Source organism: Pogona vitticeps, chromosome 1, assembly GCF_051106095.1.
Source record: "Pogona vitticeps strain Pit_001003342236 chromosome 1, PviZW2.1, whole genome shotgun sequence".
Classification (NCBI taxonomy): Eukaryota; Metazoa; Chordata; class Lepidosauria; order Squamata; family Agamidae; genus Pogona; species Pogona vitticeps.
This window is the reverse complement of record NC_135783.1, coordinates 119,119,456-119,263,634: the sequence shown is the minus strand read 5'-3', so window position 1 is coordinate 119,263,634 and position 144,179 is coordinate 119,119,456. Positions and strand designations below refer to the sequence as shown.

At 41.9% G+C, this 144,179-nt stretch overlaps 1 protein-coding gene and 1 long non-coding RNA gene across 3 annotated transcripts; both read right to left on the bottom strand.

The window, feature by feature from the left end:
• Nucleotides 1-64,547: 64,547 nt before the first annotated feature.
• Nucleotides 64,548-122,780, bottom strand: LOC140707586 (uncharacterized). 2 transcript variants are annotated; one of them, XM_078386174.1, is made up of 3 exons: nt 117,963-122,780; nt 115,041-115,107; nt 64,548-72,835 (listed from the first exon to the last, which is right to left on the bottom strand). In XM_078386174.1, exon 1 carries the CDS (start codon nt 120,477-120,479, stop codon nt 119,502-119,504), a length of 978 nt encoding a protein of 325 aa, XP_078242300.1. In that variant the 5' UTR covers nt 120,480-122,780; the 3' UTR covers nt 64,548-72,835; nt 115,041-115,107; nt 117,963-119,501. The 2 variants fall into 2 exon arrangements, with proteins under 2 accessions (XP_078242300.1, XP_078242297.1); XM_078386171.1 differs by having other exon boundaries at nt 115,041-122,780.
• LOC144586968 (uncharacterized) lies at nt 117,847-122,802 on the bottom strand. Its single transcript, XR_013542076.1, has 2 exons — nt 122,755-122,802; nt 117,847-118,067 (listed from the first exon to the last, which is right to left on the bottom strand). It is a non-coding gene; the product is annotated as an uncharacterized LOC144586968 (long non-coding RNA).
• Nucleotides 122,803-144,179: the final 21,377 nt, after the last annotated feature.

The window sequence follows — 144,179 nt, the reverse complement described above, 5'->3', positions numbered from 1 at the left end:
ACTGATTTGAAGCGTTGGAAAAGGCAGTGGTTTCTCCCAGCAAGACCTGAGGCGCCTCTAGACTAATCTGAACTGATATTTGGACACCCAAATATCAGTAACTTCCATTCTCTTGAACTGGGACACATAAATGACTATTGTTTTTGAGGGGTTGTAACACATTGCATTATAAGATCCTAAAGGTGTGATTCACCAGACCAAATTACAAGCAGGCAACTTTTCAGATTTTGGGACATGCTATCTCCAAACTTTATCTCTCTTCTTTTTGAGCTGCTGCTGTGGCTGCTGAGTCTTGCCAGCACAGATTGAGTGTCCTTTCTGTTTGAAGTCATATTAGGGGTATGCCAAAAGGCTCTATTTATGGCTGCATCAACAGTAAGAGTCTAACCCAAGCAATGCAACTGACAACTGGTTAAAGAAAGCCCTCCAGAACCCATAAAGAAGAAAAAGAAAAGGTAGAAAGACTGAACTATGCTAAACCTGACTGAAACCTAGTAACTCAAAGCCTAGATAAGAAAGCAAGCCCCAACACAGTCACACAGACACTCAGTCCTAAATTGAAGTGAAACTGAATAAGGCAGTGTAACATCAACCATAATCTATCTACCACCAAAGAACTGGGCAGAAATATGGAGTGTAAGACAGTATGATAACCTAACCATGCTCTCAGTGCTTGTAGGGAACAGGCGATATCTCTTGCCTTCACTAAGAGAATGAAGCTTTCAATCAGCAAAGTCCAGTCCCCTTCACTTTGTTATCATCTGCCATCATCTTCTGTTTGCCCTTTCTAGCTTCCTGGCAAGTCTTCTTAAAATGTTTAACCCTATGAATGCCAATTTGTTTTTCAGTGCAGTCTTGGATGGATCAAATCAATAAGAGGACCAGATTAAGGCTGTTCACTTTGATATGGGATTCACCTATGTTGACACAAACATAGCCCTGCTCCTGTCTGGAATTCAAAATTCAGTGCACAGATTTAATTATCATAACATTAATTAATGGGTCTTCTGATTTTCTTTTAGCAGTGTTCCTGGCACAGCTAAGAAGAGTGACATTGTTCTGTTCTCTTATTGTTCTCTTCAGAGTTCAAAGTGATATTCCCAGGTCTCACAATCACCAAATCTATCTGTATAATCCCCAGGTGGTTGTAATCCTAATAGCAGCCATGTAGCCTTTTTCAAGTGAGAATATGGAAGCTCCCTTGTCTTTGAATGTTAAATGTACATGTAAACAACCACAGGTATATTAGTAAACAAATGCAACATCCTACCAAATTAGTGCATGTCATTTACTGTTCCTTTCCCTGCCAGTTTAGTTCCCAAGGGGTTGGGAAAGTATGTGTTTGGGCCAAGTTAATTGCTTTCTTTCTACTCTTTGGTAATTTGAAAGTGAAATTCACAGAGCATGTTTAACAATTTCCCCTGTTAGAGATAAGGGATGTGCTTGAACACTTATACTTATCTTGATGCTTTATGCTCTCCAAGTCCATGTAGATCTGCCGTTTCTAGCAACTCATTAAATTTGGCTCGGTGTCTGATTCTTTTCATTACCAAACATGAAGAATATGGGTTGGAAACACCCCGAGGACAAACAGGGTGTGACACATGGCAGCTTTTAAAGTTTTATTGCAAAGGGCATCAACTTTAACCATTTCAGATATTTACCTGTGGACTGTACCAAGCAAGACTAATTTAGTGGCCACAAAAGGAAGGTATTTTCATGTTCTGAAAATGTATGCAAAATTGTTCCATGTGCACCCTATTCATGTGTTTTAGGAAGCATTTGAAAGAAAAAAGGTGGCAGTGAGATCAACTGTTGTTTTAAAGGAAAAAGTTATATTTCGGGTTATGCTCCCCTCAAGGTAAAGAAATTCAGATTACCACAGGTTAGCACTTCTGTTAAAGAGAAAGGTCTTGCATGCAATGTTATCCCCAACTTGCTTCCCTCAAGCTTCTCATGTGCTACTCAAAGTTTTTTCAAAAAAAACCCCACGCACACAAAAAAACCCCACACTCCACAATTAGACGTGCCTTATTCTATCCAAGGAAGGTTTGCAAGCCACTGCTTTTACCTCAGAAGTGCCACTCTAACTGTGGCCAGTTGGGTAAAAGCCACAGATACTTCACTCTTTCAGAAGATGGCAGAACTGAGAGGCAAAACTCAATTATCAGTGAAACAGATGTAACAAGAGAGTCCCGAGAAGAAAGTAAAAAGTAAAGTAAAATAAATGTTTAAACAACTGTTTAAAATATTATTTTCTATGAGGAAGATAAAATGAAACTCATTCATCAATCATAAGGTGGGAACAGCCAAGGTACAATATTTGTCCTTGATTATGCTTAATGTTTAATTTTCTACAAGGTCATGTACAGTATAAAATATGAAATCACATGAAGTAAAAACAATTGTTTTTCATTTCTAGTGCAACAGTAGCAAGGTAAGAGATGATTAACTGATGGATAGCTCCATGGTTTAGGGACCTGGCTGCAGTGCCAGAGGTTTGGCACTTGATTTCCTGCATGTCTCCGTGACAGGAGTTGGACTTGATGGTCCATAGTGTCCCTTCCAGCTGTGTAGTTCTAAGATTAAAATTAAGTTCATAATGCCACTCACTTCCCTGTTGTTCAGCAGTTCTTCAGCTTTAAATTCCATGCAGCCTCAGGTCGAAAACAAACCATGCCTAAGAAATTCTAATGGAATTACAGTGGTGCCTCGCTTAATGGGCGCCCCGTTTAACGATGAAATTGCATACGACGAACTTTTTGTGATCGCTTTTGTGATCGCATTGCAATGTTTTAAATGGGGGAAAATCACTTTGCGATGATCAGTACCCTGTTTTGCTTACCAATCATCGCAAAGCGATGATTTTTTAACAGCTGATCGGCGGTTCCAAAATGGCCACCGGGTACAAAAATGGTCGCCCACTGTTTTCTGGGACGGATTCCTCGTTTACCAGGCAGCAAAAATGGCTGCCGTATGGAGGATTTTCACTTAAAGGTGAGTCTGAAGCCCATAGGAATGCATTGAAGGGGTTTCAATGCATTCCTATGGGCTCTTTAATATCGCATAGCGACGAAATAATCGGTGCAGCAAAAATCGCTGCAAAGCGATTTCGTCGCTATGCGATATTAAAGAGCCCATAGGAATGCATTGAAACCCCTTCAATGCATTCCTATGGGCTCTTTAATATCGCATAGCGACGAAATCGCTTTGCAGCGATTTTTGCTGCACCGATTATTGTTGCTATGCGAGGCACCACTGTATGTGAAATCTAGTCCTCGTGGTCTGCTTGTAAGATCTGCTTGAAGCAACAATCTTATCTACTGATTTAACTATCATGTTCTAAGTAATTCAGCGTAGGGAACATTGAGTGTTACAGTGAAGACTGATAGCACAAATCAGCTCACATATAACTTAAAATGCCCTTAAAAAGTTTAGTATGAACCCAAGTAGCCATTTTTGGAAACTCTGCTATAAGTATATGACTAACTAACACAATTATGCCTAATTATGTTGTGAACCACCCAGATAGTGCTCTAGCACTATGAAGTTATATACCTGTTGAAACAACAACACATCTTGTATTTCACGATAGAGATCAATAAATATGTTGGCTTTGTCAACAAAGTTCATAATTTCCTAGTTCCAACTTAATTTTTTCAGTTTGTGAACTCTGTAAAGGCTTTTGCTTCAGCCCATTCTCTGGCAAACAAACAGAAGGCCTTACTAATTCATTTACTCAGTGGTAAAGCTGGTGCCACCACTTCCATTTTTTCACACAACAGATGGGAGGGTTTCTGTTGTGGGATATCATTTACTTTATCATTATTATAACCATAGGTCAACATCATTAGACATACAAGAATAAAATACAGCAACAAATCATATAATATTAGCAATCAATACAAAACAGACTGAAATTCAAATTCCAAATAGATATGAATCATAATCTGATTTTTGCAATTATTTAATCATCTGTTTTCTTATTATACAAGTCACTGCACAGAATTTTGCAACTGTAGCTGTAATTTCATTTGAATCAGAGAGGAGAAAAGAGATGTAGAATGTATTGGCATACCTGGAAAGTGTTTTAAAATTAGAGAAATAAGCAGATTGCATGAATCTTTCTAAAAGGTGCAATACAATAGGACATAATTCACAGTTTCCACCATACCTTGCCATTCCCCCTGGCAAGGGGGAAAATGTTGATTGTAAGGGATAGTGAGTATCTCCCCTTTAAAAAGGATGAAGGCTGGGGATTAAACAGGCCAGAGTAAAAGTTCTCCCATGTCTCATGAGTTCTATATTATAGAGATAATTTGCTGGCATAAAGGTCTTACTATGCACTGAGTACAGTAATTACATTCTCTACAGACAAAGAGGGAGAAGCTCTATACAGTCAGCAAAAACAAGAACTGGAGTTGATTGTAGCTCTGATCGTCAACTTCTTATAGCAAAACTCAAGCTTAAACTGAAGAAAGTAGGAAAAACCACTGGGTTAGTCAGGTACAATCTAAACCAAATCCCTCTTGAATACACAGTGGAAGTGAAGAACAGATTTAAGGAACTAGATTTGGTGGACAGAGTGCCTGATGAACTATGGATGGAGGCTTGTAACACTGTACAGGAGACAGCAACAAAAAGCATCCTAAAAAGAAGGAAATGCAAGAAAGTAAAGTGACTATCCAATGAGGCCTTACAAATAGCAGAAAAGAGAAGGGAAACAAAATGCAAGGGAGATAGGAAAAGTTACAGAAAATTGAATGCAGACTTCCAAAGAATAGCAAGGAGAGACAAGAGGGCTTTCTTAAATGAACAGTGCACAGAAATAGAGGGAAATAATAGAAAGGGAAAAACCAGAGATCTGTTCAAGAAAATTGGAAATATTAAAGGAACATTTTGTGTAAAGATGGACATGATAAAGGAAAAAAATGGGAGGGACCTAACAGAAGCAGAAAATATCAAGAAGAGGCGATAAGAATACATAGAGGAATTATACCAGAAAGATCTGGATGTCCTGGACAACCCAGATAGTGTGGTTGCTGTCCTTGAGCCAGACATCCTGGAGAGTAAAGTCAAGTGGGCCTTAGAAAGCATGGCTAACAACAAGGCCAGTGGTTATGATGGCATTCCAGTTGAACTATTTAAAATCTTAAAAGATGGCGGTGTTAAGGTGCTACACTCAATATGCCAGCGAGTTTCGAAAACTCAGTAGTGGCCAGAGGATTGGAAAAGATCAGTGTACATCCCAATCCCAAAGAAGGGCAGTGCCAAAGAATGCTCCAACTACCGTACAATTGCACTCATTTCACAGGCTAGCAAGGTTATGCTCAAAATCCTACAAGGTAGGCTTCAGCAGTATGTGGACTGAGAACTCCCAGAAGTACAAGCTGGATTTCGAAGGGGCAGAGGAACTAGAGACCAAATTGCTAACATGTGCTGGATTATGGAGAAAGCCAGAGAGTTCCAGAAAAAACATCTACTTCTGCTTCATTGACTACACAAAAGACTTTGTCTGTGTGGACCACAGCAAACTATGGCAAGTTCTTAAAGAAATGGGAGATAAGAACACCTTATCTAGATAGATAAGAACACCTTATCTATCTCCTGAGAAACCTATACATGGGACGGGAAGCAACAGTTAGAACTGGATATGGAACAACTGATTGGTTAAAAAATAGGAAAGGAGTGCAACAAGGCTGTATATTGTCTCCCTGCTTATTTAACTTATATGCAGAATACATCATGCAAAAGGCAGGACTGGATGAATCCCAAGCCGGAATCAAGATTGCCAGAAGAAATATCAACAACCTCAGATATGCAGATGATACCACTCTGATGGCAGAAAGTGAGGAAGAATTAAAGAACCTCTTAACGAGGGTGAAAGTGGAGAGTGCAAAAAACAGTCTGAAGCTCAACATCAAAAAAACTAAGATCAGGGCTGGAGAGGATAATCCATAGGACAATGTGTCTCTTCTACTGCTGTTGCTCATCCTGGGGGGTGGCTATCTGTATTCTGTAAAAATTAAAGGCACTGAGCTGATAGGATTAAGCTTTAACTTCAGCTAAAGATTGATTATTTGAAGCTAACAACTTGCTTCAGGTGAGACAATTCCAGTTTCTTTTCTGAGTAAGGCAATGGGAATACCGTGTGGTATATCGAAGACAGTTTCTCAAGAAGTTGTGGGTTATCTCTTTCCCTTCCTAGAACCAGGAGACTGAATAAAGAAACACTTGAACTCTATAGTCTCTCTTCTTTTATTAAGAGAGGAATTCTCTGATATGCATACAGAGCAGATAAGGCACTGAGCAGGTGGATGTTACTGAAGAACAAGTTAAGCTTTATTACACATAAAAAAGGGGGGAAAGAATACAGCACACTTTAAAAAAAACAGTGAATGCTAAGATAGAATCTTATCACAGAGTTCTTCCCTGAGGGTGACATCTGAAACTACAGTGGGGAAAAGAGGCCGTCCCTTCAAACTGGACTGTAATTGATTGATTTATGTTAGCCTTTGTGTAATCACACATTAATCCCCCCTTTTTTCCCAATAGGAGGAATTCCCTTAATGTGAGGAGAGAGGAACACTTCCTGCCCATTTCCAGCCTATTGATATGAACACAGGGATGGGGGTTAAACTAATCTGTCTATCCACTTCTCAGCTGAAGACATCAAAGCACATCATTCATATAAAGAGGACCACACTTTCCCATGAGTCCTGGAAAACGGCCATTTGGGTTTACTCATCATCAATTGCTTAAATTACTTTGTCAAGAAGAAACTATGGCCCATACAGGTGAATGGAATCCGTCACTAACTAGTGCCATATCATGCCAAGGTAATGTGTTTCTTTCAATCAATAGAAAGGGCTGTGAAATTAAAACAGCAGAGGCTAGGCATAAAAGCAAAATTGTCTCCTTCTTGGAAAAGCTAGCTGGAGAATCTGTCAATAATGAAAGACCATTTGCTAATTTCATTTCACCCTTTCAATTTAGTGAGTGGCCTCATGGTTTTCTTGTTTTGCTCTTGAAATCTGCTCACTTGAAAGCAGGGATGGTCATCACAGGCTTGTCATTAAAAGAATCAATATATGAAGCTGTCAGATCAAAGGGGCTTAGATAAAACCACATATGTAACAGCTATCTAACCAAGCAAAGGCAGAGACTGAGGAAAGTGCATGCTTTCCTTCGTGTAAAGAGTTAAATGACCAGAAAAGAAAAGAAAAAAAAATGCTAGCTGCTAGCTCAGTTTCTGGGTGGATAATTTTTACAGTGGCAAAGAATGAGGACAATCTGCAGCAGGCTCTCGGGAGCCAAATTAAATAACGCCCGTTGCATTCAGGACCCAAACTCCCCCCCCTCCATCTTTTCACATACAGAGACTTGCCTGGTTTGTTCCATTGTGTCAAATATTATCCCTCACTCAGAGATATTCTCTGCAGTGCTACCGTGCCCTGGCAATTAGTGCACTGAAACAGAGGAGGTATTCCATGGTAAAGGCGAGACAGGAAGAGGTGGGGGAAGCAAAACCTTATATCAAACAAGTTAAAGCAAAGGAGCATGCTGAGAATCTTAAATGCCACCCTCTGCAGTCATCTATCACTTGAGAAGAGTTTAGATGCCTTGACAGTCATGCAGAAAAGTAATAAATAATATAGACACCCATAGCCTAACAAAGGGGAGGGAATGAAGCACTGGAATTTGAGACGGAGCAAATCCTTGTGAAAAATTATCTTAAGTAACTTGCTTGAAGAGAAGCCTTGGAAGTATATTCATGTGGAAAGCTCTGTGTCACAGAGCTTTTGACAAGCGGTATCAAAAAAAAAAAAAAAAAAAAACTAAAGGGGAAGAAAAAGGTGTCAAAACAAAGAGAATTGTTAATTTAGTGTGCTGTGCACTTAATCTACAGCATCCGCTTCCATCCTCCAGTTGTTCTGTGAGTTTTTTGTTCTTCCCCTGACCAGAAATCTTCAAATCACAACTAATGACTGTTTCTTACCACATTTTGAAGCTACCAAAGTATTAAACCAGAACAGGGTCAAAACGCAAACAGTGATGTCCTTTCTTCCACGGGCAGGTGGAAGAAAGAAGAGGAAAAAGAAAAGAGAGCCCTTTCCCTTGATCAATGCTCATTTCCCTCCCTCCACATGGTGTGTGCTTCTCAGACAGCTGTTGGGATAATGCCTGGCTTCAGGGGCTCCTGTGGCCAGGCATTGTGGGAGGGAGGAATCCATAAAAGTCACTTGTGCCACCTATCTCATGGTGCCTTGCCCTGAGGGCTCTCTAAGGCAGGCGTCATCTGAATAGATGGCCAAGAAACGGCTATGCTATGAGGTTGGGCAGGTCACCATGTAAGGAAACAAGGCACTGCTGGTCACGACAGCTGGTCAGCTGGCTGAGAGTGGGCGGCAGTGGCAACTCTGTGCACTGCCTCCAGCACTTTGCCTCCGGGGTGACCTCCTCAGTAGCTAACAGCTGGGTCTGCCCTAGTTGCAGGAAAACAAAAGAGGGAGAGGCTATTCCTTTGAGCTCCTGCTTGTCTGAATCCCATGGGCACATAGTCCCCTCTTATCAAGGGAGGCCTTTCTCTCAGTTTTACCACCTTCACAAGGGTGTTTGGCAGGGACACAGGAGAGGGCCTTCTCTGTTGCTGCTCCCAGGATTTCAAAGCCCCTCTCCCAGGCTAGCCCCATCTGTGCTGTTCTTCTGCAAGCAGGTGAAGACCTTTCTCTTCAGGCAAGCCTTCCCTTCACGACTGCTTGCCTGAGTGAGGTTTTAAATGAATAGTTGCGTCTTACTGCTTTGAATGTGCTTTTGGTGTTGCTTTTTTTCTTGGACGGACTCATGTGATGGAAGCATTGTTCTGCCAACATGCCCTGTATATTTTCTAGCCTGATTTTTTTTTTTTAATGAAGGTTCTTCACCATAAAATTTGTGCCCTTCTCCCAAGAGAAGGGCATAAATTTTATGGCAAAGAACCTTCATTAAAAAAAAAAAACAGGCTAGAAAATATGCAGGGAATGTTGGCAGAGCAAGACATGAGCTAGCTGTTTTTCTATACATATTTGAAGTTTGCTCGGTTTTGTGCAACTTAGGAAATATTTTCCCAACAAAATGAAATATAATCTGAACTACCTCCACAATGAAATGGGGTACAATGATTGAACTCACCCAAGAAGCCCACTGCATTAACCTTCTTTGGAGGTAAGGGAAGAAATTTCTTTGCCAAAAATGGAACACAGTGTTGTCTCCAAATTAAAAAAAAAAATCTTGCTTAACAATTATAATAATAAAGTAACCTCAATTAGAGTCCAAATAAATACAAATGACTTTTTCCTAAGTAGTTTTTTTAGTAATGTAAATGTAATTGTATCATTTAACAGAGCATAAATAAAATGAAATAGCCATGTGTGTTAGAGAAAAGCTTTTGCAAAAGTGTATGTGTTAAAAATGTACGCCACAAGCAATTGTGTATGGGGGGGAGAGGAATGCTAAGGGTGAAATGTTATGATCACTTACAATAGCTTACTCTTTGCAGGTCCTATGACAAGATATTTGAAATGATTAATAAATGGTGCCATGTGAGGTAGAAAACATACTGTTAAAGGAAGACAAACTATGGTACTGCATTATGTGAGCTAAGCTACAGGGTTATCAAGCTCCAGTCTACCCATCCCTATGTTCTCTCTGACTTCTGATTTCATTCAACTGTAATTTGTTGTTGCAACATAATCTGGTAACAGCAAATTACAGTTGGGTGATGTAGAAACAACTCTGGAAACAAACAGCAATCAGTGTTTGGTTTCTAACTGTGGTTTGCAGCCATCAAACTATGGTTTGATGCAGAGTTAGATATCAGGCTGAGAATCAGAATGTACTAGTGGACGATGGTGTGGGGAGAATGAGGTTCCAAGGATCATTCAAGTAATGCCAAACTGTGATTTGACCATCTGACCAAATCTTTCCAAGTCAGAGGCAGATAGTATACTCAACATAGCTTTTACACACTGATCTTTCCTTCTTCACATTAGCAAGAAAGTACATTTTGATAACATCGGCTTAATTGTCACTTCCTTTTCATACTTTGGATTGCTACAGAGTGACTTTACTTTCTTATTCTTCTGCACCATTTTAAATCAGAAATGAGTAGTTTGACACACCTAAACATCAGGAGTATAACTGAGTCAAAGGTAAGTATGTTTCAGTCCCAAGGATACTAAGGACATAGAGATGGTCTCAGTCTTTCTCTCTTTTGGTCTGCTCATTAACTTTTTCCTCAATTCCTGGCCTGAAATTCAGTTTAACTAGGAGAACTCCTGAACTTTGGAAAATACAGGCCTTGCTATAGCTTTCCTAAGTTCATGCGCAATTCTCCATTCATCCCCCCATGTTACTGATGCAAAATTGTAGTGAGCTTTTTGGGTGAGCTTTTACTTCAACCTGCATCATGATTCTTTGTGCTGTGCTTTACAGATACCCTTGTGCTTATGCACATTGATAACCCCCCCTCTCTCTTTCTCTCTCTCTCTCTCTCTCTCTCTCTCTCACACACACACACACGTAAAATGCTTTCAAGATCAGCTGCAAAGTTGAGGACATTTTTCAGTCAAAACATACAAAATCTCATTTTTCCCCTCTTAATTCCTCTAGAACAGGGGTGTCCAACCTTTCACCTTCCCTGGGCCACATTAGAAGATGAAAATTTGGTTTGGGCCACACATACATTTGGTTTGGGCCGCATGGGGGGGCAGCCCTAGCCGTCCTGCGCAGCCCTGCTCCAAGCGCGCTTATCGGCAGCTGCAATCTCAGACAGCAGAGGCTGCCAGCTTCGACTCCGGCGGCTTTATGGGGCCGGGAGGGGGTCCACCTATTGACGGGGATGGCGCAATGCAGTCACGCAGCCCCCCTGTCACCTCCTCTCCCACTCCTTCCTTCCTTCCCTCTCTCCCCCTCTACTGTTGTGACATGCCCTGGCCACATTCCGGCCACAAGCGCTGGCAGTGTAACTTGAAACTTTGGAATTTCTTTAAAAATAAAAAATTGCACTGGGCCGCATTACAAGCTGACCTGGGCCGCATGCGGCCCTCGGGCCGCAGGTTAGACAAGCCTGCTGTAGAACACTACATTATATTAATGGCTCCTTCTAGTCCATACTGTGGTGTTTCCTTCCTCTAGTTTATTTAGACGGGGAAAGAGGATGATATGGATGATAAGTGATACAACTTAAGACAGAATTAGGTTGTTAATTCTTATTCACATTGCAACAGAGTAAGCAATAATTCAGTATATAAAATTATTTATGATGTTTCTTGTTAGACATGTATTTCCATGTACGTGTATGCATGAAAGCTGCCTAACATAAACTCTGGGAATGTGGTGCTGGCTAGCTCAGGGATGTCTTTTGAACTAGTCAGTTCCCAGACCAGGAACATATGTCAAAAGTAGCCCTCAATTAGAACAGAAAGTACATTACTGTTGCTGAGAGGTGATTGAGGCAGTCTTCCTGTATTTGTGAAACCAGCGTTTAAAGAATTCCCAAGCTTAGGTCTTCAAAACTAATTACCCGACAAAGCAAGTTAATATGGAAACTGCATGTGATAAGAGAAACTCACACTGTGACACTCGGATACTTTCATTAGTCACAGATTTTCTTATTCTAGTCAAAGGCAAATTTAACATCTGTTACCGCCCTTGGTCCACTGTCATTGGACTAAAAACTGGGAAGTAATTCATCAGAATTTCATTTGAATCAAGAAGCACCCATTTCCCACCCCTCAAGTGTTATGCATCTGTTGGGGGGAATCCTCTTTGGTGGAGGATGTTGAGCCTCCAGACCCAGAGCTTCATCTTGTTTTAGACCAGAGGTGTCATTCTCAATTTCATCTTGGTCCACATTGGTGTTATGGTTGCCCTCAAATGGTTCATCTTGTTTTAGGCCAGAGGTGTCATTCTCAATTTCATCTTGGTCCGCATCGGTGTTATGGTTGCCCTCAAATGGTTCATCTTGTTTTAGGCCAGAGGTGTCATTCTCAATTTCATCTTGGTCCACATCGGTGTTATGGTTGCCCTCAAATGGCCATATATCTGTAAGACTATATAAATGTATCTGCTCTTTATATCTATACTACAAAGAGTGTGAGCTCAGTGGCACATTCTTATGTTACACTTGCTTTTAAAATGGCATGGGCAACCCTTTCAAGAATCCGTCCTCACAGAAATAACGCAACAAATGCATTGGTTTTCTTATTGCCCAAATGGTTACATAACTGTTCTCAGAACAGAGCAGCAGAAACAGACAGATCTTGAAAAACCAGAATAGTTTTTTTTAAAGTTTCTACTAGGAAGATTCTGATATTGCCTAGGACTCAGAATCACAGCCTGTGGAGGGCGCAGGGAGGCGAGCCATGCCTGCTCCAGGGCGCACAGCAGTGGCGTTTCCTCCTTAGAGGATGGGTGGATCAGAGCCCTGGTGGAGATGAACACGAGGCACTAAGCAGCCAGGTAGTCCAGGCTGGACATGCTGCCTGGAGGGCACAGGGGTGGGTGAGATCCACACATCTGCAGACAACTGTGCACCCCCGAGGGCATGCCTGTCCTTGATGGGTGGATGGAGAGGCCACAGGGACTCACAAGGATCTCTTGGCAGGGCTTGGGATCGGGTTTGTTAGCTTGCCTCCTGGCTCACCACTCTGCCCAGCCAGCCCTGGCGCAGCATGGAGGAGGGAGAGGAAGGCAAGGGAACACTGCGACTGCTGCCCCCCATCTCTGCCCAGCCCAGGCGCACCTCTCACCCTCCCAGTTGACCAGGCCTCACCTCCCCAGGGCACGTCGGGACAGCAGGGAAAGGGAGGAGAGCCAAGAGCACGCTGACAGGAGGCAGAGCATCACTTGCTGCTTAGCTCCTGCTTGCAGCTCATCTGTCCCAGTGGCCTGGTTCTTTCCAAGGCTACATACTCGGGTTGGGGACCCCAGTATACTGCACAGTAGCAGGGCGCCTAGACCATGCAACACTGTGAGGGCCACATGAAACAGCCCAGTGGGCCAGATTTGGCCCGTGGGCCTTGAGGTTGATACATGTGTCTTAGACCCATCAATTCCTGAGCCTTCAAATGCACTGATACACATACACACATGTGCACATGAAGGCACATACAGTGTTCAAATATTTTCACATTTTTAGAATGCACATGACTATCAATGTGAACATTTTTGAATGTGCACAAACACACTTCAGCATGAAATGCATTTTAGAAATCTATGTAACCTCTTAAAAATGCACAAAATAAGCACCACTTTCCAGTCAGAAAGGCAAAAAGAAGAAGAAGAAGCACATTATTACAACCCAGTATGGAGCTGGAATGGGATGGAATTCTGTGACAATTAAAATAAACTGAAGGCAGAAATAGAAAATATAATCTTTATTAATCTTTATTATCCCAAATAGATCCGCTCTTAAGTATGTGTTGTCATCAAATGACAGGTTCTCTGTAACATCCATTTCTATCCTGGCTGCTTCTCTATAAAACATCCTGTTGAACCCATCACCTGGCAGTTGGGAGTCCACTGGCTGATTGAGTTTGCATTGCCGTTTGTGAGTGACATGAAGGAGGATGGCCACAATGATAATGATGGGCTCTAGAAATAGCCTTGGTCATAAAGCAACATGCATGGTAGTAAATAATAAAAGTAAATTTTATTATTTAAAATATAGAAATTTTTATGCCATGTGGAATCCTTTTTATCTAGACCTTCTGATGATCTCCCAGACATTGGAGGATTTCCCATTCAGTGTGATATCTTTAAAAAAACCCGAAACAGCAGAATATAATTCCTTGTTATTGCCAGAGAGTGAGAATGTCCGCATATTTGGTAGAGTTTCAAGTGCAAATAGGAACAAATATATAGAAAAAGCTTTTGGAACAGGGCAAACAAAAATGACAAATTACAAGATGTTCTTTTTTCAAGCAGTTAGAGTAGAGATAATCATGTTTTATTTCTGATGCGTTGAAGAACACTTAAATGGCATATCTGAAGACTGAAACATAAGACTGAAACCAAGTTTGGCATAGAAGTCTATAAGTTAATGTGAATAGGATTTGTCATGGGGGACATCTTTATATTAATCAATCGAGTCGATAATTGATCATGGAAAGTTAAGTTTGTAGTCTATCGAAAATGGGAGGCCAGACTGGCCTCATCTTTGCTCTCTTTCTGCAAGTAGACAAAGACCTTTCTCTTCAGGCAGATTTTCCCTTACTTAGAGGGGGGGTTCTTTAAAATGGGTTGCTGTGCCTTGCTGCTTCCAAATGTGTTTTTATTCTTGATATTACCGTATTTTTCGCTCTATAAGACGCACCTTTCCATAAGACGCACCGATTTTTTAGGAGAAGAAAACAGGAAAATATAATCTGTTTTCTTCGCTCCATAAGATGCACAGACTTTCCACCCCCCTGTTTTGTGGGAAAAAAGTGAGTCTTATGGTGCAAAAAATACAGTATTTACTGCTTTTAATATAATTCTTGTTTAATTCTTTTAAACTACTTGCATACTTAATAGTTTTTTTAGCTTTTAAGTATTTTCTTTTTAATGATGTTAAGCAACCTTGGGTCCTTTTTAAGACGCAGGGCAGGGCAAAATATTTTAAATAAATAAATATTGAGGTGAGTGAGAAACTATCTCTTTGGAGATAACTGGACTTGTTTGCAACATAGCTAAATATTTGAATAATTGGAGAGCTGTATTATGTCACAGAAGCTTGGCTGCACTTTGAGATCTTCTGAGGAGGCCCTCTACTTGGTCCCACCGCCCTCAAAACTATATTTGTTGGGCACATAGAAAGAGCTTTCTCAGCAGTAACTTCTAGGCCCTGGAATTCCTTCCTAAAGTAGCCTAGTTTGCCTCCTCCCCCATGATATTCTGCCAGCAAGTGGACACTTTGTTTAAATTTAGGCAGCTATTTGGCAACTGATTGGCCAATATGGATTGCCATATGGAGACTGTACTACTGCTGGTCATGGGTTATTAACCTCTTCTTAATAGACCTATGTTGGGCTTTTAATTTAATTCCTTTTTAATAGCTCACCTTATTTTTTGTTCCACTGGTATGGCTCCTTTGATTTAATATTAGTACGAGTGGGTTTGAATCCTCTTTGGCATGAAAGATAAGATAGAAATCCAGTAACTAACAAAGTGCCTAGATAGGCAAATAGTACGTAGAGGATGGTGTGGAGATCACACTGTAATGATATATTAAAAAAATAGCATCCTAGAAGAAAGATATGCACAGTTCATTGTAATTAGCTGGCACCTACCAGTGGCATGTGATGATGCATATAAAAAGATCATTCACACCTAGATATCTACAAGCTTTCCTTCACACTGATGTTGTTTGGTTTTGTTTTTCTTCCTTCTATCTATGCAGCTCCCAAAGGGGTGTATAACAAGTCCCCAGGTGAAACTGTGCTATTTCTAAGAACTTTCAAGTCTGTCTATCTGACTGTAACTTTGCACCCTAGATAATTTCATCTCTCTTAGAATTCACCTGTCATCTCTCAGTTCTTGCCACTCAATCCTCCTTAGAGACAGTCTCTCTCTTTTTTTTATTTTTAACGCTGGTTTCCTTCAGAGCTTTCTTTGCCGCACTGTTATTTTCTTCCTTTCTGTTAACAAAATATGGCTCAGCCTTTTCTGCTGCAAAAAAGGTTTCTGTTTTCATATGTATCGTACCTTCACATCAAGAAAGTCAATATTTGTATGCAATGCATTTTTTTAAAAAAAAAAAAATCCTAAGTGATATTTACGTTTCAAGAGAGAGAGAGAGAACAAATGATCGGACACATAGTGTTTTTTTTTTTTTTTACCTGCTGCAAACATCTGTATCTCCATATTTAATTCTGAGTTTCTTTAACTGGGTAAAAATCAAATTTCCTCTAAAAACTGGATGCTTTGTTCAATAGATTTCCATTCATGTTTTTAAAATGCTTGTGCAATTCTCCCTTGCATTACACAGATACAGGTTTGGTTATACATGTTTTTCCCCTCCCAATAAATAAATAAATACTGTGCTGCTATTTGTCTCCAGGAAGTGGGTCTCAGACTTCCCTAGGGCCTTGCCGTTGGCAGAGTAGCAGCCCATGGTCTGATGGCAGCAGCTCAGCTGACTCCCCGTCCTGTCATGGCGGCCCCATTTGGCAGTCAGTAAAGGTGCCTGGGCGTACCAGAAGGCTGATGTGGGTAGGGGGAGTGTGTGTGTGTGTGTGTGTGTGTGTGTGTGTGTGTGTGTGTGTGTGTGTGTGTGTGTGTGTGTGTGTGTGTGTGTGTGTGTGTGTGTGTGTGTGTGTGTGTGTGTGTGTGTGTGTGTGTGTGTGTGTGTGTGTGTGTGTGTGTGTGTAACAAAGTAGTAGACAGGATGGGCATGTATATTCCTGCCAAGACCTGTACTGTAGCTTGAAGCATTCAGATTTTTAAAAAGTAACCAAATTGAAGCAATATACAGTAGTTACTTTTTAGAAATGGGAAAGTAAAGATTTGTGTCTTTGAAAATGACTCCTAGAATGGTGAGTACTGTAGGGGCCTTGGAACATAATGGCAACACTCCTTTTTGCAAACAGTGTTCTAAGTTCTTCAAGAGATAACCATATTGGCTAGCTGTCACAAGCATTTGAAGGTCAGTAATAGGTGCAGGTCGGCCATCTTCCTCAAATACTCACAGACACACATAGGACAAAGGTAACCCTGACTGTTTACTTTACAGAGTGTTTCAAGGAGTGCTAGGTTTGCTCCAGTTCTGCTAACTCTTGACTCCGCATCCCTCTTTTCTGACAAGGAGACAAAAACCTTTACCTTTCAAGAAGTGACAGGAAATGAACTCCCAGCCCCCCAATGGAGCCCCTTTTCCTACTGGGTCTGGACTCAGATATCTAAGCGTTCCACTAAAGGGGGCAGGAGCCTTTTCTTTTTCTTTTTGGTCAGTGAGAGTCGAATGCCCAGCATAACCATCCAGATTAGGGAGAGTGGGACTGGAAATCTCAGCTGGCAGGGGAAAAATTACAATGAGTGTGGGAACACCTACAGCAGACACCTCTGTCTTCCACCTGCACAAAGGTAAATTCCGTTGCCTTTGGGCAAAAGGAGGGAAAAGCAGTAGTGTAGGGCAATGGTTAAAGCGAGAGGGCACAGGAGTAGTCCAGACACAACACGAGTTTTTCATAAAAAGTACTGAGAATACACTTGCTCTCAATCCACATGTCCTCTTGCAAGTATGATGTACTGTCTCCAGTGGCACTTCTACTGTATCCACCTGCAACTTATTTGCATGCTAGCAACAGCTTTGGGTGTGTAGTGTTTCTCCCAGCGTACCAGATGACTTGAAATATTTATATTTTGCCAGGTGAGCAATAAATATAATAACAGGATCCCTGTAAGCATAGTCACATTCTTCCAGGGAAAAAACAGAGCTTCCTGTCACAGTGGCACTGAGGTTGCTTAGTTGCATTGCTGTTAGGATGAAAGATTTGAAAGAATGAGAAGCTACTTTTGAGGGCTTTGAGAATATGCAAGACTTCTCTCTCAATCAGGACAAACACAGACATAGGGATCTAAAATCATGTGAGAATGTGCCTAAAGAAAATTGAAGTAAAATCTGGGGAAAAGAAATCCCCCTCCTACACACAAGGATCAAAATTCACATTATCAATGCAATTACGACATGTACTCTTAAAAAAAACCTTAAGGATTACATTCTCTATTTATTGTGCCTGTGTGTTCTGTGCTAGAGTTGGGGACAAATATAAAAATGGATTGGCTTTTTTGACAAATATAGACAATTTGTTAAATATTAGTCTCTTCATATCTGTGGGTTCCAGAGACCCTCACGAATACGAAGGGATGAATATTTACCCGTTTTTATTCATCCTTCATATTTAAAAACAAACAAACAAAAAATATTCTGCCTACCAGCCGCCAATCACTTGATTGGCTGCAGATAAGCAGCCACCCCCAACCACCCAACCCCACAGTCTACCCTCCCACCCCCTTCCTCTCCCTATCTTAGCCCTCCCCCACCCCTTTCCTATTAAAAAACAACAGCAAACACCATTCTGCTTACTGATCACTGATCAGCTGATCGGTGGCAGATAGGCTGCCACACACCCCACACAGGCAGTTACCCCAACAGCCTACCCCCAAACCCCCTTACGTTCCCTACCCCACTCCCACCGACACCCCCTTACCTTAATCACTGCTGCCGAGGTCTCCATCAGGCCTCCGCAGCCACAGCGTGTAAAAAGGGAAATTGGCTGCCCTTTGCAAAGATGGCGGCTGTGACTTCATTTAGGGTAGGGAAGCTGCAGCTGCCATCTTTGCAAAGGGCAGCCTGGATTCCCTTAAAGCAGGTAAGGGAATTTTTGATTCATTGAATAATATTGATATACTTGTATTTGTTGATCTGTTAACCTTGATGAATCACTGTGGCGTTCAGCTCTGCTCTCACCTGTCCGTCATAGCTGGGCAGGGGAACCTCTGCCAATGAGAGGACGGAGGGTGGTGCAGAGGTGGGAGGAGCTGGGTTATATAAGGTGTGTGTGATGTGTGAGAAGAGATCAGTTTGAGAGATGAGTGATTAGAGAGATTGATAGAGAGAGTGAGAAAGAGCCTGTCAGTGAGGGGGAAAGTCTGTGTGAGCTAGTGTCTGAGAAACAGTGATTGACTAATTGATTTATACATGTGATTTACTCCTTTTTATTTTGTGTAATCAATAAACATTTTATTTGTTTTAGAAAGAAACACTTGTCCTTTTGATTTTAAGGATAGGTTGGTGGCAGCAGTTTTGGTGAAAGGTAGTGAGTACTCTTAGAGGCCTGGATGGGTAAAGGCTTGAGAGTGGCCTGCTACAATCACAAATCAAAACGGATCACCATTTTTTGATTTGTCCCCATCTCTATTCTGTGCCATCAAGACAGAACCAACTTAGAGCAACCCTATGAGGCTTTCGAAGTGAGATATTTAAAGGGTGGTTTTACCAGTTCCACTCCCCCAGTGGTTGAGCAGGGATTCGAACCCTGTTCTCTAGATCCTTAATCCATCACTCTATCCACAACACCACACTGGTGTGCTTTATTTTACTACCATTAAAATAAGTAAACACTTGCAACTTGTATCTGCAATTTAGCTCTAATTAACTGGTAAATAACTCATATCCCCCTATTTATCTATTACCCTTTGCTACAGGGTGCACTATGATTAGCTCAGCACTCAGTGTATGAATGAATAGCTTTTTCCTAGCCCATTGAGACTTTGGCCTCTTTTTAACTAAAGCTGAACTGCATAAGATGAAGAAATAATGAAGATTAAAGGCAAAAAGTTGGAATAAAAACAAAACCAGCAGTGCATTCAAGCAGACTTGGATAGAACAACCTATACTTAGTACTATGCTTGTAAACTTGCGGACTTCAGCAAAACCTCCAGAAGCTTTGATACACTTTACAAAGACCAACAAGCTTGTCTCTAGCGGACGAGATGGCTGCTGTTCTCCTAAGTGCTTATTATTTAGAAACAAATATTTCCAGATCCCTAACAGAGCAATTTATTTGAGCAATTGTCCCTATTAGCCTCTTCTAAGGTGATCCATTTTAAATATCCCCAAGGAATGATGGGGTGTCAGGGAAGCTGGAGGAGAATACTACCAGTGTGGTTCCAATAAGGTTCACACACACACAAAAAAATGCCGCTCTTGGTGAGGTTCAGATTTTATTTTATTTTTTTTCTCATGCTTCATTCTGCAGAGCAGCTTCCATGGAATACCTGCATGGCATCTCATATTGGCACTGCCTTCAGCCTAGAAACCCATTTACCTTTAGCAATGCTGCTGTGCTAAGTGTCATCTGTGCCCTTCAGAGATAAATCTTGCGCTTATTATTTATTTAGCACCTTTTGGTATGCCCCCTTTTTCTTTCAGGGAACTTGAGACGAGCCAAAGTCTCTTATTCAGGTGAAGATATACCTCCCTATCTCAGAGAACAAATTGCATTAGGCCCGGTAATACCATTCTAAATGGACCAGTTAGGCCACTGACTGTCTGTGGAGTTTCTCCGCATCTTTGCCTGTGTGCCTTTTTCTGTCCTAAGATACCAGGCCCCTCCTTCTGAGTTTGTGCATCCACCGGCTGGTCCTATATGTGAAAATGAGAAGGGATATTAAACCAATTATCAGTTTCACTTCTAAACTAGCAGAGGGGATTTCCCTCTTATTTCAGACTTCTGTTTTGTCAGCACTCTTTACCCACTGTCTCCTGGGGACCAGTTGAGGAGCAACATCTTGCTTTGGGTGTGAAGAACTGTGTTCAAAGGCAGCCAAAAGCAGCCGTGAAACTGACAGAGCAATGAGCCTTCCACTGAAGAGTCCCCTTCACCAAAGAGGTGAAAGGGAAAAGGGCTTTGAACACCCATAATTCCACTGGTGTAGTGAAAAGGAAGCTGCAGATCTGAGATGAAACAATATCAGTTTGGCCTGCTTTGGTCCCAGCCACGGGACGGATGTTTTAACGTCCTGGAACTGTGTGGCTGGCGTTTGCCCTCCCGGTTCTGGAGGATGTGAGGCAAGCTCCTGTCACATGCTAAAAGAGGGAGGGCAATCGGTTACTTAAAGGGACACTCGCCCCCGATGCGCCCTCTTCCTTGTTCAGGCATCCACCCACCCGCCGTCTTTCTAGTGTGATTTGTGGTCACCTTTAAGGGGCCGGATAGGAATTTTTGACCTTCATCCTGATTGGCTGTTGGATGGAGGGATTTTTCGCCTATCCCACACTGGAGAAGGGTTTGTTGGCACTTGATTGGTAGTTATTCTTGGTCGCAAAAAAAAAAAAAAAGGTTGTCTCGGTGTGTCCCTTTGATAATTCTGGTAAGCCAACAGCGCATTCAACTGCCTGGCTCTGTGGATCATGCGATTACAGGGCCAGCGGTGGGAAGATGCGCAGTCATCAAGTAAAGATGGCTCGAGGTCTGGAGTGTTTATTAGAGGCCGGCCAGGTTCCTGCTGTCATCAAGACCACTGGAACCTGGGACCTGGGACTCACCCATTGACTGATATAGGGGAATCTTGGATACCCTTCATTTACCTGTTTCCGCACTACCACAGGCCCCCTCATTTGATGAGGCCAGCGATATATATAAATGGATTTGATTTAATAAAGTTTGGCCCATATTTAATCCATATCACTGTCTAATGTCTTTATTCCGGGATCTGGGTGGGCAATTGCTCTTCGCAGCATTCATAAAATAATAGAATCATAGAATAATGGAGTTGGAAGGGATCTATAGGGCAATCAAGCCCAACCCCTGCTCAATGCAGGAATCCAAATCAAAGGATATTTAACAGATGATTGTCTAATTTTTTCTTGAATGCCTCTATAGTTGGGAACTCATCACCTCCCAAGGTAATTGTTTCCATTGCCCTGCTGCTCTAACAGCTAAGAATTTCTTCCTGATATTCAGCCTAAATTTCGCTTCCTGTAACTTGAGCCCATTATTACGTGTCCTGCACTCTGGGATGATAGAGAATGGATCCTGCCTCTCCTCTGTCTGACTACCTTTCAAGTATTTGCTATATCTCTTCTCAGCCTTCTTTTCTCAAGTCTAAACATCCCCGTTTCTTTCAGTCTTTCCTCATAATCATGAGTCCCATGATAATCCTTGTTGCCTTCCTCTGAATTTGCTCCAGTTGGCATTCTTTTTAAAGTGCAACGTCCAGAACTGGACACAATATTCTAGATCTGGCCTAACCAATGCCAAGTAGAAGGGAACTAGTACTTCATGGAAATTGGAGAGTATACGTATGTTAATGTGGAGACATTGGCCTTTTCCTCTTAGGATCTCGTGTAATGGGACCTTGCTTATCATTGTTCTGAGTTTATTAACATTGTTTTTTTTCTAAACTCCAGCGTGCATGTGCAGCTACACTCAGCTTTTGTTTCCTTTGAAATTAAGAACTGAAGTAGAACATGGTCACACACACACACCTCCTGAAAACCTTTACTGTAAGTGACATCATACATATATATTCTTTGCTTTATCATTCATACTAATATGTCTTTAGAAACTGAGCAAAAGTTCTCATATTGGTAACATCTGCTATATAGGAAGTAGAGACTATTGGATAAAACAATAGTACTGTAGATTAATAGCAATGATAAGAAGCTTCTGTTTATCTTCCTCTTTTTCAGATTGTGGTTTCTTTCTCTTAAGATTCCATTCATTATAGGAATCTTTCTATGAGGAGGCTCAATTCAAATGGACAAATAAAATAAAGAGGAATTTTAGCATGTTGTACATTTTGGACCTATCAAAAATGTTTCAAGATAGAATATTGTGGTTCAGGGTTCCACCCAGCCATATTTTTTTCCAGGAGACCCTAATCTATTCCCCCCACCCCATTTTTCTTCAACCTCCCCACTCCCAAGGCCCAGGTCTAAGCCTGTGTCTTTGGTATCAAGTCCCAAGTCTCGAGCCCCAAATCCAAGTCCGTATTAAAAACAAGTTTACCCCCCAGAAAAAGGGGAGGGGTAGATGGATTCCAAGTTGCAAGTTGACTCTGAGTTGGTTCTTGTGGTTTTTTTGGGCTCTTTGGCCATGTTCTGAAGGTTGTTCTTCCTAACGTTTTGCCAGTCTCTGTGGCCGGCATCTTCAGAGGACAGCAGTCAGAACGCTGTCTGTGATCTGAGTTCTGACTCCTGTCCTCTGAAGATGCCGGCCACAGAGACTGGCGAAACGTTAGGAAGAACAACCTTCAGAACACGGCCAAAGAGCCCAAAAAACCCACAACAACCATTAGATCCCGGCCATGAAAGCCTTCGTGACTCTGAGTCATTAGAAGATGAAAAGAGCCCAAGTCAAGTCTGAGTCACGTTACTGGTGCCACTTAAGTCTGACTTGACAGCAAGTCCCATTACTCAAGTCCTCATCCCTGCTATAAGTGTATAAAATTTCCTTTGGAATTTCTACAAAGTCAAATCTCATTTTAGCTGGACCATCACCCACAACTTGCAGGGCACTTCAATCAACCATTTCTCGCACACATGCCAACAAAGTCTTTTGCCATTTCAAGGACAAGCTCCTTATGTATCATGCCAATTTAGTACAGACAGCAGGATTTGGTGACTGTAGCTTCTGTCTTTCTGTTCCCTCAAAGGTGAATGTTCAGGAACTTAGGCCAGTACAAGCAACTTAAAGGATGGGAATGTATAGCGCAATTCCTTAAGGGCTTTAAGGCTAATTTTTGGTGCCTTTATTGTGTCCAGAAGGCTATATATTCAGCCACTTGAGCATTCTCAGATGTGGGAAAACCCTGCTCAAGGTCGCTAGCCGCATTTGGTTACATAATTGCCATTTAGGATTGGCTGAAGAAAGCCTATGAAATTATGATTAACTCTATGGGAAAAAGGCAGAATGAGGGAGTCACCCTGCCCATTGGCAGCTACCGCTCCCTGCCAGGAGAGTTTGTTGTAGCAGAATGCAACTAGCAGCCTCGAGCAGGGTTTTCCCACACTTGGACCTATCCAGAAAGTGGCCTGCTCTCTTTAGGAGCACATCTTTTAAAGAAGCCTTAGAAGGAAGACTAATGTGAAATCTGGGCTATTGAGCAACTTAAGAAATTGTAACTAGGCCAAGATTCCGCTCATCATTATCTGATTGAGGACCAAGTTCATTAGAGTTTTTAAAAATTTATTTATTTCGCTGCTACATTCTATAAGAAAAATCAGCTGACATTCACTGAAATAAACACGAGGGAAGAGATAAAACATTTATTTCCAGGCAGCAGATCATTGACAAAGAGAGCGGAGTCTGAATTTCATTAAGAATGTTAGGTATTTTGGAGGAAACTGGAAGTGTGCTATTAGTGGAAAACTCAAATGGGGTGAAATAAAATTGCAGTCTTCCACCACTCACCCTGAAGGAGGATCTGATAATTACCACAGTGTTCTCTGAAAATGCTCATAATTGGTGACCTGCCTCCAGATCCAACTGACTGATATTCAGCAGTAGCAAGCGTGGGGCACTATGTGGGCCATAGACTATTTCAAAACTTGGAAACTCTTTTTTTTAAGGGAGGAACTACTGCCAAGATGCAAAATGTTGTACACATTGTGTTAAAATAATTAAGAGAGATATGGTAGAAGCAGCCCTGAAAATGAAAGTGCTTTTAAAATTGAGGCTTGAACAATAGTTTACTGTACATGAAGATGTTATTTTTTTCATTGTTTATGCTCTAGTCTAGGGGTCTCCAAACCATGACCTGCAGGCCATTTTATCCAGCCCTTTCCCTTCAGCCTGTGTGTGCGTGGATGTGGGGGGGTGGACAGAGGTGCGTGCATGCGTCCATCCTTCCATGCAGGGAGAGGGGTGTGTATGTGTGCGTGCAAGTGTCTGTGCATGTTTGTGTGCATGCATGCAGGAGGCAGGTGGGGAGTGCATGTGTGTGTGCACATGGGCATCTTTGTGTGGGGAGCATGTGGCCATGCATATGGATGCACATGTGCATACATGTGCGGACATTCCTGTTTGGTCAGCCCTCAAAAATATTGGAAATATCCAGTGTGGCCCTCACAGTCAAAACTTTGGTGACCTCTGCTCCAGTCTAGTCTTTTAATTAAATAGTTTCTGGATATACTTTTCATAGATGTGACTTAACTGACATGATTGCAACATCAATTCTGTGACGCTGCAAATGTGACTTAATTTTATAACTATAAGGAAATATGAGTTTGTAACACTTTTTCATGAAGTATTTTATAACACTTTAGATACAGTCTTGTTATTTCATTCTTAAGCACCCTATAAATGCTTGTTAGAGTTTTGTCAAAGCATTTTTATTCAGTTTGGTTAGCGTAGTTACTCTTCATGACCCCATGGACCAGAGCACGCCAGGCCCTCCTGTCTTCCACTGCCTCCCGGAGTTGGGTCAAATTCATGTTGGTAGCTTTGATGACACTGTCCAGCCATCTCATCCTCTGTCGTCCCCTTCTCCTCTTGCCTTCTCACTTTCCCAGCATCAGGGTTTTCCAGGGTATTTTCCAGGTCTTTTCTCTCCTCAAGAGATGGCCAAAGTATTGGAGCCTCAGCTTCAGGATCTGTCCTTCCAGTGAGCATTCAGGGTTGATTTCCTTCAGAATGGATAGGTTTGTTCTCCTTGCAGTCCAGGGGACTCTCAAGAGCCTCCTCCAGCACCACAATTCAAAAGCATCAATTCCTCGGCAGTCAGCTTTCTTTAGGATCCAGCTCTCACTTCTGTACATCACTACAGGAAAAACCATAGCTTTGATTATGCGGACTTTTGTTGGCAAGGTGATGTCTCTGCTTTTTAAGATCCTGTCGAGGTTTGTTATCACTTTCCTCCCAATAAGCACGTGTCTTTTAATTTCGTGGCTGCTGTCACCATCTACAGTGACCATCTGCATGATCATTAGGTTGTCCTATAACATTGTACTACATGTTTATCATTAAGCTTTTTGGATATTCAACAGACAACATTATAACCAATGCCTATTCAATAAAAAGAAGAATGAAAGTAGAGATTTTCTTAGACATTCAGTTTATCTGCCTTACATACAACAAATAAGTTCAAGGATATTCAGAAGAAGAGGGAATTGTACAAGGTGGAAAATACTCTTCTGGGTCACATTGGGATTAACCTTCCCAAGCACCGGCTGTCATGAGCACAAACTTCTGATTTTTTCCCAGAGGCCTATACATTCTCCAGTACTCTCAGGGAGAGGTTTGGGCATCAGTTTATCTGATCTGACACTACGACACTGACCATCCAGGACTGATGCCTTGTAGAAGTCACAGTCCAAAAAAGTAACTTTTGCCAACTCTAATTTTCTCACTTTCTCCCAAGCACCTTTTCTTCCAACCAACCCTATATCTTTTCATTCACTTTTATGCCACCCATTATGTAATACTTATTTTTAAAGCATTTGTTCTTTACCTTTCTGCCCAGTAGGATGCTCAAAGTTTACAAGGATATATGTATGGAAGTGCTTACATGTACCCAAATAAGTATGTGGGTGTTTATTTACATTATTTGCTTATTTGTTTTGATGTAAGCAGCAATGATATATGTCTTACTAAAGGAAATGATGGGAGAAAAGAAGTTCATGTTTGGAAGTTACACTGTTTAGTATTATATGCTACCGTATATTTCATGCAGTATGCTTTTAAATAAATCACAGTAACAACAAGCCTCCTGAAAGGTTCATCCACCAGCTCATTCCTTCAAGTGTGGATCGTTTCTGTGCATGGGCTAGGGGCAGTCCAATTGCTTGCATCACTTAAAAACAGACTTAACATTTTGCTTTCAGAATATTTTAAAATATGCTGCTATTGTTTTTTTAAAGGTGAAAGTTCTTGTCTTGACCAAAGAAAGAAAGAAAAGGAAATAAAAGGAAATCTTCTCTGATGTTGCAAATGAGAAGGTAAATTGGAGAGGATGTACGTTGATGTGGCAATAAACGCAGATCAATGTGTAATTGCTAGGCTCCAAATCCTTAGCAGGTATTCATGGATTTCATTAAGCTCTCATGAGCAATATCCTGGATGACTGTAGGCTACCCTTTTTCTAAGAGTGAAAACATTAGGGGTTTGAAGAAAACAAATACCTGTGGTGCCAATGAACATTGTATTGCATCTGAAAAAAATACATTGTTAATTTCATAGTATTTGATTTGTTTTTTGTTTGTTTGTTTGTTTACATGTCTTTCATAACTATTCCCCTTCCCTCATGATACAACCAAGCCAGTTCAAGTGGAGAGCCATTTTTTTCTAACATTTTCCAGATAGAGATGTGAAATACAGGGTGCAGCAACCTTGATCCAGCTAAGGAGACCTGGATTCCGTGTCCTGCCAAAACTGCCTCGTGATATACATCTTCGCGCAGGCAGACAAGAAACCACAAAAGAATCCTCTTTGTACTGAGAGAGGATGAGGGATCTTCTGGTACTTCCCTAAACAGAACAGCATTAGAGCAATGTTTTTGATCCAGTTAGGCAAAAAGAAAGCAAACAACACTAAAACACCAATTGACCCAAAGGAAAAAGCTGCTACGTACTTTGGATGGGATTGCACAGGGAAAGAGGTCACAATCTGGACCCCTGGTCTCTTGTGAGTGATCACACAACACACAGGGAAGTACACTCTAGCCTAACTCCAATCTGTCCCCAAGATGGATTTTTTTTTAAGCCCAGCTGTAGGGCTTCTAATTTTGGGGCCTAGGCCGGAGTGATTTCCCAGCAGACAGAAGGGTTGCTTTAAGGGAGAGAGTACCCATTAAATCAACTCTTTCTGGTGAGAAAAGGCATGTGTCTTTTCTGCCATCTCATTGTACCCTTTGTTGTATGGATGTTGAATGATTAGATCTTGGAGGAACAGGAAGCACCTTTAAAAAAAAAAAATACACCAGCCAGCCCCTCTCTTTTCTGTGCATGTGTGTTTTGCTCCTCAAAGGAACAAGACTCTCATTTTAAACAGAGACAATTAGTACAAATTATAGAGACCTTGACAAGAAAAATGGTGATCTTTGCCTCGCTGTCACCTGGAGGCAAGGTATCTCATCCAGCTTGCAAATTCCTCATTGTGATGCCTTGTTAAGTCAAGCCACCCTAAATTGACAAGAACAAAGAATTAGAGCATTCCCAATTACAGCTTCATTCTATTGGTTTAACATTGCTCCTGCATTATTCTATCATTTAAAAAAAACAATCTGTATCTGATTAATCAGCACTCATATTAGAGGTTCACAAGAATTTCACCTGTCTACTGAAGTGGTTGGGGGGGGGGGTAGGTAGATATTGTATTCAGCAAAATTAATTTATGCATTTTAAAAAATATTTTAGGCTGTAGACAGCAAATAATTTCCGAACATGTTGTAATAATTCTTATAATAAGTATATGTCGTCAGCTCAGGGTTTTCTAAGTATTCAGCAATGGTTTACTATTCCCTTCTTCTGGGGGCCCTCTTGGACTGTGCACCTTGCCTGAGGCCATGCAGATTGTCTCTTCTCCTCAGACAAACAGTAAGAAATGAGACATCCAGCTTCCGGCTCCATATTTTAGCTCAACTAGCCTAAAACTGTTGTAGGACAAAGGAATTTTCTCTTTGATATGCACCCTTCTTCTTCACGATCTCTTAATTATTTTTCTATCAATTACATTGTTAGGGTTTGTCATCAGTGGACATGATCCACATTGTAATATAACGGTGTGCTTGCACAGCGAGAGAAATATGAATTCATTTGGACTCATTCACTATGAAGTCACACAAGGCAATTCAGGTTTTCTCAGGTCTCACCAAAGTAACTGGTTACACAGGGGGGGGGGAGAGAAAGCCTTGTTTACACCTTGTTTTCCATAGCCCAGCAGGTGGTGCAGTTAAAAGGGAACTGCCTAACAAGCTGTAAATCAAGGTTTCCTTATCTTGTTAGCTTGGCTGTAATCTGCTTAAAAACAACAACCCACAAAAGTATTTGCCCTTGCCTGCTTAAAAAAAGAGGAAAAAATAAAAATACTGCTTCCAGTGTTCTCTGAATGTGTTCTGACTTCCTCCTCTCTGCCCATGAAGAGAGGAGATTCTGTTTAAAAAAAAGAGTCAAGGAGAAAGGTTCATGTGCATGCACATGGCTCATTCACTCACACAAGACAGAAGGTGGGGAGGAAGGTATCTCTCTGTGTGTCTGTGTGGCTTGTCCTCCCTTTCTTGCATCAGTTCAAGTGATTGCATATCTCAATTGATACAAATGGATTCATTTTTTAAAAAAGCAGAAGCCCCAGCAGCAGAGGGGGAAAACTGTGTTTTTTTGTATGTGAGTGGAGGGACTATGGACTGATTGTCATTTCTCTTTCTGTCATCTGGTCAATGGAAAAAAATGCACATCAGTACACCCAAAACCCATACTAGTTCCCACAGTTTTTCCAGTGTAGTTGCAGCCTTAGTCTTTGAAGTGCTATAGCATCTTTTGGTTTTGTCTGATATGCTTGTACAGACTAACACAACTACTTTGTTTTTGTCTGATTTTCCTCTACTTATGACAGCTTGATTTATGACCACCACCCCCCACATTTTTCTAACCATTCCAATGTCATCCATTACCCCTTCCCCGCACTAGGGTACCAAACTCAATATAATGACCTTTCTGACTGGCATACCAGCATTGGAAAGTACAGCAACAGAGGAAACAGAAGAGATCAGAAGTAACAGGGAGAGGATCTGTTCTCAGTCATCTTGATTATTACATTATTTGGGTTCCTGTATTGAGCAGGGGGTTGGATTTGATGGCCTTATAGATACCTTCAAAACCAATTATTCTACTATTCTAATATATTTGCTTGCCCAAACTAACACAGCCACTTCTTTGAAAAATATAGGTGGGGGGGGGGCAGATTTAACCTAGAATGTTCTTTCACTTTTTTATTTTTAAAAAGCTTGTGCAGCCATCTGTTGCATACAATTCCATATCTTAAGAACAAGGTTGTTATTCCATATAGACATGCACCATCTAAGCCCCTTATCATGTGATACACATAAAATTATAACTCCAGAAATATTACTTGAGTTTCTTGCTTAATATTTTATTTATTTAATTGCTTTACTTATAGGCCACCTTTCTCCAGATAAGGGGAGATCAATGCTCTCAAACATGCTGAAGTAACTCACCATTATCAAGGTAAAGGTAAAAGTAAAGGTTCCCCTTGACATTTAGTCCACTGGTGTCCGACTCTAGGGTGCGGTGCTCATCCCCATTTCCAAGCTGTAGAGCCAGCATTTGTCCAAAGACAGTTTCCATGGTCACGTGGCCAGCGTGACTAGACACGGAATGCCATTACCTTCCCACCATGGTGGTACCTATTTATCTACTTGCACTTGCATACTTTTGAACTGCTAGGTTGGCAGGAGTTTGGACAAGCAACAGGAGCTCACTCTGTCGTGTGGATTCGATTTTACGACTGTTGGTCTTCCAACCTTGCATCACAGAGGCTTCTGTGGTTTAACCTGCAGCACTACCACGTCCCTTATCAAGGTAAAATATTATGTTAAATTTAGACTTGGCTCAGCAACAACAACAACAAAAAAGCCATTCTGCTATCTCATGATTCCAGTATCCTAGAAATTAAGGTTCATATGTTACTAGACATGATGTTATGCAATGTCACAAAATCACAATGCACCCACACTCTGCTCCAGTTTTTCAGGCTCAAACAAGTGAGGGGAGAATTAATACCTAGTGCGTCCTGGTACTATATTACTGTATGATATACCCAGCCTTTCTCTACTGCTAAAGGAATCCCCCTGTGAGTTGGTACAGGCCAGTTTGATCTTCCCTCAGTAGGTGGAAATGTGGGTTCAACAGTGGCAACCAGTATGGTATGCAGTGACCACAAAAACACCCAAACCCAACAAATGACCTGGATTGCAATAGAAATACCAGCAGTGGGGAGAGTGGCAGGAGTAGGGCAAAATATTAATATCCTCACCATGCCGTCTAGGCTCCTGACAGGATTATGATCTGCTATGCTTAATTTAGTGTGACAAGGAAACACAGCTGTTGCTAGCTACTTCTTAAAGCTACAACTGAGTTTCTCCTAAAATGCCAGGGAGAAAAGTCTTACAGCAAGGCTGTGAGTGCATTCCACAAAAGGATTGGCAAATTTTGAGGCCCTTGACTCTGTAACCATCTGCCTAACCTCTAGGAACATGAAGACATCAAAACTGAACAGGCACACATGGGAGGAGATGTCCCTTTATGGATGCTGGCCCCAAGTCATTGGAGAAATTACGGTAGTCATTTGCCATGAAAAGTAATAGTTCTACCCATCCATCTATTTTTCCTAACTGCACAAACACAAGCAAGAGGAAACATAAGAAAACAGGTACTGGAGTAATTAATCATCCCTTTCCTGCCACAGTTCTTTTTGGGATTATCTTCTTTCCATCAATTTAAAGAAACATGAAATGTAATCATAGCTTTCCAATGCTTCTGTATCTTCTTTGTAAAGTTAGACTATCTTGATCTGGTACTTGTGGTACCTCCTTTAACGCATGGTTTAATTTGTTCTGTAGTACATGATCTAATGTGATTGTTTTGCAAAGAAGACTGTACACAAAAGCCACAGCAATACTCTAAAATACTATGTGGTGCACTCCAAATATTTCACAGTTGCAATCCTGTATATTTAGATGACATCCCATGGAATCCAATTAGGCTGATTTCCAGGTAAATATCAATAGGATTAATGAGAGCCAGTGGACAAAATGTCAGATCAGCAGTTCACTGGGGCATGGTAATGATATACTACTCCTTGAAAATACCTCAGAAGCCCTGTTAGGTTTGCTATAAACTAGAGGTGACTTGAGGGCATGTGGTAACTGTGTGGGATTGCAGCCCAAATCCAGTAATAAGAAAGGAAAAAAAGATGTTGCCAAAAGGTTGGCAAAGGAAAGAAAGGAAGTGTCTGAGCTAATCAGCTCAACCTGGATTGGCAGAAGATAAGAGAGAAGAAGCAATAATAAATCTGTGGAGATAATGAAAGTGTAATTATGCTGGGCCAAGAAAATTTGCTTCCTTACTATTGGAGTGTAATTAGTTCCATGTACTTACATACTTTGTTTGAATTATGTACCAAAATTTAGATACAGTCACAATGATCCATTAGCTGAACCCTGGAAAAAAGGATCCCACTTAAAATAGGCTGATGCTGCCTGCAATTATACTGGTGATCAATACATTCTTGGTGTTGTCATGGCTCTGTAGTAATTAACTATAAAAGAAGACAAGCCAGAGTGAGCTAAGACAGCTGAACTTTTACTTATTCATCTCAGTTAGCAGAGGGAACAGGCCGTGCAGTTCGTTATCTTGATTTCCAGACAGTATATTATGCAGCACATGTGTTCTTTGTTGTACACCAGCAATAATAGATCCTCTTTTTCCATATTCTTCTAGTAACACAAGGGCTCTGTTATGCTTGGGGAACTCTCCCAACTGCACAGCTGAAGACATGGTGCTTCTGTACCATGCGCATTGTTGTGCACACCATTCACTGGATTATGGTCATGGAGGAAAGCCTACACAGCCTCAGTCTTGGAACAGCAGGGCCAGTCTACAAAGAGAAAAGGACTGTTAAGAAAATCAAAGAGTTACGTCCTGCTAAAATCAAAGTGGACCACATGTAAAGCAGATTTAACTCCAGTATGCTAAGGCTCTAAGGAAGCAAGATGTTCAAAGACTAAAGGCTCAAAAAACATGAACAATCATGCTTATTACATATCAAGGGACAATAAATCTTTATGCAGTAGGTAGGACAAGTGTCTTAAATGGAGTTACAATCCCCATTTCAATGAATGGAATGCATGTGAGTCATGAATAACACATGCCACTGATTTCAATAGGACAGTAGAGCAGTGTGACAATGGAACCATGGCAACTGGACTTCTTTCTACTTAGGCTGAAACGTTTTGCTACTCATCCAAGTAGTGTCTTCAGTCTGAGGAGAGCTGGTAGGAGATCCCACATTGGTTTCACTTCCCCCTGGTCTGAATAGTCTCATTAGAAGGACAAAAGACTGGGGGTGAGGAATAATCCCACTTCTGCAGTCCTTCTCCACTCATTGCCATGGGTCATTAATAGTCATTAACAGTTATCTTTCTAGAATGTGTGGATCTTATCTTTCTGGAAATGTATGAAAGGGCAGCATGATGAATAGGAGACAGATTGTATCTAAGTCCTCCACCCTTGTTGAGTGAGTGAGTTTCTATATGCACATGTATGGCCTCCCTGACCACTCTCTCCACCTATCTTCTTGGTGCAAAATGAATACATTTTATTTGTTTATACATCTTGGCCATCAAATGAGTGTCCTTTGTCCTTCAAATGAAGGAACACTGCTGACCATTAACAACCCATGACAATGGGTGGAGAAGGACTGCAGAAGTGGGATTATCCCTCACCCCCACTTCAGAATGATAAAACAGCCTATTCAGACTGGGGGGGGTAACTGAAACCAACATGGAGGATAAATCAGGGGTCTCCTACCAACTCTCCTCAGACTGAAGAAGCTACTTGGATAAGTAGTGAAACATTTCAACCTAACAAGAAAGAAGTCCAGTTGCCATGACTCAACTTCCAGATAACCTCACCTGGATGACTGAGAATCTTCACAGAGACAATGAAACGAATTACCTCAGGAGGTGGTGAATGCTACAACACTGGAAGCATTCAAGAGAAAAAAATTGGACAACCATCTGTCAGATCTGCTTTGATCTGGGTTCCTACACTGAGTAGGGAGTTGGACTCCATATAGGTCCCTTCCAACTCAATTATTCTATGACTCTGATTCTATGATAAAACATACTTTGTGAATCCCAGTGTGGTGTAGTGGATAGAGTGATTGAAGAGGACTCTGGAGATCAGGGTTTGAATCCACACTTTGTTGTGGAAAGTCACTGAGGGAGTGGAACTGATTAAAACACTCCTTTAAAAAGAGATCTCATTTACCTTGAAAGCCCTTTTAGGGGTATTATAAGTCAGTTCCGACTTGACAGCACAGAACACACAGAAAGCATACTTAATGTTGACTGATTCCAGACAACCAAGTCTGGATCTGACCAAGTTAGTAATGGATAACTTCACTTTCATTCATTTAATGGGCCTCCTCTAAGTATGATCATATTTTGATCCTACTCATTGTCTCAAGGTTGGCTATGTATTTGTTTGTTTGTTTGTTTGTTTTCTTGTCCTGCTATCTAGTGGCATGCCACTACTTACACAGCTGACACACATAAAAACATAAAAACACCCAACCCCCCAAAAACCCTACAATGAGAGCAAGATAGATAGATAGATGATAGATAGATAGATAGATAGATAGATAGATAGATAGATAGATAGATAGATAGATAGATAGATAGATAGATAGATAGATAGATAGATAGATAGATAGATAGATAGATAGATAGATAGATAGATAGATAGATAGATAGATAGATAGATAGATAGATAGATAGATAGATAGATAGATAGATAGATAGATAGATAGATAGATAGATAGATAGATAGATAGATAGCCAATCATTCAAGGAGAATCTACAGAAAAGCTTCTCTGAACAGATGGGTTTTGTTTGACTTTCTAAATACTAAGGGGAAAGGAGCCTGGCATTATGTGCCATCAAGTCAAAACCAACTTATAATTACCCTAATGGGACTTTCAATGTAAGTGAGATGTTGAAAGAGTGGTTTTAACAGTTCCACTCCCCCAATGAGTTTCCATGGCCAAATGGAGATCTGAACTCTGGTCCCCATATTCCATCACTCTATTTACTATACCAGCCTGGGTACCCAAGTGGTATCTATTATTGGCATCTATTATTATTTAATAGATCACTTACTGAAGACAGTTTTGAGGCAAAAACTGTTAGCCACTGTAGCATTCACCCTTATTATGAAGTAGTCATGCATATTCATGTTGCAGGCTAAGGTTGCTAAGAGGCGAAGCCAAGAGATATGTAATAAAGAGGCGAAGTCAGAGAGCAGTGAGTCAGTCAATAAGAGTCAGTCAGAGAGAGTGAGAGAGTGGAGGAGATAGAGTTTGGTTTTTGGGAGATCTGAGGTGATTAGAGTGACAAGTGAATAAGAACTGTAATGTCAAATAGAAGGTTGAGATTGCTGATAATAGAAGTTACCTATGATTAATAATAATATTTGTAAACAATAAAAATGTTTTATTTAAAAGACAGTGAAGTTTGGACCTGCAGTTGATTTAATGATCAACTGGTGGCAGCGGGGTAAAGAGGAGGAGGAGTTTGCCTTCATGTGCTCTATGTCTGGATGGTCAGGCAAGGGGCACGAGTGGCAAACAGCACAATTGGTGTCTAGCAGCGGGATATGAAGAAATCCAGTGAAACCTGAGTTTGGATACGAAGGAATCCAGTGAGGCCTGAGTTTCGATATGAAGAAATCCAGTGAAGCCTGATTTTGGATATGAAGGAATCCAGTGAAGTCTGAGTTGGGATACGAAGAAATCCAGTCAAGCCTGAGTTTTAAAAGAATTTTTCTTGAGTCAAGGGTACCTTTTAGACAGATGTCTGTGGAAAAGAAGTTTGGTTCCTCATTAGAGCTTTTGGGAAAAGCTTAGTGGTAGGGCTTCTGAACCCAGATCTGGGGGGTCTAAGATAGGGAACAACTCTGAGAGAAAATTCTTGTATTTTTACCTCAATATTTGAAGACCCAGTGGGCTAGCTTAAGGCTCAAGGCTCTAAGAGTTTCGAGAGCACTTGTGGAAAAAGCAGAAGCCAGAGGTCAGAGCAGATCTGAGGGAAGAGAAGAAAAAGCATTTGCTTCAAATAGAAATCATTTCAGTGACTGGAAGTAAAAGAAGAAAGACAGATCCATTATAAAATCAGTAGAAACACACTCTAGAATAGATAACTCAAATAAATATCCCTCCCAAAGAAACTAAAAGACCAGTCATGGTGGAAACTGAGTCTCAAGAGGCACAAAGTTTATTACCTCAAGAAATGGAGGGAAACGGAGACCCTTTAGCTCCAGGGAAACAGTTGGAGACTGAGGAGAATGCCTCAGGGAGAAAAGGTGGCCTAAGCTCCCTAGATTTTCAAAAATGGAAATTACAACTGGAATTTAAATTGAAAGAATAAGAGATCAAAGAAAGAACCAGGAAATTAGAAAGGAGAGGAAAAGCTGAGCACGAGGCCAGACAAATGGCATTTGAGCAGGAAAAAAGACAAATAGAGTTGGAGTTAAAACAAATGGAATTTCAAATAGAAATGAAAAGATTAGCACGGCCTAGTTCTCAGACCCAAATGAAATCTGAGGTAAATTTTAACAAGCAGAATTAGGACAATAAGAAGCCCTTTAATAAAAATTACCTCAGGGGGAAAAAAAAAACAGGAAAAGAAGGCCAGAGTACTTCATCTGGATTGGCCCAGCCTAGTCCTCACAACCAAATGAATCCTGAGGAGAAGTTTACCAGATCTTCTCAGAATGAGAGAAGGAATTACAGCTGCTACAAATGCAGTGAGCCTGGTCATTTACAATTCAGTCGTACAAAAAATAAACCTAAAAATGTGGAAAATAATGGCCAGACCAAAAAAGTATACTGCTTGAGAACTGTGGAGGCCTCTGAGGGAAATCATAATCAAAGGTCTGTCTCCATGGCAACTGGCACAACAGAAAATTCTGATCTGCCACTAGCCGAGGTCGTTCAGTGTTTTCTAGTCAAGGCAGAAGATAGTTTAGTTTATAATCCTGATGAGAGGATTCTTATTAATGAAAAGTCTTATGTAGGAGTGGTTGATACTTGTTCTAATATCACCCTGTGCCATCCTGAGGTGATTCCTAAAAAACAAATTCTCCCCAACCAGACTGTTACCATTAAGGGAATAAGTTCAACTCCAGTTATTTTAACCATGGCTAAAGTGAAAATACACTATAGAGATTGGACAGGAAATTGGGATGTGGCAATCTCTGATCAAATTCCTGCACCTTGTTTAATTGGGCTAGATCTCACTAAGCATGTGCAGAGTGCTTGGAAATAACAGGTTCCCTGAGATGGCAGTTGGCAATCCCTGAGGGAAAAATTGATTCGCCAACCTCTGAATCTATCCAGGGATGCCCCAAGTTAGAAAAGAACCATGAAGTAACCAAAATGGCTGATGAGGTTATTTTGAAAAACCCTAATGATCCTTCCTGTATCGATAAACTGAAGGAAGATGGTACTTTAAAGGATTGTACTACTAAAGTTAGAGAAAATCCCATTCCACTGACCCCTGAACACTCAGAGAGGTCAATGACTGATAAAGACCTGACAGATAGAGCGGGTTTACATCTAATAGAGCAGTGGTCAGGAAACGGGTAAATTACCCCAAATGGGATAAAAAATGAAAATCCTGGGAGTAATGAGGATGTGACCCTAATCCTCTTCCCTCCTCTTTCTCCTCTTTTGCCCAGAGGGGGGTCCCCGGCAGCCCGATTGCCCCCTTCCCACCCCCTTCTCCGGCCCAGCTGTAACCGAACCATGGCGGATAGTGGCCGGCAATGGGCCCTGGCTGACAGCGTACGGCAGCCGAGGCAGTAGCAGGGCTGGCCATGGTGGAGGGCAAGGCCAGGGTGAGTGGCTGGAGCACCCCAGTGCCTGGAGAGGTGGATTGCGGCGGAGGGGGGAGGGTACGGCTGGGCCTGGAGGAACCTCTTGCCCTCCGTGTGGCAGCTGTCATGGCGCTTTGATGGTGAGTCCCGTGGCCACCCTGGCGAGCATCCGCTGGAGCCGGTGATGGAGGCAGCATTGGATGCCCCCGATAGGTGAGCCACCTGTTGTTCTTTGATGGCCGCCCAGGAGCTGCCCACTGGCAGAGAAAGGGAGCCACCCCTGTGGGGCCAAGGACTGAGCATGGCCCCACCAGGTGGCAGTGGAGGAGGAGGAGGAGGAGGAGGCCCAGGTGGCACGGTGCACGACTGGCTGCATGTGACCGAGATCTTTCCTTTCAAATCACGGGGGTAATGTCAGCGTATATAAATTTTTTAGGGGGTAAAAGGTAAAAAAGTTCCCAGACCCCTGTAATAGAGCATGTAAAGAGCACTTTTGTACTTGCACACTCACTAGGGGGCCAGGAATCACCCACTGCAGCAGAAATGGTTACAGTAGCAAAGGGTAGCCTGGAGGGAGAAAGTCTCTTAGAAACTGATCTCATGCTTGTGAAAACCCCAAATAAAAATAGTTTGGCTCAGGAGCAGAAGGAGGAAATCAGTTTGGTGAGTTGCTTCGAAACAGCCACCAGTACACCCATTTTATTATCTCCTGAATGCCCTGAACGGTCTTGCCTGAATAAGGAGCTTTTAGATAGGAAAAAAGTCCTGAGAAGTGGCAAAGCCAAGCTTTGGAAGTACTCCTGAAAAAGAGAAAGGCTTGAATGAGACCCAGGAAAGAGTATTCTGTCCTGATGACCAAGTATCAGAACTGAGAACTATAGAGGGGAGAAAATTGCTTTTGGCAGTGGTGGAACCAGCAGACCTTAATTAAGACCTTGCAAGGCAGCCCCCTATCTAGTGTATCACTGAATGAAGAAATAGAATCAGATAACACGCTCAGTGCACCTAAAACAAACCAATTGTTTATGATTGCACTTGAACGACACTCACCTGAGAGTCTTAAAGTGACCCGTGATAGTGGTCCCCCACAAAGGGAAAACTTTGTAATAAAAATACCTGTGAGTGAATGTGTGAGAGAGGAGGAATATGTAAGCCCTGATGCCTTAAAGAGGGATGCATCCAAAGATGTTTGGGAGGAGGAGAGGAAACTGCCTACCCTTTCCCCGGGCCAGACTTAAAGCAGATGTCACTAAGAAATGACCAGCAGACAACATCCAGTGGACAACTGAGTGGCCGATGACTGCCAGTCGACGGAAGAGATTGCGAAAGAAGGAGCCAGTGATCAACAGAGGGACCCCTGAGTGCCGGCAGTCTTGTGACCAGCTGAAGGAGGTGATAACGACCAGACGAGTCCCTTACTACGATGGGAAGGTGAGAGACTTGGACACTGCAAACATGGACTTGGCAAAAGAGACTCAGATCATGCCTCGAAAGCCCAATGACTAAGGGGGGGGGGGAGATAAACCAAGCTGATAATGTATAATAAATGTTCTGTTTGTAAATGTGATGAAAAATTGAATATTGATGGACAAAAACGTGAAGAATGATTAAAGAACTTCTAAAAGAAACTGGAATGGACTATGATTTACTGGTTAATTATTTACGTAAAAGTTTCCTGATTGTGATATATTTCTGTATGGTTGGAAATGTTAAATGTAGTAAGTGTAAATGATAAGTGTCACTGATAAGGTAAAGTATATTATTGAATAGTAGTGAAATGTTTAGTATATAAGGTATAGTAATTGTTATATTAAATGTGATATTGCCTATAGAATTGTGTTATATGGTAAGTAAAGTGTAATGCAATTGTGCCTGTTTGTTTAGGAGGAAAAACACATTTCCCCTCCCAAACAAACATATTTAAGGGGGGAGGTATGTAGTGTTCACCCTTATTATGAAATAGTTATGCATATTCATGTTGCAGGCTAAGGTTGCTAAGAGGCGGAGCCGAGAGATATGTAATAAAGAGGCTGAGTCAGAGAGCAGTGAGTCAGTCAGTAAGAGTCAGTCAGAGAGAGTGAGAGAGTGGAGAAGGAGATAGAGTGTGGTTTTTGGAAGATCTGAGGTGATTAGAGTGACAAGTGAATATGAACTGTAATGACAAATAGAAGGTTGAGATTGCTGATAATAGAAGTTACCTATGATTAATAATAACATCTGTAATCAATAAAAACATTTTATTTAAAAGACAGTGAAGTTTGGACCTGCATCTTCTTCCTTCCATAATTAATGTTGATTCAGTGATCAACTGGTGGCAGCGAGGTAAAGAGGAGTAGTAGTTTGCCTTCGTGTGCTCTGTGTCTGGACGGTCAGGCAAGGGGCACGAGGGGCGAATGCCACAGCCACATATCAGGCTTTCCCAGCACTACTCTGTAAGAGACATGAATGATACTGATAATGATGTGACATCATATTTCATTGACCAATGACTGACAGTGATGTAGAGCAAGATCAAGGTAAGCAATGACTTGACATCACATGTGTCTTACTTGAGTCCAAGCCATGAAGGCATGGCTATTGGCAGCATTCCCATGATCCTTTTTTGTTTGTTTGTTTGTTTGTTTGTTTGTTTTTTGGTAGTCTATGACTCTTGTTAAACAATCGTAAATTGTAGCGGGTTGATAGATTACAGTACCTAGATATAGATATAGTAGATAGATACAGATGCAGTAGCAAGAATTCTGTTGATGTGCTCATAAGGTTTGTGTTTCTTGCTGCAGCTCACAAGCTACTGGGGTGTGTCTTGGTTGCATATCTGGTCACATCCCTGGTTGAACAACTGAGATGTGCTCCTGAACAAATGAGGTGTGCTCCTCATTAATTCCAAGTAACAATGTCCTTGTAGGATTTCACCCTATAACTTTTAAATCAGCTGGTTGCATGTCTTTTTCTAGTGGCTTCCTGAACAATGTTTCTTATATGATTGCAATGCTGCTGAGGAAGTAAAACATTTAGAAGAGGTATAGGGCATACATTGTCATTGGGTCTCAAAGAGAAGGTTGGCTGCCAAAGGTCTCTACTTGTCATGGGAGGGGTATACCCATGAGTGAAAGGGCACCTTTGGATGCAACACTTTCTGCATAAATAAAATGAGTATGTATACTGAAAATGGAAACCATTATATCAGAGACACAACTCTTTCCATTGTCTCCAAATATAACATTAAATTCATATTTGCAAAGGGGAATAAATTAATAAATGAAAGAATTCAACTTTTCTTTTTTTATCTCTCACATAAGACATCACAGCTGAACATAAATATACGCTCACCACATGAAGCATCTTTCTTTGCTAATATAAAATAAGATTACACCATGCCGCAGATCATGAATGTTTCGTTGAGGTCAGTTCATCTGTTCTGTATGGATAGATAAATTAATTACTATATTACTTTAGAATTGGAAGGCACAGTTAATTTCTGTATGGCCTGGACCATGCCAAAAGGAAAAAGAAAAAAAAAAAAACAGCAACACCCACATAACAGAAGGGGAAAAGGTTAATTTAGAAGTGGATGTTTCTGCTTATTGGTTGTTTTTTCTAAAACGAATGTTCAGTGGTCCATATATGCTTACAAATAACTTAGGGGAAACAAACAATAAACCGACAACACTGGAACACCCACACAATGTTTGAAAGAATGATTTTGAAGCTATTTAATATTTATATGAGGCCACTGGGCAAGGTCATCCAGAGTTGTGGGGCCCGGTGTCATTAGTACGCTGATGACACCCAGCTCTACCTCTCCTTTTTTCCTACTGTAGTGGAAGCTGTTCTAACCCTTGAACACTGCTTGGGGACTGTTCTGGGGTGGATGAGGGCAAATCGACTGAGGTTGAATCCGGACAAGATGGCCATCTTGAGCGTGGGTGGTCCTGTAGTCAGTGGGTTGGGAAACTCCCTCTCCTTTAGGGGAGTGACTTTTCCCACAAAGTGAAGTTTGCAGCTTGGGCATCTGCCTGGACCCAGATCTCACCATGGAAACCCAGGTGGCATCGGTGGCCCAGGCAGTCCATTTCCATCTTCGGAGGATTGCTCAGCTGCGTCCCTATCTAGTCACAATGCTGAATCATGCCCTTGTAATCTCAAGAATAGACTACTGCAGTGCTCTCTACATGGGGCTACCCTTGAGGCTGATGCGGAGACTTCAACTGGTCCAGAATTCGGCAGCCTGATTAACAACAGGGCTGAAGAAATTTCAGCACATCTTCCCCACTCTGGCCGCCCTTAATTGACTACCGGTTCATTTCCTCATTGACTTCAAGGTTATGATTGTAACATTCAAAGCCCTAAATGGTTTGGGACCTCAGTACCTATCAGAATGCCAGCTCCCAGCCAGATTTGTCTGTAATACCCATTCTTCATAGGCAGGGCAGTTGAGGGCCTTGACCTCAAAGGAGGTCAGGAGGGAAAGAACAAGAAACGGCCTTCTTGGTGGTCACCCCCTGCCTATGGAACAACCTGCCTATTGGGATCTGCCTTGCATGCTCACTGGATGGGTTCAAAAGAGCATTGAAGATCTGGCTCTTCCATCAGGCTTTCCCAGAGCATTAAGATCTTGGCCTCCCTTTTACCATCCTTTTTGCCATCCTCTCCGTCACCTTTTTTACCACCTTCATTGCCATCTGTTTTAATTTATCCTATTTGGTTATGTACAGTGGTACCTCACTAGATGATGACCTTGTAAAACGACGAATCTGCATGACGATGAGGTTTTGTGATCGCTACAGTGATTCGCAAAACAGTGATTCCAATGGGTGATTTTCGCAGGACAATCTTTTGGTCCGTGCCTTGTGGGCCGTTTTTTCGCAAGATGACAATTTTTACAGCTGATCGGTGGCTTTGCAAAATGGCTTCACTATGTTTTCGGGTACTATGCTTCGCAGGACAGCCATTTTAACAGCTGATCGGCGCTCACAAAATGGCTTCCCTTTGGGTGATCTTCACAGGATGACAATGTATTTTCCCCATTGGAACACATTAAATGGGTTTCAATGCATTCCACTTGGGAAACGGTTTTCGCATGACGATGATTTCGCTAAACAGCGATTTCTATGGAACAGATTATCATTGTCATGTGGGTCACCACTGTATTAATTAATTTTTTATCGTGTTTTAATATTCTTGCTGATATTGTTGTTAGCCACCCAGGGTGGCCTCATTGTCAGATGGTGTGGGACATAAACAAACAAAGAAACAAACAAATAATGTGGTAAAAAGTACTTGTCCAGCAAAATGACTAGTAGCATCAAATTACATGGGGCAGTCATTCAGACTTGCTAATTTGGGATCATTGTTGACCTCACTTTTTGGCACTTAGTGACATACTGAAAACAAGGCCCTATCCACTGATTATTTTACCATAAATATTTGTAAAATGCTTAGCCTTGGTAATGCACATTTCAGGTATTCAAACTGCTTCACTATTCACATATATTACCTCTGTAATTCCTATGCTAATATTTTAAAGTAGGCAACTATTATCATTCCCATGTAACAGCCTGGGCTTCGACTGAACATGAGAGAATGGTGACTAGTGCAGTCATGCTGTACAATGAAAATATGTTCAAGGTGGACTTTAAATCAAATATTTTCTCGCCAGCTGGCTTCTACGTGCATGTTATGAATGGACAGGATGCATGCTAAAATGTGAACCGCTTGGGGATGAATCTGAACTTGTCTTTAATGTGCTTAAATCATAGGAATCAGAAACAAGCATGGACTAATTTTGTTTTCTAGGAAATGGCACGTCACCACTTTTTGTATCAATAAACAAGGATTCTACAGTGACTGACAGCTCCTTTGTGCTCTCTAGATCTTATGTTCCCCCTTCAAATAACCAGATCACATGAAGAGGGGTCTTGATTCCGCAGCAGCACTATTTATAAACAGCTAACCACAAAAGTCTTTGTCTCCAGGTGATTGGACTCAGTGAAGGTCTATCTGGGTCATGGGTCTCATAACTGCAAGTTTGGAGATGGGGCCCAAAGGACATCATGCATGAAGAGACCTTGCACTGATCTAAGAACATGGGCATCTTGTCTTTATTTTTGTGCCTATATTGCTTGTTGAGTGAAGAATCTGCCTGTCTCTTCGGCATTACATTTTTTTGACTCCTGCTTTCCATTATGAGCATTTTGAAAGGTCATGTATCAGTGTTAGTGCTCTGAGCTTGTTCTTCTTACATTGATCACTCCCCTCAGAATCTGCATTGTCACAGCCAGTAGATTTTTACCAGCCTCCATTATTGCAGTGATATTTTCTAACATGATTCTTGGCAGTCTTTCAACCATTCTTGTTCCTACTCTCAATTTTTTTTCTTTCACCACTGCAAATCATTATTTCTTCTGAGTCAAAACTCAGCAAGAAAAGTCCCCTAATAGAAGACTAATTTAAGAAAGCCACAAATTTCTATCCAGGGAATATTTGTTTTTTTCCTGATTGGCTTCATTTTCCACTCTGTAAGCATAAACTATAATTAAAGAGAGGCAATAATGCCCCTTTAAGTTAGGAACATGGGAGGGGTTGCATTTCAGTCCATTTGTATTGAAATTCACCAGAATTTACAACATTGGAATGTTTATAATGCTGACAAATTTGCCCATCCTATAGAGATGGCAGAGAATTTTGGTTCAGTTAATGTTTTTAAGTAAAAAGTCACCTACATTCTCAAAATGCAAATATGGGATAAAGTGTCAATCCCTGTTTCGAATAACATGAGGCAACTAACCCTGCCCCCAAAAGATATACTGTTTTCAAGCATGAAAAATCTGTTGCTCATAAACATGACACTTGTTGAGCTAATCACCAAGAATTTGCATCTTTTCAACTAGAAGAGGGCTTTAACTAGCCCAAAGTTTAGATTGATACAAATCTAATAGTACAGTAAATTGACCTTTCTGAACCCTTATTCATGATGATTGTTTTTTAAAAAGTTTGCTTTAAGTGAATTATGGGTATTTTCCGGCACCATGAAAAATCCAGTATGTTGAAGATTGGTATGTATGGAGAGTTATGGCTAGAGCTAGCATTGTGGTTAGTTTTTAATGCACTTGTCTTCCATTTCCTGAAATCAGTAAGATTTTGTGCATTTTGCTGAATGAAACCAGTCTACTTACCACCAAAACATACAACATCTGCTTATGGCTCTGAGAAATTTAATATTCTAGTCTTCATAAAATAGTTTTTTCCTCATAGAAAGATAGGGCAAAAAATATTCCAGTGACAACGTCCGACAAATCTGTTAGGACCATTTATTTATCCCAGCTATTTTTATTGAAAGCAAAACCAAAACCAAACAAAGACAGTGAGTGGCTGAATCTTGTGGCCATTCTTTATACCTGGTCAGGTGACAATGTCATAGGACTGCCTACATTGCTTCTCTCCTGAATAAATTCTGCAACAGAGGCTGAAATCCCTATTTTCAAAAAGGGCAAAAAGGAGGACCCTGGGAACTACAGACCAGTCAGCCTGACATCAATCCCAGGAAAAATTCTGGAACAGATTATTAAGTGGTCATTATGCAAGCACTTAGAAAACAATGCAGTAATAACTAGAGGCCAACATGAATTTGTCAGGAACGAATCCTGCCAGACTAATCTGATACCATTTTTAATCAGGTAACCTCCCTGATAAACAGAGGGAATGCTGTATAGTATATCTTGACTTCAGCAAAGCTTTTGACAAAGTGCCACATGATATTCTGATTGGCATGCTACCTAGGTGTTGGATAGAACAACTGCCAGGTGGATACACAACTGACTGCAGAATCATACTCAGAGGGTGATAATCAATGGCTCCTTCTCAAACTGAGGGGAAGTAACATGGGGTACCCCCAGGCTCAGTTCTGAGCCCTGTGCCCTTCAACGTTTTTATTAATGAACTCATACAGAGCACGTTACCATAGTCTCTCAAGACTAAAGGATGCCTATGATGATGATGAATCAGGGGGTGCAGGGAATCCTAATCAAATTTTCAGATGACACAAAATTGGGTGCAATAGCTAATGCCCTGAAAGACAAAAAGAAAATTCAAAATAATCTGGATAGGCTGGAGCACTGGGCTGCAAAAAATAGAAAGAACTTTAACAAGAATAAGTGCAAAGATCTGCACCTTGGAAAAAGAAACCAAACACACAGTTACAAGATGGGGGATACCTGGCTCAGCAATACAGTGAGCGAGAAGAATCTTGGAGTAGTTGTAGATCACAAGCTGAATATGTGCCAACAGTGTGATGTGGCTACAAAAGAGACAAATGGTATTTTAAGTTGCATTAACAGAAGTATAGTCCCCAAATACCACGATGTACTAGTTCTCTTCTATTCAGCATGGGTTAGGCCTCTTCTTGAGTACTGTGTCCAGTTCTGGACACAAAACTTCAAGAAGGATGCTGACAAATTGGAACAGGTTCAGAGGAAGGCAACAAGGATGATCATATGGTTGTTTTATTTTTTTTTATTTTTTATTTTTTGCTGTTTGACCCTATTATAACTCCTGTCTTCGGGCTGTTCTAATTCCTGTCCTCTGAAGATGCCGGCTGCAGAGACTGGCAAAAAGTTAGGAAGAAAAACCTCCAGAACATGGCCAAACAGCCCAAAAAACCTACAACAACCATTGGATCCTGGCCGTGAAAGTCTTTGAGAATGCTGTACAAGGATGATCTTGTTAGCCTTATAACTGTTATTTGCCATGCATCTATACTGAGAAGTCATCATGTAGCCTTAAAGTTACAAATTGTCTTGTTTGTACCTTGAGTCTTAGAGCCTGCCCGTGTGTATGTGCCTCTTCTCATACATGCCTTTAAGAATGTTTATTGCTGTAATTATATGAAGACAGGAGGGTGACCTTGAGAAGGGGACTAGACAATATAAGACTGGAATACACATCCCTTATCAGGAATGGCCAGCACTGTCCTGAAACTGGTTGAAGCCTCTTGTACAGGCCTTGCCTCTGACACCACCCCAACCCTCTCCTGACCTTAAAATAGTTTAGCATAAGGAATCAATAAGAAACCTATAAGAAGGGACTTTTTTCTTTGTAAGGGGCTTTTGGTCACCGTTAGGACATAGCCATTAGTGTGTATCTCTGGGCTTCAATAAAATTGTGTTTTATCATGCTGGTCTCCTTTTCTTGGTCTTCCATCAGAGACTATCCTTGTCAAAATTGGGTAACAATCTGGGAACTGAGCCCTCAGAGGAAAGACTGAAAGAACTGGCCATTTATAGCCATGAGAAAAGAAGACTGAGTGGAAATATGATAGCACTTTTCAAATACTCAAAATGCCATCATTCAGAGGAGCGTCAGGATCTGTTCTCAATCATCCCAGAATGCAGGACATGCAACAATGGGCTCAAGTTGCAGGAAGCCAGATTTTGGTTGAATATCAGGAAAAATGTCCTAACTAGTTGTTGTGGGTTTTTTGGGCTCTTTGGCCGTGTTCTGAAGGTTGTTCTTCCTAACGTTTCGCCAGTCTCTGTGGCCGGCATCTTCAGAGGACAGCACTCTGTGCTCTGGGTCTGTCCTCTGAAGATGCTGGCCACAGAGACTGGCGAAACGTTAGGAAGAACAACCTTCAGAACACGGCCAAAGAGCCCAAAAAACCCACAACAAACATTTTATCCCAGGCTGAAAACCTTCACGAATACAATGTCTTAACTGTTAGAACAGCAAGGCAGTGGAACCAATTACCCTGACAGGTGGTGAGTGCTCCAACACTTGGAGGCATTCAAGAGAAATTTAGACAACCACCTGGCAGATATCCTTTGATTTGTATTCCTGCATGGAGCAGGGGGTTGGAATTGATGGCTTTATAGACCCCTTCCAACATCACTATTCTATGATTCTATGATACTTCAGTCAAACCTATCAAGGGGGACACATTTTCATTCGTTTCATGGATTTCTAAGAGAATTCAATTGTTGTTTCATTATGCCTTGAGTAACAAAAAGGCATGGTTCAATTTAGTAGTCGATTCTTTTAGCAATACAGTACAACTTAGAGGCATCAAAGAGCAAACCGGGGCAAAGAAAAAGTACTACATCTTTGCTGGACCCCACCTCTCTATTCTTTCAGTCTGAATGTGGCTCTGACAGGACAAGTCATAGTATGTGCAATTATATGGATGGTGTGTTGTAAGAAAGAACAGTTGTTGACATTGCAGTCATCATCCTTGGTCACGAGGCATGCCTTTTAACATATTATTGTTAGCTTCCAGTTTCCCAGTTTTGCAGAATTGGAGCCAGAATCAGTCTAGTTCTTTTGCTTTGTGTCTCTTTCATTCTGACCTTAAGGAGGCAGAGCTTCCTTCCTTTCTTTTAAAATCACTGGGTGTAGAAATTTAATTTCACTCTTCTTTTTAACATGTTTTACATTGCCTGCAAGCTCTGATAGGCAACACGGCTAGGTCTGATATGTCTCCCTGTGTTTCATTTTCCTACACAGGTGTTGTTAAATGAATAAAAAGACTCCTGTTTGAAAACTGTATTTTCTGTTTTCTGTATGGATACTTCCTTGGAAGCTGACATCTACTGTGGAAAAGTGGTTGGTTGTATTTTCAGTCAGATGCATACATGTCTGCCTGAATACTCATGTTCAAGCATTTTAAAAGGATTTTTCCAATGGTAGAGGGTATGTTCCCATCATGGACATTCCTTTAAAAATGTTAACAGGTCCTATCTCCTCAAATTGACTGATATTGAAGCCTTTTGTGTAATTTAATTTAATTTAATGCTTCTAATCTCCCCCTTTCATATTTAAATTCTTCTTAGGCCTCCCTCTTGCCCTGGAAGAGCCTTGGAAATCTCCAAATTTGGTGGGTGGGTGGGTGGGGGAATCAATCTAAAATCATTAATCACCCTAACAACTATTAAAATCAGTTAGGTCCAGAAATGATAAAAATCATCACAATGAATTAAACAACATCTTAAAGCCCACTTAAAAATAATTGTCTTCTTCTTCAAGGAGAAAAGTGAGGTGAAAATATTATAAACAAACAAACAAACAAACAAATAAATAAATAATACTCAACAAATTCAGGACCCTGGACCTTCTTCTAGGGTAGCTCCCTGAAGAACACATTGCAGTAGTCAATATGTGATATAAGTGAGGCATGGGTAACTGTAGCCAAATCAAGTTTATTCAGGAAAGACTGAAGCTTGTACACTAAATGGAGTTGTGAAAGGCACTTCTTGTCAGCACAGCCACCTAGGGATTGGGGGTAGTGCAGAATCATGGACTAAACCCAGATTGTGAAATGTCAACAGATAGAAGAAGCTGAATCACAATCCCTACTCCTGACTTTCAAGAGTATTGACTGCTTCCTCATTGTTAGGTGGCAACAGAATTGGGAGTTCTCCTTTCCTCATGTGTTCTTAGCAATCATCCTAGAAATGTGCAGTGGGGAGTAAGAGGCCTTTTGAATATGAAAACCTGGTGCCTTTCTTGATGTATCTCTGGAACTCTTCTTTCTCCTACAGAAGAGATTTCCAAGGTGAGCTCTCTCTGTCTATGAAAAGAGGGTGCGATCTGAAGGTGATGCCTCCTGGGTAAGGATGTAAACTGTTACCTGTCTTGTTCTGAAAAATATTTTCTCCTTGAGGATGGGATGATGAGATTTTCTGTGTCATTATTCTCAAGAGTTTTTACACTTGCAAGCATAATTTTAGTGTAAAGCCTTCAACTCTGCCATAACTACTGCCTCACTGCATTGACTTTTAAAAGCAGGTGCACTGTATGGATTGTCCGCTTTGTCTGATTAATCATCTAGCCATTCTGTGGTTGGCTTGCACAGAGGCATTTTGTACAAAATGCAGATGATTTGTGCAAAAAAGAAGTATTTGTTGTCTTAATTCTTGTAGTGGATGTGAGAACTCTTGTGAACATTTAGAACTCTTTAGCAATTCCTAGCTGAAGAAGACAGCCTCAATCAAGAATTACATGTTTAGAATAATGTTCACATAGCTATCCCTGGCACTTCAGCACAATGTAATTGTGGTTAATGGATATCACTGTCAATGTAGCTCTCTTTAGTACCATGAAGCTTGAGCAAATACCTGCAGTTCAGTCACATGCCTGTATCTTGGATAACGTTTCTAAAACTTATATTCATACCCGAAGACTACTCCTTGAACTCTGTATGTATGGTTGATGCGGCCTCTGAATCTACAATCAACAGCCAGCATATTATAGAGAAATTGCATTGAAGTCCCACAGAAGCCAATTAGACCTCTCTAGCAATACCCTGAAGTAAGAAGGAGGCAGTGCTATGTTTTCTGTTCAAAAGGATAGGGACATATGCAACCTCTTAATCCCTGTTATTGGAATTTCTAATTAACGATGGCTATTCCAACTCTGTGGAAAATTGAGTATAACTACCTCAGCAGGAGAATTTTTCATCATCATCATTGGTTGCCAGAGTAGAAAATAAAGAATTGAAAAAACTAACCAAGTACAGAGAACTGGCAATCAAAACATCTCGCCTCTGGAAGAAACACACACACAGTATACATACTGCGCCAATATTTAACAGATAGGGTTTTGGTTAAAACTTGTATCTACGTATTATATAATACCAGTCAATGTTTTTATACTTTTGATTGCTTGTGCCACATGTTTTTGAATCATCACCATCATCACAATCATCATCCCCTCCATGGGCACAGGACTTGTTGAGGCGGAGGGGCCTGTGTGCTTCAGTGAGGTTGAGAGCTATGCTGAAGGGTCTCCCAAGCCAGACAGGTCTCAGCTGAGAAGCCAGACCAACTGTGTCCACCAACCATCAATTATGATGAGAGGAAATAAACAGAAATCCATATTGGATTGGTTGTTGCCTGGGTCAACAAGGACTGCGTCTAGATACTATAGCCCCTGGGCATCTTGTGACAAATGGGCTACAGGGCTCACCAGACCCTGTTGACGAACTAGGACAGGCTGCTGAAAAGCTACTGGAACAACGTAAACACAAAACTTGGACTCTCACCAAAATTTAAGAAATTATGAAATGTTATTATGAGGCAAACCCAACAGCCTGGGGTTTTCAAAAAACAATGATGGAAATTTGGAAAAGGAAACACTCAAGTAGTGACATAACTAAACAACGCTAAAGGAAACAAACCAGCTCATGTATAGCACAGCTAAAATAATAACCATGGGACTTGGTTACAAGCTGCAAAAACAAACAAAGAAACAAACAAAAAACAAAAACAAAACAAAACAAAAACAACCACCAGAAAATGTGTGGCACTTCAAAATGGAAAATTTAGAAAGAAAAATAAACAAATTATGTGCACACATTAGCATTTTAAAACACTTGAAAGACTTTTTGGGGTGCCACATGTTTTCTGGGTTTTTTTTGTAGCTTGTAATCAAGCTCCATGGTTATTATGGTAGATTTGCTATACACAAGCTGGCTTGTTTCCTTCATGTTAGTTGGGATTGTTCTGATGACTACATTTGCATTATTCAGCAGCTCTTTTACTGGTTTACTTTGTAACTGGAGCAAATTGGGGAGCCTTTTGTCAGAATATAGAAATTTTATAGGCCTGAACCTGGATAAATGTATTATTAACGAGCTGCCATTGTGCACAGATGTGTGTATGCTGAGTCACTCTGACTATTGAGAATATGATGCAATGTCTGGAAATAAGGTGCAGAAGATGAAGTCATGTGTCTTCTGATTGGACTAGAGAAGCCATGTATATGTATATAAGTGAGCAGTGTCTTTCTATCATTCTCTTCTCTCTCCACCATTCGCTGCAATCCACTATGTCCGTTTGTGTGAAGAGTTCCTGGCATGCTGATGTGATGCCTGCCTGTAAATACTTGTAAATACTGTAAATACAAGCGTCTTGCAAAAGAAGAAGAACTTTTGAGTGTCTTCAATAACTTTGCATTTTCCTGTCGCCAAATCCTTGACACCTTTGTCTTTGTTCTGGCTAGTATGGGCTACTATTTCTTCCCTCAGTGACATTTGCCATTCTGTCAACTCATAATTTCGGGGATGTTCCTCTACTGATACATTTTCTTCCACTATTTTAGTCTACCTTTACCATCCATTTGTCTTCCATATTATGCTCATTGTTCTGTGTTGATTTTGCCACCTTTTTTAGTTCTTGCAATTCCACTTCTGTGAACACTGTGCTCCAGATAATAAACCTTCTCTAGTCTATTACTCAAGAAATTATGTAATGTTATTATGAGGCAAACCCAACAGCCCATGGTTTTAAAAAACAGAATGATGGAAACTTAGAAAAGGAAACACCCAAGTAATGACATAAATGAACAATGAAAATGCAAAAAATATAACTTGCTGGCCTCCAAAAACCGGTGGGAACATCAGGTAGAGAAGCTGCCAGAAAACAAGGAAGTCAAGATCTTGTGGGATTTCTAGATCCAAATGGATAGAGACCTTGAACATAACACACCAGACATAGTAGTAATAGAACAACAATATGTCTGGATCATTGACATTGCAATTCCAGGTGATACCAAAGTTGAAACTAAAGAATTGGAAAAACTAACAAAGTACAGAGAACTGGCAACTAAAACACCTCACATCTGTAAGAAACACATTTCAGTGGTCCCCATAGTCATTGGGGCTTTGGGAACAATATCAAGAAATTTCACATAGTACTATAAGCAGTTGCAGATTTCAGAAATCACACAATCAGAGCTACAAAAAGCGGCAATATTAGGAACAGCATACATATTATGCCAATATTTAACAGATACTTAGGTTTTTGGCTAAAACCTTATATAATACCAGTCAATGTTTTAACAACAACAACAACAACAATAATAATAATAATAGGGGAAATAGCTTCTATTATTGTTGAGCCCACTGAAGGTAATACTCAACAAACTCCCCTGCGAAGCCCTGTTTGATTGCTTTGCTGTCTTCCCCCTAAAAGTTACCTAGCAGCTGCCATAAAGAAAAAAAGATAAATTGTCTTTGGAAGAGCAAGAATCTACCACTGAGACCAGGGTGTACAAAGAGACCAGACACAAGTGATGAGGTAAACTATGGATATTCTTAATTAAACATTTAGACTAACCACTATTCCCCTGCAGTGGAGCCTACCATGGTGTGGAACTAGGATAGAAGCCTGTTCATGCCTGGAATCTCCTTTTTTTTACTGGCATGCTCTAAAGCAGTGGTCCCCAACCTTGGGCCTCCAGATGTTCTTGGACTACAACTCCCAGAAGCCTTCACCACCACCTCTGCTGGCCAGGATTTCTGGGAGTTGAAGTTCAAGAACTTCTGGAGGCCCAAGGTTGGGGACCACTGCTCTAAAGCCCTGATGTTCTGCTCAGACAGCCATTCCTCATCTGTTAAACTCAGGTCAAGTCCATTTCTTTTTCAAATCCCATGATTCAAAGGGCATTGTAAGCTGCCTGGCCTCTAAAGGTGACCTCTCCCAGATGAGTTTCTGAAACCCATGATCATAAGGGGCAGAACCCCTTTTCACTGAAAAAGTGTCCCCTAAGAGTTCACCGTTTTTCACTGTCCTTCAGCACTTCCTCTAACCTGTGTGTGTATGTGCTATGTGCCATCAAGTCAGAACTAATAGAAACCCTAATAGAGTTAGTTGTTAAGGTAAGTGAGATATTTTAAGAGTAGTTCTAATCAGTTCCACACATGCCCAGTATGTTTCCATGGCCAAGAGTGGATAAGATCCCAAGTTCTACGAGTCCTCATCCATACCATATACAGTATACCACTCCTTGTATAGTGTAATATGACTCCATCCTCTCATCACACCCAAAATGCCCCAAGAGAATGTTTTAAAGCACAGGCAAAATTCCCCTGCCATCTTTTGTTTAATACACAAATAAGGTGTCCAAGGCCAAAAATTCAGATCTAGCCCAAAAGAGGCTAGAACTGGCACTGGCTCTGAGGGAAAAGAAGCCCAGGACTGTGTGCAGGGAAGATACTTAAGCCCTGTTCCGCCCTGTATATCTTATACACAAAAATGCAACTATTAGGGTAAATTTGCATAAAAATATGTAGAAATAAGCCATGAACTGATTTGAAAATATGGTGGAACGTGTCAAGATTGGGAAAAAGAGAAAGAGGGGGAAAAACAGTGACAGGTTTCTTCTTCACTACCGGGATTTCGATGTGGGTTTTACGTCGACATTTCTGATGAAATGTTCAATTCAATTGATTTAGACATCACAACATAATATTCCATATTGCTAGAGGAGAAACTGCGTGTATCAGCAAGGTGGTCAAGGAGACATTGAAGACCCTGGACACTGCTGCTCTTGATGTTCCTGCAAGACATTGGTTTCACACCTAGGGAGCTCCTTGGCTGATGGTTTTGGATTTGTGAGGCAGGTAGAATGCTTGAGCTACAAGACACAGTCACATTGGGCTATTGTTGTATAACACAACAGAAAAGGAAGGTGGCTTGCTTTCAAGGGGTTTAATGAACTAAAGAAATTTCTTTAGTTTCTGAATCATTTCTTTAGATTTATGACAATTTCAAACTTGTGGAGTCCACTAGGTGGACCATAATTTGGCATTTCAATCATTGCAAGTGGCCAGAAAATTCCAATGACCTCTTCTAATAAACCAGCATTCATTCATTCATGCTATCCTTGAGCAATATAAGTCGGCTAGCTGTTCTGACAAAAGGCAAGGCATCTTCATTTGCCAGTACGGTAGTTGTAATCCAGTTCAACAAGAGCAAAATGCCTGCCTTGAAGTGATCAGTGATGTCTTCAAGAACAGTGCCCCCACTTCACAACTTACAAGAATTGCACTCTGACACTGGATAGTTTTCTCTTCTCGGTATAGTAGAATCCATGTGCAGGAGAATTCGCAGCACTTCACAGAATTGTGTCAGCACTGTAATTATTAATGAAAACATCATTCCTCAAGACATTTCTAAACTACACTTCCCATAATCCTGCATCTACTAGCCATGCAGACTGAAAGATTCTGGCTGCTGTAGTCTAAAACAGTAACTTTTTCCATCCCGAGGGATTCTTAGCAATTACAGTAGGGCCTCCATATCTACTGAGAATTGGTTCCAAGCTCCTCCGCATGGATAACAGTGATAGGGTGCCAAGCTATGTCATGTGGGACGTTGTGGCGCTGTGGGCTAAACCGCAGAAGCCTGTGCTGCAGGGTCAGAAGACTAAGCAGTTGTAAGATCGAATCCATGTGACGGAGTGAGCGCCCGTCGCTTGTCCCAGCTCCCGGCAACCTAGCGGTTCAAAAGTATGCAAATGCAAGTAGATAAATAGGGACCACCTCGGTGGGAAGGTAACAGCGTTCCGTGTCTAAGTCGCACTGGCCATGTGACCACGGAAGAGTATCTTCGCACAAAAAGCTGGCTCTATGGCTTAGAAACGGGGATGAGCACCGCCCCCTAGAGTTGAACACGACTGGACAAAAAATTGTCAAGGGGAACCTTTACCTTTCACTTATATAGCGAGGTTAATCCGTTCCAGATTAACCTTCGCTATGGGGAAACATCGCTATACGGATCAAAAAAACCCATTGGGCCCAAATGGGCCCAAAACTCACCGTTCTGCGATGTTTCCCCATGTTCCGGCGACCATTTTGGGTGTTCCGGCAGCCATTTTGGGTGTTCCAGCGGCCATTTTGGGTGGTTCTGGTGGCCATTTTGGGTGTTCTGACAGCCATTTTGGGTGTTCCAGCGGCCGTTTTGGGTGGTTCCGGCGGTCATTTTGGGTGTTCTGGCCACCGCCGAACAGCTGTTCCCCCTCGCAATGCGAAGAAACATCGGTATGCGATTGCATTAGCTATTGACTCCAACCCTCTGCTCAACTTCCACAAAAAAATTCATCTTCCTAATGGTCTTCACAGACAGCAGTTTTGTGCCAGGGACCTGTTTCTATTCCAGCCATTACTTTCCTCCCCATAGTGTTTCATGTTTCTTTCTGAAGGCAGGAACCCTCATTAAGGACTCATTTCCATTGGCTTTTGAAGTCCCTGGAGAACAGTTTGCTAAGGTGCTTTTTACTTATCAATGCTGGTTGAGATCCTGTTGTACAATTATGCACAAGGTGGAACTTCACCAATTGCTGTATGTTAAGAAATCAATAAGATGGGATTGAATACCAAATGAAATTTATATTTCGCTAATAGCTGGGTAACTCAGAGAGCTGCAACACCCTGGCCATGGGCTGGGAATTCAAGCTACTTGATCCCAGAGCATTCCCAAAAGAAGGAAGTGAACTATGTTTTAGTATTTTAAATCTAGGAAACTCTGACAAGGGTTGACATAAATCAGAATGGACTTGATGGCGCTAATTGCTATTAATTATCAATAAAAAGATATAACAATATCTTCCAATTGCAACAGATTTAACATGTTGTGAAACTAAAAAATGAAACCCACTGGTATATAACTGAGAACTGTACAGAAGACACACAAGAAAAGGTAGGTGTAACAAGCTGATTCCTATAATGACGAACAAAGAAATTACACATTTTCCAATAAATTCTCCTAATCAGTGGGTTGGATTTCATGCTGCCGGAGAGGAGAAGAAATATTGAGGGCTGTTTTTAACAATCAACTGCTGTTGATTTCATGGTTGACCTCCTGCTCAAAATTGATAAAAAGCCACTAGGCTCTACCGCATATTGAGAATTTGAGCACTGAATAGAAATTAACCTTCATCACATTGTATTTCTCTGCCTTTGTTGCTTTTTTTGAGAATAAAACACCCCGCATGTAATCTGTTTGCCCTAGGAATTTTTATGCATTCCAATATTTGAGAGGCAACAAGCATTCACAACTACAGTTGAGAAAATTCTAGTGCTTTCACATTTAGAGCAATAGACAGAAACATGGCAGGATAATATTAAACCTATAAATTTAGTAAACCTAAAGATAAAAAGAAAGAGAAGGTCCAAAAAAAAATGAAAGATTAATAATGACAGAAAATTGTTATAATGTTTTCTTTTTCTCTTTGGATGATTTCCTTTTTAAAATATAATTGTATAAGCAGATGTAAGAATACTTTTCGCTCTCTGGAATTTTACCGTTTCCTATCTCCCCCCCCCCCCACTCTTTTACCTGGTCCCTCTACTTGTACCATAACCCTTATCCCTATGAAAATTAATTAAAAAAAAGAGAGAGAGAAAGTTCTAGTGCTTTCACTTAAGGGAAAGGTTGATGGCCAATAACACTATCTGATGTTTCAAATTGTCAGCCTTAGCATTTGGAGCCTGTGGGTCTCCTTTAGGAAATGCTTCATATCCAAAAGAGAGCCAATACCAAGTTGGTCGGTATTCAATACACTATGATTGGATTCAGTACACCATAATGGGACAGGGAATGACCATGAGCAGTGTTCTCTCACACATCACAGAACTACTCAAGACAAGACAAGCCTCACACAGTTTTCTTCTAATGGCATCTGAACCTGCCACTCTACCTCAGATCTTGACTGACATGACAGAAAAACAAACCTACAACAAACTGAAAGTTATTTCTCTGCCTTGTTTAGTGAGAGGCAAGCCAGAATTCCCGATTTGGACTCTGCATCATCACACTCCCTCATTCATTATCAGGGAGAATTATCCAGAACTGTCAGAGATTTACCTTGTTGTGATATCTCAACATATGTACACTGAACAAAAGTGTGAGTGCAGATGGAAGGGAAAGATAAATATAACATTCACCTATTATGTAGAGGTGTAAAACAACTGCTTTACAAACCCTTACCCATACAGTAACTGATCCCCTTTCATCAAACTTTTAAAAAATATACTGAAAGTTGATTTGTGATGGATAGGGTGCAAGTATAATGTTATCTTCCATTTTGTGGTGGGAAGAATATGAAATGTGTTGGTTTTACTAAACCTGTGGATCTATCTCTCAGAAAATGCACTTCTTGCAGAACCAGTCTATACTTTCCCCCATTTTGACACCGAAGCCTTTTCTAATTTTGTGTTGGCAGCTAAATGTGAGTTATCTATAATACAAGTTTCCTCCTCATTCCTTCAGTGGTTTGGTATAATCTGGGATACTCTCACTGCTGAGGAGACAGTGCACCAAATCAAAGTTTTCTGGGCAGAGCTAAAGCAGAGCCCTTTGTGTTTACTGGGTTATATTTTCTGAGTTTGGCATGAACTAAGATGAATCATAAGTGTGGGCTGAACACACATACAAACATATGAACATATTATATTCCAGAATGTTGGTTGCCCTTTCATTTAATTTTTTCTTGTTTAATTTCACTGTGCAAACTTTGAGTATAGAGCTTCTATGAGTGGGGCCCCTCCGGCCCTTCCACCCGTCTCTCATTTTCCCTCCCTCTACAACATTGTGCTACTCCTTTAAAAGCTGGGGGGAGGGGGCTTCAGAGCACCAAAGTGTTGGGATGGGGGGCTCTGGGTGAAATTAAGTGAAACTGTCTCCTCCAGGAGTCATCTTTGCTGGAGCTTGTTTGCAGACCGTTGAAGGAATGGAAAGAGTGGTCCACAGAAGGAACACTCCAGTTCAGTATGAGTGAGGAAGGAAGGAAGGAAGGAAGGAAGGAAGGAAGGAAGGAAGGAAGGAAGGAAGGAAGGAAGGAAGGAAGGAAGGAAGGAAGGAAGGAAGGAAGTCGAGTACAAGTAGTAGAATTTTGTTTCAGACACTGAAAAATTGGGACTTTAGGGGGTAAAATAGTGCATTGTGACCTATTTAACATGTGGATTGACATTCCTGAAGGCTTTTTTTACAATTCATTTTTTGTTGCTGAAAAAACAGAGTGCCCTGAGAGGCTTGAGAGCTGTAAAAAAAAGTAGCTGGGAGCTGTCCTTTGCTCTAGATGCAATCCAAAGTGGTCATTATGTCATTAAGTGCTTTATGGCTTGTTTTATAAGAACTTAAAGCATTGGCATTGTTGGACGTTTTGATTCCTACCTCTTTGATGTTTTTAGGTTTAATGTGTTGACTTCCACCTTGGACAGCCTTGACCTACAGAAATGTGCCTCTCTCCCCCCCCCCACCGCAGTGGATTTGCTATATATATTCTCTCTATATATTTGCTATATATACTGTATATATATGGTTGAAACATATACTACCCATAAGTGCATATAAATGTGCAAGGAAGTATTTACTTTTCATAGAAAAAACTATTTAGAGGGTAGAAATTCTTCCAGGAATCCTGGTGTTGTAAAGCCTGTGCGCTGGCATCTTCAAAATACATTTTTGAGTTAGTCCTTCTTTTAATACCTGCGGCTTTGGAGTGTCCACAACGATACCATTTATAGCACAGCAGAGGAAGAATGCATCCCCACAATACTTTTCCCCATGCTATTTTGTCTCTTCAGTCAAATGCAATCACTTGTCCATTGCTTGCTGTGGCTAGGCTGTACACCTAGTCTGCTGTGCTAGCAAGCATATCCAATAACCGCAGTCAAGTGGAGAAAACAGTATAATCACAATACAGACGGTCTATTGAATAACTGTCATATCATAAACATTCCTTACTCTATATAAGATAAAGAATAATAATGAAACAGCAATTTATACATTCCTGCTGCTCTGTTATTCTCTGTCATGAAGGATATTCGAGTGGTTACCTCTTGATGAGAGTTTTCTTTTCTATTTGATGTACTTATATTGGGGAACTATCAGAATTCTTTCTGTGTATGAACACAAAGAATTGCAGTGGGAAGGAAGGTATTTAGGTTGTGAGCTCCCAGGGGACAGAACCATCACGTTCCAAGTACTTAGGGTCCCAAAGCAATGTAGGATCATAAAGAGTGGTCTTAACTGACCAGATAGGCGGGATATAAATAAAATAAATAAATAAATAAATAAATAAATAAGCACCAGTCTGTAACCACACTATCTCTGTCTGGGAGGATTCCAGTGTGATGCACCAGACATTCACTAAACGGGGAAGATCGTCCAAGGCACTGAGCGCAATTGGTTTTCGAGAACCAAAAACAGGATGCCTAACATTTCCAGTGTGTGAACTTGATCCTTTGAGGGAAACCCAAACCTCATATAGAACAGGTTGAATACCATCTCTTTGGACAAACGTGTACTTAGTGTAGCTTCACATTTCACTACACATTTAAGTGTATGGGCATGACTGTATGAATAATACACAGTATCTAAAACTTATTAGAAGGTCATTTTACTGCTTCATCACAACAGCACTAGGAAACTTGGTTGAGCAAACTGGGAAAAGACCTTAAAACAAGCAAGAAGTCCTTGTTTCAAAAGAGTTTGGCTGCCACATTCCATCAATAAACTGAGAAAATCACCTCTTTCTTTTTGTTTGTTTTAGTGGCATGCTACCAAAATTCAGTGGAATAGTTTTTGAGGAGTTTGGGGACTAGAGAGCCATGAAGTCTGTGGAGCCATAACTGATCTCTGTCTATGTAAAACATACATTTATTTATTTATTTATTTATTTATTTATTTATTTATTTATTTATTTATTTATTTATTTATTTATACCCCGCCTATCTAGTCATTTCGACCACTCTAGGCGGCTTGAAACAACTTATCTGACTAGATGACTTACCAACAGATAAATCACCTGTGAAGAGCTGCTCCCGTGAGCGGCCATCTTGATCACCTGTCAGCTAATGAGTCCATTTGATTTATTATTTCTTTGTTTGTTACATGTGTCTCCTGCCTCTCTTCTAATGAGCTCATATCCTTTGCTCTAGATGATTAGACCCTCTTTCTCCCTCCTTCATCCTCTCAACATCCCTATAAGGATAGCCAGGCTGAGAAAGTATGACTGACCTAAGGTCACTTAACCAGTTTCCTCGCAGAATGAAGATTTGAACTTCTGAGTTATGGCATGAGATTGGAGGAGACTGGGACTTGTAGTCAGAGATTAAAGGAAAGTGGGAATTGTAGTCAATGAAGAAGAAAGACAGTGGAGTCTGTTAGGCTTTCAAAATGAAAGGAAGACATAGGAATGTGAGAAAGGCAGAGAGATTGTTTTTTCTTAATTTACAGCCAGCCTGGTACAGTGTGAAACTGATAAGGATGTAAGGATGAAGAGGCCCAGAGCTCACAGACCCAACAAATTCTTTTCTAATCAGGAATCGAGATAAACCACCTGCAGCTTCATGAGAAATGTGGGTGGAATGCACAGTTACACCTCTTTGAGTTGATTGGTTTAGGGTCAAGAAGAAGGAGGTCCATAGAATGTAGGAAATGGGTGATGGGTTATGTGGGAGAGATTCTGATTCTTGTTCTATTTGAGACCCATGATGATGAAGAGAGAGAACTTGATGGTTTGAGTATGTAGCTTGGAAAAGAAAGAGAATGTAAGTAAGGGAAAGAAGGAGGTGGGGCTAGCCCACCTTAGCTCAGTTTAGTGTTTGTTATTTTTAATGGGAATTAGTTGTTGCATTTGTGTATTCTTTTGAACATGTTCTTTACGCTATGCTTGAGCAAAAACAAATTGTTTCTGTGAAACTATATATTTTCTTAATAAAAAATTAATCATAAAAATCTTCAACAAGGATTTCTCTTGGATCAGCAGGGTTTGGCTAAATACAGAGGAATGGTAATGGCCATTGACTAGCTACCAGAGAAAGTCCTAACTAACTGAGCTATTGTGAGTTCTTAGGAACTACAAAGCCCATGTGTCTGTACTTGCAAAGTACTGAGTAAAAGTAAAGTGTTCTTTTAAGGTCAGGCTTATTCTAGGCACAAAGGCTACGCACTGCTGGAGGCTGAGGACTTGCCCCAGTGTAGAGGTAGTAGATTTGTGGCTGAGTAATTCCCTGACCAAAGGATTCATGCTCCTTAGGCAGATTCGGTCCTGACATACTCCATACTCTAATCCCCAAAACTCATTGGCTGACAACATTTCTTCTAGTCATGCCGTCTGTAGTGAAAACCCCCAAGTTTTACCATCCAAGTCCATTACCTAGTGTGCATGAGCAAAAGCTATGACCCACATAACTGAGATCTAACAATTGTCCTGATAGCTACTTCTTCTCCTGAAGCTGCTGCAGCCAACCACCCCTCTGCACAGTTGTCTTCTAGCCACTAGGTAATATAGTTAATCTGCCTTCAGATGGCTTACCTAGTGTGTATATTAAATTTTATCCTAACCCCTAAAGGGGTAATTTGCCACATTTCTGTTTTTCCCAATCCTCAGCCAAGAGAGGAGTGTTGTGTTCCAGTAGAGGGCAAAAGGACATGGAGGAGAATGCTGAATGACCAGAAGCCTTTTTTTTTCCCTAGAGGACTGGGAGAGGGACTCAAATTCACACCACCAGGATAAAATCTGAATCCTACACCTGTGTAACATGATGGTGGAAACTGGCTGCGGAAGCAGAGGTTGAGAGTTCAGTTTCCAGGGTGCCTTGTAAGAGAAGAACCAGTCTCTGTTGCCATGGGCAGCCTAAAACATCTAGAACCACCCAACGAAAGAGAGAATGGCAGCCTGGTTCTAAGTATTTCATATCTAGAAAACCAGAGCAGAAATTGATTTGAGGGTATATAATTATTAATTAGTAGACCCATGCAGAAAGAGACCATATCTTCTCTGATTCTGAGGGTGGCATTGCCAAGCTAAACAACCCAAACCATATGGCATAGGTACTGGTTTGGAGAGAAGACCTGGAAGGCATATCTCAGGTAACAGCAGGCTTTTCTCAGCTTGAAATGCCACTCATGTTTGCTACATGAGAATAACCCAGTAGGATGTTGTGATTAAAGCCATTTCTGCTGGTAGTTTCCTTTCCACTGTAATTTCAGAAGCAGTCACCCCTATACTGGTATCATATAATTCAGTCAAATTACATGTTATTTCAAATGTAATTGTAGCCTTTATTAAACTCAGGCCAACACCATCAAGTGAATCAGTATTGTGAAGGAAACTTGAAAATCACTTTTTTTGGCACATATCTGCCATGTGAATAGTTCATAATGACTAATAATTTAAGATAGTTGCATGCAATTTCCTCTGGTATTTGCATAAGTTCAACCAATTCACACTCTTGATATGTAAGCGTAGATACAGAGTTCGTCTTATCCAGGCTCGGAAACAAACTTTGGGGACTTGTTAGAGCACACTTCAAAAAGCGAGATAACGTTTACAAGCCTTCAAATTCATTTGTGACTCAAACTGAAATGCCAGCTGGAGAAGGATTATTGGCTTTTCTGGCTGACAAATGCTTCACACAGGGCCAAGAGAGAAATCTCTTGTGGACAAAGTAACCCATCGTTGGAGCTGAAATCACATTAATGATCATGTGATGCAAGTATGCTAGACGTTCATGCCTAGAAAGGCAGATATATAAAGGTAAAATCTGGTTATGCCTGAGGAACAATCACAAAACAAAGCAAGCTAATTGCAAATTATAGGAGGTCTGAGAAAAGTTCCTCAGCATGCAAGGAATCTCTATTGATCGCTTATTAGTAATGTATAGTTTTCAACCCCGAGTGCTCACTGGAAGGACAGATCCTGAAGCTGAGGCTCCAATACTTTGGTCATCTCATGAGAAAAGAAGACTCCCTGGAAAGGACCCTGATGTTGGGAAAGTGTGAAGGCAAGAGGAGAAGAGGACGACAGAGGACGAGATGGTTGGACAGTGTCATCGAAGCTACCAACATGAATTTCACACAACTCCAGGAGGCGGTGGAGGATAGGAGGGCCTGGTGTGCTCTGGTCCATGGGGTCATGAAGAGTCAGACATGACTTAACTACTAAACAACAACAACAAATATATAGATCAGCTCTGAACCAGACAATGTCATATTTGCTTCCACCAAAGTTCAACCAGCCTTATCTTTGAGACTCTCTACTCAGGGTTTTCTCTGAGCATGGGCTGATTAAGCATCCAGATATTCAACAACCACATTCAATAACTACATTCAGATCTGTGCTGGAGCAGGGGTAGGGGTAAAATAGGAAGTGTTGAAGAAGGCCCACCAGAAAAAATGAACTGCCCCATCCTGTCCCTCAGTTTTTATTATCAAAGCCTCTTAAACTCTCAAAGCTTCTTAAAATATATTCAAAGGTTGAAAGATGGATTAATTTTCTGTGAGACTGATCAGATCAGAAACAATACCAGTCAAGGATATTTTACTACCTGATGCAGCAAATGATAAATAAAACAAATGAGTGAATTGTCTTCTCGAGCAACTATTTCAGATATACAAGGAAGGAAGGAAGGAAGGAAGGAAGGAAGGAAGGAAGGAAGGAAGGAAGGAAGGAAGGAAGGAAGGAAGGAAGGAAGGAAGGAAGGAAGGAAGGAAGGAAGGAAGGAAGGAAGGAAGGAATTTAGCTCATTAGACTCGGGGGCCAACTCAACACAACATAGCAGCTCTTGGTTTGCACTATCTATCTTGTATTTATAGTCTCTCAAATATCCAGTGTTAGTCAAGAGCAGGCTAAGTACATTTTCCCGCTAATGGGAATGTCTGTTTTATGTGATGACTCATAAGTTCTGCTTCAGTGGCTACTGGTATTCTTGTTTGTTAGGCAATATCTACTCACTCAGTGACAGATCTGTTTTGCATGTTCCACCGAAACAGCAGTTTCCACACTACTGAGTATTAGGTATTGGGAAAGCAGAGCGAAAAGGGCCATGCCTGAGCTGTACTGTGTCAGGAACATATTGTGATTCCCACCTACCCACCCCACAGTAATGAGTCATTCATGCACTTCCATGGCTTCACCTCTGGAGGAGGCAGAGATAGTGTGAATGACTTAGGAAAGTCTGAGATTTATATTCAGTGAAGTTTTATAACCAGCACAGGGTCAGACATGTGTTTGAGTCATCCACTGGGCTCCAAATTAACCATGATTTGTGTGGAAATTGCAAAGACTAAGGAAGTTTCTCTGGTGATAACAATGATACCGTACACAGAGTATGAATAATTCTCCTTTGAAGAGAACAGTAAGAATATAACTCATAATAACTATAGCTGTTGAGATATGTGATGGCTGACTAAAATTATTCTAAAAGGCCAAATTAGAGAAAACATGCTATTGCACTAAAGATTTTTTTTTTACATCAAAAACTAAGAATTCTAAATAAACATAAACTAAGAGCTGTGATTAAAATGTTCACAAAACAATTGCTGGAACTGGTTCTGCTGAACATACTCAACTTTCAAGTGTATAACTTCTCACTTTGGGCATGGATGTTTCTCACAGATGCTTCTCCCCTCACTTGCTCCCGTTCATTTGTTGAGTTCTTCTGGAGTCACCTTGGCAGAAGATGGCAGCAGTGGATCATGGCTGATGGTACATTGGTAGAGATGATGTTGATGGTGTTTCCCAGTCACTGCTCAGGCCCTCTAAGATCTCAGATGAGGCCTGGGCCATTTCACATTGTGAGGTCTTCATCATTCAGGAAGGGGGGGGAATGAAATTCTCTCTCTCTCTCTCTCTCTCTCTCTCTCTCTCTCTCTCTCTCTCTCACACACACACACACACACACACACACACACACACACACACACACACACACACACACACACACACAAAGACACACATACAGACACACACACACACACACACACACAGAGAGAGAGAGAGAGAGAGAGAGAGAGAGAGAGAGAGAGAGAGAGAGAGAGAGAGAGAGAGAGAGAGAGAGAGAGAGAGAGGGTTTAAGTGGAGGACCATGGACCTTTGGCTGAGGTGAGGACCCCTGTGAGGTGAAGCATCGGCCAAATGGCTCTGCTGGGGCCCCCTTTTATAGGGCTTGGCAGTTCTGGTAATCCACTGGAGACTGAATTCCCCATTGTGCTTCTTATGGGAGCTGAACATCTGCTTGATTTGATTTACCTCTGGGTAGACACCACTTTAAATTTATTCCAGTGGAACAACACAGTCTGGCACAAGGGGGGAATATAGACATTGTCCACGTTCAATTGTAGAAGGTGTCCTCATGGGCTATTCAGGGTTTATTTCATAGCCCTATAAAAAAGAAAAAAAAAGCTGTGTGGTCCTTGTACACAATCCAAAGGACAAGGGGTTCATAGCTTATTCAAGCACTAAAAAAACCTTTGGAAAAATGCTGCCTTTCAATTCAAGTCCTCACCATTCATCTGTGCGTATGATGCAGCAAGAGTATAACAGTTCCCAAAATCATGGCCAGATGTGAAGAATGGGCTTCTCTGCTTAAGGCCTGTTACAAATTAAACAGCTAACATATTCCAGGGCTCTCCATGTAGGACAGTTTTCTCACTAGGTGTCTATCCTAGAACCTCTACCCATAACATCTTGGTGTGACTACATTCTTACTGTAGATCATCCTTTCCCAAGCAAACCTGGACTGTATCTTATAGATAAGGAAGGCATGAGAAGACAATGAAGGCATGGAGGGGATAGAGTGGGTTTCCAACAGAGGCCTAGGCATAGACAGAAGGCTGGGCATAGGGTGAACATTGATATGATCATGTTCACCATGATAATGATCTTCTGCAATAACACTACATCGTTCCCCCCACAACCCAAACTTTCCTTTTTAAAGATCAGTTTCTGGCTATTCCTGGGCTTGATGTGTTCTGGGTTTTTGGGGGGGGGGCTAAAATATCCCCCCCCCCAGCATGCCATAGTTTCCCATCCCAGTCTAAAGAAGCAGGTAACAGAAAGAGTTCCTTTTAACAATTAACATTTTTGTTCTTCTCCTGGCTATGCAAGAAACTCTAGGCCTGGTGATGCTCATGAGAGAATATCATACGGGAAGTGCAGGCCACTCCATCTCTTCAAAGATGACCTGAGGCTTAACCCCACAAGCACATTCTCTTTGTTCTAGAGAAAGTCTACAAGGCCAGCAGTCTTAGGCCAGCAGTTCACCGTTGAGAAGGCTGTTTGTTTTGCTTCAGCACCAGTTTGAACAGTCTTCCAACATTTCACAAGCTCTAGACAACAATCAATTGTACGTTATCTCTGAAACTGGAATTTTTGCTTAGATTTTTTTCCATTGGGGATAAGCTGTTAAGGTACCCAGTATGGTGCAGTGGATGGAGTGATGGACCAAGGCTCTGGAGACCAAGGTTCGAATCCCCACTTGGCTGTGGAAACGACTGTGGGAGTGCAACTGGTAAAACCTTAAAGGCCTCACTTATTTTGAAAGCCCCATTAGTATAACTGATTATAGGCCATTAAAATTATCTCAGTTATATTCCAGGAGTTTGTCTAAAAACTATCTATCTATCTATCTATCTATCTATCTATCTATCTATCTATCTATCTATCTATCTATCTATCTATCTATCTATCTATCTATCTATCTATCTATCTATCTATCTATCTATCTATCTATCTATCTATCTATCTATCTATCTATCTATCTATAAAACAGCCTCATGGTGCCAACATTTCAGCATTCTAATTACGGACTATGCAGAAAACTTTTTAATCTCGTCCTTCCTGGATCTACTGTTATTATCCGTTATTTTGTTATCATGGGTTAGAAGTATCTTTGCTTAATGCCTTAATGCTGTTCATGCATTTGTACAACTTTATCATGTCTTCCCTTTGCCATTTTTTTCCTCCTAGTTAAAAGGCTCCAAACTCTGTAGACATAACCACCTGTTCTTCACTTCATCTTACAGTGTGAGGTTCTTTCCCAGCCAAATAGATCTATGTATGCTATCCCTAATGTGGCTCCAAATTTGTGAAATGTCAGGATAATACTTGCTGTTGAATGTTGAATGCCATTCCTTCAAAATTCCCACCGCTGCCTTTGACATGTCTGTTTCATTTTTTGCCTTGTTCAGCTATTCATTGATGCAAGCAAATAGATGGAGCCAGGACTGCATGTTACTTCTCCTGTATTCCCAAACACAAGTTGTCAGGGTAGGTCTCAAAAGGACCTGTAACAGTATTGAGATAAAGGCAGTTACATAGATTCTCCATTTAGAGGTCCTGCTTAACTTACAGACACCTAAACATGGCTCAACTAGGAGAAAAGGCTTAAACTAGAAGGCTTTCAGGTTTGCTCCATTCAAGCTTCCTCTTCCTATCATAATGATAGCAAGGGGCTTTCATTCTGAGCAGGCCTAGCTAAGCCTCAAAACCTTCCAGTTTAGGCCTTTCTCTCAGGATCACTACATCCAGCTGTTTGTAAGGTATCTGTAAGGTTTTCTCTCAGAATGGAGAATTATGGTATTTGTAGTCCAGCAAACACGAAAATCCCAGCTCTAAAAAAATGTTTGAATATGTCTTTCAAGTCATTACTGTGACTTAACCTATTGTCCTGCGTGGTTTGATACCAATTTTCATTAATTCAAATATATGCTACCTAGCCTAATCACACTGAATGGAGAGTCTTTCAAATACAGTGGTGCCTCGCAAGATGAGCGCTTCGTTTTACGACGAAATCGCACAACAACGAAGTTTTTGCGATCGCAAAAGCGATCACAAAATTATGTTTCCTATGGGGTTTTTTCGCTTTGCAATGATCGGTTCCCTACTTCGCTAACCGATTATCGCAAAATGACGATTTTCACACAGGTGATCGGCGGTTTCAAAATGGCCGCCCGCTGTTTTCTGGGCTGGATTCCTCGCTGCACGGGCAGCGGAAATGGGTGCGCTATGGAGGATCTTCGCTGGACGGTGAGTTTCAAGCCCATAGGAACACATTAATCGGGTTTTAATGCGTTTCTATGGGCTTTTTAAAATCGCTTTACAATGTTTTAGTTCTACAGCGATTTCGCTGGAACGAATTAACATCGTAATGCGAGGCACCACTGTATAAGAGATTCTTTGCTTGTGCAAGTTTGGCTGCTGGCCAAGCAGTGAGTTCCAACCAAACATTCTCTCATGCTTATATTGCACCATACTAGGCCTATTAAATCAATCGGGATTTGGGGAGTCAACTCTTTTATAAGTCCCATTGATTTGAGTGAATCTAATTTAGTTACATTAGTGGCACATACGGGCAAGCCAACTCAACAAATTCCCATTCATTCAGTAGGCCTAATCTAGTGAAATTTGCTGTGCTAAACAATCTTGGGAGAAATAAATAATCTTTCATGCAACCTGTCACTGGATTTCAGTGGGAGGAGGGAAGTTTTGCAGAAAAACTGTTTTCTGCAACCAAGCAATTAGCAAAGTCCTTTTCCCAGGCTTGAGATAAGCTCCTAATTCCATTTCCTGTCTGTTTGATTCCATTTTCTCTCTCTTTTTCTCTCTATCACACACAGCAAATCCTTTACTCCTGCCTTTGGGTCATGCAGCTAGCATTATGGATTCAGTCTTTCCCATGGTTGAGGTTGGAGTTTCCTTCTGTTTCTTTTCTTTTGTACCTCTGATTGTAACTGAAGATCAGTTGTAGGTAAAGGTTTCTTCTTCTCTACTTAAGTTACTTGCAGAGATTTTTACATGCAAAGGACTAGTTTCATTCTGAAATCAAAGCTGGAATTTTTGTTGTGCTCCTCTGTGTTTCCCCTGTGTTGCAGCTGTTTGTTTGGTTTTTGTACTTTATGCTTTACTAATTAAAGCAAATTAATAAAAAGGAAAAGTTCCTCCTACAAGCATCAAGATTTCAGCCATGTCATCACGATTCTAGCATGTAATGCATACTTCATTGCTTTCTAAGGTGTCACCGTTAGTTGAAACATGAAAGCAATAATATAATGCTCATCTTAGAACTGAAGACCTTGAAGAGACCCACTGAATCATCAAGTCGAGCCCCTGTCAAGGAGGTGCAGTGGGGAATCGAACTCCCAACTTCTGGCTCTGCAACAATGTTTTATCTGTTTTAAACTTGTAGAATTGCAATTCTTGGATGAATATTCTGGTTAATCATTCCTATTGCTATCTTTATTTCTTTATATTTCAATGGTCATATTTAATATGCACTCTGAAATGTATCTCCTTCCTGTATTCGCCAAATGTTTGGGGCATTTCACTGTTAGTGCAAGTCTCTCTCCTCCAGGCTGGCGGCTCTTCAATTACCGCATACACAACAATTGATCCAAGGCAAAATAATCATCAAAGCAATCAAAGGCTGTGTTTGCTTTTTTAAATTTACTTTTTAAGATGAACGGCACTTCATTCCATATAAATGATAGCCCGCTCCAAGGTAAAACAATAAAGGAGGGAATCGGCTAAACATAAGTTATTGTATTTAATGTGTAGCATGGGTTTTGAATAAGGGATTTATTATAATTAATGTTTTGGGCCATTTCACAATTGTTCCTTGGGGTAAAACAATGAACATGACAGCTTTCAGGGGAAGCTTATATGAGAGTGTTATTCTTTGATTAAATATAAACACAAGAATGCCTTAATATGGAAATTAAGTGATGGGAAGGATTGCATAAACAAGTCTAGATTGAGTTCTGGTGCTAAAATTCAGAAGTTATGATAAAGAATACTGCATGAATAATAAGTGTTTATATTTCATCAGAGAGTGACTCTCCTAATTTACTTGACATAACAGCAGATTAACTCCTTGTTTTAGTCCCATGAAGGTTTGTGAAATGGTCTGAAGCTCCAGTTGTAAACTGTGGCGACATTTGCACAATAAACTGTGATTTAAAAAGTGTAACAATGGAAACGTAATGGTGTTGGTTTAGGGACAGGGATTTGTGGGTGTTTTTCAGGTTAAAAATATCAAACAAAGGACCACTGTGATTGTCAGAAGACAAGCAGAAGTATTATATTACACCCTTTCTGAGAAAGTTAATAGGCAATCAGTAGGTTATGGACCATTCAGAGAAAAGGGGGCAAAAAACCCAAACAAACCCAAGAATCAAATATTTAGAGTTATTGTAATTTCTGTACGCTTCATGTTCTTCAAATGCATTCATGTCATTAGTATTTCATTGCTGGAAGTAAGTACTAATATATGCAAAATGTCTTGATGAAAAGCTGATTTTCATTCCAAGCATGAGTTGCTTCCAATGAAAATTATGGCTGGGTTGTCCAATTCTTTGGCCAAAAAGGAGCTAATTGTGCTCTTATGTGCCCAGGATCATGGAGGAATTGCAAAATACTGAATCAGACCCATTCATTGTCCTTGTATGTTTTTTTCCCTGACCTTGAGCTAGTTTAGACGGAGTAGGGCTTAAACCCGTGCAGAGCCTGTATCAGTTCAAACAGCAATTAAGGTTTGATACAGTTGAATTCTCTTTCCTCTTCTTCTTCCTCCAATTAAATATGTTTGGGGTGAAAGCTAAGAAAGTCCTTCTCCTGGACATCTACTTTTCTCTGAATTTTGAGTGTAGAGATTTTTCTTTTTAATAGAAAATCATGCAGAGATATGACCTTGTATTTGCAGTTTGAAGTCACCCAGCCCAGATTTGGATGAACTGTCTCAAGATTCCATTGCTGAGGGAAAGAGGCTCAAAGTGAAGTTGAAGATGATGAATACTTAAAGTCCTTACAGATTTCCATCCTAATGAGCTCAATGGGATAAATTACATCATGTTTTAAGTTCCACAGATTGTATATAGATCCAACACACTTATCTCAAGTTGTTTGTTTAGGCTATAGCCTTGCATTTACCCTGGAAGCAAGCTCCATGGCAGCCAATGACACTTCCTCTGAGTAGACATCATACAGGACCACACTGGAAAACCATGTAAGTTGTGAGCCCCTGCAGTCCAGCTTGGATCAGTCCACCATTCAAACAGAACCTTTCATCATTTCTGTTCTAAAATATCAGTCATGACCTTATAACTGGGAAGAAGATTGAATTCTTCCCTACCAGTTTGAATAATTTTCTAATATTTTTCACCTACCTTCATATGAAACAGGGCAGCAGCTGGCATGAAGGTATATTCCTTCTCAATTATTCCTTTGAAAAGACTTGAAGAAAGAATTGCCTTCATACTTGGGGTCTAACCAATTGCTATATTTATGTTCAGATGGGAATTCCTCCCCGTCCCCCATGACACACTAGCTGGGAGGGGGGTTGAGTACATCTCTCTCCTCCTGCTTGGTTTCTTTCTTTCTTTAATTAACTGTGAATGACACTCTCTGTTGACATCTTTAACATGCAGTCTTCTACTGGCCAGGACTTCTATCAAGCCAAGTTTGCACAGGACATGTGCCTCACTGAACTACAACACCCTGCTCCTCTTTTTTTAAAAAAATTGAATTAAACAGCAAAAGCAAGAATTCTGTTAAGCATCTGACAAGTTGATGGAGGCTCACAATTTGTGCATGCTTGCTAAAGGATTGACAGTTCTGTGGAACAGAGAGCTATTATTCCCCAAGGCAGAGAACTAGATGACCTGTAGTTTCTACCAACTCTGTGACGGTAGTGTTAGAAAATGATATGAAGATGTGCTACTTTGCAGATAAAAAAAGTTATGGGCTTGGTCAAATGAATTCTAGGAGACTGCAGTGCGCCCAATTAAAATTCATAACCTGTCTTATTTTTGTTTTTCCTCCAACTATCTTTCTTTGACGGTGTCTCAAAGGACCAAAGGAACAGAGTACCTGCTATTCATTTCACAAGCGTGGAAGCAAAGTTGCAGAAAGGTGAGGTGCATACCCAGCCTTCAGTTTTACAAAATGCACTTGTTGATAAATATGACTGGATCAGATATATCTGTTGTGAAACATTTCCTTACTTCCCTGAGCAACAGGAAATCCAGGACTGGTGCTGAAATGTTTCATTTCATTTGGATGGGAGATAGAGGAAATGTAGAAGAGGTGTTAAAAAGAAGAATACTGAAAACAAGAACACCGAGTCTCATCCTTCAGTGGAAGCCTCAAAGCAGCTATGTGGTTTTTGCAACCCAGTTGATCTCTGTTCAACTCAAGTCCCAGTTAAGAATGTACATTTCTTGGCCCCCTCCTCAAAACTGCAAATCTCCTTCCTTGTTTTCCCTCACACCATATTCTGTTTGTATAATATTAGTCCCAGTGCCTTCCAGTAAATTGCCCTTTCAGGGCAATCTTCCCCTGTTTTATTTCCTTTTCTGAGGAAATATCAGTAGCTTTGCCCTGTCTAACAACAGATGGTCACCTGTTTTATTACAATGTTAGTATGAAATATTAAGACAGCAAAAGCCCAGCCCTCAGCAACAAACTGTGCTGGAGAAACAATAGGCTCTTAAATGTCGTGCACCTTCCCTGATGAACTTTACCTCTCCATTGGTATTTTCAGTCTTTGGTTGTCTTGCCACACTCACATGAACTGAAGCTATGTCTTCTGTGCCAGTGTGAAAGTATGTGTATCTATTTTGACATATATCTATACCTACGGTCGCCCCCTACCAATTTCCCCAAAAGAAGACATACACCCCTGAAGAAAATGTGTGAGGACATCATTTTCATAAATTATAGATGCTAATATACAAGTACAGATAGAAAATCAAAGTGATTTTTGTAATGTAAAGAGAATTACAAGGCATTTCACTTGAGTGAGGAAGATTATAATCAAACAGCCAGTGTGTGTCTGGTGAGGCTGCTACGCAACTGCTCACTCTGTGGATGGGTGATTTCAAGGTCCTTGATCTCTTTTCTTGTGGTTCTTGAAATAACATTTGGTCTGGCCAGCCTTTCTGACAGAGGGCAGTTTTTTTAAAACTTCAATATTTTTTTTTTAAAAAAGGAGGACCGTCTTCTGGCAGCCCTTTAAAAAGAAGACTGTCTTCTGCAAAAGAAGCCGCAGGTCCAGCCTGTTTATATCCCACATGTCTTCCAAGGGAGCCGAAGATGGTGTACAGTATTTCACTAACCCCAGTTTTATTTTGCTCGGCAACCCTGCGAAATAGACGGAGGAATTGTTATTGGCCAAAGCTCACATAGCAAGCTTCACAGCCAAGTGGGCATCAGAACTTTGGTTTCAGTGCAACAGTGGCGTTCAGATATACCACAAGCAATTTTGGCAACCTAGGGCAAGCAGCTGAAAACACACTCCCAATTCAACTTTGTAATTTATTATGTGCAAATAATACAAGAGGTAATGACAGCACTGAGCATCTTGGCAGCATCTCTCTTCTCCTCTACAAGGGATAAGCAGGACTGCTATATTTCTAAACCCAAATCAAAAGAGACACAAACACAAGCACACACACACACACAGACACAATGCACACCATATATAGTTTAGCATAGCATCTATGTTAATAAACTGACTTCAACAGGGCAAGCTTGTTCTAGCCACAATGCAGTTAGACTCGCCCTCAGTCTGGATGCTGCATCTTCTTCCAGAACACTGGGTAACCTTGTCCCCAGATGCCTCAGCATCCATCGATCCACCGATCCATCCATCCATGGATCCACTGATCCATCCATCCATCCATCCATCCATCCATCCATCCATCCATCCATCCATCCATCCATCCATCCATCCATCCATCCATCCATCCATCCATCCATCCATCCAAATAAAACCAAGCCTACTGAAGCTGGTATACAGATCATGTTTTCTCAGCTCTTGCTTAGCAGCCTGCCAAAAATTGGTAGAATTCCACCTTTTCCTATATCAAGAAATCAAACAAACAAGCCAGTCTTGGAAGTCTGAAGGAAGAGGAATAACTTCAAAACTGAACAGCCCAAATAAAGTCCCTGTGGCATGTAGTGACAGTCCTGCCAATGCTTTAACCTTTACATCATCACACTTATTCTAACCTCTCATTGTTTGTAGACCCCTCCCCCCAATCAAGGGGATGAGCACTTAGCAACAGTGCTGGTAAGTTTAGCACTCAGTAGCATCTCATCATTCTGCAGCAGACAAGCTGGTCACCTAAAGTCAGTATTGTCCCTATATTGTGCCATCAAGCAGTGGCAGGTTGGCCCAGCCATTTTGGATGGTTAAAAGCTGCAGGGAGCAGATTAAGGTCTCTTTTCCCAGCAAGATTCTTCTGCATGACAAACATTCACCAGGGCAACTTCTCCACAGCATGTCCCTTTTCATGAAAAGCTTCACCACCGGAATGACTACTTAATACAACGATGAGAACAACAGTTATGGAATACATGACAAGAGCACTCACACATGCACACATGCACACTGCAAGAGCTGCACATGGTACTATTTGTCATGTCTGTATGTTACGTAACTACAGAGATGGATTGTTGACAGCTAACACAAATATAAGGCCACACTATGTTGCTCTGCAGGAGAACCCCCAAATCTAATTAATGTTGACTTTGGAGGAAGAAAAGGGTGCAAAAATGACTAATAACACGGCAATTACCACAGCAGGGTGAAGGTTGCAACCAAAGGGTTTTTCACTGTTCTGTCTCCGTGCTGGAACAGTGGTTTTCAGTCAGGTTTCTGAAGAAATTGATGAGAGAGGGAAAATGGGTAAGCACTAATGGCTTCTCTCTGTGAAAAGGTGTCCAGTGGCTATATCAGACAGAAGGTTTCCTTCTGAACAGTCTTCCTGAATAGAGGGCAAACCACAGCAGCCTGGATTCTTTGCAGGCATATTCATTGATCATCCTGAAAGGGAAGCCAGCCTTCCTACAGATTCCCTGAATTATCCTATTGTCCTAGGCATTATAATGGGGCCAGCTGTGTGGGCTGTAAGGTAGGAAGGGTGGAGAAAACCTCACTGCACTGCACCACTTCTTCTTTTCATAAAGAAAAAAGAGGAACCTTACTTGGGATGTATTTTTGTTCTTATGATGGTGAAAAAGAGCTCAGGTACAGCTGGGAGTGCTCTGTTTTACAGCACACACACCCCATAAAGAAGTGAGGAGGGTGTGGAGAACTGCCTTCATTTGACAAGTAGTAAGCTGGAAACTAATTTTCTGGAGTGTCCATAAACACCAAAAGGAATGGTATCTTACAGGAATATAGTGGCAGAACAGTCAGCTGTGTTGAAGAGAATTTCGTCTCCAAAACAAAATATCACTGCTATCTGTCTTTTTTTCTCTTTTTCTAGTAAACATTTAAGCTTTCTTTTCTTTTTCTTTCTTTCCTTCCTTCTTTCTTTCTTTCTTTCTTTCTTTCTTTCTTTCTTTCTTTCTTTCTTTCTTTCTTTCTTTCCTTCTTTCTTTCCTTCTTTCTTTCCTTCTTTCTTTCTTTCTTTCTTTCTTTCCTTCCTTCTTTGGCAATTCTGAGCTGATTAATTTTTTTTTCAGCAAAAGCACTCAATTTGTCCAGTGTGGTTGTCTTTCTTTTCGTTTTTTGGATAGAGGCGAACATTTTCTTGATATGTAATAAAGCAATGAAAAATGAAGAACAAAGAGGAAGTTGAAATTGTTGAATAGTTCCTGTACCTTAATTCCAAACAGAGATAGCCAAGAAATCAGGAGACTGGGGCTCAAAAGGATGGTTATGACAGAACCAGAATAGATCCTTAAGTTTAAGGAAGTAGCACTCGAGCCCAAGGCAAAGATAATCTATACTGTAGTTATTCCCTGTTACTATGGACGGATATAAAAGATGGACAATGAAGAATGTCGGCTCCACTGTCACTTGTTGCCACATGGAGCTCCTTTGCCCTTCTCCCAGGATAGCGCGAGATACACTATTCACACCTCTACCCAAGGGGAGGGGAAGCATCCTTAAAAGGATGCTCCCCCAGGTGTTCTGCCTCTTTCAAGGCTTTTATTCCCAGCAGCAACCATGTGCAGCGCTGTGGGAATTTCTTCCTGTGTCGCAGCAATTGGGACTGGAGGAGAGGTTTGGGGGGGGGGTGCATCAGCACTCCCCAGGGTTAGAGTGAGTGTCAGGGAATCAGGTCTGATCCCTGGCTGAGCCCGGTTCCAGGCATTTATTTTTTTAAAAAAGAAGGAGAAAAGGGAAAAAGGAAAGAGCAAGAAATTAGAACAAAGGATTGTTAGGGTGTGGGGTGGAAAAAAACACCACTGGGCACTTACCTTGACTAGGGGCAATTTGCAGCCAGAGTAATTACCCCCTCACAGTATAAAAAAAGAAGGAAAGAACAGAAAATAGGAATAGGTCATTAATTGAGGTTACATATATATCACACATTGGTATGTGTGTGTGCATGTGTATACACATATATTAGAAATTAATTGACTGATTTAATAATTCACAGCTGAGTGGGTGTGCCTGTGGTGTGCCCTTACTTCATTTTGGGTCAGCGTGCACACACATACACTCACACATACATACATAAATAAGTTGCAGCATATTTACTTGAGGGGTTTCAGTTAGGTTTTCATATTCCAGTTGTGGGGAAACGCAAGGCAATATTTGCAAATAACTTGAAGTCTGTGAAAGGAGTGGAGGGCATCATTAGACAAAAAATAGAGGAGGAGGTTCAAGAGGGCAGAGTGTTAGGTCCTTTTGTTCAGCCACCAGTCCCGCATCTCCGGGTGTCCCTGTTAGGGATAGTACTCCTAAAGACCCCAGACAAATTCAGGCTCATACATCACCTCTCTTATCCAGAGGGTGACTCTGTCAATGATGGCATACCACAGGAGCTTTGCACTGTGCGCTATATACATCATTTGATGAAGCAGTGTGCATGATTAGGGCATGTGGCATAGGAGCAAGGCTGTTGTAAAATCAGCTTTTCATTTGCTTCCAGTTCACCCAGATGATTTTGAGTTGTCGGGTTTTTCATTTGAGGGTGCCTTTTATATGGATAGAGCATTTACCCGTGGGTTGCTCAGTATCCTGTGCAGCTTTTGAGCGATTTAGCTCCTTTTTAGAATAGGAACTCAGACATAGGGCAGGGCTGTGCAACATGGCCCATTATTTAGATGGTTTTCTTTTTCTTTTTTTGTGGTGCAAAGCATTCTGGGAATTGTAGGCACTTGATGGAGACTTTTGAGAAATTAGCTCAGGATATAGGTCTTCCTTTGGTGGAGGAAAAAACAGAAGGGCCAATGCCTAACATCACATTCTTGGGTATAGAGCTTGATACCCATCAACAACAAGCTTCCAGCCAATAAGCTGGTTGAATTGCAGACCAGAGTGTGACATCTGCTTAGACAGAAGAAGGTTACCCTGAGAGAGTTGCAGGAGGTAATGGGCCATTTGAATTTTGCTCGTAGAGTAATTGCTTCAGGTAGGGTGTTTTTGCACAGATTCTGTATGGCCATGAGTCGTCTACACAAAACGTTCCATAGAACCAGGGTTACAGACAGCATGAGGCAGAATCTGAGATCATGGCAACAATTTTTGGACAATTTTAATGGAGTTTCATTCTGGAGAGCGGAATTACACCTTCAGAATGAATTCTAAGTTCAGACGGATGCGGCTGGGTCATTAGGTTTTGGCATCTATTTCCGGGGGTGTTGGTATGCAGGGACATGGCCTGAGGATTGCCAGAAGTCAGGCCTGACCAGAGACTAGACGTTCCTTGAGTTTTTTCCCATTCTAGGCACCACCTGTTTATGGGCTGCTGAATGGGCCAATTCAGTAGTCAGATTCTGGTGCGATAATCTGACAGTGGTGCATGTCATTAACCACATGCCATCTAGATCTGAACTGGTCATGAGGCTTGTGAGGGCGTTTGTACTACACACCTTACAATTTAATGTAGTAGTTCATGTACGGCACATCCACAGTCTAGATAACAATATAGCTGACTCCTTGTCCCATCAACAGATGGCACAGTTCAGGGCTTTGACTCAGGAGTTTGCAGGTGGCCGGACGTCCTCCCACAAGAAGTATGGCAGATTGGAGAAGGGAAGCACTGAGAGCAATAGGAGTACTCTTTCCCTAAGTACTTGCCAGAGTTATTTTGCAGTTTGTGAAAAGTTTAGGGAATTTAGTTAAGGAGCAGTTAGATCAGGTGTGGCCCATACCTGTTGATCACCTTCAGCAATTCAGCATTTTTCTTTCTCAAATGGCCCAGCACTTAGCTTGATTCAGGGCAAGATGTCAACGTTAGCATTCCAGGCTAAGGTGCTTGGGGTGGCCAATTCGATGGGGGATTTTGGTATACATAAAATGATTGAAGGTTGGAACAAGGAAAGATTTAGAATGCCCGATGATAGCTCCCCTTCCTCTCCAGCCATCCTAATGAAGCTTAGTGAATCATGAGGTAGCGTATGTAGGGATAGGTTCAAAGCTTCCCTTTTTCAAGCGGCAACACTTTTAACATTTTTGGAGCATTTTGAATTAGCAAGGTTGTTGCAGCTGGCAAGAATGACACATTGCGAGTGGCATTACAGCTTGCAGATGTGACAATGGCCACGGATGGGTTACAAGTATATATCCAAAGATCTAAAATGGATCAATTAGGGAAAGGAGCCTTTATCAAACTGGGAACTGGTTCCATCATAGAGATATGCCCGCTTTGGGCACTTGAGAATTACCTTAGGCAGTGAGGGGAAGCTCAGGGTTACCTATTTTGCCATAGAGACAGAGCCCCACTGACAAAGTACCAATTTTGGAAGGTAACTGGTGCTGCATTAGAGCTAGTGGGTTTAGCAGGATAGCACTTTGGAACCCACTCATTTCATATGGGGGAGTGTCTACTGCAGCCATGCTGGGGTGCAGCCTAGAAGAGATCAGGACAGTAGGGAGATGGTCCTCCCATAGATACAAGCTTTACGTGCGGAATATGCCGCAGTTGTAGGCTGCCACCTGACTGTTTGTCTTTTATTTCAGGTGCAGAGCGACCCAATCGGTAGTTGAGGATCCTGGTGCTAGGTTATAGCTTTATTTACTGGGCGGTGGAATATGCTGCCAGGACGGCAGGGGGCTGAGATCTGGGGTTTCAGCCTGCAGCATGTTTGAAATGGTTTGGCCTGAGGGGCATGCTATGGACCAGTTTTCCTGGCATGGCAGAAGCAGCCGCAGTTAGTGCACCCCCAGATGTGCTGCTCATTCATCTGGGGGAGGGGGAATGACTTGGCCAAACGAAGTGGCAAGTCACTTGTGTTGGACATTCTGACCAATTTAAGGAGCTGGAAGGACAAGTTTCCATTTTCAAGAATTGTTTGGTCCGCAGTTATTCCTTGGCATACTTGGAGAGCTGAGTGTGATGCTAGTTGCATAAATAGAGTGCATAGGAAGGTTAATAGGGAAGTTTGCAGAACAGTAGTTAATGGGATGAGCTCAGTAATAGGACACCCGGAGATCTGGATCTGGAGGCTGGATTAGAGGTTTTCTTGAATGATTTACATAGGGGCCTGTGTGCCAAAATTTTTGGCTTGTGGGGGGGAAATGGAGCATAGTTAAGCTTGCCCATTCCATGGCGGGTGGTGTGGAAGGAAACAAAATCGGTGAGTGCCCATGGAGTTCAAGCAATGCATAACAGGTCTGAACTTCCAGTGCTACAGATTGTGAGGTTACAGTGCCAGGAGAAGACCTGTGGGGGCCCTCCCCGGGCTGAGGGCCACCAAAGTCAGAGAGCTTGCACGCCTGGGGAGGGGGCTTGATATTTCACCAGCCAGGGTCATGCTGTCTTAAGAGACAGCACAACAACGAGGTGTGGGACTCACCCCTATAATGCTGGTGAGGGGGTCCTGTGAGACCTTCGGCACCAAACCTGATACCATACTACCACAGTCTCCTGGTTTCTGAGGCCATACTGTAAATTAATGGCATGTTGATTCAATAAAGTGTGGCCCTATTTCAACCCATCACCTGCCTCTCGTCTTATTATTTCGGGGTGGGAGGGCAATGCCAGCAGGAAAAGAAAAGATCAATTAATTCACAATACGATGTAGGAGGACAGCTTTACAGATACCATGAACTGCCAGAAAGACTTACAAGTGGATGTTACATCAAATCAAGCCTGAATTATCTTGACAAACACTGAGTTTATAGTAGTTTGGACATACCTTAAGAAGACAATACTCACTGCACAAAGCAATAATGATGGGAAATGTTGAAGAGAGCAGGAAAAGAGGGGAAAAATTGAAATGAATTAACTCAAGAAGCTACAGCCTTGAATTTGCAAGAGCTCAGCAGGGTTGTTTGGAAGTCACTAATTCACAGGATTGCCATAAATTGGCAGTGACTTGATGGCACATAGTAGTAGTAGCAACAATAAGCAACAATCTTCCCACTCAGGAATTCAATCTCTTAGTCCCTCATTCACTTTTTATGTGCTATAGTTGCTCTGCTGCTGGGCTACCTGGACCGTGAACGCTACAGGGTGTCATTTCAGATCAGCCCTAAGGTAAAATGTTAATAGCAACAGTATATCACTGCTAGGATCGAGGTGCACCCCCTTAGCTTGGGCTGCATGCAATAAACATTTAATTACTCTGCTTCATGCAGCTAGTTTCCTTAATGGATACTTTTAAAAAGTTTGTATCAAAGTTTGCTGCTTATTCCAAACCCCAAATTTTTAAGTAATTAATTAAATATTTGCTAATTATTTTTTTCTAACAATGAAGATATTTCTATGAGAGATAACTTCAGTCTGTACTCAGTGTAACTGTAATGCTTGCATTACTTTGATAGTTAGCAGGAGTTTCATACATTTCTAAAGGGTGAAGACACTTCACCTTTTTCTAGTGCTGGCTTGTGCCTGGTGCTGTGCCGTGGATGCTCAAGCAACAAGAAAATAGGGATAAGAGGAGAAAGTGTTTTGCACCTCAGTCCAGCTACCTGTAGCATTTACATGTTTTGTTTTTTAAAGAAAGGATCAAAAAGTAACCACTTAAGAAGTTCTGAGAAATGAACTAAATGCTTTCATTTTAAAATGTACTCTTTGAGGCCTTGGGAATTTTATTGTAATTAGTCACTTTCAGGGATACTGGCAAGTCTTTGGGTCTGAGTCCCAAGTCTAAGTCTTTGGAACCATGCCTCAAGTCCCAAGTCCAAGTCCCTATTAAAAACAATCTTTTTCCCCCAGAAAAAAAGGGAGGGGTGAGTGGCTTCTGTGTGATGTAGGGAGATCAGAGGCTTGTGAACCACCTATTTTTGGTCCCATCTGCCATGCCTACCTCACCTTCCCTCACCCTCCACCCCCCACCTTCTCAAAAACCATTCCTCCCGGTTGCTACCTCCTCCACTGCTATTTGCCTGCCTCTTCAGCTGAGTGTCGCAACACTTCTTCTGAGTTTAAGGTGTCATTCCTTAAAAGAATAGGGATTCACAAACGTGACGCAGAAAAACGGTTCTGAGTCACGTTGAGTCCGAGTCATTGGGAGAAAAAAAAATCCTGAGTCAAATCCGAGTTGAGTCACCAGTGCAAATTAAGTCCAACTCGACAGTCACGCAACTCGAGTCCCCATCCCTGGTTACATTAAAAAGTAAATTCTTTAAGATACATTTTCCAAGCTGTGCTGCTGCTGTAGACTTGACATACAAGAGAAACAACATTTGTTTTAGTCCTATTTAAAATTTCCAATGCATAAGCACAGGGGTGAATAAAGTGATAATTGTTCTGGGGTTTGGGGCCACTGATAAAATACCCTGGGGAGCAAAGTCTTGCCAGAGAGAGAGAGAGAGACTGAGGACCACACTAGATAATACTTTAGTTGCAAAATTAGCAAACTTGTTTGGGGCTTTCTAAAAAAGGAAAAATAAGGGTTCATTGGGACCATAATGCCCAATCTGATGCTTAAAAAACATTTCCCTCACTTGTTGCAATCCTGCTTAACAAGGACTCCTGCATGCGGCAGTTAATATAAAAAAGAAGAAAGAAGCAAGCTCTCATTGGCACAGAACTAAATCCTCCCCATTAATGCTGATTGCCACTGGGAGATTTTTCAACGAAATCACGGAAGAAGAAATCCTCTCCTCCCCACATGCTGCTGCCCTGATAAAGGTCATGATCTCTCCCAGTTATTTTGCTGTCTGAAATGACAACAACGGTTCATGGCTGCTTACCATGCAATTAAATTTGGCTTCTATAACAGCTGTGTTCAGTCATAAAGGACATATGTGGAATGTGCATGAATTCAAAGGAGTGAGATAGCCTGGTCCTTTCTATTAACAAGTTGAACACATAACCTTGACAGTTTAAAGAGAGGAAGATTGGTGTACCCAGCAGTCCCTCTATGTGAACTGAAAATCTGTGTTCTGGCGCATGAAGAAAAACTACCTAGATAAAACAGCCCCTCCTCCTTCATTCAGCTGCACCTCCGTGTCCTGCACATTGGTCAGGGGAGGACTCACATGCTCTCCTCAGTGCAGAGGGGCTCCACACAGTCTTCGTGAAAACTGAAGAGGGCTACAGTGTGCTCAGCAGGAAGATGTCTTGCTGAAAGCAGTGGATTGCTATGTAAATCCCCACCACTAGAAAAGAGGGAAGTAGACTATCTTTCGACGGAGTGAGCATCTGTCACTTGTCCCAGCTCCTGCCAACCTAGCAGTTCGAAAGCATGCAAATGCGAGTAGATTAATAGGGACCATCTCGGTGGGAAGGTAAACAGCGTTCCGTGTCTAAGTCGCACTGGCCATGTGACCACGGAAGATTGTCTTCGGACAAAACGCTGGCTCTATGGCTTGGAAACGGGGATGAGCACCGCCCCCTAGAGTCGAACATGACTGGACAAAAATTGTCAAGGGGAACCTTTACCTTTACCTTAGACTATCTTTCTAGCCTCAAAACACCACTCTCTTCAATAGTTCTTAAACAACAGCTTATTATAAAGAAGGCCATGCTATGTGATGGTTGGACAGTGTCATCGAAGCTACCAACATGAATTTGACCCAACTCCAGGAGGCAGTGGAAGATAGGAGGGCCTGGCGTGCTCTGGTCCACTGGTTCTTAACCTTTGGTTACTTAGGAGTTTTGGACTGCAACTCCCAGAAGCCTTCACCACCAGCTGTCCTGACTGGGGTTTCTGGGAGTTGCAGTTGAAAAGCATCCAAGTAACAAAGGTTAAGAACCACTGCTCTGGTCCATGAGGTCACGAAGAGTTGGACATGACTAAACGACTAGGCAACAATATGTTATGAGAACTCTTTCACTCACATGAAGTGAGAAGGAAGATAACAAGATTGTTATGTTACACCAGTCTTATGTCTCAGAACTGCACCTGAGGGTTCCTTCACTCCCCAGATCTTTTTCTTCCAATATAATATTTCTTCCAAGAGAATCCCTCCTTTGGGGATCCCCAGAACAAACAGAAAATAATCCTGCAATATATTCTTATTTTCATATTGGGTCCTACAAGTCTGAAGTGCGATGGACTGAAGGCGCTGGAAAGAATGAGCAAAATAGACTTCTGCAATTTATCTAAAAATACAGAAGCTATAGGGATCCATGAGCAGTGTGAAAGTTTCCGACATCTCTCGTCCACTTGGCACAGTCAGCTGTGTGTCTGGAGTCTTGTTTTAGAAGACTCTCTGGTGGATTTCTCTGGACTTTTGCAAAGGATTGTGTACCAGCCTGTGCCTCTGTGAGCAACTGCTGCTGTCTCTAGAGATGGCTGAAATGGCTTTTTAGTTTCACAGGACTGTTATCCCTTGGTGGCTACCGAAGCCATTTCATGCTGCAAAAAAATCCTGATTGCCTGAATTCTTCTCTGTGATGAAATATCACAGTAAATGTGTTCCTTTTATTAAATCAAAGGCATAGTGCATTCTAACCCTGGCCACAGAACACTGATATTTCTTCTAGGGTTACAATACATCCCCAAGCTGCCTGTTAGATCCTGCTTTTTATTTTTTTAAAGTGTCTTCTTAAGCTGCCTGTTGGTTCCATTTCTTTCATACTTTCTTTTGAGCAGTCAGGCCACTGTGCTGAAAGGCATTCCTTGGAGCCTCATCTCTTTGGGAGATCGACTTGGGGCTTGGAGCCTGGGTGCATATCACCTGGAGTGGGCTGAGAGGTATGCAGTGGATTCAGCTGGGCAGAGTGACGACGTTCGGCCCGTCTCCAACAGATGTGCTTGTGGTTCATCTTGGAGGCAATGATCTGCCTAGAACGCCGGGGTAAGGCTTTGATCCTGGACATTCTGCGTGACCTCAGGTGATTGAATGCCAGGTATCCTATGATGTGGATCTTATGGTCCAATATTATTCCTCGGATAGCCTGGCGTGGCTCTGTGAGGACTGTTGCTGTTAACAAGGTTCGTGTGAGCGTTAACAGAGAAGTATGTAGAGGCGTCTGTGGCGGTGGCCTCGAATCAGTGGTCAGTCACCACAGGATCCAAGTTTTGAAACCTGAATTGTTTAGAAGTGACAGTGTCCACCTGTCAGATGCAGGTCTGGACATATTTTTGGAAGATATCAAAAGGGCCTGCGTGTTGAGCTCGAGTGGCTTTGTGGCGGGCATGGGACATAGCATGGCTAGTCCCTATGCTGTGGTGGGTAATGCAGAAATAACAGGTATTTTCGGTGTGTCCCAATTGTAAGTGCAGTTAAGCCAACAGCGCATCCCACTTCCCAGCACTGCGGATCGTGCGATTACAGTGTCTGTGGCCAGGGGATCCGCTGGGCCACTTCTGGACCAACAGTCATCAGCAAAAGATGGCTTGAGGTCTGGGGCTGAGTGGCTGGCCAGGTCCCTGCTGTCTAGAGAGACAGTGGGGACTTGGGGCCAGGGACTCGCCCAACTTATGATCAAGGGGTGTTGGCAAACCTTTAACCTGTTTCCACAGTACAGCAGGTCCCCTCTTTTGGCAAAGGATTGCCATTATCAGAATATTATGTTATCAGTAAAGTGGCCCGATTTTAACCCAGAACTTTGTCTTGCATCTTTATTCTGGGGTTGGGACAGCAATGAACCATGCTTTCAGATATGTCAGAATGGGTACCTCAGCTCCAGAGACCAAGCAATGGCATATTGCTTTGGAAAATGACTTCTAAGCAGAAGTGATCATCGCTGATGTTTTCTCACAAGAGCCTATAAGGACTAGAAGTGTTGGAAGGGATGTCTGTCCCTTTTGAAACAGTAAGCTCCTGATTCTATATGCACACAAATGTGTTGCTTTTCAGAGAGAAAGACATTACTTTATGCAGAACCCATTTGTACAAATTATGGATTCTTTAAGGAGAAAAAACAACATAGAGGCAGGGAGCCACTCCGGCTGAAAATTCCTGATTTAGTTTTCTGAGTGAGTTGAGACAGCCCAAATCAAAAAGAACACAAATTTAGAAAAGATTCTGAGCATTCCAACCTTTCCCCAAAATAACAGCTAATTTCCTCTGTGGTTTGACCCTTAGATTTAGGAATCTTGTAAATATCGCATACTGAGAACTTTCCTTTAATCGAAATGTCTCATGGTCACCGTACTCATAGAGAAGGTATACTGTACAGTAGCTATTAAATGAGAGGTAAACTACAAAGGCAAAGTGTTTAAAGAATTTTAAGGGGAACACCTATGAACTTGAGAAATCAAAGGGAAAAAATGACATTGAAAAACCACACATTGGAAGGGTCTTTTCACACTTACATTCAAATAGAAGTATTTATTTGAAAAGTAAATAAAATAAATGAATACATAAATAAAGATTGTGTAATGGAAGCTGCCATTCATTGCCTCGGGGGACACATGTGAGAATATGTGTTTAGTCAAGCCCTCTTGTTGTTCTCAATGAGCAAACTTTGATTAGAACCCCTTCAATGGACATATGCTGACATCACATTAAACCATAGCTTAGTGTGACATGAAGGAGCTGCTGCGGACCTCAGGCTTCCATGCTCCTTTTCTCCTCACCTCTTCATTGTGACCATGCTCGCCTGATGGAGCTCAGTACACCTTTCAAATTTTTCCAAGGAAGTGTTCCATCCAGTTTAGCAGTTTAGTAGTTTGTAATGGTTCAGGTCCTTCCTGGAGGTGTGAACTAGACAATCGTGCTAGGAGACTCTTGTCCAATGCCCTGGCCTTCAGTCTGTGGTGTCCCTCAGGGTTCTCTTTTGTCCTGCTTCCTATTTAACATCTACATGAAACCACTGGGAGATGCTGTCTGGAATGCTGGGGTTAGGGGTCAACAGTAAGTTGATAACACCCAACTCTATATTTTCTTTCCTTCTAATTCCAAGAAATCTGTCTCGGTTTTAAACCAGTGCTTCATAGCTGTAATGGATGTGGTGGGGACTAACAAGCTACAGCTTAATCCTGGCAAGACAGAGGTGCTCCTGGTCAGTCAAAAGGCAGAGAAGGGAAGAGGGGTTACCCTCTGTCTCGAAATTTTGGTGGTGGCTAGGAGTATATTTTCACAGTTAAATCTAGTGCACCACATGTAACTGTTACCATTAATGTCTGAATTTGCTAGTGGTACATGCCTTAGTTACTTCCCCTTTGGATTACTGTAACACAGGGGTCTCAAAGTCAATTTACCTGGGGGCCGCTGAAGGCAGAGTCTGGGTGAGGTTGGGCCGCATCAGATTTTGTGCCAGGTGGAGCAAGAGCCTGAAGAAGCCACCCAGGAGTTTCGTTAGCCCGGCTGGGGCTCCGAAGAGGAGAAGGGGTGCGCACAAGTCCTTGTCACCGGCCACAACCCCCTCTGGCTCCTTCTTCACTACCACCACCACCAGTAGCAGCAGGACGAAGAAGCAGAGAAGGGAAGGAGTGATGGCGACCGCCTAGCGGGGGGGAGGGCACGGCATAAATTTTTTTTTAAAAAAAAAACTTCACAGAATCACCTTGCCAAAGGAGAAAAGACCCCATCGGTACCTGAAAAATTAAACAGAATAGAGCAGGGCCCCCACAGGTGTACACACGTGCACACACACAAACACATGCACACACGGAGGTCCGGCAACCTTCCTCTGAAGGCCCCCCTCAAAAAAAGGCACACTCAGCAGCAGCAGCTACCCCTACCACGACAGAGGAGCAAACTTTGCGAGGCGAGCCCAGGCAGCCTCCAGAGCTGAGGAGGCTGAAGTGGGATGAAGAGGAGGAGGAGGAGGAGGAAGCACCACTGGGCGCTGAGGCGGGCACTGGCTGAGCTGGTGCTGGGGGTGCAGAAAGAGAAAGAGAGCCAGAGAGCCGCTTCCCTGGAAGAGGTGACAGCAGCTGCTGTTGGTGGCTTGGAGGCGCTCTTTGAGGACTGGCCGGGAGCGAGCTCCGCTCTCAGGCATCGCTCAGTGGTGACTCAGGTGCTCAGAGAAAAGGGCCGGCAATGGGCCTTGCTCGGCAGCTCTCCCCCAAGACAGTGCCTCTTGCACCCTCCATCTGGAACTGCAGCCTGGCAGCTGGCAGACAGGCAGGCTGACTGACAGGCTGCAGTTGCGGATGGGGGGTGCAATAGGCCCTGTCTTGGGGGAGAGCCAATGAGTGAAGTGAGGCTTTTTTTTTTTACTCTTGACAGCAGAGGACGCATGGGCGCTTCGGGGGGCAGGCAAGGCAGGGGCCACAAACTATCATCCAGCGGGCTGCAAATGGCCCCTAGGCCGCATGTTTGAGACCCCTGCTGTAACACCTTCAATGCAAGGCTGCCTTTGAAAACAGTTGAACATCTGAAAATGTTGCAGCCAGACTGCTGAGTGGAGCCATTTACAGGGAACATATAACTCCCTTGGTACAATTTCACTCACTGACACTCTGTTTCCAGGCCCAATTCAAAGTGCTGATTATAACCTATATGTTTTGGATCCAGGCTGCTTGAAGGATGATATCTCCCCATATAATCCCCTTCTTGGTATTTGAAATCTTAGGGGGAAGACCATCTTTCAGTCCCACCATCATTGCAGGCACATTTGGTGAGGATTTGAGAGAGAACATTTTCAATTACTGCTCCTGGTCTATGGAATTCTCTGCCTCATGAATCTCATGGCCTGTTCCTTACAGCTCTTCCACCCTCTGGTGAAAACCTTCTTTTTCAAACTAGTCTTTGATCTCTGAATGTATTTGCAGGATTGTAGTTTTTAGGGGATACAGCACATTTTTATCAGGTGTTTTCAATTTGTTTTGATTTGTTTTCACTAATGATGTCTTTAACACTATTTAGGAGTCACCATACTGTACTTTAATATGCATGTTCTAATTTATTGTGCTTATAAACACATAGTTTTTAGCTGCTGTATGCTGTCTAGAGTCCCTTTCCTGAGAGAAAGGAGGGACATAAATAAAGCAAATAACATGAATAAATAATAAATGAATAGATACATGCCAGAGGACATGAATGTGAGAACACGAGGGTAGCTGCAGTTCCTTCGCAGCTACTTAGCTGTGGCTTAATGTGATGCTCATATATGGCCACTCATTTGTTTTCTTTCATTTACGTACCAAACTTCACTCATAAATTGAAATCCAGTGTTTCCACTATATTCATTTGGTCATTTGATTATTCTACAGTAACTCTAGGATTTTCAAAAGATTGTGGTTGTTAATTTATTTATTTATTTATTTATTTATTTAATTTATATGCCGCCCACTCTACCCAAAGGTCTCTGGGCGGCTTACAACAATTAAAATTCAATGGAATAAAATAAAATGATTAAAATACAATTAAAATACAATTAAAATACAATTAAAATTGCCATCATTAAGACCCACAGTTAATGTTATTTCAATTAAAAGCCTTCTGGAACAGGAAGGTTTTGACCTGGCGCCGAAATATCATCAGTGTCGGCGCCAGGCGAATTTCAGTTGGGAGGGCGTTCCATAGTCTGGGGGCAGCTGCCGAGAAGGCCCTTTGTCTACAAGCCATCCCTCTTACCTCCTTGAGGGATGGCTCTTTCAAAAGGGCCCCCTGGCTAGATCTTAACAGCCGGGTAGGCTCATATGGAAGGAGGCGGTCCTTCAAGTATCCAGGGCCCAAGCCGTTTAGGGCTTTATATGTCAAAACAAGCACTTTGAATTGGGCCCGGACAGCAACTGGTAACCAGTGTAAATTATACAGAATCGGCTTGATGTGCTCTCTGGCGGCCCCACCACTCACCAGCCGCGCAGCTCGATTCTGAACCAGTTGCAGTCGCCGGACCGTCTTCAAAGGCAGCCCCACGTAGAGCGCATTGCAATAATCAATACGAGATGTTACCAGTGCATGTGTAACTGTCATGAGACTCCACTCGTCCAGGTAGGGCCGTAGCTGGTATAATTTCCGCAGCTGAAGGAAGGCACCCCTGGCCACCGAGTCCACTTGAGCTTCCAAAGTTAGACTGGGGTCCAGGAGCACCCCCAGGCTGCGGACCCTGTCCCTTAGGGGGAGTGTAACCCCATTCAGGACAGGGAAGTGGCCCTCCAACCTGTCCGGCGAAGCACCCACTAACAGCACTTCCGTCTTGTCTGGATTGAGTTTCAATTTATTAACCCTCATCCAGTCCATTATCAGGTCCAGACACGAGTTCAGCACAGAAACCGCCTCACCTGGATTGGTGGAAAACGAGAGGTAGAGCTGAGTGTCGTCAGCATATTGCTGACTCCTCAGCCCAAACCTCCTGATGACCTCTCCCAGCGGTTTCATGTAGATGTTAAACAGCATGGGGGACAGTATTGAGCCCTGAGGAACCCCATGACATAAATGCCATGGGGCAGAGCAACTGTCCCCCAGCACCACCCTCTGGATACGGTCAGCTAGGAAGGAGCGGAACCACCGTAAAACGGTGCCCCCAACTCCCAACCCAGCCAGCCTATCCAGAAGGACACCATGGTCGATGGTGTCGAAAGCCGCTGAGAGGTCCAGGAGTATCAACAGGGTCACACTCCCCCTGTCTCTCTCCCGGCAAAGGTCATCATACAGGGCGACCAAGGCTGTCTCTGTACCAAAACCCGGCCTGAAACCCGACTGAAATGGATCCAGAAAATCCGTTTCATCCAGCAGCGCCTGGAGTTGCCCGGCCACAACCCGCTCCAACACCTTGCCCAAATAAGGGAAGTTCGCCACTGGTCGGTAGTTGACCACCAGCCTTGGGTCCAGGTTAGGCTTTTTAAGGAGTGGTCGAATTACCGCCTCTTTCAAGGCGGTAGGGACCACTCCCTCTCTCAGAGAGGCGTTCACGGCCTCCTGGACCCAAGTGCGAACCCCCCTGGCAGATCTTCCAATTAGCCAAGATGGGCAAGGGTCGAGCGGCGTGGTGGTAGAACGGACAGATCCAAGCACCCTGTCCACATCCTCGGGTCTCAACAATTGAAACTCATCCATTAAAGTTTGACCTAAGCACGGCACACTGGACACATCTTCCGATTTTGCAGTAACAGTGGAGTCCAGCCCACTGCGAATCTGAGCGATTTTTTCCTCAAAATGAATAGCAAACTCATCACAGCGAGCTGATGAGCAGTCCGGGACCTCCACCGGGTTTCCCGGTTGAAGAAGATCCCGGACCACCCGAAACAGCTCTGCTGGACGACATTCTGAGGAAGCAATGCGGCTGGAGAAATATTGCCGTTTCGCCAGCCGTATTGCCACGAAATAGGCCCGATAATGGGCTCTAAGTCGTGTTCGATCAGATTCCCAGCGGGACTTCCTCCACCTGCGCTCTAGCCGTCTCCCCTCTCGCTTCATCGCCCGCAGTTCAGAAGTATACCAGGGAGCTGTCTGGGCTCGGCGAGCAGGGAGAGGGCGCTTAGGCGCAATCGTGTCAACCGCCCGGGTCATCTCCCTATTCCATAGGGTGACCTGAGCTTCGACAGGAGCGCCAACCATATCAGACGGATACTCCCCCAGAGCATTCAGGAATCCATCTGGATCCATAAGTCTCCGAGGGCGGATCATCTTAATAGATCCCCCACCCTTGCAGAGGGAAGAAGAAGCTAATAGACTAAACTTGACCAGGAAGTGGTCTGACCATGACAATGGGGTCACAACCAGCCCCTCCACATCCAAACCACCATCTTCCAGTCCCGTTGTGAAAACAAGGTCCAAGGTGTGGCCCTTCTCATGTGTCGGGCCGATGACACATTGAGACAGTCCCATGGTTGTCATGGCGGCCATGAAGTCCTGAGCCGCCCCGGTCAAGGCAGCCTCAGCATGGATGTTGAGGTCCCCCAGCACCAGCAGCCTGGGAGTCCTCAACACCAGGTCCGAGACTGCCTCCGTCAGCTCAGGTAGGGAGACTGTTGGTACGCAGCAGGGTGGGCGGTACACCAGCAGAATCCCTAATCTGTCTCGTGAGCCCAACATACAATACAGGCCCTCAAGACCTCCTCTCAAAGGGACAGGAAGCCTGGTCAAGGAGATAGAACTCCTATAGACTATAGCAACTCCCCCTCCCCGACCCTCCGAGCGACACTGGTGCTGGACTGAGTACCCAGGAGGACACAGCTGGGAGAGGGGGACACCACCTTCCTCTCCCACCCAGGTCTCAGTAATGCACGCCAGGTCAGCACCCTCATCCAGAATTACATCATGGATGAGGGCAGTTTTATTTTGTACTGACCTGGCATTCATCAACAGCACCGTGTGGCTCGAGGGTTTGCTGATATGGTCACCTGATACCATTTGGTTGGAGGTAGGACTAGAAGAGGGGATAGATGTAAGATATCTAACCTCTCTTCTCCTACGCGGGCATGTTCTACCCCCACCGCCATTCCTTCCCCTACCCAGCACCACCTCAATGGCTGCCCCCTCCAACGCCCTCCCCCCTTCCTGTTCCATCAGGTCCACTGTGGGTCTCTATGCAACCTGATGGCAATTAGTAATACTAACAGTTAAAACAAACAAACAAGAACAAACCCACACACCCTTCTAATGCCCCTTCTCCCCTCCCAGCCAGGTGGCTGGTGTTGAGGAAGGGGTGGGTTTGTCCAAAGCAGCAGCACCAGCAGCAGCAGGGTCTCGGTCCTGAAAGGCAGGGGAGCGCAAGCCAGAAATTCTCCCAGACACGTCTCTCACCCGTGCCTGGGGACGGCAGATATTGCAGGCAGCTCCCCCGACGTCAGGAACGCTGGTCTGTGAGGGCCCTGGCACAAGCTTCCGGCTTTTATGGTCTCCCTCCCTCCCAGCCAGGTGGCTGATGTTATGGAAGGGGGTGGGATGGCCTGAAGCAGCAGGAGCAGTAGCAACAGGGTCCCAGTCCTGAAAAAGGCCGGGGAGCGCAAGCCAGAAATTCTCCCAGACACGTCTCTCACCCGTGCCTGGGGACGGCAGATATTGCAGGCAACTCCCCCGACGTCAGGAACGCTGGTCTGTGAGGGCCCTGGCACAAGCTTCCGGCTTTTATGGTCTCCCTCCCTCCCAGCCAGGTGGCTGATGTTATGGAAGGGGGTGGGATGGCCTGAAGCAGCAGGAGCAGTAGCAACAGGGTCCCAGTCCTGAAAAAGGTCGGGGAGCGCAAGCCAGAAATTCTCCCAGACACGTCTCTCACCCGTGCCTGGGGACGGCAGATATTGCAGGCAACTCCCCCGACGTCAGGAACGCTGGTCTGTGAGGGCCCTGGCACAAGCTTCCGGCTTTTATGGTCTCCCTCCCTCCCAGCCAGGTGGCTGATGTTATGGAAGGGGGTGGGATGGCCTGAAGCAGCAGGAGCAGTAGCAACAGGGTCCCAGTCCTGAAAAAGGCCGGGGAGCGCAAGCCAGAAATTCTCCCAGACACGTCTCTCACCCGTGCCTGGGGACGGCAGATATTGCAGGCAACTCCCCCGACGTCAGGAACGCTGGTCTATGAGGGCCCTGGCACAAGCTTCCGGCTTTTATGGTCTCCCTCCCTCCCAGCCAGGTGGCTGATGTTATGGAAGGGGGTGGGATGGCCTGAAGCAGCAGGAGCAGTAGCAACAGGGTCCCAGTCCTGAAAAAGGCCGGGGAGCGCAAGCCAGAAATTCTCCCAGACACGTCTCTCACCCGTGCCTGGGGACGGCAGATATTGCAGGCAACTCCCCCGACGTCAGGAACGCTGGTCTGTGAGGGCCCTGGCACAAGCTTCCGGCTTTTATGGTCTCCCTCCCTCCCAGCCAGGTGGCTGATGTTATGGAAGGGGGTGGGATGGCCTGAAGCAGCAGGAGCAGTAGCAACAGGGTCCCAGTCCTGAAAAAGGTCGGGGAGCGCAAGCCAGAAATTCTCCCAGACACGTCTCTCACCCGTGCCTGGGGACGGCAGATATTACAGGCAACTCCCCCGACGTCAGGAACGCTGGTCTGTGAGGGCCCTGGCACAAGCTTCCGGCTTTTATGGTCTCCCTCCCTCCCAGCCAGGTGGCTGATGTTATGGAAGGGGGTGGGATGGCCTGAAGCAGCAGGAGCAGTAGCAACAGGGTCCCAGTCCTGAAAAAGGCCGGGGAGTGCAAGCCAGAAATTCTCCCAGACACGTCTCTCACCCGTGCCTGGGGACGGCAGATATTGCAGGCAACTCCCCCGACGTCAGGAACGCTGGTCTATGAGGGCCCTGGCACAAGCTTCCGGCTTTTATGGTCTCCCTCCCTCCCAGCCAGGTGGCTGATGTTATGGAAGGGGGTGGGATGGCCTGAAGCAGCAGGAGCAGTAGCAACAGGGTCCCAGTCCTGAAAAAGGCCGGGGAGCGCAAGCCAGAAATTCTCCCAGACACGTCTCTCACCCGTGCCTGGGGACGGCAGATATTGCAGGCAGCTCCCCCGACGTCAGGAACGCTGGTCTGTGGCCAATAAATCAAGGAGCAATGATTAAACCTGTGCTCGTTAAAACAATTAACAAGGTCCCAACTAGAAGCATTATTTATTTTAAGTCTGGCTTGATTTTCATTGGCTTTGCATGTTTTTATTTGCTGTGATGTAAGTTGCTGTTAATAGCCCTAGGGTACTGTATTAGCCTTTGGTTATAAGCAATAAAGTTTCTTACTGAGTAATCACCTTAGAATTTTGTTTTTAAAGTAAACTTCTTGCTTTCAACAGTGAAAATTTGTATTTTGTGTAATTTTTCAATACACATTGATTCCACGAGACTCGCTCCAAAATTTCCAGTTAAATATTGATGGTTTCATACAAATGTGAGTAAATGCAAATATTCCCTTTAATACATTTTTAATATCCACTTCTAGATGGAGTGCTTGCATAACGGGAGGGCAAAAAACACTAGAAATATAAATCCTCAGCTTGTTAAAATGTTATTCCCCCTTTCATTTTATTTCTCTACATTGAGTAATTATTTTTTTTATCAAAAGCCCGTTCAAACATTTTTATTCATAGGTGGAAGTTAGAGCATCAGCAGGACAGTTTACAGAATCTATATGTACCTCCATGTAATCTCACCAGATTTACTGCAGAGTCTTTCTGCTGGAGTGTACAGTTTTATTAAAATAAATGCTAAAATGAGATATGCTAAGATTAAATTTTTACTAGTTTCACATAACAGATGGGATTGATTCTTTCATTAACTCAGCAGAGCTCCTTGTGTGATTAACCATAATTCTAGGAATACAGGAAGGAAGTGCTCAGTTAGCATTAAAATCTATGTCATGGAACAATGTTTAGTCCAGAAAAAGACATCACCTGACTTAAGGATAATTACTCCGTAAGTTTCCTGGTATCACAAATCCCATTTTATGTCATGCCACCTCTTCGCCAGTTTCACCATGAAATAGATTTACAGCAGATTTCTGTGGTTATCATTTTCTGACTTTGCCATGCACTCCTCTCCCCTGGCAGAGCTTACTAGACCTTACATAGGGTTCCAAGGCAGTGCCTCATACGGTAGTTTAGAGATATTAGGAGTTTTGCCTATTTTTAGTGTAAGATCTTTGACCATTTCTGGATGATTCTCAGGGGAAAGAGCCTGAAGTGGACTGTATTGCTAGCTATCAGAAGAATCTGGATCAACAGAGGAATTGTTTCTGTGGGTTGCTATCTTTACCATAAGCCAGGCTAGTCCATTATAACAAATGGATGTTGCTTTTATGCCTGGTGGGTAGAAATTTAGTAGTGCTGCAAAGTTTTGAATTTCTAATAAAAAATCTTCTTTTTTCCTACACTGGAGAAATACAGAGATCCACAGAGTAGAATAGCATAATTTTCCGTGGAGTCACCCCTTTCTCATTAACTGGCATGCAAACTCTCAATCACTTACTCTGAGAAATTTGTAGGAGAAAGAATAATAATAATAATCTTTACGTACATTTCCTTGAAATTACAGGCTTGGTCAGTAAAGAATGTGCACAGTATGTGCACAGTAAAGAAAGCTTTACTGTGCACATACTAGCAACCAACTGAACAGATCAACAGCAACAAACAACTGCTGCCAACAGATGAAAGAGAGGGATATAACACTCAGCACTCTTTTAATTTTAAAAGCTGGAAGGAATGACCTGTTAGTGTTGGATAGATAATTACTCCAGCCCAGAAGGGCTCTTCCCAGTCACTCAAACTACAGACAACATGCAATGTTGTAAATAAAACTCCAATAAGTAGAGACTAACCTTCATGAAGAATCAAGTACAGTAGTCTGGAGGTCCAATATTAAATCAACATGAGGGACTATTCTTCAATTAGATGTTAAAGAGTTGTCATGTAGTGTCACTGCAATGGAGAAACCTTGATCAAACCCAAAATGTGTTACCTCTTTTGTCTCTTAGTTTGGCATTCTTTCCTCTGCCCCATCATCACTCATTGGCATTGGTCACCACAGCTATAAGCCAAACTTCTCATCTATTGGGGACTGCTTGGCTCCTTTTCTCTGATACACTGAGCCTGCGATGTATCATCAGCCAAACAAAAATAGAGCACCCTTTCCTCCCATCTACAGAAAAGCATTCATAATTACGATGGCCAAAATCTTCTTTTCATTTTATCTCAACAGCCTAATTTTGGCAGTGAATTGTAGAGAAGTGGGCACAGACATTATCTATTGTACACTGAGTCTCACACTTCAGCTTGCAACAAAGAATAACTATCTCGACTTTTCAAACTTGTGACAATTTAGTGCCAAAGGTAACACCATTTGTGTTACTCTTGCAGCTGTAACTAATGGGATTTTGGTGGCTGCTATTAGATTAGACTTTATTTTTAAGTGGCATTATGGCCAACCGTGGCTAAATAAGAAATCATAGATTCAGACTATTCCTTTCTGCATTACTCATATCCACCCATGCCACAATATGATCATAACATGCAAGATTCCCCTCTACTGGTTGCATGTGCTGTTTTTGTTGGATTGCATGTGCTGTTTTTGCAGCCACGCATACTACCTTTAGCAGCTTTGGGGCTGTGTGGTGACTCAGTCTATCATTCCTTCCCTGCCTCTGAATTCACATAGAACGCTGCCTCTCTATTCTGTGTCTCTTCTTTTCCATCTCTAGAATCTGTTGAAGTCTGTTGTTGAAGGCAGTCATGTTTTTAGCTTGCTGGTTATCTGTTCATTGTAAGTAAATGAAACATTTTTATTCTTTCTACTATTAATGTCTCAGAGTGAATTATTGCAACTGTACATGCCAGTTAATGAGAAAGGGGTGGTCTACTGTCGGGAACTTAACTCTCTACAGCTCTGTGAGTCTCTGCACTTCTGCTATGAAGCTAGTGCATGTAACTGTCACAGGAGAAAAATAGAAGGATTCTTTTTCTGAAATTAAATTAGCAATGATACCTGTATAGGTGGGTATTTCAACAAGTCAAGGGGTCAATTTTCTGCCTCCTGCATCTTTGAGGGCTGCACAGACCAGCACAAAAGCAAAAGAAAAATAATGGGAGAAGACCACTTTTTTTTTTTTAAAAAAAGTAGGCTTTTATTGTTTTTTGTGAGCAAGAGAAAATAAGTAACTTTTCTTCACTGTGTTTTCAACATTTTGCACAAAATTGGGTGGGGCAAAACTAGAACCTTTTCCCTAACCATACTTATGCAACAGAGAGGGGGAAAAGACAAGCTGAGTGGTCAAGACATAAAACAACCCATCCAATGCTAATATGTTTTGAGATAACAATCCTGCATGCACCAAGACTGCAACAGCAGGGGGAGGCTCTTCACAACCTAACGTCCTCTGCCACAAACCTATGACTAAAGTTCTTTTTCATGCCTCTATTTTGTCCCTCCCCTCTTCCGATTGTGGCAAACCCAGACCTACTGGGATCTGCCACACGTTAACTGAGCTGCCACCAACCATTCCCTATAAGAAGTCACACAGACCAGGGATGGATTTTCAACAAATAAAAGAATAAGGTTTATTTAAAACAACACACAGGGAAAATAAAATGATCAGGTGAATAAGATATAGTAACGTGGCTTAGTCTCATTCATACATGCATACAGTTTGGTTCACACAGAACACTTAACTTGAAGCACAGACCCTGAACCTATCAGTTCTGGCTAACCAACAGACACCTGAACCTATCAGGTTGGTACTCTGACACACAGTAGTACCCTGTCTGACACACAGACTCCCACACCAGCTTCTTCTTCCCAGCTGCTGCTTCTTCACATCCCAGCGTCTGCTGAACTTCACCACACACGCATCACATATATATACAGTACAGCCCCTCCTCCTGATGTCCCGCCTTCCACTCCCCATAGGATGGAACTTTCCCTCCAAACCCATGACAGACAGGTAACATCAGTGCTGTATGTAACACCTCCCCTCTTTATAAGTTGTTTTGTAGGGGGAAAGCTAAGGTGCTTTTTCCCAAAAAAACAACCTGGATAAAACACACAAAACCATTTATACATTCAATATCATACTTACTTATACTTACATTCTAAGTTAACCATAGCAATTAGGCATTTAAACATTTACCATATACATTACATCAATTTACCTTTATTCATACAAACCAAATTCAAAAAAACCAGGTACATTTAACCTTTTGTCATCAATATATATATACATAGTCCATGTTTCTTTCGCCGTCTTCATTCTTCAGGTCTTCTTGACAAGGCGTCAGCAACACAGTTCACTGACCCTCTGACCACCTTCACTTCAAAGTCATAGTCCTGTAGGTTTAAAGCCCACCTCATAAGTTTGCTATTGTGGGTTTTCATTGTCTTTAACCATTGCAGTGGTGAATGGTCAGTGCACAGAACAAAATGTCTTCCCCAGATGTAAGGCTTGGCCTTCTGGATCGCGTAGACTATGGCCAAACACTCCTTCTCCACGGTTGCCAAATGTCTCTCACCTTTTTGAAGTTTCCTACTCAGGTAGGACACTGGATGCTGGTCACCATTCTCATCCTCCTGGCAAAGAACCGCTCCTACCCCGCTGTTAGACGCATCGGTGTAGATGATGAACTCCCGGTCGAAGTCTGGAGCACACAGCACTGGATACTGGACGAGCGCCTCCTTCAACCTCTGGAACGCCGCCTCACAGTCGCTGGTCCACGGGATGCGGTCATCAGTCTTCTTCCTCGTCAGATCGGTCAGCGGAGCCGCAATCTCGCTAAACCTCGGGATGAACTTTCTGTAGTAGCCCACCAACCCAAGAAATGATTTGACTTTTTTCTTGGTGTTGGGTCTAGGCCAATCACGAACTGCTTCTATTTTGGTCTCTAGGGGTTTGATCACTCCTCCCCCTACCACGTGACCCAAATATTTTGTTTCTGGGATACCCAGCTGCAGTCTGTTCTCTCTGCAGGGCCCAGGCCAGAGCACTCCCTCCCCTGGGTTAAAGTGCCTCTCCCTGCCTTCCTGGTCATCCCAATCTTTCTTTCTGACCTTTTGAGCTTGCAGGGTCTCTGCTGCTAGCTCTAGGTTTCTCTTTAGGTTATTCCTTAAAGAGTCTATGTAGGTCACAACGTCCTGTGGGTCATCCTGGGTGATCTGCTCCCAATTTTGTTTGATCAAATCAAGGGGCCCTTTCACCCTTCTCCCAAATAAAAGTTCAAATGGACTGAACCCGGTACTGGCTTGTGGCACTGATCGATAAGCAAACAAAAGGGATTGCAGCTTCTGGTCCCAATTGTTTGGATTCTCTGCCAAGTAAGCCCTAATCATGCGCATTAGAGTCCCATTGAACTTCTCAGTTAACCCATTACTTTCAGGATGATAGGCAGTAGTTTCCTTGTGCTTAACTCCACAGATTTGCCATAAGCGTTTCATGAGCTTTGATGTGAACGATGCGCCCAAATCTGTGATTATTTCTGAGGCAAATCCCATCCTGGACATATACCCCACCAAGGCATCTGCCACTGTGTTAGTTTCAATGTTAGTCAAGGGTATGGCTTCAGGGTACCTCGTGGCATGGTCCACAATGGTGAGAATGAACCTGTTCCCCCTCTTTGTGGCCTTGGGCAAAGGTCCCACAATATCCACCCCTATGCATTTGAACGGAGTGTCAATCACAGGCAAAGGGCACAACTTTGCTTTGGTCCTGTCGCGGCTATTCCCCTGCCTTTGACACACATCACATTGTTTACAGAACTCCCTGATCTGCTTCCCTATGTCAGGCCAGTAAAAATTCTGTGTGATTCTCTGCTGTGTTTTGTTCACCCCTAAGTGCGCAGCAAACATGTCAGAGTGCCCCCTTTGTAAGATCATGGGGCGATACTTTTCAGGTACCACTAGCTGACTTCTGATCCCATCTCCCCCTTTTGAGATATTCCTCAGGGTCTCTCTATACAAAATCCCCTTTTTCTCTAGAAATCTCACTGGGGTTTCAGGTGTTAGCTGGGCGTCAGTCACCTGTTCAAAACACTTTTGGAGAGTGGCGTCTGCCTTTTGCTCTTGGCCAAATCGGCTGTCTGTGGTTAAGGTTTCCACCACAGCTTCTGAACTCCCCTCTGCTTCCATCTCTGGCTCATCATTACCCCCCTGAACTGTCCCCGTGGTGGCTTGTGAATGTGTAATCACTAGCACCCTTTTCATATGTTCAGCCAGGTCATTTCCCACGAGCACGGCTGCTGGCAGAGTCGATGAAATTGCTAGCCGCCAAACTCCCCTCCAGCCTTGTAAGTTCACAGGTACCTCCACGACTGGCAGTGAGATTACCTGCCCCTCAATCCCTGCCACCTTCATGCTCTCATTTGGGATTACATATTCCCTAGGAATAATATCTGGATGGCACAGGGTCACCTGGGAACAAGTGTCCCGCAGCCCCCGATACTGACGGTCAAGTATTCCTACGTCCACCCCTGCTGTCTCAAACAACTGAGAATCTGTTCTCACCAGCAGGCAGCGCCTGACCTCTACAAGAGGACCATTTTCCTCAGCCTGATCAGCAGATGTAGCTGTTCCTGATTGAGTAGCCATGGCAGCAGGCTCCCTCAGTGACAATGAGCCTTGCTCTTTCTGGACACAGAACACAGCTTTTGGCTTGGTTCCACTAGAATCCTGAGGCACAATTCCTTTTAGCTGCTTTAATTTCTCACACTCTGAGATTAGATGGCCCTTTCCCTGACAGAAATAACATTTTCTGCTATATTTTGAGTCTTTCTCATCCTGTTTTGGTTTTCCCTCCAAAATCTGAGGTCTTGGTTTCATGTCTGAGGGCTTCCCTTCACCATGGGCCCCTCCCCCTTGCTGGCTTTTCCCTGGTCCCTGAGAGTACTTGCTGTAGGTTTCTTTAGGTTTCCCCATAGCTTTCCCCTCACCCAAGGGCTTTCTTATTTGGGAAATAAAATCTGCGATCTCTGCGGCTTCTGCCACAGATTTTGGTTTCCTTTCCCTCACCTGGAATTTCAGTTCCCCATGCAGGACTGAATAGAACTGTTCCAGCGCTATCAAGTCTTTAAGCTGCTGGTAGGTCTCTGTCCCCTCCTGAGATAGCCATTTCTCTAGCAGCCTCACCAATTGGGCCCCCACTTGGGTAAAAGTCTGCTCTGGCTTCTTTGTGAGGGACCTGAATCTTTGCCTCAGCTGTTCCGCATTTATCCCATGTCTTGCAAACACCAGTTTTTTAAACTCTGCAAAATCTTTCATCAGTTCCTCAGGCATCTCGGCATAGACCTCAGCCAGGCTACCACTGATTAAAGATCGCATGATGGTCATCTTCTCAGTTTCCCTTACTGAGAAGTCCACAAACGCTCTTTCCACTAAGGAAAAGAACACCTCAGGACAATCTCCCTTGTGGTACACAGGGAATTTCTTCAGGTCAGCTTTAGACAATTGGCCTCCCTCAGAATCCCTATTGTTATTATTGTTCTGATTCATCATTTCCAATTTTCTTAACTCAAACGCCATCCTTTCTTTTTCCAGAGCAATTTTCTCTCTCTCCCTCTCCATTTCCATTCTCTGTCTCTCTAACCTTTCTTCTTTTTCAAATTGCCTTTGTTTCTCTCTTTCCCTTTCCTCCATTTCCCTCACCCTCAGTTCATGCTGTTGGGCTAGGAGTAATTTTCTGAGTTCTGGGTTCTGTTCTCCCGTGCTGTCACCCTGCACTGAGCCAAATTCATCCTCAGAACCTTGGTCAACCTGGGGGTCTTTCACTTCACCCATTTCTGCCATCTGGCTTCGAGTCAAGGGCATAATCCCCCCTCAGAACAGGCTGCTTTAAAAGTCAAGCCTCAAAATAAAACGACCACTTTTTTTTTTCTTTCTTTTGCCTCAGAACCAGCTTTCCCTCTAGATTGCTGCTGTCCTTCAGCACTACTTGCAACTGTAGCGAGTTAAAGTCTACCCCCCTCTGCTGGGCCTCTCAGCAGGCAGGCTAGATCACTGCTACTACACAGTTTTGCCTCAGCTTTTTCCCGCCAAAACAGGCTGCCTCAGAGCACCCTAATCTAGTCTCCCCAGTTGGCACGTTCTTCCACTAGCGCACCTCCCCCTGAGGTACACCTAGAAGATTACCTACGCGCCTCAGATTGTCCCTGACTAGACCCCCCTTGCTCTGGGCACTCTTGCCAAGGCTTTGCTGGACCACTGGACAACTGGACCAGTCGTATCCCACACGCTGGACACCAATCAATGTGGCAAGCCCAGACCTACTGGGATCTGCCACACGTTAACTGAGCTGCCACCAACCATTCCCTATAAGAAGTCACACAGACCAGGGATGGATTTTCAACAAATAAAAGAATAAGGTTTATTTAAAACAACACACAGGGAAAATAAAATGATCAGGTGAATAAGATATAGTAACGTGGCTTAGTCTCATTCATACATGCATACAGTTTGGTTCACACAGAACACTTAACTTGAAGCACAGACCCTGAACCTATCAGTTCTGGCTAACCAACAGACACCTGAACCTATCAGGTTGGTACTCTGACACACAGTAGTACCCTGTCTGACACACAGACTCCCACACCAGCTTCTTCTTCCCAGCTGCTGCTTCTTCACATCCCAGCGTCTGCTGAACTTCACCACACACGCATCACATATATATACAGTACAGCCCCTCCTCCTGATGTCCCGCCTTCCACTCCCCATAGGATGGAACTTTCCCTCCAAACCCATGACAGACAGGTAACATCAGTGCTGTATGTAACACCGATATGTTTACTTTGATTCCTTTGTTTGTTACTTTCTCTCTCTCCTTTCCTGGCCTCTGACATGCAGGAAATATGGAGGCATCCCTTTCACATGTGGGGACTCAGTTTTTCCACTGTTCTACTGACTGTACTACAGACAGCAACTATAAGAGACTCCTTTTCACCTAGAACACTTCTAGAGTAATTTTTAACATATAAAGTGCTAGTCACTGTGAAAGGGGGTGGGCTACTGAGATCTAGGCTATTCTCTCACACTTTCTCTGTGCAGTTGTTGTTTGTAGTTGATACTTGTTAACTATAAAAGGAATTAACCACATTTTCCAATAATATGTTTTCTAGTTCAGGAATAATGCAAAACCTATGATGGTTCAACAATCAGCCTTGTAAACGCTGAGGCTGACAAAATAAATTCTCACTATATCATGCCAAGAAAATACATTCCCCAACACACAGAGATGTCCAAGAATGTTTATTTCAGAGGACATTCTAATTTTCTTGGGATTTCCCCCCATATGCCAGCTAATACTAGTATGCTGATGATGCTATGCTCGTTCAAACAGGCCATGACTATCCCAGCAGCTGTGGCATGTGATAACATGCTGACCTTACCAGGGACATTTCATGGGAGGTAAAGATGTATCATTAATTTATATATAGGGGAGAAACCATGGCATGTCCTGAGGTGAAATGTTACCAATGAGGAAGGATCTGGCTAGTCTCATAGATGTGTGGTGGCAAATTTGGCAACTTCTGTTTTCCCAGGTAATAGGAGGAACTACATCAGAGAAAGCTTACCATGGATGTGGAAGAACTATTAAAAGTTATATTCAATGTCTCTTGATAATCACCATCCAAAAAGAAGAAAAGAAAGCAAACTGACAGCCAGTGAGATAAAATTTATATATGTACCAGTAATACTCAGAAGGATACTGATGATTGTACCAGATGAGCGCATGGCACTCTAAAAGAAATTAAAATGCACAATGAACTAAAGTTAGTGACCTGCCTGCCTTCTAAAGCTACTGAAACCGAAGCTACTGATCAGATGATTGATGGGGCAAGGATGTCATTTTTGAGCGTGTGCTGCTGCTAAAGGTTTGTTGGGGGCCCTGTTAAATCCTTTCCATGGGAATGAGTTAATGAGTTCATTGATTTTTTCTTTTCTTACTGGAGCCACCAGGACCCCTGCAAAATGTTTGTTAGAAGCAAGGAAGGCCACCGTAAGCTGGTATATAGTGACTGCTTTTCTCATGGTGGATGCCCATTTTGCCGTCCCCTCCAATACATTTTTGGAGACGCATAAGTAATTCCTTTAGGGGCTGTTCAGGATTGCTGCTCCCCTCTGGCTTGCTTGCTTAATCAGCAGGAGATTGCTCTGTTTCTGTTTTAAAAGCTATGCAAGAGCATGAGCTGTCTGCTTATTGATCTCTAAATGAGTCATTTTATGCACCTAAATAGCCTCTGCAAAACTTTCAGAGACAGGGGGAGCTGTGAAGAATGGCAAGAAATGTTTGCTGAGCAAATGTGAACATCGAACTTATTTTTAAAGTTAACATTCCAAGCTCTGGATACACATTAAACTAGATCATTGATTATTCAGAAGGAGACTTAAGAGTGTAGATCTTTGCTGAAGGCCTGACCTATGTATGGTGTGTGTGTGTTCTGTGCCATCAAGTTGGAACTGATGTACAGTGACCCTAATAGGGCTTTTAAGGTAAATGAGGTATTTAAGGGTTGGTTTTACCAACTCCTCTCCCCCAGTGAGTTTTCCTGGCCAAGTAGGAGCTCAATCCCTGTTCTCCAAAGTCTCAGTCCCTCACACTATCTACTACACCACACTGGAAATTCATGCATGGTACACAATCAACAGCTTTGCTCCAGAAGCTGAAAGAAATATAAGGTGGGGATGTGAACATTCCTTGGGAGATCAGTAAACCTGCTAATTAAACAAGCCATAAAATTTCATTCCCCCTAAAGGGAATATCTTAGGAGCTGATATCCAGTTGTAAGGTGGGTTCATGTACTTTGAAAGGGCAATTAATGGCCACAGATCACACTGGTAATAACAGGATGAAAAATCTATAACTCATCATGTTGACCATTATTTCTGAGGTCCATTTTAAAGAAATCGTAGGCAGTTTGCACACCAGGCCTCCTGTTCCATGCAAATCTTCCAGGGCTCCAGACCAAGTTTAATGTTCACATACGCGTTCACATACAGTTTGTGTAACTTGCTGCAACTAATTGTGGCTAACTGATGAGGTGAAAAGGTGTATCTCACTTGTGCAGTTTGGAGCATGACCAGATACATGTCCAAAACATGCCTTGAAACCTCATCAATAAACTACAAATACCTATATCAGGTTTCACAAACTTTACACGGACACTAATCATACTCTGTCCAAAACGTTATTTCCAAACATAGTCAGCGTCACACTAAATCTTAGAAATACGTTCTGTGCAGCTCAGTGGACTTCTCATTAGTAGATGTTTAGCTCTACTAAAAATAAGCTGTTTCTGAATTAATGTTATCATCTAAAACTTTGACGAGGAAAGCTGAAACCTGTTTTGCATTTCTCATCCATCATTCTTGCTGTTCCTGATTTTCAGTCTTGCAAGGGGGAACCCCTCCTGCTCTACTCACGAGGCAGCTCGTGAGTAGAGTAGGAAGGGTCGCCCCCCCCATAAGGCTGAAAAGCAATTACTGCCCTATTCCCAATAATTCTTCCTGAAACACGCCACATCCTCCATTATCTATCAATAAAGAATTAATCAATTAATTTTCCATTCAAAAAGCTCACTTCACAGAGAAATTCTAGTCCTGTACATGATGGATCATGAGGGGGGGGGGAATGAAGTGTGAAGAAGTTCTTTCAGAGATCTAAACCTTATTTTATCTTATGGCCAAACAGCTAGACATGAGGTAAAAACAGTACAAGTGGGCAAAAGAAAAATACAATGTACCATATATGCTATGTTGAAATGACTTTTTAAAAGTCTTATTTAGTATATCAAGGGTATCATGTATACTTATTAAATCACAAAATAAAGCACCCATTGGGAAGGGAGTGAGGGAGTGACTTTAAAAGGGCAACGAGCATGGTTTTCTTTGATGTCTTCCTAAAAAAGGCAATGCAGGTAGTCTACTCCCTTGTATATTTTATATCCTTTCTCTCCCACCTTTCCTTTTCCTCTAGTTCCTCTGAACTAGTGGCACTACATTAAAAATTTAGACCTTTCTCTTAATCAATTATTTCCTCTAGCAGGAAAGGCAAAGGAGATTCATTTCAAAGGGCATAGTTTTCTTCATAGTCACCAACTGACTGCCTTAGTTGTTTTTTTTTTCTTCTTCTTCTGCATTTCCACTTCCAATTGTGACACCTGAATACTAGATTTAACACAAAAGACCCACAGATGTGCTGGTCCAGCGGTTAATGCTTTTTGGTTCTTTGCTTAATTTCATGGTTACCCCTCCTTCCACCCAACACACACAGTGCATGAAAAGCCTTGATTAAGCTCTTATTTGCAAATGTGTCCAATGACAGTGCACACTGCTAGTATTTAGTGAACTTCTTGGCAAATGTGAATAAATCAATAAGAGAGATAGTGACCATATTTGCTTTTCCAGCCACAAAGAAATTGAAATGACTTCATTCTGTCTCAATCAAATTTAATCCACTGATTTTGTTATATATTTCAACTTTTAATCCACATATTTTAAGTGTCTTTATATTTTAAGTGTCTTTGTTTATCATAAACCATCAAATTGGCTGGAAGTAGTGACCTATAGTCTGCTCAGAGATGTTTCACAGTATTTTTGAGAGATTACACCTCTATTGGGGTTATAAAAGATGGAACTACCTTTGCCAGACTTATTTGACAGCAATTAAGACAGAAAATCTTCAAACTATTAAAATTAGGAAATAGAAGATGCGGAGGTGACAGAATAGGACATTCTTCTTATAAGAGAAATGCCTGTGAATGGTAATCTGAACAGTCACAGATAGAGAGAGATCACGGAAGGAAGAGAAAGGTGAAAGAAGGAAACTTGTAGCAGTGACTCGACTCTAGAAATAAGTCAGAGCAGAGCAGCCAACTGAAGCAAGGGAACATATAGAGGAGCTGACTCACCAAATTCCCACTGATTCAATGGGCCTACTTTAGTCACAATGTACTACTGGATTTCAGTCTATGAGTCATAACATTCCAGACTATGGAATGCTCTCCCAACTGAGATTCGTTTGGCGCCGACGCTGATGATATTTCGGCGCCAGGTCAAAACCTTCCTGTTGCAGAAGGCTTTTAATTGAAGTAACATCAACTGTGGGTCCTGATGGCAATTTTTAGAGTATCTATTTTAACTGTATTTTAATCGTTTTATCTTTTATTGTATTTTAATTGTTGTAAGCCGCCCAGAGACCTTTGGGTAGAGTGGGTGGCATATAAGTTAAATAAATAATAATAAATAAATAAATACTTCAGGTTTGGACTGAGGTCTCTGTAAAGTTGTGGTGACTATAGCTGTAAACATTTTAACAATGTTTCCCAGGAATATGTGTGTGTATTGTGTGTTTTCCCTTAGAAAGTTGTGGTATTTCAGGCCAAAACTGTACTCCTTGATGCTTTGTTACACAGTTTAGATGCTTTACCAGCTGGGGATTATTCCTCTGCTGGGCTCTCTCAGAAGTCTCTTATATTTGCAGCCTGGTTTTGGTTCTCTCATGGCTCAGTCCTGCAGATGATTAAAAAACTGTTGTTTTATCAGGTTCTGCTTTAAAAAAAAAAAGACATACTAGGAATGTGCATGTACAGACTAATGTGCCAGGGAAGTGAGTTTTTCTGCTTCTCTGCCAGAGATCTGTTTATTTTGAGGCAGATGTGGGATCGATTCATTGGAATCAATTCCAGATGTGTGAACACTTCTGACAGAAGCAGAAAATACTTGCTCGCTGGCCCTCGCTCACCAGTCTGCCCAATTCCTCCCCTGCCATCCTGATCGCTCACTCATCCCCTCACTCACCTGCCCAATCACCCCCAAAGGTGAGGACGCCGCCCCCAATACAAATGGCCCAATCAAAAAGAAACTGTCCTTCTCCTGGTTTATTCCAGGAGTGCGACCAGGCCCTCAGTTCCTGCTGCAGTGAATTAGATTGGGAGGGACTCCTCCTCATATGGGCATTTTTGGTCTGCTTAACTATTTTTCCAAACCATTTCTCAGTTGGGTCTTCCCTCTGTGCTTACAGAATAGAGAGTAGCACATTTCATGGTAGTACTTTTAATCCTCTAGGCATGTATCGAATGACAACTTTCTCATCACCAAAACTAAAGTGCCCCATCAAAAAAAGGGGGGGGAAGGAACATGAAAGATACAGGTGTGATATTTACTGTAGGCTGCTGTTTATTCTCTCTCTCTCTCTCTCTCTCTCTCTCTCTCTCTCTCTCTCTCTTCCTCTGAAGGTACCTTTAATCTCACTGAGAAGCTGAGAAAAATCAAGATTTCCAAGCCACCATGTTACGTGTTCAATGATTTTGTAAGCTTTTCTAAGACCAATTCTGCAATTGCAGCGAAGATCCTTTTTCTGTTTCTCATCTGTGGCTTTATGGAAGAGGGCAATGCAAACTTCCCATTTTTCACTCTTTCTTTTCCCAGTAGCACAAGGCACACTTCTTTTTTTCTTTTCTCCACTCACCGCTTTAATGCTATCGCTGATGGACAAAAGCAATGTAATGCATTCACTGTTCTGTCCATTGTGATCTAATGGCAGCAGCTAAGCATTATAGTCTCATCTCTAATTGACACTTAAGGGAGATTGTGTGTATCATTCCCAGCACATGAAATGAGAATATGCTCCCTTGATTCCACATCCTTCCACTGATTAATAGGTTATGCATTGTACTTCTACTATATTCATTTATTCTGAATGTTTTAAAGTTTTGCCTTTAATACACTCTATATTTTTAGCGTGAGGAACGAAGCCCACCTTCAGTCAAAATGAAGTAAATGTGATGGTCTGAAACTGATATAGTTGATGTATTTATGTATGTATTTATTTTGTAGTAAAAGAACATCGTACTCATAAACTTTCCTTAAAATCGGAACTGATTGGAAAGCCCTAGCAATATTTTTTAAAAGAAGCTCCCAGATAAGAACTTGTGAGGCTCTAAATAACAATATCAAGTCACGTGGCTTGAATGAAAGAGCAATCCTTCAGCTTCTCCTTTTCAAAGGAATTTTATCAAAGCTCTTAATATCTTGGAATCCTGGGCATAAAGCCAGAAACCTGAAGTAGGCTGCCTTCTAAGTTCAGCACTGCACTCAAGCAATAAATTTATCAGCATGCTTCAAATATATTTATCTACACTTAATAAAATGGAAATAAATATAAAATATATTCTTAAACATCAGCATCTAAATTGAAAGAGGAGGACCAGTGTGATGTAGAGCAGTGGTCCCCAACCTTTTTAAGACTGCAGACCAGTTTGGGAAAGTAGGACACCCCCTGCACTCACGCGCATGCGCAAAGGGGCAGAATGCTCTAGTGCAGACTCACGTGCTTGTGCGAAGGAGCGGAGGCATTTGTGTGGGTGTATGCACACTTGTGTGCATGCACAAAGGGACGCTCGGGGGCTGTCTCACACATGTGCGAAGGGATGGGGCGCTCACGTGGGTGCATGCACTCGCACATGTATGAAGGGCAGGGGGTGCTTGGGGGCTCCTGCGTGAATGCACGAAGGGGTGTGGGTGCTCGCGCAGGCATGCGCACTCGCACCTGCGCGAGGGGACTGTGTGGGGGGAGTGCAAGCTGGGGGGGGGAGATCTGTTTCTGCAGCCCAGTCTGGCCCAGGCCACAACCAACACTGGGCCGTGGACCAGGGGTTGGGGACTCCTGGTGTAGAGGGAAGAGTGTCAGACTGGGACTCAGGAGAGCTGAGTTCAAATCTGCCTTCAGCCATGGAACTCACCAGGGAGCAGGGGAGGATGGCATCTCACATACCTTGAACACTCTGTTAGTTTCTCTACCACAAACAGTGATGAAAGTAACATTGTTTCACGAGCAACTGTGATTTTTGTATACTCTGCAATATCCTCAGTTTAGCTAGCTTCATTCTTAGGCACTGGTGTCAGGAGCATGGCATCCACAACAAAATGATGAATTATAATCAGAAAAAAATGGAGTGGAGAAATATCCATTTCCTCAGAAGAATAATGCATTATTTGTACATTTCTTCTGAACTTTGTTCATGTCTATGTGATGTCCTTCCTTCTTCAGCAAATCATATAAGCATCATCAAGAATTCAGTCTGACTCCCAGACAACCAATCAGGTGTACAGTCTGATTCCTGTTTGGCAAGTGAAAAACCTTGGTTGTTGTGGAATCAAAATAGTTATCTTTTATCTAGAAAAAGCAGTTCACCTTTGGTCAACAACTATACACCTTATTTCCAAAGTGAATGCTTTGTAATCAAAAGGATGAGGGCAAGAATAATTGGCCAGAATCATATTGGGGATTTATGTTACTTTATGTATAATTTCATAACGTGTGCAATTAAATTGCCACTAATGAACAAATTACTGCTCACACTCCTGGTTGCATAACAAGTTGATTTACACAATTACATATGCACTGGCATTAACTCCCAATGCTTGAAGGGGCTGCTGAGCCAAGCCTTCAGCAGTATGGCTCCCCTTTGCCTCCCTCCACGGATAACACGAGACCTATATTCTAGTGTGAATTTTTTGGTTGCCTCTGGGGCTGGATAGGAATTTTTTACCTCCGTCCTGATTGGCCCTTGGATGAGGGGATTTTTCACCTATCCCATACTGGAATCGGGCACTGGCATTTTCTGAGGTGGAAATCCGGTTACACTGGTGGGTAGTGCGGATAAAACAGATTTTTTTCTGGTGAGTCCTGTTGCAAAATCAGGTAAGCGAACAGCCCATCGGGCCTCCCAGCACTGTGGATCGTGCGATTACAGTGCTTGGGGGAAAAGATGTGCTGGGCCACAACCAGACCAACAGTCAACAAGTAAAGATGGCTCGAGGTCCGGGGGTGGTCAAATTGCAGCTGGCTGGGTTCTTGCTGTCTTTAAGACTGTGAGAACCTGGGCCTGGGGACTCGCTCATTTGTTGATTAAGAGGTACTTTGACACCTCTGTGATTTACCTGTTTCCACACAACGGCAGCCCCCCCCCCTTTGCCAAAGGATGGCATCATTGAATTATGATCAATAAAGTGTGGCCTGTGTTTTAACCCATGATATTTGTCTCGTGTCTTTATTCCGGGGTGTGGAGGGCAATAAGTTTCTGGCTTCTGAACAGTGTCTTGCAGAGTAATAAATAAGATGCTTAAAATGCCAATTACCTTAGAAGGTATTATATGGCTGATATATTTCTCTTGATTCCCTGTTAAAGTGCTGTGGAATGGAGGTGAGTGGGAATTAGCCAAGTGCTTACACACCATAAAACTCTTTGAGAACTCTTACCTCTTATTACACATTATTTGACAGTTTATCTGAGACCAATACACTCACACAACAAGTCCTGTGTTCATAATGCATTAACAACTTTCCATAAAAGCTGGGCAGCCAGATTGCAGTGCTAGAGGGCTTTTGACTCCACACGGCGCTCTGTTTGTCTCCTGATAATAAAAAGATGCATAGCTAAAATGTTTCGGGCATCTCATTCTGTCATGGAATGAAGGCTTTGTCTTGGAGCAGAAAGCAAAAACATTGGCCCACTGCCATGGAATTAGACAATTCAGTGGAATCAAAACAGTTGTTGCTGAGTGGTGTAACTAATCAAATCTCAGGGTGGTTTATACAGTCATCGAGATCAAGCCGTAACACTCTTCCTGGACTCCACTACTTGAACTGCAAGTGAGGACTAAATTTGTAAAACTTTCCTACCCAAGTCACACCTCAGTTCATGCCTAGAAATCTGGAGAATAAAAATAGCCACCAGAGATGTGCCCCAAATATTTGTGGTGGGAAATCCTTTACCATCGTTGGTGACAGGAAGAATATTGCAGTTCCTTGTCTTCACATGCAAGGATGAGACGTATAGGGATTTCCATGCCTATCCCAAAACCATTCAGGTGCCCACCTATCCCAGGTACTGTTCATCTTTTCATAAGCTACTTGGCCTTTCATAAATTAAAAAAAAAAATCTAAGGAACAGCAGTCATCAAACCCACTCCCCAAATCGAAAATCAGTTAGGACATAATGTCTGAAATTGCGGTTTTTTAAAAACCTTCAGCCTTTCTCTTGGGGATTTGATCTTTGAAAAGCTTGTCACTCCATTCGGTAATCAGCTCTTCTTCCCTCAGGAGGCATATAAGGAGAGTAAAATAGCAGTGCAAACAAATACAGCCTGGAAGGAACACAGATAGCATTCCAGATTGGCATAGTTATCCCACAATAATTCATCATTGTAATGGAAGGAAATTACATTCTAAGCATCCCAACTGGGCACAGATTCTGGCTGCTGAGGCTTCAACAAAGAAGCATTATTTTACTTCAAGAGGTTTGCCACTGAGAACATGAAGGCTCAATACCACTATACCAGAAATCCTTTGTGTGTCTTGAAATATATGCACAGCTTTAAAAATATGTGATTTATAAAATTGCTGGGGGGAGGGCTGCAGTTCAAAATATCCATCTTATGCATAGATTTGCATGAAACAGATCTCTAGAGTTTTGGACAGGATCCTTTCCCAGCCATACATACAGACATCCATGATGATCCTGAGATGGAGAACTATAAGCCATGGGATAAAGGCCTGCCTCAGGACCAAAGAGCCAATCAAATATGAAAGATAAATCGAGGAGCAAGTAGAGACCAGGTCTAAAGGACAAACCAGGAAGCAGGCTCAAAGAATAAAACAGAGGCCATGCTTGAAGAATTTGTTGTTCTAGAAAGGTTTTAATGGAAGTGGAAGGCCCATTACGCTTGGTTAGGCATGGCTGAGAACCAGAGCTTGGTAATGGATGGCAACTCCTTGGACCCATCTGGGTTGGAGGACTCTGGGAACTGTGGTCTAGAAAAGTAGTATTTCCAAGTGCTGCTCAGTCCCAAGCTTGAGGACATCAGCAATTGTGGAGGATCCAGAACAATGGGTTGTGCAGCCATTTCCCCTCTCCACAAAAGATGCAGGCTGTCTAAAATAGTCTTGAAATGTGGAACTGTGGTGTATTTGAAGGTACAATTTCCCATAGGGAGGGGAGAGAGCTGGTGTTGATGATGGTGATGGTAATCTTTGAACTGCAGAGCTGGAAGGGAACCTATGGATCATGGGGCACAGCAATGCTGTTAGCTGCACTGGGGGGGGGGGGTCCTGTCCGGTGGCATGCAGTTTGCAACCTGAATAATACCTGATTTTAAAGTAGAGGAATAACAACAATCAAGAAAAGGAAGTAAAGAGCAAGGAAGGAGAACAATAAGCCTCGGTTGCATAGGACTTCTAATCAGTGAAACTCTCTGTCCGTTGTGCTCTGCCACTTCAGTCTAATAATATAGGGAGAGACTAACTGTAAACTTCTAAAATATGTTGGTGATTTCAAATTGAGAAAGCAGCGAACCAAAGAGCAAGCATGGAAGAAAATGAAACAAACACCCATGATCTCAGCTGCTGTACAGCTGCTGGCATACAATATTACTAATTATTTAAGATGTCTTTGGCCCATCCAAAAAGATTTAGTTATCTCCAAGCACAGGGGCAGAGTGGGGACTCCTCCGGTAATCCCATTATGAGGCCAAGGTGGAAGGGGATGATCCTTCCTGCAGAGCTCATTTGCAGTGGCAAAGCTCTTTTGGGCATATCAGCATTGCTTGGCGGTTGGCAAAGGATGTGAGGAATTTCATTATCCTTACACCTCTCGAGTTGATGAGCAGAGTAAGGCTCATTTGAGGCAGAAGCTCTACGCAAAATGTGAATGAGATGAAATCGAAGGAGTTGTTTTTATTTTGGTTTTTTGAAGAAATCTCGCTGCAGACTTTATTATTATAATGGTTCTTTTGGGAGTGAATCCCTTATTTCAGGGGTGGAGGAAGCTTGGCCTTGCAGGAATTCTAGATATCAGCTTCCAGGAACTCTGACCATGAGTAAATGATACGGGCAGTTTAATTTGAAGCATATGAAGGGCCAAAGATTATTCTGACTAGCATTACCTGCTTGCAACCATCCAAACTACCTAGAGGTCCATGTGTACACAACCTTTATGCACAAAGAGAGTCAACCCATGCTTATCTGTTCTTTTTATGGGATGGGTGTTGTACCCAGGAATTAAAAACCATTGGACTGCAATAGCGACTTGATCTGATTTCATCTCATATGGCAAATAGAACAACACAGGGTGGATTTTAATGTACAGTGTGTGCCTATGTACCTTGCAGTGAATTGCAACGTGTAGCAGATAACAGTCACGGAAACCACTGCAGAAATTTCATGATGTTCGGATAAAGAAAAGCGACAGAAGCACACATCTAAGGAGGGGATAAGAAGATTATACAGATTTCTGATAAGAGCCCACTTAGGCTGCTACAAAGAGTTCTGCTATGTAATGTCAAAGTGATACAGTGATAGTACTTGGGCAGAGTACAGTAGGATGCAACGGGGGTTTGTATCTGAATTTGGAGAGCTAAGAAATGTGCTGAATAGTTTGCATCTATAGCTGCCAGAGGGAAGAGAGAGGATTTAATACACATTTATGAAATCTTGAAGAGCTAAGATAGTATCAGACGGAGCTACTATTTTGAGCTTCTGAAAGATCAGACAAGAGGGCATAATGAAATTAATATGGTCATATTCTCACTGGATAAGAAAAAGGATTTCCTTTTCCTCCACAGAGAAAAAGAAACTCATTGAATTTCCCTTTTTCTGTCCTAAAGGGGGTGATAAATAAAATAAAAATTTGGGTGTTCTTTCTTTCTTCATAGCTACCGCACCATAATCTACTGTACTATGCCACACCATATCTTTTATCAGACAAAATTCAAGGCAGCTAATAACAATAATGAAGACCATTTAAATAACGATAAAATAATATTAAAACATTAAAAGGACAAGTGAAATGCTGTCAAAGTAGAATAAAAGGATTTAAAAGTATTAATAGGCGTTTTTTTTTTTAAAAAAATTAACATGATAGGGCCTAGTTAGGGTAGAATACATCAATGTGAGGGCACTGAGTTAGTTCAGTGAGAGCAAATACTTATGGTCCAAAAGATTTCTTGAAAGTGAAGGTGTTAATGCTCTGGTGAAGGCCAATCCACCCATCCATCCAATCATTTTGTTTGGTTTGAAGAGGATGAACTGACAGCAAAAAGAAACTCCCATTTTATGCAAATACCACACTTCATTTTTGCTGGAGAAGATACTTCTTTGTTTCACTCCTTGTCTGAAATTGAAGAGTTTCAGAGGGTTTTGAAAGTTACTGTCAAGTTTCCTCACTGGGCCGAGACAGTTGAAATAGTCAAGGATGATAAATTTAGCAAGTTTTTTTTTCCACCCTTACCCTTGATGGAGTGAAGATAGCACTTACTGTCATCTGTATAACGATGGCATGGAATACCAGACTCGAAGAGCATGTCTTCAAAGTGCCATATAGACATGAAATATTATGGAGAATAATATGGAACCCTCTGGGAATAGAAAAGTCCCCTTTTCTCTCTAACAGACATTAAAGAAAACACTAAAGGGGTATACGGGGTTCCAGAGAATCTCACAGCACGGCAAAATTGCACCCATACCTTCGGTGTGGAGCAGGAAGTGAGTGCTAAAAGTTTATAGATATGGACCACATGGGGGCGACATGCAGCCTGTAGGCCACATGTTGCCGACCCCTGCTTCAAACCAAACCAAATGAATTAAGATTATCTTTTTCTTACAGAACGTCCTTCAACAGCACACAGAAGCCTTTAGGACTGCGATCTCAAAGCTATGCGATTTACTTTGGCATTTACTTTCATGTCAGTTTCATGCCATAACTCACCGTGTCTGATTGGAACTGGAGGAGGAGACATAAAGAACACCGGAATATATATTACCAGCAATATAATCTGCAAAAGAGATTTAGGGAGTCAAGCTCTGTTGAAAAAATACGTACTGCTTATTCTCCAAAACTAAAACTAAAAAAAAATTAAAGGAATGATTTAAAAAATTACAGTTTTTTATTTACTTATGCCTACTCAAACAACATAAATATAATAGTAAAATGATCCACGTGTTCTAATTTGCACAGTAGTGAAGAATACTAGGTAATACTGTGAACAGGAAGGATTTCGGAATTGTTGTAGATCCTAAGGTGAATATGAACCAATGGCACGATATGCCTGCAAGAAAAACAAATGGTATTTTAAACTACATTAACAGAAGTACAGTCTCCAAATCCTGTGAAGTACTAGCTCCTCTCTATTCAGCACTGGTTAGGCTTCATCTTGAATACTGTGTCCAGTTCTGGACATCATACTTTAAGGATATCAGCAAACCGTTGGTTCAGAGGAGGGCAGCAAGGATGATCAGAAAACTGGAAACCAAGCTCTGTGAGGAGAGACTGAAATAAATGGGCATGTTTAGCCTTTAGAAAAGGCAATTAAGGGGAGCTATAATAACACTCTTGGTTATACTTGGTTATACTTGTATGGTTATACTTGAAATATAAACATACAGAGAAGAGGCAGGATCTATTTTTGATCACCCCAGAGAGCAGGACATATAATACGAGGCTCAAGATACAGGAAGCCATATTGCGATTGAAAATCCGGAAAAAAACTTCTTAATTGTTATAGCAGTACGATAATAGAACCAATTATCTTGGGAGGTGGTGAATGCTTCTGCACAGGAATTATTCAAGATAAAACTGGATAACCATCTGCCAGATATTCTTTGGTTTGGATTCCTGCATTGAGCTGGGGGTTGGACTCGATGGCCTTACAGACACTTTCCAACTTGATTATTCCATGATTTTAGAAGTAGAAATCAAAGTTGTAACTCAGAACAAATTATGATTTCCAGTTATTAAATGCTAGCATTTTAAAGTCTATAGCTACTGGAACACATTTTCCATGAAAATGATATATCCACATTTTTAGATGAATTAGTCTAAGAAATTGTCCCTCCTCCCCCAACTGGTGATTCCAAGACATCCAGCAAAAACTCTTGGATGTCTCAATAGCAGACTTCCTGAGCTGGGGTGCAAACCTGTGACCAACCAGAAGCTTGTTGTTGTTTAGTCATTAAGTTGTTTCTGGCTCTTCATGGCCCCATGGACCAGAGTGTGCCAGGCCCTCCTGTCTTCCACTGCTTCCCAGAGTTTGGTCAAATTCATGTTGGTAGATTCAGTGACACTGTCCAACCATCTCATCCTCTGTCATTCCCTTCTCCTCTTGCCTTCACACTTTCCCAACATCAGGGTCTTTTCCAGGGAGTTTTCCCTTCTCATGAGATGGCCAAAGTATTGGAGCCTCAGCTTCAGGATCTGTCCTTCCAGTGAGCACTCAGGGTTGATTTCCTTCAAAATGGATAGGTTTGTTCTCCTTGCAGTCCAGGGGACTCTCAAGAGTCTCCCCCAGCACCATCATTCAAAAGCATCAGTTCTTCAGTGGTCAGCCTTCTTTATGGTCCAGCTCTCACTTCCATACATTGCTACTGGAAAAACCATAGCTTTGACTATGCGGACCTTTGTTGGCAAGGTGATGTCTCTGCTTTTTAAGATGCTGTCTAGGTTTGTCATTGCTATCCTCCCAGAAGCTAGTGAACTCCAGACCCCATCCACCCCCAGCCAGCATGGCGAATGAGCAGTGATGATGGAAGTCATAGTTCTAAGACACTGAGAGAGCTATAGATTTAGTACAGCTATTCCTCTCTTAAATCAAAAGGAACATTTTGAGCACATGTAGTAGCAAAGAATGGTGGAAATAAAGTGCAATTACATTTTGAGTTCAGGAGGAAATACATAGTGTGGAAAGAATTCCTGAAATAACCAAAGGAACCAATAGAAGAGGTAAAAAAAATTCCAGGTGAAAACAAATCTTATAAGAATATACATCCCCGAGAGGACAAAAATCCACCATTAGTTGAGGAGGCAAATTTGTACTCTGCTTTTTAACAACACACAAAGAAAAAAGGAATCAATGACCTTCTTCAGAAAGCCGAACGTGTTTATCCTTTAAAAGATTGCAGCTCTAATCAATGCAAAGAGATCTTATTTTTTAAGTTGACACAGATCATTATAGTAACAATTTTATGCACATCCTTAGCTGTATGCATTATGCTGGAAAGCTGAGTTTTTTATAAGTATATTCTGCATAAAGTATCTGAAATAGGCAGGGAGATATATATAATGGAAAAACTTTTTTAAAAGATAATAGGAGTGCTCTGAAGTCTTGATGGGCTCATTTGCATCATACTTTCTTAGGAATGTTCAGCTACAATGAAAAGATGGCTTGAGCAGAGAATAAGCTCAAGGGCGCTTCTAAAATTCTGCCTATCCGAAGCTATTTGGGAGTTCTGAATTACCAAATCTTGTTTTTTGAAGGGGATTGTATTAGGAGTCACAACATTTTTCTGGCTTGTGGTTGATGCTGTTTTGTGCGGGGGGTGATGTTAGTAGGGAACAATATTTTTCTAGTGAAGCAAATCCATATACAATTGATAGCAACCTTGAATTTCAAGATAACATTTGGTTCTACTTGTTGAAAATCCGTTCCTCAATTTTAAGATCACTGTCTAAGCATGAATTCTGATGGCCTGAGGAGCATTAGCTGCGAGTAATCCAACAAGGCTAGTCACGAAAATGCTATTTATTTATTTATTTATTTATTTATTTATTTATTTATTCATTCATTCATTCATTCATTCATTCATTCATTCATTCATTGATTGTCATTTGAGTCATCCCAAGAAAACATCTGACCTGTTATGTGGATCTCCAGGCTTAGAAGCAGTAAGTCAATCATTCAGTGTCAAATACATATCACACCCATGTACTACATTCATAGCTGCTCTGTTCAACTATGACCTTAAGAAAAGAAAAAAAAGTTAACCAAAAATGAAGATTTATGCTGTGCTCCTTTCTGCCACTATTACCCACCTCCCATTGACTGGAAGTTCTGCAAAGTTTGCATAAGTTTCTGAAATTAGATCTAATCTATCTTGTTAGATCTTTTTTCCCCAATCACATTTGCAAATGAGAAACTACATTAAGTGAGTTACTTAGACGAATAAAAGAGAGGTCTCCAAAGAAATCTCCCTTCATGTATATAATTAAGTGCCTTGTTAAAGTCAACTCTAGTGATTCTTTCCTGTTAAAACACTATTTTCTGCTAATTTATTCTAATTAAGCAGTATGTCATGAGGTCACTTGTTTGGCTGCTCATCTTTCTTTGAAGTCATCTTTTTAAGCTCGGTATCAAATGGGATAGAGATGTTTGAGTATGACAATTACCAGTTACTCTTTGATGGTAAGCCTCCCATTTCACAACACTACACCCTGTCAAATTCCTGAAATCCAAGAACTCAGAACTTTTTTTGTACCATCAGGACTTCCTCAAGAAATGGTAGCATTTCCTCCCTTAAATGTTTTTGCATGCATAGTTTGATTTTTTTTTTAAGAATCAGTTTTTTCTTTGACAGAACATTATATCCATGCACTATGAATATAAAATAAGACTTTCTCATTAGTTGTGAACAGGTTAAGCTTTATGACTTACTACGATCTTGGGAGTTGTCTTCTGCCAGCCAAACCACTGGCCCATCTAGTACAGCACTGTCTGCAATGACTTGCAATAACTCTCAGGTTATCGGGCAGAAGTCTTTCACAAACCATCCTGAAAATGATGGGGGTTGAATCTGGGTCCTTCTGCCTTAAAAGCTCCCCACCCCCCAGCCCACGAGTACCCTACATGCCTTCCTAATGGGTATGACTTCAACAGTGGTACGGAGAACCCTGGCATGAATTGAAGGCTCTTCAGTGGCAGCATCTAAATGAGAGGAATGCCAAAATACTCCCTTATACACACTGCCTGTTTTACAAGAACATTAAATGTGGCACCATAAGAAAACTATGCAGTTTACTTCGTACTTCTGCCTGGCGCTGCATTTCCTAGATGCTGTACAACTAGACAAACTTTTATGATGGGTGAAGGAACTGAAAACACATTTACTTCCAGATCTCTTGTTCTGTATGGATGGTACGTTAGCATCTGAGAAACTGTAACTTGTATTATTGTTTCAGTTGCATTATTGCATCAGTTCTTATGAAGAGATACATATGGGACTTATGTCCACTATTCTACTACTGACAACCATCCAGCTCCAAGATATCTACAGGAAGTAAACACTAGATGGGATATCCTACCATTAGAAATATGAAGAATTCTCAGGAGTTTCTTGATTCTCATTGAGACAGGCTGTAAAAATAGCTTGAGACAATTAGAATATGCATTGTTGTTGTTTAATCATTAGGTCGTGTCCGACTCTTCATGACCACATGGACCAGAGTGCACCAGGCCCTCCTGTCTTCCACTGCCTCCTGGAGTTTGGTCAAATTCATGTTGGTAGATTCAGTGACACTATCCAACCATCTCGTCCTCTGTCGCCCCCTTCCTTTCTTGACTTCATACCTTCCCAACATCAGGGTCTTTTCCAGGGAGTCTTCTCTTCTCATGAGATGGCCAAAGTATTTGAGCCTCAGCTTCAGGAGCTGTCCTTCCAGTGAGCACTCAGGGTTGATTTCTTTCAAAATGGATAGGTTTGTTCTCTTTGCAGTCCAGGGGACGAGTCTCCTCCAGCACCACAATTCAAAAGCATCAATTCTTTGGTAGCCAACCTTCTTTATGGTCCAGCTCTCACTTCCATACAACGCTACTGGAAAAACCATAGCTTTGACTACGCAAACCTTTGTCAGCAAGGTGATGTCTTTGATTTTTAAGATGCTGTCTAGGTTTGTCATCGCTTTCCTCCTAAGATGCAGGCGTCTTTTAATTTTGTGGCTGTTGTCACCATCTGTATCCTCTTTCACCCTCATTAAGAGGTTCTTTAATTCCTCCTCACTTCCTGCCATCAGAGTGGTATCATCTGCATATCTGAGGTTGTTGACATTTCTTCCAGCAATCTTAATTCTGGTTTGGTATTCATCCAGTCCAGCCTTCTGCATGATGTATTCTCCATATAATTTAAATAAGTAGGGAGACAATATACAGCCTTGTCGTACTCTTTTCCCAATTTTAAACCAATCAGTTGTTCCATATCCAATTCTAACTGTTGCTTCCTGTCCCACATATAAATTTCTCAGGAGATAGATAAGGTGGTCAGGCACTCCCATTTCTTTAAGAACTTGCCATAGTTTGTTGTGGTCCACACAGTCAAAGGCTTTTGCGTAGTCAATGAAGCAGAAGTAGATGTGTTTCTGGAACTCTCTGGCTTTCTCCATAATCCAGCAGAAGATAGCAATTTGGTCTCTAGTTCCTCTTCCCCTTTAAAATCCAGCTTGTACTTCTGTGAGTTCTTGGTCCACATACTGCTGAACCCTACCTTGGAGGGTTTTGAGCATAACCTTGCTAGCGTGTAAAATGAGTGCAATTGTACGATAGTTGAAGCATTCTTTGGCACTGCCCTTCTTTGGGATTGGGATATATACTGATTTTTTCCAATCCTCTGGCCACTGCTTTGACTCCCTGAAAAAGGCCCCGATGTTGGGAAAGTGTGAAGGTAAGAGGAGAAGGGGATGACAGAGGACAGGATGGTTGGACAGTGTCATCGAAGCTACCAACATGAATTTGACCAAACTCCGGGAGGTGGTGGAAGACAGGAGGGCCTGGCATGCTTTGATCCATGGGGTCACAAAGAGTTGGACACGACGTAACTACTAAACAACAACAAAGGCCCTCTTTCCTATTATCAAGACGTGGAATCAGAATTCTGCTGGCTTCAGAATATGTATTTAAGGCCACTCCCACCCCACAATCTTATTCCAAGTAATAAGCTCAAAGGGAATCATGTTACAGGCCAACCAGCTATAGAGCTGAGGATTACGTGGATCCACCTTGGTTTTGTTTACTGAATCTCAGGGTCTGTTCCCACTGCCAGAATAAACTGACAGAGGGATTGGATTTTTTGGGGGGAGTGTGTGGGCTAAACTCACATGGAAATTAGCCTCACTCCAAAAATTTTGTGGCAGTGTGTGCATTCTCACTCTGCTGTTGCCTTTAATATAATACACTTACTTTTCTTGCTTCGTCTCTTTATCACAGAATAATGAAAATAGATAACCCACAACATCCAAGCAGTACAATTCAGTGAGGGTCCAAAGGAAATGAAAGATGTTGCAACAGTGCATTTTGTCAACCCCCACAAATTGTGCTTGCATGCTGCTGTTTAACACAACCTGTACTGCACACCACTGTGAAGTGATATAGGCTGCCTATAGCACTCAAGATGCGCTGAGGATTTGTCCAAGCAGAAATAAATAGTGGCTGTTTCTGGGCTTCAAAGTGATGGAAAAGGTACAGATGCTACCTCTGCCACCTCCACTGTATTTTGCTTGTACAGAAAGGGACAGGTGCTGCATGACTGCAGGCAAATGGATGCTAATATTTTACAGTCCAATTCTCATTGAAAATAAGGTGTCTTTTATACCTCTGTGACTTCAAAGAGATTGTGGTGATAATTTATGCATTGTTTTTTCAAGATCTCTTCCAGGACTTTAGTGTGAGGGCAACATAAATGAGAAAATATTAGAAACTGGAATCGGATCATAGTAGCCTCACAAATTTCTATGAAACTTTTACTGCCCATCGCCTTGCAGAATGGAGGCATCATGGAGGAAGAAAAAAAGAAAGCCAGAAAGCAAAGAAGTATGACTCTAAATAAACTTGGCAGCTTATTGCCGCACCTGCTTCCTTGTTTGTGTGGTACTACGTCAAGCTCCAATATGCTGTTTTCCAGATTCACTTTAACTACGGACTAGTTGAGTCAGGTTGTTCTGTCCTTGTTGTAAGTGTGATGAAGGTTCCTGGAGGTTTAACATATAGAGATGGGCATAAACCAGGAAAACAGCAGTTGGTGATCTTTTGTGGTTTGTCACTATTTGCAAACTATTTTGTGATTTGTGCAATTCAGGAATTCCAGGAGTGGTAGAAGAGACCCAATGCATGTTAGAGATACCAAACTCTCAGTATGTCCTCAGCTAACTCTCCTTCCCACCCTTTCCACTTTTGGCAAAGATTGGATTTGGGAGGTCCAAGTTACAGCCCCTAAAATCATCCCCCCCTCCAGAAAGTGCTCTTTATCCATTTATTCATTTATATTTCTAAATTCATCTCCCTTCCGTTCCACAGCTTTAAAGTCAGCAACGCACCTGAATGTTTCAAATATCACAAAAGTGCACTGAGGAAAACAGATAAAACACAACCCGATTTTACAAAAAGATAGCCAGCCTGCGCTGTGTTCTGGTTGTTATGGTTCAGTCAAATTAGATTATGCCTCTCTGGAGTCTTTTTATTAACAGGTTGCATCTTTCTTCTAAGCCACAGTATCCAGCTATTGAGACACTAGGGAATCATGCATACTCCACATTTGAGGAGAGGAGCGTATTAGCCCATCCTCCTTGTTTGATTCTCATGAAAGCCACCTTATATCTGGGGTCTCTCCATGTGAGTAATAATGCCTGACTAGGAAAACAAAAGAGAAGGAGAGAGTTATTATACCTTATAGATTTAGAGACCCTGGGTCCAAACATTTCCTTTCCAGTCACCAGTCCTAAGGCAAAGAGAATGCTAAAGTTAATATGAATAAGCAGTAATTCAGCAGCATGTCGCCTTACTCATTTAGACCCAATGTTGTACTTTCGCACCAAAGGACAGAAGAATCAGAAAGTTCTTCCCCTCTATTCAGGCTTCTCCTGCAAATGGCCATTTCCCTGGGTTGCCTCGTTTTGTTTGTGCCTTTATTTGGTGCCATTTTCTCAGGCTAGGAGGAAGTCCAGTTTCACCCTCTGATTCTAGACATAGGCTGCTTACTCCTTCAGGGGACAATTCTACCACCGTCTCTGAGGATCCAGTTTTCTCTCTGTGCAATTATGTCCTGGAGGTTCTAGATTTTTCTTGTTCGGAGATTGTTCAAGCAGGAGCATGGCAGCAGCAAGAGGAACGTTTAGCTTAATGTCTAAATGTAGAAGAAGCCAGATAGAGCCCTCGGAGAGGCCTTTCCATAGATGGGGGCACTACTGAAAAGCTATCTTCTGTAAAATTCAGCTTTCTAAATTGAAGTACCAAAGCAATATTTGGCACTTTCAAGACCCCCAATTTATTCGAGTGCTCCTCCAAAACAAACAAACAAACAAACAAACAAACTTATTTCTTTCATTTTTTTTATTGGTTCAGAAACTGGCAAATTTCCTGACTTCATTTTGATTTCCAAATAATTTGTGAACCTGAAGTACCTCTATTACGGCAATAATGTAATATTGCTTTTCCAAAAAAAAAAAAAAAAAAAGCAGTGTGAAGAATAAAGAACTGAAACACAGGGAAATCACTATAGGAGTCTGGAAAGTATGAAGGAGGTTTCAGTACAGAATGAAAAAGAAAAAAAACCTTCTCATTCAGTAACTCCTTTTAGGTATCCCTGCTGCTTTGGCAGTTGATTCAAATGCTTATTGATGACAAGGTGGTATTCCTACTTGAAAAATACTTGAAAATTTTTAATACTCAGCCACCTGTCATGATCTACTGAACAGACATCAGTTGCAGTGTGGAGAATGGGAAACAGTAGGAAGGGGTGGACATTCATTTGAGGGGGGGAATTACTGTATTCTGATTCATATACAGAAACAGCAAGAGAATTGATTTCAAAGAGTTTATTCCTCCTACTCTGACCTTTTCTCTAAAAATATATGATGATCATGCAGTGATAATATGGGTCTGTCTGTGAACCTAATCCTTATAAATAAATAAGGCCCTATTATGCTGAAAATGCAAACTCATCTAAGTTGCATGCTATGATTTCCAGAGAACAAGTATTCATTAGATTTCATCCCGAATGTAGCAATTCTAAGTAGGCACAGAAGGCTGCAGGGCATACCAGCACGCCTCCATTCATTTCAGTAGAGCTGTGGTCCCCAACCTTTTCGTAACCAGACTGGTTGGGGGGTGGCTTCTGTATGCAAGGGGGTGGGGGGACCCCCACACTCGCGGGAGGACAGTAAAGTGTTTGGAAAACCCTGGTAGACAAGATCTCTCCACTAAAGTGAATCTAATTGTCATCCCTGACTACAGCAGACTTATTGAATCAATGGGACTTTGGTAAGTCAACACTTATATATAGTTAGGGAACATCCTTGTCAAGTTTAGTTCATGCACCTCATAATGCATAATGACAGATCTAACACTTTGAAAATGACTACAGGAGTTCAAGTGTTTGTGTATAGCCATCAGGAGAAAGATAAAATATACATATTATTAAGCATTTACTAAAGTAGAAGCCATTCTTTTCTTTGCAAGAGAACATAATTAATTCCAACTGAAAGTTTCAGAACAATTCACAAAGGAGCATTTTGGCCTCTTTTTATTTTTAAGTCATTGACTTGCATATTTCCTGAGCAATGAAACTTTCTAATGTTCATGTATCTGTACAATTTCTCCTACACTTGTGAGGAGGTGCATGAATGCTAGAACATTTCACTGCTGGGGAAACATACATTACTTGGACTCGACTGTCCCTTTGTGTGTGATTTGGATGACTTTCTGTTTTTAGCTCATCCTACTGTTCCCTGTTACCACCTTGCATTGGCCTCTGCTCCAGCATTTTCCATACACCAGGTTGTCCCTGCTGTAGGTTGTATTGTACATATGCATTAAAGTTCAGTCATAATAAGCAAAGAAGACATGAGGGCAGGTCTATAGGGTCACAGGGACTGGAAGCTCTTCCAAACATGATCTAGCAAACTCACACTCGCCAACTTCAGCTAGATTTGTATTTTCTCCTGATCAATTATTTCATCATTATAAGCAACCAGCACCAAAGTAAAAGACATGTTTTTAAAGAAAAATTGTGAGCTCTTCTAAAATATGAACCAACAGCATTGCCTTAAGTGATACCATATAATGATCTGCTTTATGTGCATAATAGAAGCATATACAGTCTTGCCCCGCTTAACGATTACCCTGTATAACTACGAATCCGCTTCACGACAGTGTTTTTAGGATCACAAAACAATGTTTTAATGGTTTTTTTTTTGCTTTGTGACGATCCGTTCCCTGCTTTGGGAACCGACTCGTCTCATTACGACGATCAAAACAGCTGATCGTTGGGTTTTCAAAATGGCCACCGGCTGCTCAAAATGGCTCCCCGCTGTATTTAGGAGGCATTTTTCGCTTAACAGGCACCCGAAAATGGCCGCCGTATGGAGGATCTTCGTTGGACGAGCAGGCATTCAGCCCATTGGAACACATTGAACGGTTTTCAATGCATTTCAATGGGCTTTTTTATTTCGTTTGATGACATTTTCGCTCTACAGCGATTTCGCTGGAATGAATTAACGTCGTCAAGTGAGGCACCACTGTATGTCTAAATGACTTGTATGACCAGACATTTGTATTTAAGAGAGGGTTAAAAGTGATTATGTTGGTATGAGGTTTTCTCTGATGCAGAGAGCAAAAACTGTCATAGGAACAGTCAGAGGTTATTGTTTCTGGGGACAAAATGAGCCTAGAAGCATTAACAGGCCAGAGTGGCACACCTATAGGTCCCTCATGTTTGCTGCAGAGTTTTGAATGTCTGTTAAAATTCCTTTTCAGTTATGCAGTGGAAGAACATAGACCCACAATGGGGAATAAAGCAAAAAGAATGTTGCTTATATACCAGCCCCATAGTGCTTCAAGCACTCTCTGGGTGGTTTACAAGTTAATTATGCAGGCAACACATTGCCCCCCCCCCCACAAGCTGGGTACTCATTTAACCAGCTGAGGAAGGATAGAAGGCTGAGTCAACCTTGAGCCGGCTACTTGGGATTAAACCTCAGGTCGTGAGCACAGTTTTGGCTGCAGTACAGCAGTTTAATCACGGTGCCATGAGACTATCGACAAGTTCCCCAGATAGGCCCCCTCTTTCTCATTAACTGGCACTTGAAGTCTCAAAAACTCACCCAGAGACATTTGTAGGAGAAAGAATAAGAACATTTCTTCATTTACAGTTGTCTGAAATTTCTGTTTTGTGTATGCTGCTTTCTTTCTGCACACAGCAACCAAAAGAACTGATCAATAGCAAGAGAAAAAAAAAAGGCAAAGACAAGGAATAAAACCAATTTCCTAGCCAAAACTGTGGATGGGAAAGCTTCACCCACCAAAAATGTCATAAAACCTAGTGTTAAAGGTGATCTGGACTGTGAAGGGCTGCACATGCAGGATTCTGATCCTACACCTGATTTTGGTTTTTCACCTCATCATAGAAGTCTTTCTCTGTTATTGTTGTTATTGCAAGACTCTGAGGTAAGCTGATAATTATAAGAATTGTTTTGGACAAGCCATCTTGTGAAACCTATGCTATGAAGGAAGTTCATGTTCTCTCCTTGCACCTCTAGATGTATAAAAGCTATTGTTTTCACTGGACACTTTGCTTATGTTTTTTTTTCAGGTTCCTCTTTTAACGTCCTTGAATTTTCAACACTAAATTATGCCAGATATGTTTAAATTAACAAATTAAACATGACAGTAAATATTAACACTCGTTCAAAAAGGTATTGTAATAGTGAAAGTTCAGAGAACAGAAAATGAATTAGGAAACATTGCAAATGGTGGCTCTGTTCTGCACCTTTCCAGCACTGTATAATATGATGATATAATAAAAAAACATGTCCTGGTAGCATTAATGGCTGATTCAACACTGACTGAGATTATGTCAGGATTCTGTGAACTGCTGAGTTTGTAAAAAATGAATTACATGTGAATGAATAAATGATAACAATTATAATAGTTATAACAATGAGCCTCAGTGGTTAAACTGCATTACTTCCATCAAGACTGCTCCAGACCTGCGTTCGATCCCAACATGTTCAGGTAGCCGGCTCAAGGTTGACTCAGCCTTCCATCCTTCCATTGTCAGCAAAATGAATATCCAGTTTATTGGAGGGCAAAGTATTTTTTGCCTAATTATGCTGTAAATTGCCCAGAGAGTGCTCTAGAACTATGCGGTAGTATATAAATTGGAACAAAACATAATATTAATAAGGCTTTAGCAATTAAAAGATTTACAGTGGTGCCTTGACTTACGAAATTAATCTGTATTGGGTCAGTGGCCGTAACTCGAAATTTTCGTAAGTCGAAGCACCATTTCCCATTGAAATGCATGGGAACGGGATTACTGTCCCAGCAGTTCAAAAAAATACAAAATAAAAAAATAAAAGAAAAAAAGCACACAGAAAGCCCCATCGGAAGGAGCTGGGGCTTTAAAAAAAACAACCAAAAATAAACAGAGCGAGCCATGAAGGCTGCAAAAAAAAAAAAAGAAAAGAATTTTTAAAAATCGAGCAATCCCCAGGCTGGGAATGCAAAAAACAAGGCAGCACAGAAACATAACCCCCTCCAGCTGAAATCCACCCTGCAAAACCCACCCAGAAGTTTCGAAAAAGGAAAAAACACCACCTTGCCAGGCAGACTGAAGCCCCCTCCGATGGCACTCACTCCCTGGCGGGGAGCCTCCTCCTGCACCACCACCGTTGCATGCCCTGTCCACAGAGGAGCCCCTCCCACATGCGCGCCTCAGCCCAGCGCCTTGGGTTGCCCTCACTCATGAGTAGAACCATGCATTCTGTGGGACTTACTCATGAACAGACCTGTGCATTCAGCAGTCCTTACTCATGAGTAGACCCATGCCTTCAGCGGGCCTTACTCATGAGTAGACCTCTGGTGGGCCTTACTCATGAGTAGACCCATGCCAGGGACGGGCAGGGAGTGCACCAGTTTCCTGCACCCAGCGGCAATCCAGAGCTGCCCCCGCCTCTTCCTCCTCCTTCTGCCCCACAGGAGTAAAAAAAGTCCCCTGACCCCCTGCTCTAACCGTTGGGGTGAAAGAGCTACAAAGAAGCAGCCTCTTCGCCACCAACGGTTTGAATTTCCCACCCTTTTCCCCTGCCTTTTTCTATTACCAGGTTGAAGCTCTGGCCGCAAGTCGAAGCAAAATTTTGCGGCCGGAGCTTTTGGTAGCTTGAAATTTTCGTAGGTAGGGGTGTTTGTAAGTTGAGGCACTACTGTAAAAGCATAATCCCATTCATGTTTACACAGAGAAAGCTGCCACTGGGTTCAGTGGTGGTTATTCTTAATAAAACGAATGCAGGATAGTATTGTGCTTCCTCGCTTCCATTTTTTAAAAACCTCTCTAAAGCACTTGGGGTTGGTATGGTTAAACATCTAAATATCCCTTCTATTGAATTTTGCCGAGGTAAGTATCACTTCTGTAAAAGAGGGCTTTGTTAGCCAAAAGAAGTAAGTAGCTCTGGTCTTTTCCCATTTCCCTATCATCTTTATAGACCCTTCAGTCCCCTAGCCTTCTTATGCCCTTTTTTCTCTGAATCTGTATTGAATGAATGTGAGATATTCACTAACAATATTGCTCCTTTAGAGGCAGCTCTACTCAATGAACCGTCCAACACATCTCACTTCCTGCTTACACCCAATCTGTTATACTGAGCCTCTGCTGAACTATAATGAGCGGTGGAAACACAGAGGAGCCATTGCTTTGGTTCTTTATCCAGCCAGAACTTCTATTAATTTAAGGTATGTAAAGGGAAGAGCAATGCAGGCGTCGAATACGTTTACTCTGGTTTAAATAGCTATCTAAAGTCACATTCTTTAAATTGCTTAAACATTTAGGCAATCAGATTGAGTTGGCTGGGATTTTTGCTAGATTCAACTCACATTCAGAAATGTGCAGAACTGCCCAGTGCTCATTTTCAGGTTCAAAAAGCTGTCCCGTGTAATAGTATAGCCCAGTTTTAGAACTATTTTCTTGGAAGTCAGATATATTAAGTTCAGAAAGGGCTCCTCCCAAAGTGTAATGGATCACAACCCAACAATGCAATTGTATGCATGTCTACACCTAGCTAGGCCTCACTGAGTTCAGTGGAACATTACTCTTGCTGTCAATGTATTTTAAAATTCCCTTTAGTCTGTTTTTTTTTCCCTCCTGAATTGTATTTATATTATGATATGCTTGAACCTTTGGTGAGGGCCAATAGATGTAAAAATAATTTTTGAAAACAATGAGTTGATAAAGTTTCACAGCATTACAGCTGGAGGAAATCTGAACCTAAAGGGATCTCAGCCATAAAGGGTGAAAAGTAAACACAAACCTCTTCTACCAGCTGTAAACCTCTGTCTTGAAGATCTGCAGGCAGAGTAACCTGCTCAGAGAGCAGTGTCATTAGCCAAGATTTGCAGGCAAATGAGCTTCCCACCTACCCCAAAAAGAAAAGAAAAGGGGAAATGGAAATAAGGCAGTGTGAAAAAGGTGCTGTGAGAGATTGGGAAGCAAGGAAGGCCAGTGAAAAAGAACAGCAAATGTAGAGACATGCAGGATCCTTGCATTGCCTTTTTTTTTTTTTTTTTTTTTTTTTGTGCACAGGAATCAAAACATAGGTTTACCATCAACTTCCTCAGCTGCCTTAGGAACCTTAGGAAAACTGGACGTGGGGGTGGGGGAGAGACACAGGTAGTTTTAGAAGAGAATTGCCAAGAAGAGGACCCAGCTTTAGAAGAGAAGAGTCAAGAAGAGGACAGTCACCGGTTAGCTAAAGGCACTTTTACCCTATATGTTCCATTTAACCTGTGGCCCGGTCTTCTATATGCATTTCCCTACTGATGTCAGCAGTATTTTCCTGGACAACTGGAAGAGCACAAATACTGGCAAAGACCTAGACAAGGATCAAGTCAGAGTGTGTCCAAGAAAAGACACAGGAGGATTGGGAAGCAATCTGTGCACCCTGATTCAGGCACCCGCCAGGCCAGGAGACGAATGCACATCTTTACTAGGAAGAGTTTAACACATGAATCCTATGCAGGGGTAGAACTGACTACATTTGTATTCTAATAGGCTATAGCTTGAACTCTATTCCCTACTTCTTAAAATATCCAGCTACAAACACATTTATTTACTGAATGTTAACCAAGCTTCAAATAATGTTTTTTATGCTCAGTGATCCAACTTCCTACTGATGCTACTTAGGGCTTCTTTGGAGGACAGAGGTAAACACAGTTCCTAGCTTCAGTGAATTCAGAATCCTAGAATTGTAAGGCTTAAAAGACCTTATCTATGCAATTACAAGCTCTTTGAAGTCCATTTCCTGCAGCTAATTCCCCTGCACTCTTTCCAAATTCACAAGAAATGCCCTATGCTGAGAGCATATTCACTGAGGTAGGTGGTGCAAATTGGTCTTGAAGGTCAGACTCTTAACATCAAGGCAGGCGAGGGAGTATGTGGCTCCTGTTACTACATAGGCCTGCATTTTTTAATAGTTGTAGTATAACTGCACCAACACAATTTATGCTTTACTACTGCAATCCATATTTATAAATATGCAACTTTGTTAATATAGTTATTTATAGTATATCTTCACATCTTAATCTATAACTCTTAACAGTCAACCCCAAACAGTCTGTCCATGTATCATAGATGGGTGGGTAGCTATAAGCATCTAATTTAAGCCCATCTGTATGATTAAATGATTTCTCACCTTTCCATTCATTACAAATGCACTGATAAGCTTTTCATACAAATACTTTATAAGTACAAGTCTATTTAATACTTTAATTAGAAAGGTTTCTAAGTAAAAAAGCTCACTAGTAAGCATCTGCTATGAATTATTTTCAAGATGCACCACCCTTAAAGGAAGAAAATGACGCCTCAACTTACTGCTACACAATGATAAATTTTAGTGTTCCTTTGTTTCCATCAAAACTACAAGTTGTTTTGTTTTTCAATTGCTCTATATTGTACAATAACCTGCCGCTCCATGGAAATTATCCTTGAATAACAGAAGAGTGTCTATGAATATTCATGGAGAAGTTAATTATCCATCTTTTCTTTCGGTTGTTTAGAGAACGGTGGGAAAGCTTGCACATGCAAAAATAAAATGTGACAATGTGGGTGGTGAGAAGAAACAGACCTGTGAGGTGGTTTTTCTTTTATTTTTGGTTAAGGAATATTGTTTGGTTTGAATGTTAGCGAGTGTGAATAGGAAGACAATAGAAGGGTACATCTGAAAGGACAAAATGCTCCTAAATATTGCCACAGTAGGGTGTAGCACGGTCGTTCTGAGAACTTTACGAGGCCCTCGGGAACACTCAGTGTAGTCTCAATCACCATTGCCACATTCTATACAAGTTATTAAACTCTTTGGGATTCAGAAAGCAATGCCTTTTTATCAGGGCAAATCGTCGTCGTTTAGTCGTTTAGTCGTGTCCGACTCTTCATGACCCCATGGACCAGAGCACGCCAGGCCCTCCTATCTTCCACTGCCTCACGGAATTGTGTCAAATTCATTCTGGTAGCTTCGCAGACACTGTCCAACCATCTCATCCTCTGTCGTCCCCTTCTCCTCTTGCCTTCACACTTTCCTAACATCAAGGTCTTTTCCAAGGAGTCTTCTCTTCTCATAAGATGGCCAAAGTATTGGAGCCTCTGCTTCAGGATCTGTCCCTCCAGTGAGCACTCAGGGTTGATTTATTTTAGAATTAATAGGTTTGTTCTCCTTGCAGTCCAGGGGACTCTCAAGAGTCAGGGCAAATAAATGGACCTAACTTAGGTTGCTATTGTTCAGTCTGCTGGCGAGGTTCTTCAACAGTGTGGGCCACCATTATCCCCTTCCTCTGAGGATGCAAGATTCAGCTGTCTCTTGAGAGTGATTTTGGAAAGGAAGGCAGAGGAAGGAAGTTATTTAATGGAGGTTCCTCCCTCCATTTGGCCTCTTCTTTCCTGGCAAACCACCCGTCCACCCTATATACTAGTGTGAGTTTTTGTTGGTCACCTTTTGAGGGCCAGATAGGAATTTTTGACCCGTTTCCTGATTGGCTGTTGGATGTGGGGATTTTTCAACTATCCCACACTGGTCAAGAAGCGTTGGCATATTGACAGGTGGTTAATTTGGTCATACAGGCGGGTAGTGCAGCTAGAACAGGTTTCGGTGAGTCCCCTTGCAACCACATCTGATCTCCCAACACTGCAGATCATGCAATTACAGTGCTTGGGGGGGGGATCCGCTGGGGCCGCTCCTGGACCAACAGTCAACAATAAGTAGGGGGTTGAGTTCCGGGGGTGGCCAAATTTGGGCTGGCCAGATTCTCGCTCTCTTCTTGACCATGAGAACATGGGGTTTGGGACTCACCCATTGTTTTGAGTAGGGGTCCATTGAGACCCCTCTGCAGAACCTGATTCTGCACTGCCGCAGGACCCTCCTTTCTATTGAGGCCATTAATGAATATTTTAAGAAAGTGTGGCCCATTTTTATTCCATAATAATTGTCTCACATCTTTATTCCGGGGTAAGGAGGTAATGCTTGCAACCCAAGACTCAAACCCTTTTCAGGTCTACTCTAAATTGTTTCAGTAAATCCCTGAGGTTGGGGGGTCATGCTAGCAGCATCTCTTCCATTTCCAAATTCTATTGAAAACAGATCATGAGAACAGGTATATAGGTATGAAGCAATGGTGTATAGAGGAGACCCTCTTGTAAACTGTAGGACTCTACAAAAATGTAGGAGGCCACTCTCTTTTAACCATATCCCTCCACAGGTAGAGTGTGAGGGAACCAACATCGAAGGGCTGTGGAACTCAGAAGTTAAATTCCCAAAAAACCTCTCCCTATTTCATTTATATTATTTCCATAGGTTTGGCACTAGCTTGCAGTAATTAGCAATTTGTAAGGATACAGCCAAAGGACAGCTTTTCTACATAGCCAGTGACTGTTGTTCAAAAGAAGTAATCACACTTAAGAAGTTCTGAGTTTTAACTCTCTTCGGGCAGATTGTGGTGGGGAGCATTTCCTGAGTTGATATCTGGGGTATTTTCCAAGTCCAGGTGAATTACAGTGCAGTGCAAGGTATGAAAATGCCCCATGTTCACAGGCATGTTTGGGGGTACAGGATCAAGGGTATTCCACAGTACCCAAACTCCTTTTTAGCTGTTGTTCTTGTTGTTTGTTTTGACTAAGTGTTGACCTCCCCCCCCAAAAAAAAAACCCCACCAATTTCTGGTCAAAATTCTGTTGAGATGTTATGTGTGCACAAGAGCTTCTGAAGCTAAAGGATAAGGTACTGGGAATGTGCTAGGCATGCATCTGCCACATGCCCCAAAACATGAGACACCTTGTTCATTAGCTGTGGCAACTTACATGGTTCCCCTTGTGTGTATGTAATATCCGAACAGGATTGTTACCTTTGTGACTTAAAATGCTACTACTATGATTTCCAACTCATTTAAAAACTGATAGAAAATTAATCAAAACCCTCAAAGAAACAGCTGATGTTATTTTCGTACAGAAAGGCATCATGGGACTGTTTTCTACCACAGTGGAATAATAGTAATTTTTATTGAAGAAAATAAAACCCAGTGAAGAGAAGAGCCATTCTTTGTGCCAGTCACCCAACGTACAGTACATTCAAAATATGTCACTTACAGTAAATGCCACAGTGGTCCTTGTGAGCAAATTTTCCACATGTAATGCACCGTCAAGTATTTTTCTTATGCAAGAATAACCTGTGACTATCGAATGATGCTACATATGCTCAGTGTTTGGTTAACAGATCTTTTACTGGCTCTAAACTAGAGAAAGTATTGGCTCCCATTTTGTCCAAGGTGGAGATATTGTTCAGCCATTGTTGCCACCACACTATAGGCTCCCTCGAAGTATAAGAGTTCTCACTCCAGAAGACATGACACCATAGCATTGCACCATAACACCATATGTCACATTTTTTCCTAGTTTACTTGGCATATATTACCAAAAAACATTTACCTCTGAAGGCTAGCAATTCTTCAACAATAGCTAGATCCATTCGTGACGTGGATGGCAAGAAATATAATCCTATGTCTCAAAAGACAGCTGGTATACCAATTCTTTTATGCATCATGCTGGCTTCCTTGTTATGAAACCTAAAGAGCACACAGTCTCCTCAGTCTCACTGTTGCTTTCAAGTGACAGCAGCCGGAGACGAGGTGCCACAATTCTTCCAAGCCTTTATATTACACTCCCACTAGGAGCAGCAGGCGACGCTATGCATTCAGCTCACAGAGGTCAAGGGACTTTCACACTTTGATGGTGGGAGGCGTCGTCTTATTCCAAACCCTGAAGGCTCGTTGTTGCCTCTGTTTCATGAAAGATGTGGCAAGGAATAACCTTGGGAAACAGCAAAATGCAACATTTTTTAGCACCGAGGATTTTGTTTTCTTTTGTTTTGTTGCATCTCTCTTTGGCACAGGTCCTTCCCAAAATATAATTCTAGGTGCTCTGCAGTGAACTGCTGGTGGAAGCCTGCCTCAAGTCTTTCCGTCTTCTCCTCTCCTAACATACATAGCATTTTCACTTGGTTCTCTCTAGACAGAATTGAATAAGTGTGCACTTTGTTTTCTTCTATCCCCTGCCCCTTGGACAACTATGGTCACAGAACTGTGGTCCCGTCCATCTATACATAAGAGTTGTTTCCAGAGGCTGCTACTCAACTGTGGTTATTCTAGACCAATGGCACCCAAACTTGGCTAACCCAGGAATTCTTGGACTGCAATTCCCAGAAGCCTTCACTACTAGCTGTGCTGGCCAGGATTTCTGGGAGCTGTAATCGAAGAACATCTGGGGATCCAAGGTTGGGAAGCACTGTATCAGACTTATGCTCTGAGGGAACATCCTACAGCTTTCATCAGGTAACATAGTGCCAGCATCTTCAGATGCGCAGCAGTCTATCCAAGACTTACTTGGAAATAGCCATTGCAGAGCTTTCTCTGACATGCAACATTTCTGCTCCATTATACTTTTAAGCTGCAAAGCACATAACAAAGAAAAAGCTATGGCTTAGAGGTACTGAATTGCTACTGGCGTGAGGCATTTTTTGTTTCAGTACATTACATTTCCTCAGACAAAAAGGTACCCCAATGGGAAAATACAGTAGATTTCCTGGCACAAATTTTGTTCCAGCTTTTTTTGGTCAATTTAGAAAAGAGACTAAAACTTGGGGAACACAGCATACTATTTTCCAGGCAATAATGTTCTAAAAGGCCTCTTTTGTTTGTTTAGTTTTATGTAACTTCCAAAACAAAATGGGCCTCCCTGAGGTTCCAAAGCATCTCACCTGCCCCAGATGGGAGTGAAATGATGTAACTATGGGTATATAGGAAGAACATTAGGAAGCAGTTAGCTTTGGGGTTCGAAGCTTTGTTTGGGCTTCCTTATGTGTGTTTATACAGCATGCAAAGAATAAAGCCTGTTAGCCTCCCTGGCCCCTGCTTCCTCTTTGTGAATAGTGACAAACTTGACGAGATGTCTCCTAAAAGCTAAAATATAGGAAGCTCAGAGTTCTGGGCTGCATGGAGGGCTTATACAGCTAGAGAAGTGTCTTCAGACTCACTGTTTATCTTGCAAACAAAGTGAACGTGGAGGGAGCGGGCTAGCACATTCCTTGCCTATTGAGTAAACATGCTTAAGAATAACCAAATAAGACCCTAATCCTTCTGTGATCAGGAGTGGAATCCTGAGCTCTGGAGCAAACTGTGAAAAACAAGCATGATTCTTCAAACTCCCATGCACATGCATCAAGGGATCACCAAGCATCAGTATTCTTAGGCGCATACACACATGTTTATTTGTCATTAACACTTTAAGTGCTTTCTATGGACATGTCTCTGTAGACACATAATATGTTTACATAAAGAGCAACCATAATTGTGCACACACACACACACACACACACACACACACACACACACACACACACACACACACACACACACACACACACACACACACACACACACACACACACACTAGCCCATTGTAAAAATAAATTATCTGCTAGTTTTAATATTGGTATTCTGTATGTGTACTGCATCTCATATTTTCTTCTAATCTCCCCCTCCTGATAAATCTTCACAAGGTTTAATTTTTATTAATATATAATTTTATGGAAGTCCATTAATACACTGGCATAATCTGCTCCTTAATATTTTATTAGTTTGCCAGCATACTGTCTAATACTACATTTTCACAAATGTCATATACAAGGCTTAGCAGGGTAGCATTTCATCTCCTTAGTTAGCAGCCTTGTCACCTTATCAAGTTTGCCTGCAGCTAAGTTTAATTAAAGTTCCCTTCATAAACAGCCCTCATTCCTCAGCCCACCTCCTTTTTTCTCCAACTGACATGGAAAAATCATGTTATACATCTTTCTTCAGGTAATTTGTCTGCTTTTACTTTGCAGTTTATTTCTCCTCATCACAAAACTTCTCAAAAATGTATGTTATTAGTGTGTCATATGGCTTAAAGATACATGATTAAGAAGAGTTAAACTAATTAATTCCTATCTATTCAGAGTGAAAAAGACAATCTTGGCTTGTACTGATTTAAAACAGATCTGGCACATAGTTAACTCATTTTCTTTTGAATGCCTCCAGTCTCGGAATGCTTGCCACCTCCCAAGGTAATTGTTTCTATTGCACTATTCTAACAGTTAAGAAGTTTTTCCTGATATTTAGCTTAAATCTGGCTTCCTATAGCTTGAGCCCATTATTATCTCTCCTGCACTCTGGGATGATCAAAAACAGATCCTGCCCCTCTGTATGACTACGTTTCAAGTCATTGAAGAATGCTATCATATTTTCCTCCATCTTCTTTTCTCAAGGCTAAACATGCCCAGTTCTTTCAGATTTTCCTCATAGGGCTTGGTTAAATGTTAAAGATTTCTTCCTGCTTTGGCAGCTGATCTGAGATGAGGGAACTGAGGAAGAAGGGGTATGGCAGTCAAGAAGAGACCATGGGTTGGATGGAACTTGCATGGACTGTAAGTTGACAATGAGTTGGAGGTTCCTCATCATAAACCGTTCACTGTAAACAGACAGGAACAAGTCGATGCCAATTCACTTTCAAATGGAAAAGGATTTTCTTGACATCTGCAACCTAAGATCCTGTCCCATTATCGCTGCACACTGCTCCATTTTCTTTAGAAATAATGGAAATGGTTATTGAGTCTGTGTCAAAGAGGCTTTATGCCTTTTAGAGGGAAAGTTGGTAATACTTGCTAATGATAAATGAATGGCAGGGCAGCCTTCTCCCTCACTCATTTCTTTGTGTACTGAAAAGTTAAACCAGAAACATTAGCAATTAAAAAAAATGCTGCTCTGCATTTTTACAAAGCAGAAGTCAATGTGATTGAGTGATAACAGATAGGATAAATAAACTGCATTCCCTTGAAAATGCTGAGGAAGATAACATCCTATTGATCTACAACATTTAATAAAGAAAAGTTGCCGACAGAGGCTGGTTATGCACTTGATATAAGTTGCCATCATAATGGAGTCTAGGTAGCTGATATAATGATACTCCATTTTTGTAAGGTTAATGCCATACTCAGAGAGAATACAGGATAACATACATCAGAGTTTAAATATGTCCTTTTTATTCCCTGTGTGCTTTACCTTTTCAATTTTCTGCCTCTCTGACTGTTTTCCAATATTAGATTAATTTTTTTAATCTTAATTTTTCAGCATCTGCTGTTCCAGCCACAACCCCTCACTCCAGCTAACCACATTGTGCCCTGGCAGTACTATCCCAGCACAACCAAAATGCAAATTGTGGGACTCATCAAAGGTTTATTAGCAAAAGCAATAATGAGCTATCAAGAGGGGCCAGGGAGTTTGTACTTAGTCCCAAGAAAAAGTGCTTAGCCTTTGAAACTGAAAACACTACTTGAAATGCAATTGGAATAACAAATGTAATATGGTTTAGAGCTTTTTGTAAAGCACAAGGAAGTCTAATTCAAAGTTTATATTTTATTCCCCGCCCCACCCCACTGAATGCTCATTACAGATCCCAAAAGTTAACATGTTTCATTGATTATCTGCTGAAATTCTATGAAGCTTTGTAAATTTAATAGAATGATCACATATATTTAAGATTTGGAGACGCATCAACACCACAATATAATCAAAATGGAACACATACATTTTCTGAGTCTGGGTTATTTTTCTAACTGGTAGGGAAAATGCATCGAAGTCGCATATGGAAATAATGATCAGAAGTCCCCAACCCCTGGTCCGTGCCCCAGTGCCACTCCGTGGCCTGAGCTGGACAGGAGAGAGACCTTCCCCCACCCCACCCCCACACTCCCCCTTGTTTGTGCTTGTGTGCGAGTGCCTGTATGAGCGCTGTGCCGCCCTTTGCTCATGCGCACAAGCGAGTGTCCACATGAGCACTGCGCCACCCTTTGCACATGTGCATGAGTGAGCGAGCGCCTGCGCACAAGCACAAGAGAGCATGCTCCTTCACACATGAGCACAGAGGGGTGCCCCACCTCCCCCAGCCAGTCCATGGGGTTAAAATGTTGGGGACCACTGCTGTAAATAACAGCATACCTAACCTGATCCACATTGGCAAGGTCCAGAATTAGGGCAGTTTTCCATAGCAGTTAAGAGAATCAATCATCTTCAAGTTTGGCTGAATCTATCATTTACCCTTTCTCACACATTTGATTTTTGTTTCCCCACTGCCAAAAGTAAATATTTATCTCCTTGTATTATGTTAATAAATTCAAATTTAAAATAAATTTGAATTTATTTAATGTTTACGAAAAAATGGAACTAATGAAATCCTCAAGCATCAGTACTGACCACATTCAATAAGAATAGTTATTCTCAACAGAGAGAGAGAGCTATGTGGTATGTGCATGCCATGCAGCTGTTAAAAATGAGGACTGTGACAGAAAAGAGCTGTAGCAACCTTAATTCAACATCACAAACATGTCTGGATAATACACAAGCCAGCCATTTAAAACCTAAATAATCAAAGTTGTTTGTCTAGATGGAGTGTTTGTCACTATTTGTCAGTGTCGGTTTCTTCCACATTCATTTTTAGTTCAAGTTCTTTCTGTCAAATAAAGACAGAAAAAAAAATCAAACCAGAGATTATCATATCCCAAATTATCTCTGAATCAGGTCTCATCATACTTAGATGATTTATCTATGACTGTCTTTCAAGTTACCAGGGATGAACTTTTCAGTGGAGGATTTCTCTTCCCTGTGAAACTCCTATGAAGAATTCTCTCACATGTTTAATGAGAAGTAAGTTGTGTCACATTTTTTCCAACCAATAAAGATGAAGATTTGAATATATCACAGCAATTATATTAACACATTTATAAATGGAAGCACAACTGATCTCATGGGGCTTGCTTCTAAGTAGACTTAAAATGTAATCCTAACTAGCTAAACTGGTTGAGCCAGCCTTAGGCCAGCTGAGGCTACTTTTTATCCAACCCCCTCCCAGCTATTCTCTGTGGAATAACACATGGAAAAAGAAATCATTAAAAACACAAGCCAGGTACAATCTCCATGGAAACTGTGCTGACAGCTGCCAATCAACGGCTCTAAACCATATGGAAGCACAGCTAGCCAATAAGAGCTAGTTATCCAATGCAGGAGGCAAGCACAGTTGCACAATTAAAGGGGAAATGACAAATAAAGGTGCAATGTGGTAATGCACCCAAATGTGAGCCCCTTCTGCACTCAGCATGAAACTCATTGCCTACCAGTTTGGGTCCTCAGTGCCCAGAAGGCCAAGCCCCTCCAACTCCACCTGGTATTGTCAGTGTTCCCTGAAACCATCACTTTGGTATTTACACACACACATAGCAATCTGAGAGAACCACAACAGATTATTATTATTATTATTATTATTATTATTATTATTATTATTATTATTATTATTATTATTATTATTATTATTATTATTATTATTATTATTATTATTATTGATTAACAGACAGAAATGTACAGAAAGCCCAGAAAAGGGTAGATCAGGGTGCCAAAGACAGTGTCATAATGAAAATACACCCATCCCCAGCAGCTCAGAAGGACACACATATTGCCAGCGCCACCACAGAATGTCTGAGATGGCACTAGGGAAGGGAAAGGAAAGCAGACACTTGCGTGCTTTGGGATATTGTTTGTTTTTTTGAACGATGTCCCTTGTGGAGTGTTCTGGGCAGCAAAGTGTCATTTCCCACAGCCGGTGTCTCTTGAGTGCAAAGTGTGCATGCTGGGGAGCCAGGGAGACAGAGACACATTCTGAGTGAGGGCTTCCTTGGATGTAGTTTATGTACTGGTGATGGTGCGCTCTGAGAGGCCGATAGCTGTGCCGTATCCTGTCCTCTGTCCCCTCAGCTGAGCATGGCTCCTTTAGAGGTGAGAGGATTGAGACCTTAATTATTCCGGGAGCTCCCACTGGGTTCCATGTGATGGAAATTACTTAGGACTACCCTTACCCCTAGTATAACCTATGCTGACTTAGAGGGTGCTGGGTCTGATCTGAATGGGGTTTGGATTTGGCCTAACTCGGCTCCTCCCCTTCTCCTCCTTTTTGGCCTTGATGCCAGCTGATCGTGTGCTGGCACCAGTTGTGCGTGCAGCTCTGGGATCAGCCACCACAGGGAGTTGTGAGGCATAAGAGCAATTGTTCTGGCACAAGGGATTTACACCCATTCCAAACCCACCACAGCCGGCCTATCTTGGAGTTTGGGTTGTGCCATTAGAGAGGGTTACATTGTTAATCAGCTGTCCTATCAACTCATTAAGCTAGTTTGATATAAGAGGAAATCTATGTTCCTGCTTAATAACCAGGCTATTCTAGGCATATACAAATCAACCGTTTTATGATCTATTTCATATTTTATTCAAGGACAGGAGGAAAGCAAATGGACCTGTAATCTCCTGTTTCCTTCTCCCAGTAGGACTTCTTTAAAAAAGTTTTTCTTTAATATCTTTTTCCCCAAGTCTGATTTAGTAAAACCATGTAGCATGCTATATTCCAAAATATGTTCTCGGCTGCTTTTAAAGATTATAATGGTATGTCATATATTTACAATATTACCATACACATAAAGCCACAAGAGTTCACAGTAGACTATATCATCAACCATTTTTAAGTGAAGATGTATTTCTGATCTTGATTGCCCTTTTTGCCCAAGCTATGATATATTCAGCATATTTGCTGGTGCATCCCCATCTCCCGAATTCTGTAGGCCAAACGAAGTTTTATCACTAGTTTTATGCTTGTTCAAACCATCAAAAGTGCCATAAAAATTATGACAGTAAACATAATTATTACCCAGGTCATAAAGCTGCCATCAGTGTAGCATTTTCATTTATTGAAAGTAATGATTGTATGTTTATGGCTGTCCCCCATCTCTTTATCTATCGCTTGCCAGTTTATTGTGAGAGTTACCCTTGGAACTTCTGATAGGATAATCTCAGCATTTAAGTATGCCCATTCTTGGCTTTCTGTAGGAATGCTGTCATTAACAGGATATGTATTTACTTTTACCTCCTGGCAGCCATTTTGGGGCATTAAAGACTCCTCCCATCCCTGTGCATGCAGCCCCCAAGGCTTCCCCAGGACAAAAAGAGTCCCAAGAAAGTATCAGAACCTTCAGGTTAGATCAAAAAAGGTACAGCTGATAAGCTCATCAGCCCTGGACAGCTAAGAGCTGGGGAACAGAATTTTAGACATCGTCTTTCAAAATATTACCGACATATTGTTGCATGGAAAGGGGGGGGAACAAGCAAAAGTAATGTTATTATTTATACCACATACCTCATATTTATGTCTGAGCCTTGGAAAAGTTATTTTGGGGGCTACTACTTTCAGATTCAGTGTGCTGGCATGCAAAAAGAAAAGAAAACGTTCTAAGATCTGATTCCACCTAATTTATGGAAATCTCTTAGGGAAGGTGACACTAGATTAGAAGGTGATATAACAGCTGCAAAGTCAGCAAAGAACAGGATTTAAACTAAAAAGGCAAAACATGGTAGATTGAAAATTTGAGTTAACTGTGTGCAAAATCAGTACATGCATTGTATATATGGGGCACTGCATGCAAGTAAAGAAGAATCAGCAACTGCCAAATTTCTTATGCGGATTAAACATGGGCTATTTATGCTGGTACCGCTGGGGATACAAATACAAATCACAGCATCACAAGTACCATGGAAGACCATTCCTTTCCGTCCAAACTGTCCGGTCCACTCACTGCTTACAGCACAGCACTTTGGTCCTTCAGCATCGTCATCATGCCAATGTGGGAAGGAGCCCAGCTGGTGCATCCCCATCTCCCGAGGCAGTCGAACATTCATAAGGTGAGTGGAGAGACATCCCATCCCACCTCCTTGCTGGAATGGTTGGCTGCAGAGGGAGGCAAAGAAGCACCAACCAGGAACCTTCCTGAATTGGTGCAACAACAACAACAGAGCTGAGCCCTGGGAGGTGACTGGTGAGTGTTCCAGCCAATTCTGGGGGGAGGGAATGGACCTTCGTGGCACTTGTGGTGCCACTATTAGTATTTGTATCCCCAGAGATATGAATACAAATAGCCTATGTCTAATGCTGAGTATTATTACCTTACACGATGGCTGAAATCCTATTCCATAACTTACAACTACAGCAATTTTAAATATATTTTTATTAAAGTAGACACAAACAATTAAAGGCTAATAAAAACCAAAACAAAAAACCAAGAAAAACTGCATAAAAATACTGTACAACTTAATGTGCTCCCCCACCACCACCAGAACCATTGGAGATAGTCCTTTACCTCCATTTACAAAGCCCAATCCCCCTTCCAAAAATACATTGACTCTTGTGAAGGTATACAGAACCTTTCCCCTTTGTTAATACAAAATCAATAAATTCTCCCCATATCTAATATCTCTAAAAATATTTCTCTAGCCTTTCCTTCCTTTAATAGCTATAATCCAAACCTCTTTATATCATTCATTTAACTGGATATCATACAGCTTTTTTTTTAAAGAAGAAAAGAAATCTGACTACCCCATGAAGGTCACAAGGAATCCATGGGTTGACTTGGATTGTGGGGTAGTCATTGAGATTGGGAGGGGGACAATTTCTGAAATTTTCAATTTCTGAAAATCTCCATACTACTAAAATAATCCATGTAACAATTGTCAGATCAGATAACATAGTACCTGATCCTCCTTGAATCCTACAGAACTTTATAGTCCTCCAAGGAAAAAGTCAGAAGCCTGTGTTTCATCACAGCTGGTATTATCCTAAAAAGGGGGTTAATTCCTGAATGAAACCAAACAGTCATTGACAATCATATAAAAATTCATCTGAGTATCAAGGTATAAGTCTTTTCATTGTTGCAAAAATTCCAGGCAACATCCATTTGTATATTTCTACAAGCTTTATTTCTCTACATTATTTCTGTGTTCCATAACCACACTCCAGAGTTGTTGTAGAAATATAAAAGTCCTACAGCTATGGAAAAACTGTAGGCATAAATATTTTTTAAAAATCCTTCTTAATTACAAGATCATATATTTTAAGAGTAAAGATTAAGAATCATCGTCATTTAATTGTTTAGTCGTGTCCGACTCGTTGTGACCCCTTTGTGATTAACAATAAGAATGTTTAAATCTGTGAAGATTCTCAGTCATCCAGGTGAGGTTGTCTGAAAGTTGAGTCATGGCAATTGGACTTCTTTCTTGTTAGGTTGAAACGTTTCGCTACTCATCTAAGCAGCTTCTTCAGTCTGAGGAGAGTTGGTAGGAGACCCCTGATATATCGTCCACTGTTTAATGTTTAAACTACATTCTAAAAATATAGAAGCTTAAAGACTTAAAAGGCATGTTTAAAAACAGAAGGCAGAGAATACATGTCTGAAAACATAAAAGTTGATAAAAGTAAAAAAAATTATTAAAGAAAAGGATTTTCTTAGACTCTAAGCTTATTATTAGATGCACATGAAAAATAATACATTTTCTAACTGTTCACCCAGTCATCTGCCAGGTAAAATCTATGTAGGGAAGTCCATGACGTCCGTGTCTTCTTACTGTACTGTTTTATTATTCTTTTCCTCCCCCGGGCTCTT

What these genes read in the sequence shown, in the direction of transcription:
- LOC140707586 (XM_078386171.1), bottom strand. Translation starts at nt 120,479, where the DNA reads ATGGAGAAAGCCAGAGAGTTCCAGAAACACATCTACTTCTGCTTCATT.